The 121,896-nt window shown below is 46.7% G+C and overlaps 4 protein-coding genes across 6 annotated transcripts; 2 read left to right on the top strand and 2 right to left on the bottom strand.

The window, feature by feature from the left end:
- Positions 1 to 705: 705 nt before the first annotated feature.
- dcbld2 (discoidin, CUB and LCCL domain containing 2) lies at positions 706 to 17,419 on the top strand. Its single transcript, XM_030112352.1, has 15 exons — positions 706 to 1,087; positions 3,230 to 3,454; positions 4,375 to 4,512; positions 8,271 to 8,322; positions 8,400 to 8,472; positions 12,307 to 12,440; positions 12,523 to 12,563; positions 13,169 to 13,384; positions 13,469 to 13,593; positions 14,086 to 14,233; positions 14,323 to 14,460; positions 14,591 to 14,684; positions 14,761 to 14,810; positions 14,889 to 15,023; positions 15,811 to 17,419. Exons 1-15 carry the CDS (start codon positions 994 to 996, stop codon positions 16,191 to 16,193), a joined length of 2,046 nt encoding a protein of 681 aa, XP_029968212.1. The 5' UTR covers positions 706 to 993; the 3' UTR covers positions 16,194 to 17,419.
- Positions 17,420 to 18,599: 1,180 nt separating this feature from the next.
- On the bottom strand, positions 18,600 to 21,777 carry tmem30c (transmembrane protein 30C). Its single transcript, XM_030112019.1, has 7 exons — positions 21,201 to 21,777; positions 20,960 to 21,076; positions 20,685 to 20,792; positions 19,768 to 19,858; positions 19,543 to 19,692; positions 19,249 to 19,461; positions 18,600 to 19,112 (listed from the first exon to the last, which is right to left on the bottom strand). Exons 1-7 carry the CDS (start codon positions 21,396 to 21,398, stop codon positions 18,925 to 18,927), a joined length of 1,065 nt encoding a protein of 354 aa, XP_029967879.1. The 5' UTR covers positions 21,399 to 21,777; the 3' UTR covers positions 18,600 to 18,924.
- Positions 21,778 to 21,872: 95 nt separating this feature from the next.
- Positions 21,873 to 51,831, bottom strand: cmss1 (cms1 ribosomal small subunit homolog). 2 transcript variants are annotated; one of them, XM_030112020.1, is made up of 10 exons: positions 51,715 to 51,831; positions 24,685 to 24,821; positions 24,331 to 24,399; positions 24,093 to 24,234; positions 23,938 to 23,997; positions 23,758 to 23,860; positions 23,603 to 23,663; positions 23,323 to 23,410; positions 23,161 to 23,249; positions 21,873 to 22,162 (listed from the first exon to the last, which is right to left on the bottom strand). In XM_030112020.1, the coding sequence occupies exons 1-10, from the start codon at positions 51,761 to 51,763 to the stop codon at positions 22,079 to 22,081; spliced, it is 882 nt and encodes a 293-aa protein (XP_029967880.1). In that variant the 5' UTR covers positions 51,764 to 51,831; the 3' UTR covers positions 21,873 to 22,078. The 2 variants fall into 2 exon arrangements, with proteins under 2 accessions (XP_029967880.1, XP_029967882.1); XM_030112022.1 differs by having other exon boundaries at positions 21,874 to 22,162; positions 24,093 to 24,231.
- LOC115403188 (filamin A-interacting protein 1-like) lies at positions 43,924 to 48,705 on the top strand. Of its 2 annotated transcripts, none has more exons than XM_030112017.1 (2): positions 43,924 to 44,122; positions 45,382 to 48,705. In XM_030112017.1, exon 2 carries the CDS (start codon positions 45,698 to 45,700, stop codon positions 47,921 to 47,923), a length of 2,226 nt encoding a protein of 741 aa, XP_029967877.1. In that variant the 5' UTR covers positions 43,924 to 44,122; positions 45,382 to 45,697; the 3' UTR covers positions 47,924 to 48,705. The 2 variants fall into 2 exon arrangements, with proteins under 2 accessions (XP_029967877.1, XP_029967878.1); XM_030112018.1 differs by lacking the exon at positions 43,924 to 44,122 and adding an exon at positions 44,202 to 44,333.
- Positions 51,832 to 121,896: the final 70,065 nt, after the last annotated feature.

The raw sequence follows: 121,896 nt of genomic DNA, 5'->3' as shown, positions 1-121,896 counted from the left end.
CATCCTTGATTTGATCTGATTAGATTAGAAAGACCATAATAGGTGAGGAAATCTTTTTTCCAGCCAACAATCTTCACAATGCACATAAGACAACACAAAACATTGTAATACAGTGAAGGAAAGCTACAGAAATCCACAAGTCCAGAGGGTTGATCCTAAAACAGAGACACTGAACCTGGTTTGTAACTGTTGTGTAGAATATACTTTATACTTATGCAACTTTAATATATTTTATTCTTTTAATACATACAGTAGAGATAATGGGCTTTCCAATAAACAATGAATTTTGTTTATCTTATTGCCTTGACCTTAATAAAGCTTTTATTTTAATGCCTTTATTTGCTTTGTTTCACTGTATTTAACTGTAAAGCACTGTGGATTATGTCTGAATGTTGCTACATAAATAAATGTGAATCTTCCCTCCCAAGAATTACAGGAGAAATAATAATGTAGAGAAATAATATGTATACCATAATAACTGAAGATTGTGAAATTATTTCTTAAATATGGAGTAAAGTACTATCAATATTGTGAAGAGTAAATAAAAAACAATGACGTAAACAATGGTAATAGACATATATAATTGCAATGACCTGAACACGTGCGGGTCTGGAGCAGCAGGTGGGAACGGGGCTCAGTCAGACCACTTGGGGGACTCGGGTCTCCGGTCCCAGTCCGGATCAGAAGGAGGAGCCAGGCTGGAGGAAGTGGCTCCGCAGCCTGCTGGATGTGTGTGTGCTCGGAGCGGTTACCTCCTCCATAGCAGCGAGAGTGTCGCAAACCCACCGGGCTGAGTGAAGGGACGCAGCGGAGGACAGAGAGCAACCCGGCCTCCGGAGCTAACCGCTTCCCGGACTGGAGCCCGCCTGCCCCCCCGCCATGGAGGAGTCCGGGTCGGGGCTGTAGCTGCCCAGGTACAGGTCGAAGCGGCGCAGCCGGTCCGGGAGCGAGCAGTATGCACTCAGACTGCAGGCTGCTGCGGGCAGAGCGGTAATGGTGGGCAGGGGAGCGACAGGGGCCGCCGCCGGGCTCCCCGTCCTGTCGGTTCTCCTCATCCTCACCGCGGAGCGCTGCGCGGCGCAGAAAGGTGGGTGACACCCGGGGGGGGGGGGAACCGGGGGGGCACCCGCCTCATAAACAACCACGTACACGCGCACATTCACATGTTCCCAGCTCGTGCTGCTCCTGCTGTTTTTTTTTTCTTTTCCTCCAAACTTACCTTTCTTTTACCGTGCGCGCGCGCGCGCGCGTGTGTACGTGTAGTTTACGCTTCGCTGACGCCGCCGCCCGTCACGGTGAAAACCGGACGGACCGGTTCCTGAAAAACCCAGATTGTGGCGGAACCGCCGCCGCTCGGCCCGGTTCCTCTCAGCAGAATCCGTCTGTCGGTGTAACCGAGCCGGCAGACGCTCCACGTCCGAGCCTCCCGCTCGTCTGCGTCTCTCTGCGACAACTTTAACCTTAAACAGCCGTGTTTTTAAACGGAGTCTGGTGTGTGCGGTCTCCGCGCACGCTCGGGGTCCCGTGGCCTTGCTTCTCGGTGCACGTCGTCCAAACCTAGCCTCGAGTCGAACGCAGCAGATGCGTCGGGGTGAACGTGGTTTGCGTTTCGGGGCTTGTTTTGCTGCTCGGTGGATGTGAATATTGAGCAGTTGGTCAGAGTAAACAGCTGCCCTCTCAGGTGGCCAGGCTGGGGGTGGGGAGGCAGCAGTGGGGGCTGTAAACACGTGGGCAGTCTGTCACAACTTTAAATTCCACATGGATTATTGTCCCACCTTAAACTCTGGGTTTTGAGGGGTTTGAGTGCCTCTCCCGGGCTGCTCTGGGAGGACAATGCGAGCAGCTGCTGTTGTTCAGGCACTTCAGTGAGTCAGGGTGAGGGAAGCTGCTTTGTTTTTGTCTTGTTCATCTGGATAGTGTCCACTGAGAGGCTCTTACATAACCCCAGACCCACAGAACATCCACTTAGCACCATGGAGCGTGACTGCTGAGCGCTATCTCCAGCCATGAGTCCACAACATAAACAGCCAGTGTCTGTGCTTTGTGGCAGCGGAGGTCAGCAGGTACAGAAACATCTCTGAGTCAGGGGATCAAAATGTCTCCACCAGCATGGACCTGGCTCTTCACTTGGCTTCTGTTGATGACTTTATTGTCTAAACTCAACTTGTGTTGAAACAATAGTATCAATTTCATCTTGAGTAGGACTGAAACTATGAGTTTTTCAGTTTTATTCCAAATTATGTTTTTATTCGATACACAAACATTGAAAGACGTCCTTCAAAATCCAACCACATGTTTCCAAATGCATCACATTACATTATGTACGCCTCGTCTTCCCTGCAAGTCTAAAACCAACCACTAAATATCATTTCTGCCTCCAAGCTATTCGTAGATTGAACTTATTTTTGATTGATTGTGCTCACTTGTTTCAGCTGTAGCCCAAAGCAACTCTCCTTTCTCCCCCCAATATGGACTTCAGTGTCAGCCGAACAATTTATGGCTTCATCGCTACTATCACCTGAGCCACAGCTGATCTAGAAATCCTTCAAATGAGACTCTGGCAGATGCAAAAGCGTGAAACACATTCACAGCTTTCCTACCTGTTGTAGCAATGTGGAGAAATAAATGTAAACAGATGTTATGGAAGCAGGAACTCACAGATTTACTAGCATGGAAAATCTGTGCTCAAGTTTGAATAATTTGAATATTAATGGTTTTGGCAGCATGGTCGCGTATTTTACACAGTTGTGGAGTTTGAGCCTTCTGTCTCCCATACTGCCTGAAGAATGGAGGTTTGGGAGAGTGATGGAGCTGAGCAGGAGCGTGGGGAAGCTGCAGGAAGCTCAGACAGGAGTCACGCTTCCCCTGATTCACCGCCATCATCTGCATTCATCACAACCACACAACTACTGCGGGATAAGAGTCGCTGCTCTCTGCTTCTGGAGGAGTCCGAACCTTTGCACATGCCACTGATATAGCGAATTTAAGACCGTGGAGCAGGTTTGGAAAAAAAAGTTGTTTTCAGTGGCGCCGAGCATCGTTGTCATGTAAATAGACAATCTAAACGGAATGAAAGTTTTCAGTTTTCGCAGGAAATGGGGGCTTGGAAATGCTGTGACTTCACTTCACTTGGTGTCTTTCTTCTTCTTCTTCTTCTTGTTTTTCTCTCGTCCGGCGTTCCTCTGGACGTGCTCGCTGACGATTTGCGCTCGTCGGTGTCGCCCTGCAGGTGACGGCTGTGGCCCCACCGTGCTCGGCCCCAGCAGCGGGACGCTGTCCTCCCTGGGCTACCCGAGGACGTACCCCAACACCTCGGTGTGCGAGTGGGAGATCAGCGTGCCCCGCGGCAAGCGGATCCTCTTCCGCTTCGCCACGCTGGACATCGAAGACGGCGACTGCCAGGTCAGCTACCTCCGCCTCTACGACGGCATCGGACCGGGCCGGAGCGAGATCGGTGAGAAACACACACACACACACACACACACACACACACACACACACACACACACAGACCGGTCACTCAGGCAGGATTCCGCCGGGCTCGGGACGAGGCAGCAGGACTCTCCATCAGGTGGAGGTTCGCGGCCGCGAGGCCCCCTCCCCCGCACCTTTCAGACGGTGGATATTGGGTGTCCGGGTGCGCCGATTGTCTGAAACGGACATTTGAACATTCATATCCGCTCGATGTCATCATTGGCGGCTGTCCAGAGGTGAGGAGGAAGCGAGCCAGGGTTTGATCTTCTGTCTCTAGATCTGGTTACTTCCATCACTTTTCATGCTAATAGTTTAGCACCGCTGCAGAAAGACGTTTTCCCAGAGAAGCTGGCTGAAAGCACGCGCCGCTGCCTTCATAAGGTTTTACTCTGCCTGTGCATAAACAGTATTTTAACATATTTACATTAAACCAAACATGCTGCGAGGCTGTTAGAATTAGATGAAGAGATAAAGACACTTTCTAGACCCGGAAAAGCGTCTCTTGGCGTCTCACGGTGTGAAAGCCGGTGTTGAGTTTCACCGTGATGTTTCAGCCAGTGGGAGAGGGGGTCCGCAGCCCTCCTTAGCTCTAAACCGGGGGATAAAGGGCTGACAGCCGAGGTTTCACGCCGGGCTAATGCACACCGTGGTCTCAGGGGGGTCCGAGCCTCCTCCAGCCGGGAGACGACAAAAGGCAGGACACACCCTGGACCAGGTGTGTGACGGTTACACACTTTCCTCTAAACCATCATGGAGCAAACAACAACTGGATTTTATCAGAGGACATCAATATTACTGTAATTACATTCATTAGACACTTCTGAGCTGAGCTTTTAGAGGGGTTTGTGATAGAAGAGTCTAAACTCTTTTCTTTTTCATGTCTTTCCTCGTGTCGAGCAGTGAAACACTGCGGTTTGGGAGTGAACATCAGAGAGCCGGTGGAGTCCGCCGGCAGCCAGGTGACGGTGCAGTTCATGAGTGGGATCCACCACACCGGGCGAGGAGTCTACCTGTCCTACTCCACCACCGAGCACACAGGTAACACGGCTGGGGGTGGAGGTTGCCTCTTGGCATTATCGGGACTGTTTTATTCTCCTTATTTCTGGAGCGTTCTGAGGTGATACCTTGTCCTAGAAAGACTCACACGGAGTGTGAGAGGTGACATGGGAGTTTGTCTGGAAGCTGCCAACTCGTTATTCCCCCCCTTCTCACTTAACAGCTTGGAAACTGAAGTTCACACTGCAGCTTTGCTGCAATAAGCCAGTGTGAAGGAGTCTGCAGTTTCTAGAAGTTATGTATTAGTTTGCATAAATACCCACAGGAGGGAGGAGGAAATGCTTTACCGCAGGGATTTTTCTCAAGCTGAAACATGAAATTGATGATTGATGGATAGATAGTGTCACAGCAGGTACAGAAACTAGAGGAAACACAAATATGTCAGAAGTAAATACGATGTAGGAATGATTTTGTGCATTTTTTGTGGTGTTGGTTATGGAGGACAGAGATTATTGTGGTTCAGTGACCGTAGGTCTGGCAGAGGAAGATGTTTGCTGAATAAGAGTTAGCTTTTCTCTCCTACTTGAGCCATCATGTTTGCCAACATTGCAGCCAGCATCAAACACTTTTTTCTCTGAACGTGCTAAATAATGGGTCAGACGTCCCGGTGGTTTTCAGAGTTCAGAAACTCGCGGGCCGTGTTGTGATGTTTGTTGCTGTGTTGAAAAAGATTCGGGCTCCTGTTTGTTTCATGAAGTGCTCAGAAAGAAGCAGCTCTTCCTTTGTTGTTAAAGCCAACGTTGGTTTTAAAGCCGCTGAGATGGATTCTGATGAAATGGACGATCACAGGCATCAGCGTACGATGGTAGCGTAAAACCCTGGAGGTTTTGAAGAGATTTGACCTTTTGTTGTTCTCCTGTCCAAAGTGAATCCTTCCTCCATAGTGCACCTGTTACTCACGTGGAGCTGGAGCCTGTCTGCTGGCGGGAGGCAGAACGAGTGCAGAGCTCCTCACCTGAACCGGAAACTGACTCTTCCAGTGATTATATGGAATCATCCAGAACAGGACTGAAGCGCTGACTGGTCCGTCTTCGTGCGGGTCCCTCAGCCTATTGCAGCGCAGCGTCTGTTTATCTCCGTCCAGACGGCTTCTTCTGGTTTCCTCTCATTATTATTGGATGAAATCAGATCAGCTTTGACGTCGGCCTGCTTTCTCTTGAATTAGATACCTTTTAAGATGACCTCATGCTGGGTTTTCTCTGGTCTGCGTCTCTATTTATTCTGGATGCTGCTGCGATGTCTTTGAAGCAGTTAGCAAACGGTGTCTGCTGAAACCAGAAGGTTGAAGTTTGAGCTGAGTCCGAGGAGCTGCGCTGATCACTTTGTTAATGCAGTTATTGACTTTAATTTCTCCCTATAAAAAATGACAGAAAGGTTAAAACAAACAAAGCTTTTAATTCTGTATATATCAAAATGCATAACACACAATATCAAGCAAAACTAAAGGTGATCACTCCTTGTTTGGAACCTGGAGCTCTGGTGTTTCCGTCCAGGAGATCAGGAGTAAACAACGAACCAGTTCACGTCATTTTGGATCAATAAAAGCGCTCTGCTGGCCAGTAAACAAAGGAAATGTAAATATCAGTTCTGTAAAATCAGGTCAGGAGGATTAAAGGACAGGAATTCTCTTCTTGCGGCTGAATGTGCTCAAGTTTGTGTTCAGTCAAACAGAGATTTAACAGCCTTCCTTTAACGATGCAAATCCGCCTGTACGCTGTGATTTTGGACAGAATATGAAGATTTTATTATCGGATGCAGCAGAGAGGTGAGGCAGAAATGCTGAAGTGGTAAAAGGAACTGGGAGTCACTGAGAAAATACATTTTATGATTTTATTAAAAGACCTCTCTTTTCTTGAAGCTTCTCTATTTCTGTGTGACGATATGTAGAGTGACAATACATTAAATAAATGATATAAGCAGATATGAACCCAGGCTTTCTGTTTTGGAGCCTAAAAACTTCTTTATTCATTTATTTGGTTATTATGATCAAACTGAAGAACTGTACTGTTGATACAGTGAAGAAGTAGAAGAGAGTCTCTCTTTAGACCGAACGATATCTGGAAAGATAATCAGTCAACTAAATTCATTGATACCTGGAGACTCGGCGACGCCTTATCAGTATCATGAACAAATGTTTTAACATAAATCCGTCATGACATGATGTGAACAACTGGTTTTTACAGTGTAATGAAAGGTGTTGCCTGTAATCTTAATAGCTTTATGAATTCTAGAAATGTCCCACGGCTCTGAATGGCTGATGGCACGTCAGGCTGGTTTTCTGATGGACCACCCTGATGACTCTTCTCTCTCATGCTGTCTTCATTCAGTCGAGATGTTACCAGCTCCTAAAAACAGATTCTGGTGTCTTGGTTTAGCTTCTCCTCTTTGAGGAAGTCGGCGTGTGTTCTGGGGGAAGCGTGCTTCATCACGTCCAGCATCTGCAGGAATTTCAGATAAGAGATAATCCGAGCCACAGCAGGAGGAAGAAGGGAGAGCGCAGCAGAGGAATAAACCAATCAGTGGAGGTGGACGACTGCGGTTTGTTGCTCCTGTGGAGCTGATGCTCCCGGTGAGACTGGATGAGCGTGGGTGGCAGAGTTTACTCAGATAAGTGAATCAGTAACCATGGTGACCTTGGTGGCTGGAGCTGTTCCTGTTTGACGGCTTGTTTTTCCACACTGGACTCTTTTTTCTTTTTTTTTTTGATGTTGTTGAAGACTCAGAAACTCACGCCAAAAGTGCTCAGATCTCTGATTTTAGCTTCTTGAATATGACTACACGATGGATTTATTTGACTTTCCTTAAATATCCCATCATTTCACAGATCACGAGCCAGTAAAATACTCATCCTGATCCTCCTGAAAGTTTTTATCTGCAGCAGGCAATCTGTTGATTGACTGGAAAAAAAAAGCTCAATAAATAATAAATGCTTTGTCATAAAAGTCGTTTGGCCTTCAGGATGTGTCCTAAAAGCTTGTAAAACAGGCCATCTGGGCATCACACAGCCTGGGGTGACGTTTCACCGTCCCTCAGCCCCGAAAGAGGCCCTTCAGAAATATTCAATGAAATGAAATCACTGCTTCTACTTTGCTTCTATTTTAATGACAATTGGTTTATTTTTCTTGTTATTCTGAGTTTACCCATTTCCCATTTCTTATCTATTGGCCAGCTCAAAGAATTTTTTTAACGCAGTATTTAGAATTATTTAATGTCTAAAGACTTCTAAAGTTGGCCATCGTGTTGAGATTAGATTACTACAGTAATCAGACAAAACACCCGAGAGTCCAGAGTGGGACTGATTTTAATGCCGTCCTCGTGGGAGAATTAAGTAAAGTAAACCATCATGTATCAGGGATTCAAAATCTACTAGAAACCACAGAAACTGAGCTCTGTGTCCATGTTTTAGCCTCTTAAAATAAAAATAAATCCAGATGTCTGAGCATAATTTAAGTCAGAAGAAGCTCTCAGCACAATGAAATGTGAAGATTCTCAGTAGAAGCTTTTAACTATTTGTAATCAAAGAAATAATCTTGAATCATTTAACAGTGAACAATGTGTATTGACACTTTATAATCAGTTCTGAGGATTACTTTTCACCAACAGGAGGAATCTTCCACATGTGCTTCTTTAGAGCTTCATGATACCGTATAATTAAACCGGTCGAAGCGTTTCTTTTCTTCCTCCAGTGGCTGAGAGTTCTGCAGGGGCATGTTGTGACTCGGCCTGTTTGCCTTTTGCAGATCTCATCACATGTCTGGACAAAGGCTCTGATTTCCCCGAGGCAGAGTTCAGGTAAATAAAAGTTGGCCTTGTGTCAATATCCCTGCAGTTGTCACGCAGTCAGATACTAATTGTGTTTGTCTCTGTAGTAAATACTGCCCGGCGGGCTGCTTGACGTCCCCAGAGGAGATTTCTGGAACCGTACCAAACGGATACCGAGAGGTGAGTCCGCTGCAGGTGTTTGTCTGTCCGTCCTCTCCACCGCCCTGAGTCACTCTGCTCCGATGCCGTCCGGTCACGGTAACCAACTCGTCACCGCTGTTGGCTTACTCATGTTTTCATGGCTTCGCTCCATCACGTTTCAATTTTATTTATGTGGCGCCAACTACAACACTTCGAAAACCCAACGATCCCTCACGTCCCGGCTTGGACGGAGGACAGGAAAAACTCAATTTTGACAGGAAGAAACCTTCAATAGATTCAGACTCGGAGGTGGAGGCTTTTCTGCTCCACTGAAAACAAGCTGACATCAGGCGAGATGCTCAGATCGTTAACCTTCAAGTCCACTGCAGGAAAGGAAAGAAAGGAGAGCGAGGGAGAAAGAATGAGAGCAGATGTCGTTTAAGTGATGACTGTTTTCACGGGAATAGCAGAAATGTTCAAGACGATGTAGTTTTCATGTTGGGCCACTAGTTAGCGCTGTCAATTGTTTTTGTAATGAAGCCATGCCATGTGCTCAGAAAACAATAAACTGTAAACAGCGATGGAGAACACAGACATTCGTATGGACAGAGCATCAAGTCGGATTGTTATTACGGTGACTGTCAACTCTAAAACTACCAAGACCAGGAGGATGTGGACTGGGAGTCATGGAGGCCACCATTGTTTTTATCTACTTGCATGTGAACTGGTTACTATAGCCATGAGATGCATTTGCAGTAGTGACGTTTCAAAAAAATTGTTTCCCCCATTTCCCTGAGCTGGAGTGTTTTTGAGAAGTTCACTCCTGGACGCCCTTTTCAACAACTTGTTTTCAGCGGCTCTGAGCATGGACACCCAAAACACTAAAGTGTCACGGTTTCACTGGTTTTCATTGTATGACGCAGCCGTCGACAGATTCCCGGTTCCCCACAGTGGAACAGTATCTGACATCTGAGACACACTTCCTCTTCCTGTTTCTCTTAAGGGTTTGTTATGTTATTGTGTAAATGGAGCATGCTGGTATGCACGTCCTGGACTGATGACATCACGGCACCTCACAGTGTGTGATGTCATTGTGGCACAGTATCTCTGGCTGATGATGTCATGGCACCCCTTGGTGTGTGATGTCATGGTGCAGTGTCTCTGACTGATGACCTCACAGCACCTCAGTGTGTGATGTCATGACACGGCGTCTCTGGGTGATGACCTCACAGCACCTCAGTGTGTGATGTCATGACACAGCGTCTCTGGGTGATGACCTCACAGCACCTCAGTGTGTGATGTCATGACACAGCGTCTCTGGGTGATGACCTCACATCACCTGTGTGTGATGTCATGACATGGCGTCTCTGGGTGATGACCTCACAGCACCTCAGTGTGTGATGTCATGACACAGCGTCTCTGGGTGATGACCTCACAGAACCCCGTGGTGTGAGATGTCATGGCGCAGCGTCTCTGGCTGATGACATCATGCTCTGAAAAGAAAGAAAAAAAAATCTGGACTGAAGGAGGAGTGGTCCTGGCTGATGGAGGACAGGGAGGAGCGTCGGGGGCGTTCTTCAGGGAGCGACTCGCCCCACAGGAACAGGGGAGGGGCAGGGTCAGCGGGTGAAAGGGAGGTGAGATAATAGTTTGGCTGAAAAGAATAAGCCTGTAATCCAGTCCAGCTGCAGCAGGGAGCAGAACAGCGAGCGTCGCCGCGATGGCTCGGTGTGTTTGTGTGATTCATTCATGTTTGTGTGTGTTTGTGTGAAATGAGGATAATGGAGAGCGTGCAGCCGTACTTCACTCTGTATCAAACAGGGATCAGCTGCCACACCCAGATCACAATCCTGCTGCTCCCTTTATCTTTCCAAACCCTGCCTCGGGATCTCCCAGTGAAATCCCGGCCATGGGCCTTTGTGTGTTTTCTCGTGCCACTTATCACAGATGTGTGTGTGATTTTCGGAGTGGTTTCCTCCGTTGGAGCCGGGGTGCTGTGGTTTGGAGCCCAACCTTGTATTTGTGTAAGTGGTCTGGTACCCTGCTCTTTAGGATGTGGTGTGTGTTTTTGGGGAAGTTTAACAGTCGCAGGGTGAGTGTTGAGCGGCTGCGGCGACCTTGGACCGCTCTAATTGCGAGCGTGCACGGATACGTGTGATCGTCAACCGGTTTCCCCACAATCAGCTCGTCAGCTTTGAATTCCTGCCTGCGTCTTTTCCGGTAATGAAATCCCACCTCGCTCCGCCAGCTGTCGGTCGGGAGGATCTGGCAGCAGAGTGGAATGAGGGTTTTTTTTTTTTTTTTTTTTTTTTTTTTAAGCGATGTGGCAGCAGGTCTGGAGAGGAATGCAGTGACTCATTACCTTCAGTGCCACTCAGGATCCTCGGTGCAGGAGTGACGACACCCTGACTCATCGGCCTTTATCTGCCTGGGTCTGAAGGTTAACCGCTTGTTCCCACTCACTCGCTCCAGTGCACAAGTTCAGCATGAAAATCATCACATTTGTCTTTTAGTTACCAGATATGACACAATCAGTCAATTTCAGATTGAAAACAGTCTCATTTTGAATCCTCAGTGGAGGAAAACAATCTCGTCAGTCTTTATTCGATATTTGCTTTGCACATGCTGATATTTCAATGCATCGTGCTGCACCTATTTTTAGGCAATCATTTAGCTAAAATGTCAAATTTCCTCACACTGTTTTTGAATAAACAAAAATCTGCAGTTTTGAGTCGTGGTGGCATTTCTCACATTTAATCTCGTCAGCTGGATTCTGCGTTGGAACTCCACAACGCGTCCTTTCTCCTGCGTGTTTTCATGTCCTCTCACTGCGTGTTTTGGACGGCCTGTCCTCCAGATACACGCTCCGAAGGTTGATTAGCTGGACGTGAGCGTGAGTGAATACGTCTCATTGTGTCAGCTCAGTGTTGGACTGTTGATCTGCTCAGCTCAAATTGTCCGTCGCCCTTCTGACCCCAGCCGGGATAAAGAGGGTGCAAAAAGACGGATGAAGTCATTTACTTCTCATCATTTGATAAGCTTCTGCCAACATCCCCGGTCAACAAAAACAACCCGTTGCATATTTTTGCACGAATGCAGCTTCTCAAAATGTCATATCTCCCAACTATTTTAACCTTAAAAGTCCTCATTTCTGAGGTTATACAGCTGATTTTTTGGAAAATCGCTTGTAAAATTAGATTAAAAAACAAACCAGAGGGGAAAAATGATCCAAATCCTGACGACGGAATTTATTTATTACCTTTATTTAAATGAGTTTTGTACACATTATTACAGACATGGTTTATATGGTGTTTTTAAAACATGAGTCTTTGCTCTTGAATAGGAGGTTAAAAACTTTTGAAAGAAGGAGGTACGTTTTTGACAAATCATTAAAAACCCTCCAGTTTAATGTGTCACATTTCCTGCAGTGTGTATGCAATTTAACAAGATATTAAATACAAGTGGAAACTGAAAAAGCTCAGCACCACCTCCTGATAGGCCAGCGTGGGCCGGAGCGCTCGCCTTCCTGAACCAACACCCAGACGTCTGGACGGGACGTTTTGGAGGATCTGCCATCTTTTCATGACCTTCTGCTGATCCTTGGTGTCCTTTCCCCCCCTCGGTTCTTGTTTTCTGTCCTCTTTTTGTTTTGGATTTTTTTTGCCGGGGGAATCACAAAGACCTCTATAGTCTGTGACTCGTCTCATGTGGAAAATGTGTTTTCAGACAAACCCTCGCCATTTATTCTGCTATCAGTCCAGTTTGTCTCCTCTTCACACTGAATCAGATGTGGTTTCTAGGAATGGGAAAACAAAAGTGCACAACGAGACACAGTGTTGATCTTTCTGTGTGTGTGTGCGTGCGTGCGTGCAGTCCTCCCCTCTGTGTGTGGCAGCTGTCCATGCGGGTGTGGTGTCCAACGCGGTGGGAGGGAGGATCAGTGTGGTCAGCAGTAAAGGCATCCCTCACTACGAGGGCACGCTGGCCAACAACGTCACGTCCACTGGGTGAGAAACGCCGAGAGCCGCCGCGATCGGCAACAAAATAAAAAGACCAAACAAGCTCATGTGTGTCCGCTTCTTCCCACAGAGGAACTCTGTCCAACAGCCTCTTCACCTTCAGGACCAACGGTGAGCGTTTTAGTACCTGCTGCGCTCAGTGCGTCATCACGACGGAGCATGTGCAGAACGACCAGAATGAAGGAGAACAAACCCGCCGGTCTGTTCGGATTCAAAGTTAATTCTGAATGAAGCTTTCAGGCGTTTACATGGTGATTTTAGAGCAGATTTAGGCTTTATTAGGATTTATAGAGGAATAAAAAGTCCCATGTAAACACACGGAGTGTGACTCAACTTCACACTTTGCTCCTGCAGGACTTCTGAGCTGATGTGACTTTATAAGTATGGCATCTTCTAAACGCGCTCACATCGCACGTGGCTCCAGAGGAGTGTGTGTGTGTGTGTGTGTGTCCTAATGGCTTTAATAAGTGTAATAATTTTCCCCCGGGATGTCCTGCGGTGTAATTGTTCCCGTGCGCACTTAAACTTTTCCTTGAGTAGAAAACTTGCCCCGTCTGTTTTTTCTTTTTTCTTTTTTTAATAAGTCTGGAGGATATTAGCTGCATCTTTGTGTGCACGAGCTCAAGTGTTAACTGTGGCACCCCCGATTTTCTAATGGAAGGGGGGAAGAAATAAAGCCTAGCACATGTGAGGATGATTGTGATTGGTGTTTCCAGGCTGCTACGGCACGCTGGGCCTGGAGTCCGGCGGCGTGGCGGACACTCAGCTCAACGCCTCGTCGGCGTGGGACTGGAGCGCCGTCCCCGGTCAGCACAGCGTCTGGTCGCCGGCGGGGGCGCGGCTCAAGAAGGCGGGGCTCCCCTGGGCGCCCTCCCAGAGTGACCAGCAGCAGTGGCTGCAGGTCGACCTGAAGCGGGGGAAACGCATCACAGGTGCCGCGAGCGACGGACGCGCTCCCAGCATGCTTCAGGAAGTGGTCTCACCCCCCCCCCGCTCTCCTCTCTGCGTCCCTGAAGGCATCATCACCACGGGCTCCACGCTGAGGGAGTACCAGTACTACGCCTCCCAGTACCGCGTGCTGTACAGCAACAACGGCAAGCAGTGGTCCAGCTACCGGGAGCCCAACGCCACGCACGACAAGGTAGCGCACGCCGCAGGTCGATAGTCCGACGCCCGCTCTGCACTGACGTCATCCGCTTTCATGGATGTTTTTTCTCCCTCCTATTAAATTAGTGCAGATGGACAAAACGCTGCCTGGTTGCGGCGCTGTCACTCAGAGAAGGTTTTCATAGCGACTGGTATTGACTGAGAGATGTTTATGGCAGGAAATGGGAGCAGTCAGTGGTCTGAGTTAAGTGCTGCGGTGGACGAGTCGGGACGCTCGGGCATTAATAATGAATGGATATGGATTTAGTGGCTGGGACTGCTGTCTGCTGGGATTCTCACACACTCCCATTGTCAACAGGAAAGCAGTTATTAGTTGGCCAAGTTGGAGAATAATCAGCTTAAAGCTTACAGTGCATTTGTTCCAGTCAGCTTTTTTCCCAGTTTTTTTTTTTTTTTTTTGCAGCTGCTGTTCTGATTTCGCCACGGTTGGTGTTTAAACGAACAGTTTGGTCTCATTTTACGGCAGATTTTCCAAGGCAACATAAACTACCTTCACGAGGTGAGGAACAACTTCATCCCTCCGATCGAGGCGCGCTTCCTGAGGATCAGTCCCACCGCCTGGCACCAGAGGATCGCGCTCAAGCTGGAGCTGCTCGGCTGTCCGATTCCCGTCGGTGAGTCCAGTCTGCTCACGGGCGGCCAAACAGAGTGAGCAAGGGCCAGACTCATGGACTGAAGTTTGCGTTTTCCTCGTTTGCTCCAGTGAGGACCGAGTCGAGGATCTTCACCCCGTCTCGTCAGGTTCCACCTTCTGCCGGCACCAAGCGGCCGCCTCGCCTGGGCCAGACCACACACACCCCGGACATCCGAAACACCACCATGCCCCCGCACACCGGCAAAGGTACCGCGTGTCCGGGACCGCCCAGCTCTGCAGAATAAGAAACACAGTATTTTATGAGAAATTTCAGTGTAATTCGTCTCTATTTGAGACATCCAGAGTGACTCTCTTGTGGTGTCTCTGCTCGGGACAGACGTGGTTCTGGCGGCGGTCCTGGTTCCGGTGCTGGTCATGGTCCTGACCGCCCTCATCCTGACCGCGGTGTGTGCCTGGCACTGGAGGAGCAGGTGAGGCTTCCCGTCCTCGTGCCGAACGCAGAGCTCCGTTTTCTCCTCCATCACCTCGTTTCTCTTCCTTCCCAAGGAAGAAGAGCTCGGAGGGAACGTACGACCTTCCTCACTGGGACCGAACAGGTACGTCTGGGACCAGGCGCGTCAGGTTTCGGTGTTATTTTCCGGTTTTGCGGCCGTAACTCCGCTCCCCTGCCGCAGACTGGTGGAAAAGCATGAAGCAGCTGCTGCCGTCCAAGATGGTGGAGACGGAGGACTCGGTGCGGTACACCAGCAGCGAGGTTGGCCGGCTGTCCGGGAGGGGGGCGGTGCCTCGCCTCCACGCCGAGCCTGCAGGTAAAACATCCTCTATTTCACATTTCTTCCAAAACATCAGAATCCGAGAATTCAGAGGAAAGCTCCAGATTTCTTGACTCCTCGCTGATTGGCCCGACCAGCCTGCTCTCAGCCTGTCCTCATCCTGGGAGTCGGACTCGGCGCCGTGCGAGCCGTCCATCCTGGATAACTTAGAGAAGCAGCTGTTTCTGGGAAGTAAACTGTGTATTTGTCCCGGACTGTTTGCAGCTGTCTGCTGATGCACACCAGTCCTCTGAGGTCCAGCAGTGAGCTCCTCAACAAAAACTACACTTCCAGTGTTTATCCTGAAGTTCGCAGTAATGAGATTACAGCGCAGCATCGGGATTAGCCAACATCGCATTGATTAATCACCGCGTCTCAGGCTTCCACGCAGATCTGAGGCGCGATCGTTCATCCCGAGCCGCGGCTCTGGCAGATCCAGTATTTACTCTCCTGCTGCTCGGTTGTTGTTGCTGTTGGGGTTTTTTTTTTAAGCTCTTCCCGGTCCTGGGGGAAAAGAGCCGTCTCTAAATGCTTCATGATGTTCATCAGCAGTAACCGGGCGCGATGCTGAGCAGGTAACGTGCTGCGGTCGGGGTTTAATGCTCGGTGAATGAAAACAGCTGCGGGCTGACGTAGAGCCGTGGAGCCAGAACGGTGGGACGGGCGGCCAAACGGCGAGCCGCAGAGGGAGTAACCACGACCGTCCAGCAGCGTTTCACCGTTCGGCGGAGTGACTAGTTGAACGTCATCGGCCTCATCCCGGCGTTTTCCTCTCTGGTTTCAGAATACGCGCAGCCGCTGGTGAGCGGCGTGACCACGCTGGGCGCCCGCTCCACCTTCAAGCCCGACGAGGGCCCCGCCCCCGGCTACTCGGATTCAGACCTGTACGACGCCCCCATCTCCCCCGACATCTACCACGCCTACGCCGAGCCGCTGCCGGCGTCGGGGGCGGAGTACGCCACGCCCATCGTGGTGGACATGGGCTGCCACCTGAACCAGCCCCCCGCCGTCTGCGGCTTCAAGGGGGCGGGGCCCGCCGCCGGCCGCCAGGCGGGACGCTCGGCGTACGACACGCCGAAAAACGCCAGCGGACAGGCCACGCCCACCGCGGACCTGACCTATCAGGTGCCTCAGAGCTGCGCTCAGAAACCCGCCGGACAGGGCTGAGGAGGACGACCACGGCTCGGCCCCGCCCTCGGAGATGGAGGGGGCGGGGCTTAGTTCCTTGAGACTCTGCTGCCCGGACGCCGGTGCGCCGCCGCAGGCTGCTGGTGTGGCGCCGTTACAGTCCAATCACTGAAACCACAGAGATGAATGTGTTCTGCCCCCCCGGGGAGCCGAGCAGCGGCAGGAGGGGCGGGAACCGCAGCGCTGACTACTGTTGATACAGACTCTGTCCCTGTTCTGTGATTTATGTTCTAGTTGTTTTAAGTAGGTCTTGCATCCTGTGAAACTGTGATTTCCATTCTGTCGTTATTCTGTTACAACCTTCTAATTTACATCCACGGACTCTGAGGGTCCTCTTACTGAACCAACGCCCATCATCTGAAATCAAGCAGTTGCTCCTCTGCTGGAGAAACTCACACGTTCCACGGTACTTCTATTTTTTTTTTTTATAGTCTTTTGAAGCATGACTTGAAATGGTGTGTACAGTTCCAGTAATTCCATTACTGCAATCCTGTTGGGACTCAAAATGATTTACTGATATTTATTTTAATGTTTCACATCCTGCTGATAAGGAGATACTTATTGAAAACCATCCCGCCACTACGCTCTAATAATTAGGTTACACTGTTGTGGACTTGTTGTCTCGCCGAATCTGGTCAATCTCCACTTTAACTCCCCGACTGAAGACCAAATGTGACGTTTTTGCGCTCGTTCACGACGGAGCACGCTCTCGCCAACGGGCTCGGCCAAATTAAAGCAGTCTTAAAATGTGTCTTCACGAAGAGAAAGGTACAAGAAGAAGAGGTAGTAAATATGTTACAGCTGTGATTCTTCCATAGTGTGTGTGTGTGTGTTTTTTTGAACTGGGTGTCTGTTCTGTGCCTCCTCTGTGTCGGTGTGTGTACGTATGTGCGGTAAGCTGTTGTGCGGAGGTGGTAGTTGTTGTTTTTTTAGCTGTTGTGGACTGCATTCCTCTCCCGTCCACCTGCGGTACTGATGTGTCCAAACGGCTGGGAGAGAACGAGCTGCTTCACATCTCCGGCGGCAGGGGGGGGGGGGGGGAGCGGCGGCTGTTCCAACAACTCCGCCGCCGCGGAGCCCCCCCCCCCCCTCCGCTCAGTAACCAAAGTGAACTTTATCCAGAGGTTTGGTGCTCGCTGGTCCCAGAGGGCTCGAGCCCACGTGGCTCTCACTGATTGTACAAAGAGAAATAAAGAGTTTTTAAGATAAAATCTTCGAGCGTCATTAAGATACATAAACAGGATCGAAGCGTTCTGATTGGACGGGAGGCGGACATGACGCGATTACGTCTACAAGAAGTAAACAAAACATGCTGGCGGCAATTTTTCTTTTTTGATCAACTTTTATGCTACAGCTTTGAAAATGTCCACATCGGTATGCGCCGGTCCATCTGCTCCTTTCATTATATCCATCTCTTCTCTAGTCTCCGTAAAATAAATCGTCTCCGTATGAGTCGAAGCGTGGGGCCGCCATCTTGGAATAATGCATCATCGCCACAGCGGAGCATGCACAGAAAGAAGCACCTAACTTACCTATAATTCTGCTCCCAAAGGAGACGAAACCAGCCATTCTATTCAGAATTAACCTAAATTTAAAATTTCATTTTAAAGCTTAACCTTTATCCGGATTTAAATAGGAATAAAAAGTCCAATATGAACACACTGATTGATGGGCTGCCTCTGCTCGTATTCGACTTGACCTGTAAAAAGCATGAGAAAAATTTAGAATAAAAAGATTAATTTCTGTTCATGCTCAATTATATCACTTTGTCAATGTTTAAAAAAATAGAACTTCTCATTAGCATTGTGACTTTCTTGTAATACCACTTCGATCCACAAGGTGGTGCACTGAGTCCCCAGATGATTGGATTAAACTACACTTGTCTGTTCTAAGCAAGGAAACCAGGAACTGTCAGACCGTAAGTGACGGCGATCAAAGGAAGATTTCCAAATATAAATTCCCCAATAAAAACAAGGAAAACAAACTACAAATATGTGATTTTTAGCCCTAAAAGTAGTTAATTGTTGCTTTTCTTCCATTTCTGTTTGGAATTATAAACTAGAGGTGATTTAAACAACACACAAAGGTAAACCTACGTTCAGCTCTGCCCTCTACAGTGAGGCTGAGGTACTGACACGCCCCAGTTTTTCTCCATTTTATTATAACTCAGATCAACACACATGAAACTCTCTCTACGGGAAGTGATGACTGACTCCTCCCATTCACATCAGCTTTTAGCTCAGCTCCAAGGGTTTTAAACTTATAGAACAGCATCAACTCAAGAATCTGTCAGGCCAAAATGGTTTGGCAAAAAATAAATCTTTATTGAGATTTATCAGGAGTTACACAGTTCAGTACCAATCAAAGTGCTCAATGTTTTTTTACATTTACAGTCATAAACAGCCTCAATCATTGTAAACAGTACCTGACCAATCACTAATAAATATTAACAGTGCATCAACAAAGTGGTGTGTATTCACAACACGGAGAATTTCATCAAGTAAAATCAACATTTAAAAAAAAAGTCTCGGGTGATCTGTCAAACGGAAAGTGGTTCTCCAGATGTCGGCTAGTTGCCGCCGTGGTTTTTTTCCGGCACGTGCTGCTGTGAAATTGCACCAAATTAACGTTCCTGCTCCCGCCATTTAGGATTTGTTGTCTGTTTAAAACAGCTCCCGGAGCAATTACCACTTTTTCCAGCTCTTGGCCTTCATTCCTCCATGTTCTTGCCGTTCTTCCCGAACTTGAGCCAGACCACGGTGAGGCCGACGGCGATCAGCAGCGTCAGGCTGCTGGTCACCAGGTAGGCGATGGGCAGGAAGTGGTTCTGCCCCCCGAACCAGGTCAGGGTGGTCAGAACCACTTCCTTTCTGCCCCGGAAGTACTGCACAGGGAAGTCTGAGAGGGGGGGGGGGGGTCAAGGCCAAAACACAGAGAGGCGTTTCGGTGTGACAAAATAACTCCGACCCGAGTGCTGCTCGCGGAGGAAAGAGAAGACGAAGGGACGCTTCAGTTCCCACAGGTGAAAGGATACTGTAGTCGATGTCGACGGTGTAATTCCCGGCGGGGAGCCCCGCGCTGAACGGCTGGCCGGCCCGGTTCAGAACCCCGTACAGCTTCTTGAAGTTGGGGAAGGCGGCCTCCCTCATCCAGATGATCAGGTCGTCGTTGACGAAGCCGTTGTTGGTCTCGTCGAAGGGGTCCAGCTCGAACACGGGCTTGTGCCAGTACGGAGGCGGCACTGTGCCTGGAGGGGGGGCAGGGTCAAAGAAAGAATCTGAGGAAAACTGAAATCGGGTTTCTAGATAAGGATGACTTCCTGCCTTACCTTCAAATGTCTGCGCCAGGGTCCGGTTCTCATCCCTGGAGTTGCGGAACTTGATGTTTTTGTCGGTGTACCAGGAGATGCCTTTCCGCAGCAGAGGGACTCGGGCGGAGGAATAGCCGCCGGAGCCGTGATAGTTCAGGGTGAAGGAGTCTGGGAGGAAAACGCGCAGGTTTAGAGCGGGGTGGGGGGAAGATTCGGCGGCCCACGGCGTGTTTCCAGGGTTACCGTTGAACATGCTGTTGGCCACGGCGCCGCAGGGGGCGATGGGAAGTCCGTTCTGGTCTCTGCTGAACGGATCGCAGTAGGAGCTGGGGTTCTGACGGGGGGTGAAGAAACGACAGAGGATTCTGAGGAACAGTCAGGTGGATTTTCTGCTTCCCTTCACTAAACATCTCAAAAATCAACATCTGCTAAAGTTCCTCCAGCTCTTTTTCAAGCCCAGGAAGTAAAACGCGGTGGAGCAGGTGGGAGCGTTCGGATCTTTCCAGCCCACAGAACGGCAGAACTTTGGTTTTTCTTCACTGACTCTGCAGCGTTTTTTGGAAAGACACTTGAACAGCTGTCCTCACTCACTGAATCAGTCCTCCCTTTCCACATCGCGTCTCTCAGAGCTGTCAGAGAGAAATATTCTGAGATCATGACGGCGTGGAAGCGAAATAACAGGCACCACCCAGTCAGATCTCCACACAGGCATGTGAGAGTCGCCCCGTCGCTCCGGGCCAAGAACTCAGCACAGCTCTTTCCGTCTGCTGGATCGACCCTCTCCAGGACAAACACACAGCTTTAAATGTGCCGACTGATTTTGTCCACATCAATTTGTCTCAATGAAGGAGCACCTTTGACTTTCCATTTGTCCATTATATTCTAATAAATTAAATATTTTGAGCCGAGGTTATTGAAGCGATCATTTCTGTTCAGAGGTTCGCTGCAGTGTTTTACTGCATGTTGGGGAAATGTACTTTATATTACTGACTACAGCAAAAAGACTGACAAATTAGCATCATGATAAATGAGTCTACATTTGGTCCAATAAGGACGGCTGTGGCTTCATTAGCTGTCTCTCAACCAGAAGGCTGCGGGTTCAATTCCCCCTCCCCCCATGACGTTGGCCTGACCACATGTGACAGTAGTTGGACAGAAACCTGGAGGTTGTTGGTCCTCCCGACCATCTGGGCGTCGTCTCTGGAGTCCATGTATCTCCTCAGGTTCTGGTGGAAGTTTCTGAGGCCGTAGTAGAAAAAGACGTCGCCCTGCGAGCGAAAACACATCGACGGGTTAGAGATTGAAAACAAGATGAATAAAACCTGCAGAGTGGAAGTCCAGACGGGTCCAGCTCCCAGCTGCCACTGCTCTCCTCACTTCCGTCTTCAGAAGAGCCGAGCGGCCTCCTTGTTTACGTGTTCGGTCACAGACGTACCTCCAGCGGCTTCTCGACGGAGAAGGCCACCGTGCACCGGCAGGCGGCGGCGGCATTGCTCATGTTTTTTCTGGTCTCAAAGCAGACGTCGCAGGTCCCGGCCTCGGTGTAGTCCAGCTGAGAAGACGAGAGCCAGAGAGAGCGAGGAGCCTCACTTCAGGGTTACAAAGGCAACCTGTCGCCCCCCCGCTTTATGGCTTTGACGGTTCGGCTGTGAGCGGCAGCGTGGCTCTTCACTCACCTTCAGCTCCTGCGTGCTCTGCACGGTGAGCAGCAGCCACACGCCCAGCAGCAGGCACAGCAGTGCCGTCAGGTAGAAGAACGGCAGCACCGTGTTAGCCGTTAGCATGGGGGACCAGGCCGGCAGCCGCTGCTGCTTGAAGGCCGAGTTGTCGGGCCGGCGGGCCAGCGGGCCGGACTTCCCCTTGGCGCCGGTCATGCCGGAGCCGGCCGGAGCCTCACACGGAGCCGACGAGAAGCCGCTGCTCGGCCTGCTTTTTCCTCTTCTGTTTCTTTTCTTTTTTTTGTTTTGTTTCAGCCGATCTGCTCGGACACCCACGCTCTCACCGCTCCGCCTGCCAGAGGATTTTCCCAGCAGGCTTTGCAGGGTGGGGGGAGACCGCTGCGGCCTGTTACTTATTAACCACAAACCTTTACTCAACTACCTCTTCCTGCCTCTGCCCTTCTTCCTCTTCTCCTTTCTGTTTTTTCACCGGGTTCGAGGCGGCTTCACGCCTGGTTCCGGTTTGTTGTGGAAGATAACATGTTGGTTCTGGGCCCCTGCTGCTGCTTTAAAATGCTTTATCAGAAGGATGCTGTGACAAATGGCACTTCCTAGCGGGCAAATAACCGGCTGACCTCGCGCTCTCGGTGGGAGGGGCTTCCCAAGGTCACAGTAAACAAACACACGGATGTGCTTTTCTCTCCGAGTCCGTTTATTCAACCCGTCACGCGCCGACGTTGAGTCGAGCTACAAGAGCGAACAAACAGCAGCGGCATGCGTTTCACTTCATACAGGCTCGGAAAATGTTTTTAAAAAAAAGCAGAGTAGAGAATTCACACACGAGGAAAAGAAAGAGGACGAGGCGCGGCGGGGAACGTTTCCATCAGCTGCAGGTTTTAAAAGAGTCCGACTTTGATTCTGTTTTCTCTGCACGCGGCCAGGACGCCGCTCTCCAGCAGCTTCAGGAGGTCCAGCTTGATCTGAAACGAGCAGGCAGAACGTGAGCGCCGTCAGCTCACCGGCGCTAAAACCAGACGTCTGCTCCGTTTACTGCCGGGGAGCGCACATGAAGAGCAGCAGCCAGCCAAGGCTAACGGAGAAAACAATTCCTGAGCACAGCCACAACTCAGAAAACCACAAAAGTTTCATTCAGATAAAGAAAATTCAAGAATCCTTCAAGGTCTGAAGGAGGATTTCTTTCATATTAAACGATTCATTCAGTGTCGATGAACCAGACTCGGCGTAAACTGGAGAACTGTCACTTTGTAACACGTCAGTTTTATAATATGTTCTATCAGTTAATTTTTTTTATAAACTCATCAACTCTGAGCACAGTTAATCACATCATTTATGAACTGGTAATCAAATGTAAAAACGTGTGTAAACACACAAAATCACCAATTTAATGTACAAAAATGTCTTTGTGTGAATCTTTTATCTCTCCCATTTCTTTTCACTGCTAACCCTCACTGGGATTATTCTCAATTTAAAAAAATTATCACTGACAGTCCTCCATTAAATAATCAAGATTATAAAGCTGCACAGTAGCGAAACTGGGCTGTTCCACCTTTCTGTGCGGAGTTTGCATGTTCTCATCTGTGAACGGGAGTGTGTGTGTTTCCTGTGGTGGACGGTGAAGCTTCCGGGGGTGGAGCCTGATCTCGCTCACAGCTGGAATGAGCGCCAGCTCTCTACTCGTCTTAAAGAGGATTTCATTTTTATTGTGAATGTGTAAACGTAGCCACTGGGAGTTGGATAAAGAGGGTTAGAACTTAAAAAAAACTAAACTCAACTCAAAGTCTTAAAGTAATAAAATGAAATCAGATGTTTTATAACTTTGTTCAAACAGACGCCACAATTATCAAGACTGGAATCCTAATAATGCTTGAAACCCTTTAGTAAATAAGCACAGAGATCCAAACACATCTGTGTGTTGAAGCGAGGCGTCCGCTGAGCCCAGCAGGGGGCAGTGCCTCACCTCGGGAATGTCCGCCATCCTCCTGAGCTTCACGTCCCTCCAGTTCCAGTCCAGAACCAGGAACCTCAAGGCCTGCAGGCTCAAACCCTCTGAGGAGGGAGAAGAGCACCGTGAGGACGCCGACACACACACACAGACACACACACACACTGACACACACACCTTTCTCTATGAGCGCGCTGATCCGGCCCGGCGTTCCCACTCCCACATGAGTGACTCCTCTCTGCAGCAGCTTCACCTGCTCCTCGATCTGTGCAGAGCACACACACACACACACACACACACACACACACACACACACACACACACACACACACACACACACACACACACACACACACACACACACACACACACACACACACACACACACACACACACACACTCAGGCGCTGTGACCCAACATGGCCGCCGCGCCGAGGCCGGCCGCCGCCCTCTTTACCTTGATGTGCTTGGCAAACAGCTTGATGACTCTGGCTTCCCCCTTGAAGGTGGTCAGCTGCCTGCAGACAGAGCAGACAGACAGTCCGGCCTGAGAGCTGGAACCCGGGGGGGGGGGGGGGGGGGGGTCCAGAACGACCCGGGCGTGAAGCTCACTTGATGAGGTCGATGGCTCGGAGTGCGGAGCTGCAGACCACCAGCAGGACCACCGAGCTCTTCTCGCCGTGCTGCTTCTGGATCTTGGCCCACTTGGGACAGACTGGGGGGGGGACGGAGAGGGACGAGGCTGAGGCGGGATGAGGGGAGCGTTGAGGCGTGAGGCTGGACGGGACTCACCCTGCTTCAGGTAGGAGGACAGGGTGTGTGACAGGTCGTTGCTGGACAGGAAGCAGGAGTCTGCAGGGCGACACACACACACACACACACACACACACACACACGTCAGAGAAGAGGCGCCGGACGGGAGCCGGTGGGACGCCGCCTCCGCTCACCCTGCAGCTTCAGCTCCTCCTGCTCGATGACCGAGCGCTTGTCTGAGAAATACTGCGCCAGCAGGTCCTGCAGGTCGGCCGGACGGCCCGGCTTCGGCTCGGACGCCGCCAACACATCTGTGATCGTTTTCTTCTTCTTCTTCTGTTGAAAAAAAAAACAAAAAGTCATCCTCCAGCTCAGGCCCGGTGTGCAGGAGCTGCAGTTCCCGCTCTGACCAGCAGAGGTCGACACGCTCACCTTCCTCTTCTTCTGGGGCTGAGAGGACTTGTTCTCCGTCTCGTTCTCTGGAGGACCTGCAGCCTCCTCCTGAGAAGAGAAACACACTCATTCGTCTGAAAATCCATCATCTCCAAACGCCACAGACTTTCTGAGAGGAAACCCTGGATCCAGATGATTCAGGAAGTTCATGTGAAAGAGTTCATTAACCGAGACGGATTTCAGACGGCCGAGAGCATGAAGCACGCGAGGAACATCAGCAGAACACAGTCTGAACGTCTAAATTAGAAAAGAGGATGTAGATGATCCCTTTGCTGAAATAATTCCTATATCTATGGTTGTTTTAGTTCGCTTTTCTTTTTTTTTGTTGACAACCTGCACGTGAGTTTTCTTCTTTTTCTTGGCCTTGTTGGTTTTCTCTGCTACATTCCTCTTCCTCTTCTCTGGCTGCGTCTTTATTTCCTCGCGGGGCCGTTTCTCTCGTTTTGTCTCCTCCTCCGACTCAGATGCATCTAAAAAGAGAAGAAAAGAAAAAGAAAGGAGTGAGAAAAATGTTCTCATTAAAATGAGGAAATATGACCGAGTGTGTGCGCGACCGGCCCGTACTCTATATTTATTCCAGGTGATGGACGGGCGAGCGGACCTGAACACAACCGGCTCCACGGAGCAACCGGAGCAGCGTTCCAGCGGGGGTCAGACCAGACCGCTTGGCAGCTGCCCACTACGCCTCCAACTGTTTGTGTAACTCATCAGGTGTGAGTGTTCTCCCGAGCGCGCTCCAGCCGGCGATACACAAACGTTACCTGAGGTATCAACAATGCGGCGGATCTCAGGCCCGGCATCTGGTTATATTTAGCTTCCCTGTTGCTACCACTTCTCGCAGCATTCCTCCGCTCTCGTGCTATGAGGTCATGCTCAGACCCTTCGGCGGATCGGGATTCTTGGTCTCTAACTTTTCTTTTTTTTTTTGTGTGTGTGTGTGTGTGTGTGTTGAGAACACCAGGGCGAGAGCGGCGATAAATCTATAGGTTTTACTGCACTCGTTCTGGACGAGAAGTTCTAAAATAGTTCAGAGATCTGCTTCATGTGCCAAACATGGCGACGGTTGCTGAACCTTTATGATTTCAGGGAAGTCTGCTTCACGCTTGGCTGCCTCTGTTGCCATTTGGAGGTTTTTCCTCCTTTTGCCAAATTCCAATCAGTGGCACGAAAACAGGCGATCTATCAATAAGTCCTGACAGAGAACAGCCACTCACATTACGCCACTGATGAGGGTTTTTTCCCCAACTTTTAACCAGTTTAGTCATCATATCTCTTTAATTCAGTGTATGAGCGCTAAGTAATGTGTACATTGGTGTTTTATTGTTGGCCACGGCACTAGTCACAAATTGGTTTTACATGCATGAATGAGTCAAGGGGAATTATGCAGCGCGGAGTCCAGCTTTATGAGGTTTATACGGCGGCCTTGCTGTTTACTGTTCGCTTCTCTCCACCGCTGCTGCGAGGCGTTCGTTATTAAACCTCGACACAAAACGCAATCTATTAGCTGCCAAGGTCCGCGCTCTTAAGGACGACGGCTTCAAACGACTGAACTCCACGGCTCTGTTAGGTCTGAAGCGGCGTGTAGCCGCCGCCGCCTGCGATCCGCCACACGGGCTCGCCGCTCCAGGCCGTGAAAAGCCCCGCCGCCACACGCCGACATGCGAGGCAGATTTCATGCCTTGTCCTCTAATTTCCACGTCTCACAATCAATTTATTCAGCGGTTATTATCACAACCTCTCGCCTTTCTTTTTGATTCTTCTCTAGAACCGGAGGCGGGGTGGGGGGGTGGGGGGACAGAAAACATGAATGAGACTGTTGATCTGCTCCTTCTCTGCATCCGTCTTTAGCCACACCCCCTTTAACAGTCGATTCCACCTCGGGACATGCAGAGAAATACACACCGTCTGTGGTAAGGCCATCCCCGCTATTGATGAGCCAAGTCAGCCATTCCTGACCCCCCCCCCGTCCCACCCCCCTCTCATCCTGGGTGGAGGAGAGGACGACGACTCCACGCCATCCAGACGGACATAACCGGACCTTAAGGCAGGGCGCTGCACCTCCCAGACCCCAGGTGAGTGTTTCTACTCCTGATTTTTATTGAATTAAAGTTGCACTGGGAGCAGCTCTGAGCAGGAGACGGTAAAAGACGGGAGCTTATTAGTGGAGGTTTCACGCTAAGTGTCTTATTTTCACAGGATGACCTGATTTAGCTCTAATCAGCCGGGTAATTCTTTTAGCTCGAGAAAACAAGTCTGGAAAATGAGTTCATCTTCATAATGCGATCCGCGCTGCTCTGATAACAGAATAAAACCATCTGATATTGTTGTACTTAATTCACTGAGCGGTGAGGTTTTTTTCCACAACCAGTAAATTCAAACTACCGAGGTGCTGACAGTGGGGGGGGGGGGGGTTCGGCTCAGCTGGAAGAGTGGATGGTCCGGACACAGTATTGACGGTTTGCTCCCCGTCCACGTGTCCTTGAGATTTGAACCTGCGACGCATACCTTGGATTTCACGCTCATGAATATTCAGATATGTTTGGCCTTTTAAGAAATTCCCCTGCGGTTGGCTGAGGGTCTGTTCTGTTGGCTGCTGAGCAGTTCTGGACGGTGCAGGCCGTGCTCTGAGGGAAACGAATCAGGAGGTCATTCCTGCATAAATCCAGAACACTGGATAACGGAAAACCTGGAGGACGAAGAAACGCTCAGATCCAAGACAGCAGTTTGACGAGTCTTCATTTCTGCTGCCAGATTTGGATGGAGGGGTCAAAAACAAAAAGAGAGAGCCGATCCTGATGTGGAGCAGCGACGCGGGCTGCTGCTGGTGTGATGGTGAGGTCCAACAGTTACATCAAGCAGAGTAACACACCATTAACACAAAGACTACAGCATCTCATTGAGGCTTCGTGACCATGACTGTACTTCAGCGACCTCCGCCGTGACCACAACTCCATCCAACAGAGCCCCTCTGGGACACGCTGGAGCAGGAGGTCTGAATTATTGATGCTTGGCTAAACAATCTGCAGCGACTGTGTGATTCCATCACGTCAATATGGGCTCAAGTCTTTGCAGAATGTTTCCAGAACCTTCGTGAATGGAGACGATGAAGAATAAAGGCGGCTCTGGAAGGGGAAGTGGGTCTGAGCAGCAATGGGAGGATATTCAGTCTCATTTGTATATTTCACACTGTAAATAAGCCAAGTGTTATTTATATTTACTATATTAATGGTAGGAGCAGGAAGAACTTGGATTTTCTTGTGGATGAATAAAGTATACATTGGTAGATACAGCCTTCTAGATTATTCTCAGAAACCTTCAATCTGTTTCAAATCAAGTATTTACTTGGCGGTTGTGATAAGTTGAGGAGTTCAATGTATGGAAGATAAATAAGAAACAGTGTGGCCACGTGTGAACAGTGACAAGAGCAGTAATCGGAGTTTAAATCTCTGTCTGCAGAGAAGAGACAGAGCCATTAGGTGGTCGGTGTCTTCCGTCCCCCGTAAACCTTAATGTCCCCGTCCCCAGGGCCCCGCCTGCTCCTGGAGCCCGGGGGAGGAAGAGCATGCTCTCAAACTCATCCAGGGCGCAGAGGTCACAGCTCAGATAGACACAGATCAATGAAAGCCAATGGCTGTGGAGAGGACTCATGCAGGGAAGTGGAGCCAGCCGGGGATCTTCAGCGGGGATCGATGGAGCCGACTGGTTTTAACGGGCGGCCAATTGTGTGGACTGGGTGTAATGAGGATAAACGGACTGGTTCCTGGAAGCAGCTGTTTGTTTCAGCTGCTCACAAATGGCACCCAGATTTGTTCATTAGTGTTTAAGTGTGATTTGCTCACTTAAGTAAAAATGGCTGCGTGCCGCCGCAGAAGCATCGTCATGGCGACCCGAGGACAGCGCCGCTAGCTTTCCGTCAGTCTGAGGGGAGACAGCGCTGCACTCGAGAGGCGTACGAGCACAACCAGAGCTTCATGTTGCTGTGACGTTTCTGTAATAACAAAATGACACCTTCCCTGAAATCGATCCGGCGCATGTTTTAACAATCAATAACTCATCTGGAGACAGATGCCACGGCTTCACGTCCAGACTCGTGGGGGTGGCAGAGTGGATCAAGCCGTTATTGGTTTTGGAGGCTCGCAGCTTCCTCTCCAAAAGCCACAATTCCAGCATGTTATTGTTAAATCAATAGAGACTTAAGGCTGCATGCTCGAAATTAACAGAGGGGCTGCGCTGGAGTGAGTAAAGCACACAGCGCCGGGCTCTGGTCAGTGGTTACCGTCAACACTTCCCTCCGTACAGCAGTCCTCCACGAGGGTCTTCATGCACCTCTGCTGCCCCGTTGGCGATTGTGAAATACTTCTTATGACCATAAATGGAGCGTTGAGGCAGAGCGGAGCCTGGCAGCAGTCGTCAGGTGCTGCTTGCTGTTGGAAAGGAGACATATGCTCTACGAGGGGCTCTGTGGTCTACCTGCAACCTGAAGAACAGCGCCGAGCGCAGTGTAGGCGGATCTGTTTGTTTCAGGCCAACGCCGCCTTCTCGTCCAGCATCCCCACGGCCGACGTAGCGTCAGATTATCTGCTTCCCTCCCCATGCCAGCGAACATGTTAGTGTGAGAATAACACAGCAACATGCTCAGGTGATAAAAACTGTTTCAATCTCCTTTATTATCTCACTATAATTCAAATATTGATCGGTAACTTTCCCTCAGTATCATGTTTTGTATGACTCAACTGAACCAACTGACTTGAAATAAAGAAATGCTTTAACTTGTGGCCACTGGGTAGCACCGTGGTTCTTCTCCCACAACCGCTTCTTCCTGACAAAACAGCCACAGAAAATAAATCCAATTAGCACTCCCAGAATAACTAGACCTGGTGGCAACTGCAAGCTGAATCCAGAGACGTTCACTAGACATGAGTCCAACTCATCAAATGGAAATTAATTAGGAATAGATTCACATCGGGCAAATGTAATGTGATATTTAACTGTAATGATTTCCTCCTTACAAAAACAAAACAAAAAAGTGAAAACAGTTGTGTATGTTCAAAACACAATCACTACATTTTTGTCCAATTGTAAAAATAAAAGCCTCGAGTCGAGGATGAGCATCCAGCCGCAGTATCACTGCAGACACTTTCTCATATTAGCAAAGTGCAAAGAAGCCAAACGGCCACGGTGTGTGAATGAGAACACGACATGTTTTCCCTCTGGTGGGATGATTTGTTGGTAAAATGGTAAAAGTGCACTTGGCAACGCCCTGAAACACTCGGCTCGGTGCTCTGTAGTTAAAATGGATCCCCGTCTCTTTACGAGGCCCCCAGCCTTGACTTATTAAAAAGACAAAGCAACGATAAAGCATCAGCAGAAGAAGAGGTCCTGAATACACACTGAGAGACTGGCATTGTGTAACACACACACAAACTAAGACTTCCTCACCATTTAAGATTTGGGTTTGAACAACAAGGGTTTGGAAGTTGTTTTCAGAGTTATTCATTTTATCACAGCCGACAACAGCGAGAGCCAGAATCTGGTGTTTCTTCCTGTCGGAGAGAGCAGGTGCTCAGAATGCCGCTCTGGTTGACCTTTAAGTGAGAGTAGTGCAGTGAGTGAGAATTAGTCTCATTCGATTCTTCTCAATTAATACCGGATTGTTTATCTGTTCACTGTGACGTGACCTTCGCGTCTCGCAACACTGGTCAATCATAATTTAAAAAAAACATGAGATTCCCTTGTTTCAGTAACAGCTTTGAGTTTCTACACTGTGCTGATTGGAAAGTACAACATTTAAAAGATATGTTGGGAAGGCAGGCCAGTGTGAGTGTGTTTGTGGAGCCAGTCCTGATTGGGGCTCCCGAGGATTTACGCAGGAAGTGTTAATCAGAGATAAAAGCTCCTGCAATTAACCCGAAGCAATTAAGCTTTCACAAGAACTAGACGAGTCAAGACCTCTTTCAAAATGACAGCAACAGAAGTGAAGAGAGCGCTGTGGATGGTCAAAACTAACGGGCTACCAAATAATCCATTCATATGAAACTAAATCCTCCATCACGTCCATCATATTTGAACGAAAGTAGAAGCAAGTAGAAATTCAAACCAGAAAGTCATCAAGAACGTGTGAACAACTGGCAAAAAAACACACCGAAGGCTAACTGGGGGTTTGCAAGTACAACAACCAGAGCTGAAGGAACAAGTTCCCAGGTGGAGCTGCTGGATGGTGCCGTTATTTCTCCACACACATATTGTTACCAAGGAAATTAAAACACCCAACTTTGCTCCGTTCAGCACAAGCGCCTGTCAGCAAAAGCGCCATGTGTCAGAAACGCCAGACGTCCGTCCACGGTCAGCATATTGCCATTAAGAGGGAGGTCACAGCGCACGGTGTGTGAGCAGACCATACAATCAACACGGACTGGGTCTCTGCTGACATTTCCAATCACCCATGGGAACAAATGTCAAAAAAGGGCAAAAAAAAAAAAAGTGTGAGCAGTGAAAACTGGTCACAAGAAGCTGAGCCTCAGTGGAGACGACTCCACGTCGCCTGATCTTCAAAAGGAAGGCATTACCAAAACATGAAATAACCACCACCCAAAGGAGAAAGGCCGCACGTGGACATTTTATTCCAAAAGTGCGGCTTGGTGCCGTGATGGCTTCCTCAAAACCTGCAAAGGCCATGGTGAGAAGGACAGCATGGACGGCAGATGACACTCCGAGACATCAAGGAGAATAATGAAAGCCTGAAACTCCATTCCTGCCGTCATCCCCAGAGGCTGAGCTGAAATCCTCCAGCGACTCCAAGCAGCAGTGAACCGCGGTTTCAAAGCCGTCTTCAGAGCCGCGGGTGGTGAACGGAGAGCCAAGAGGACGCAACGTGAAACTTCCCAGGAGGCTTTGTGTCACGGATCAAGGACGACCGGACTTCAGTGACGACCACAGCCATCCTGCCAGGGCTCCCAAACGAGGTGTGCTAGAAAATCCAATAAATGTAAAAAAAAATGTATCGAGGAAAACAGTTAAACTTTCAAGAATAAGTAGTTTATCTTGAAGCGCTGTTGTTCATATCTTCACCAAAGCTGTATTCACATTAATTCAACTACAGCTTCTTACTTTTTAATCTTTGAATCCAATCCTCCCATGCTTCTACGCCTCCCCAGAGCCAGGAGGACAATATATGGAACATATCTTTCTTTCTCTATCCATCATCAGTACAAGACTCTGATGCAATACTTGAGGAATCTAACATCTGATATCGGACGGAGAGCAGGGAGCAGACATTTTCTGTTCAAAACATGCACATGTGTTCAAACCGCACAAACCCCTCCAACAGTAAACAACAGAATTCCACATGATGATTACTCAGGGAGCAGTCCCGATGGAACAGAATACCTCCAGGAGGACACGGCGTACATCACCCCAAAACAATGTCCACCATACTCAATGAAAGCGCTGACCGCCAAATAGTTGAACGGTTCGCTCAGTTTCCACAATTACCGTCACGTTTGAGTTAAAGACCTTTTACTACGTCTGTGGGACGGACCACCTACGAGAATTAACGTGAGCAAAACAAGCAACTCCACAGCATGATGTGGAAAGAGGACCGAAACAAATGCCGCAATTCAAGACGCTAACTTTAAAAGGTAAACATTACCTCATGACCCAGCTCTCATTGTTTCCTTCTAGTTAAACACAAATCACCATCATTCTGCCCCTTTGAAGACTAGTAGTTAATCCCTGTAAATACCCAGCAAATCGAGTTACCGTTTTAAATTCCCTGCACAACACAATGAAATAGATCCCTTCATAGAACAACTCAATGATGCATCTCAGGATTTAGCCTATCCAAACATTATACTGCAATATCAATTTATATTAGCTTCAAACTCTTCTGGCAGTCCGACACTTCAAAACCAAACAGGGACATTCATCAGGAGGAGTAATTATAAGACTTAAAGGTGGTTTTCATCGAATGCTCTCTGCCTTTATGCTAAACTCATCAATGCTTGAGGCATTTACCAATGAGAGCAGTGGAGCTGCACTCGTAATTATAAAGCACAACAGAGGAACTGCTGGTGACGAAGTGAATTTATAGCCGGTCTGACGTCTTCCGAGCTGGCTGGCTGGCTTGCAGACTGTATAATTTCTCTGTTACACCTCTCTTACTGTCCATGCCTGCAGCGCTGCGCCAGAGCCAAAACATACATCAGCCATACAGAATGTGAATTAAAGAGCGCTGAGCCGACCTGACCCTGGGAGCCGGAGGCCACAGAAGGCTCTGGGGCACACACTCTCCAGCCTCCAATGACAGCTGGATATAAAGTGGATATGAGCTGCCTGTTGGAAATGAATAGCTAAAGCAGAGGTCTCAAAATTTAATTACCTGGAGGCCATGGGCCTGGTCGGACTGCGACAATGCGCTGCCCGGGAGCCACGCAGACGACCATTATACAAGCAAGCCCATAAGAACCTGTTGATAAGATTAGAGCTTATCCAGACAAAGAGAGCAGGATAAACACGCAGCCTATCCCAGAGTCTTCGGATTCAATTCTTCCTCAAGTTGACAACGTCGTTTTTATAATCTGGAAGAGGAAGCTTGCTAAAAATAACCACTAACACCTTACATGACTGTTAACATGGGTTTTTTTTTTCCTGTGCTGTTCAAAAACGTCCAGTTCGACATGATATTCGAATGAGTTCATGAAAGCAGTTTTGCACATTAACCACCTGAAGCATGACTCTTAACCCTCATGCTCTCACACTCACTACCAAAGCTTCCAGGCATGAGGGCAACTCTCACATTATTCCTTTAATGCCAGATTACGCCCAATGGTTTGATTCCCCCCCAAGCACGGTAAGACGTGGACTGATTGTATGCAAAACAGAAAACCTATTATCTTTCTAAATTCAATGCAGTGACCAGACAGAGGATCAATTTCTCAATGTGTGGCTGTTGACACTGGAGAGGCGCCGTCGCTTTGGAACAGTCTCCTGGATTTCTGCTCCAACTCTGCATTTACTCATTTGTCTGATGCTCTTGGAGGCTTTATAACTTGTTCTTGTGTCTGGCCTGGCTTCCGAACAAGAGTTACATTTAAAAAAATCAATTCAAAAATTGTAAAACAAAAAAAAATCCCAAAGCTTATGCGACTCCATTTTTTTCCCCACCCCAAGTGGAAAGTAGGATTATTTATAGAAAATGTTAATGATTCATTCTGAGGGCAGCCGGTGCCCTTTTTGAGTGGCAAGGGACAATCGGGAGCGACGCAGGCACGCCGCCCTCGGTGGCGTTCTGATAAATAAACAGCGGTGGCCAGCCATATGCCGGGCTGCCAGCACGCCTGCCAGTGGACGCTCCTCTGCGGGGATGCCCTGGCAGCCGTTACTCAGGCCGGCTCTGGCTCTGGCTCCCAGCCAGAGCTGAAGTTCTGAGGTATTCTCACATGCCTGGCATTGTGTGGGAGTGCATCAGTGAGCATGTGCTCGTCTAGACGCTGCGTGCGCACCGGAGAAATCACACGGTCTGACTCACGCCGTGCGGGGGGAGGGGGAGATTTGTGAGGCGCTCAGACCCCATCGCCGTTCGTCAATTGAGGACCAAGCGCAAAGGAAACGGAGGCGCATGTCACGGCTCGACTGCACACATTCACAGCATCGGATGGGCAGAGCAAAGAAATATATTACCACTGTCCAAGAAAAATAGACCCGGGGCCACCGCAGAAAGTATGTGCCAAAGCTCGACAGCCCACATAAGCCCTTCTCCAGGATTTCCTCAATACTGACCCCAGGCGAAGACGAGCCGAGCTGACCGATGAAATTTCACTTGAGTTCACACACTCAGCTGTGCTCTTCAGATACGTGCCGACGGACACACACCATCCAATCGATGGCAGACCTGACCATCTTCTGCTCTGTGCATTGTGAATATGAAAACCTCGGCAAGCCTTTACCTAAAGAAAACTCTTTAGCCGCTCAGAGTTTCCATCATCCCTTCCTGTTGCTGGAAACAAGTGAAGTAAAGCAGTGCGGGGACAGCCGAGACAGCTTCATTTGTCTTCCTGATTGATACAGAGAGGGTATCAAGAGGAAGGGAGGGAGTTTGAGAGAGCCACTCTGTTTCTTTCCACACTCAGGCAAAAGGAAATAATACCTATATGTAAGGATGTTTTCGGCTCCAGCCTGAGCCGGTTACCAGGCGTAGTTTGGACGTGGCTTCTAACTCGAGAACAAGGTTCGTCCATTATGTGCCGGTTCTCACCGTTTAGACTCAAGGTTGATCTCAGGCCTTGATGGGAGCTAGTGAATGCTGCTTGGCTGTGTGTGTGTGTGTGTGTGTGTGTGTGTGTGTGTGGAAGAGGAAGAGCTGGTAAGAAAAGAAAAAAAGAAGGAAGGGAGCCTCACTGCTTTTATGTTTAGTAGACGGTTTACAACGAGTATAAATAAAATGCCTGAGGAGGTCTCACTTACCTCTGGACACTAAAATCACTCATTTGCTTTTCTGCTGTAAAAAACAAAAAAAAAACAAAGGCATTTATCTGGAGGAGCGGTCTGGGGAATAAGAGGTGGTCCTGGTCGCTGTGAAAGCTGGGAACAGAACAGCACCGCACTGACATCATCTTCTACTAATATAAACCTGCTTGAAATCTGTCTCCGCGATGAGAACACCATTACACACAGAGTTGGCCGGCAAACCATGTTTAGCTGATGTGATTTGCTACAGCAACACACACACACACACACATCTAACACACACACATGCTATACAGAGCCCAGGTGATCAGCAATCTGTGTCCCACTTCCTCAAAACTTTTAGTCTGCCAACAAAAGGCAATAGCTGTACATGTGCTCAGGGTGAGACTGTGAGATGACTTAAGTCTCTCACAAAGTGATGCCAGGCCCGGACCTATCCATTTCAGTAACACTAACTGTTATGACATGAGGCCTTCTGGCTTTGAATTATCCCGTGAAGCCATGGAGGCTTATATAATCCAAAGCACTTATGAAAGTCACACAATAACCACTTGTACTGTATAGACGCGGTAGATGACCCTGTGTAACCTCTCTGATCAGAAGCACACGTCCCTCCGTGTCCTTTAGTGTTTCGCTGCCGCCTCTAATCACTTCTTGTTCTCTGCTACTTCCTAGGTGGATTCCGTCGCCTTATTGGTCGATGCAGCCAAACAGTTTCAAGAATTCAAGAATAAAAAAAAAACCCCAGCAGGTTAGTATGCAGGGCAATAGGAAAAAGCGTGACAGTAAAAGCACAAGAGGAGATCTGTCCACGGATGACTTGCTGTTTCTGCTCAGTATTCTGGAGGGTGAACTACAGGTAGGAAGATGTGCTTACTTCTGCGGAGCGGGTTTTGTAACGCTCAACCCGCAATGCCATTGTTTTTACTGTAACTCCAGCCGTTGTGAGATAATGGCACGCATGGCCACCGTTCTGCTGCAATCTGTCTCCCAACAGGCCAGAGATGAAGTCATTGCTGTTTTGAAATCAGAGAAGACAGATTCCCATCTACTGGAGGCCCACTACGGTTCCAGTGGACGGGAACTCGTCCTCCGTGCTCTGCAGAGAGACTCTCTCCGGGCCCAGCAGGACCAATTGGAGGATGTATGCGACATACCGATTGCTGAGGTAGTGGCAGCCAATACTGGGATCAAGGATACCATATGGAGAGCGTAATCAAAACTAATGAGATGAATGCATTACTGTCTGACAACAGGGTATCTATTACTTCTGCATCATTACCCCTGTTTGTTATTTTACACTACAGGTGTTGTTACATGCGGTTGATCCATCAACAGTGATTATAAATGTGCGAACTGAAGCATGACCTTTTCCCTCTGGGCAGCTCTGCAACAGATGAATGTCCACCGAAGGGGCATCCTCCTCAAAACCCCCCTGCTTTGTTTTCCCCTCACATCTCAGTCCAGTCCCTTGCTGAAGGCCCAGAAGCGTTCCTCCATATGGATGATGAAGCAACTCCAGGAGAAGACCCGGTCTCACAGGGAGGCCCTGCTCAGGCTGGAGGAGCAGGAGAGGAGCCACGGAGCTTTGATCCGCCAGAGCAACTGCCTGACCACTCTACTGGAGCAGGACAGAGAGAGGTTTGTGCAACAAAACCCCAGAGGTTCAAATGAATGCCTAAGCAAAAACAACATGGATATTTTATAGCTCCCACAAAATTGGTAGGCTGTATTGAAGCTTGGGTTATAGAAATAGCCATCCATGCCTTTCCGAATTCCTCCTGATGTAAAAGAGATGAGGATTTACAGCCAGTGTAGGAGAGGCTAAGGGGTTTAAGTATTTCAGCACACTGGAACAAGCCAGACCTGAGCTCTGTGATGCACACTTGTGCTGGCTTAGACTTTTTTTAGTCTATGTCGGTCTGTAAAGCTCTTTACGGCTGAGTGAGCCAGCAAAGGAACCGTTGGCTGCTCCATCTCTACTAGACAGTGTGTGTGACCTCAGGATGACACTTATGAGTTACTCCACTCAGACACAGTCCATTACATCCTGGACTGGGCTAGACTCTGCGGCCTGCGCCGTCCTGTTCGCTCTCCCTTGTAAACATGCACTCACATGCGATTATACGTAGGGTCTAAATTGGCACTCTCTCGCCCAATTCATCAGTGCCACACAGGAGACGACACAGCGTTCTTTTAGCCTAAGTGAATTGGCTGAGGGTTTGCTGGTGGGTGCAGAGATTCCCTCCTCAAATAGACGGCGCATTTCAGTGCAGCCTGAGGGCACGGCTTCGTCCAACATGAAGGATGTCACTGCTCCTCCCATGCAATTTAAGGCCCGCAACTGGGCCGCTCCGTCGAAGTTCCTGGTTGTTTCAGCTCATGTACCGCGGGGAGTCCAGTCTGTAATCTAGCCGAGCGGGGAACGGACCCGCGCTGGCCGTGCAGCCTTGGAAGGAGACGAGCTGTCTGCATCCGTGTGCCAAAGTGAAAAAGCTTTACTGATCCGCCACAGGCACACATGCAATTAAAGACCAAAAATAGTCAAGGCAGTAGAGTGATTAAGATTACTAGAATTCTGTCTATTCAAAAACAATGTGGAAACCCTAAACTTGTACACATAAAGGCTTTGTGGTCCATCTTGGCCTAATGATGATTAATACATGAGTAGACAGCGAGTCTGTGCTGCGGCGCGAACCCTGTGTGTCTCACGCATTCCTGACTTCTCTCGAACTCCTCGCCTGCCAACTGTTATATGTTCTCTTTAAAAACACGATCTGGAACATCACATCTTCATTCTTTACACGGCCAGAAGCCTTAGCCAACCAGTCAGCTTGTGTTTTCACGTACCAACAGGTGGATGTTGTGTCTTGATGGCCTTAAATTATTACTGGATTTATTGCTCAGTTGATGATCAAAATGTTTCAAATAACTTTCAACCAAGTGACCCGATGAAACTTTGGACGACTAAAAGACTTTACAACCTTATAAACTGCATGACCCTCAAGGAAAAATGAACCTATATGACAATACTCCCTTGCTTTATTCCATCTCTGCTCAATAACACACAAGAGTTCATTTTCCCTTCCTTTGCATTGCCGACTGCGCTACAGGTTTGTCGTACAGCTTGGCTGAATCGGGCTTCAGCTGAGTCAATGTCTGCATTTATCCACCGGGTAAACAACGCGAGGCACATGGCGATACGCCCGTCCCTTTCATCTCCCTCGCCATCCTGTATTCCCCGCTTTGCAGTTGCCTAAATATTTAACTGGAAGAATTTCCACTCCTACTCCAAATCCTCTTCAACTATCTTTCAATCTCCCTCTCTGTTTCTTCTCAAAGCAGATGCTCCGAGCCAGAGGAGCCACTCGGCCTGGCCTCAGATCAGCGCCCCGCTCTTTTCTTTTTTTTCCATCTGGCTGAAAAAGTAGCTGCACCAGGTGCCATGTGCGGCCCAGATGACCTGCTTTAGCTGCGAACTATACAGAAAATTCCAGTCTCGCTATATAATGACTTTATGTTACCGTATGATCCCTGTTGCGTGTCGCCAGATGATTACATCTTCACATCACAACGCCAATGCAGCGATCTGCGTGTTCCAACCTCAGCTATCAGGACACGCGTGTGTGTGTGTGTGTGTGTGTGTGTGTTTCCTATGGGGTGACACTGGGATGACAGCATCTCAGCAGTAACTGCACACACATGTTGAACACACAAAAAAACACTGATGCTTTAATCTGTCCAGTCCAGTTCCGGATCACAGACTCTTCAGAGACTTTACCCAACAACCACAAAGCAATTCTAAATCCATCATGTTTTCACTTCCCCACTGATGTGGCCTTCTCATCAATACACGCCACACATGGCAGGTGGGATGTACATAATCTAGAAAACATTATTCAAGGAAAAACTCAGCGGGCGGGCAGTGCGCCGCAACGCTTCGGATTTGAATTCTAAAGTCACAGAACATAAATACAATTTAACTGGCACTGCAGACAACCACTGATCCCAAGTAAATAAAATGTTTATGTTCCATTTTTTGCTAGTCTTTAGTGCTAATTCACACGCATTTGCATTCCCGCACACTGAAGTTCATGTACGCCAAACGGAATTACCCCTCACGCAGGGAGAGCATTATTCCACTCAGCAGTACGAACCGAAGCATGTGACTGGGTTTATGACTCGATGTGTTCGAAACGGCACGTGTACGGCCACTTTACACTTCCCCAGCACCGAGTTCTCACCATGAGGGAGCGCTTGTCCACTAACCTGGTTCACACAGGCGTTTTATTTGGACCAGTGCTATAAAACAAACAGATACTAGACAGCTGCATATTCCATGACATAACCTCCACAACAATGCCGAGTCCTGGCCTGAGCGCAGCACAATGCCCGGGTAAATTAATGTGGCGGTATCGTTGACAGCCAAGAAATAACCGACAGATCATAAAACGTATCGAGGCGCCAAAAAAGCGGCAAAATGAGGTCAATGTTGACATCATTAGAAATGTGCTGTGAGGATTTGGCACTTCTGAAGCCTTTTTACTGCCTTCTGCTTTGTGCAACATGCACACTTATGTCAGTGCTCATGTAAACCAGACCAGAGTTTGCTTCAGCGTGCTGCAGGATCGATGGAACAGGATTTTTACCTGCACAAAAAAAAAAAAAAAAAAAAAAAAAATCATGGTTAATCTATACTATTACTGCCACTCATGCACTTTTTTTTTTTTAAATCACAAGAAACACATCATTTTCTGTTCCTGCAATAAGGTGTGGAGCCCTAAATCACCCACCACGCTGCCTCATGTGCAGCTCCATGTCGCAATATAACAACTCAATATTTTCTTCATTGTTATATAATGAGGAAATCTGTAACTTTCCACTGTAAGTTCCACTGCAGAGCAACTGCGTCACCAGCCCAGAAAGCCATAATGCTACCTCCTGGAGTGGAAAAACGTAATAAAAGCACAGGATTAGTTAAAAATGAAAGGAAAAAAAAAAAAACAACCTCCATGCAGGTATAACTAGAGGCTTTGCCTGAGGGGCGTCCAGGTTCACTAAGCTCCCGGCTCGGTGGGGTCGAGGCCAAACGTGATGCCCTAACAGCCATTATGTGTGTGTAAGGTATAATACATGTTTGCAGAGCAGCACTGATGTGGTCCCAGGCACTAGCATGGCCAGTAGTGACCCAGTAACACAGGACCTGATCACACAACAACTGTTTCTGCATCCTCCAGAGAGGAGGATCCAGAATCTCGTCAGCGTTACTGTGTTCTGGATAATAATGATGTAGAGAATAATAACGGCAGCAGATTGAAGCCAACAGATGAGTATAACCAGCATTCCTCTTAGCTTATCATCCAAAACCGGCGGAGAAAGACGTCAGCGAGCTGGAGACACGAGTGCACCAAACAAGTGTTGACACATTACGAGATCAAGCTGGTCGACCAACCGGAAGACACTCCAATACTCTCGCCCTCAGAGACACAATGTGTTGCTAACAGGCAGTCAATTAAAATACACCCCTCTTGGTTGGTTAAACATGGCGGAGGAAACATTCTCAAGACTCTGCTCAACAAAAAAGATCACAGTCAACCTGGCTGCTCCCTTATGGAAACACACAGCTGTTCTGTTCATCCCTCACACTCAAATGCATCCGCCATCTGCCTGCTCAGCCAATAATGTGTCAGAAAAAGATGTCCATAAATTACCATAGGAGTCTGGCAGGGTATCAATGGAGAGCAGAGCCACTGCTCTGATCGCAAGCTGTTGTGCCCATTTATTAGCTATACTGAACGTATGAGGTCGGTTTAGTCATACCTTTAATTTCATTAAACATGCCGATGGATGTGGAGCGGCGTGCCAAGACGATCTGCCCAGCTGCTTTTCCTCTGGCATCTTCCACGTGCCATCTTTATGTCCCTGAGCAGTGGGCTCAAAACGACTGAGGGATTTGTTCAAGGCAGCATCCAAAAGGACACTCAGAACTGATATATCGTTGCATATCGGGAACGTCTGAAAGGTATTTGGTGAAAAAATTGTGAATGATCACATTACGCTTGCGAGTTGAATGTTTCAGCCTCTCCCATAAAAAAACAGGACCTTATGAACCCCGGCTTGGGAGTTGGTCAGCGGGAAGGGATTGCCAGAAATGAGGAGGATTTCTCCCTCACATTCCACAACGAGAGAAATAATGTAAGACGCCTCCACCTCACCGAGGCCTTCACCTGCAGAACACAATATTATTCAGCAACCAGCACCGTCCTCTGATCTGTGAGAAAAGACGCCGGGCAGAAGCACGACATTCTGAACACCGTTTAAACACAGTGTCTTCGTCTCCGCCCTCAAGAAAAACAGCCCCATAAAGCTAAAGAGTAGTTTAAAACAAGCAACCACATTTTAGAAATGTGGTTCACGCATAAAATACTGGAGGGGCAAAAAAACAAAAAAAAAAAAAACAAAACACAACCAATGCAACTCTGCCTGGCTTCTTTTCATTTCAACATCTTCTTTAGGTACACAAGGTGTGGTTTACGTTCCCTCCACACAGCCGAGTGCGCCGGGACATTTAGACAAATGACATACAGCGAGTAGCCAAATTGGTTTTCATGCAGCTGATGATAATTCATCAGAAAATGCCTGAACTTGCTCAAACCAAATCCCGTAAGTCAGCTTGAGATATCCCCCGAGTGTTGAGCAAGAGTTGCGTTACACTAATGGGCTGGGAGTGAGGTGCTTGAACTCTTTAAAGCTGCGATGGAGCTTTAAACGTCTGCATTTTTATCTTTAATTTCACACCAGAAGAGAAAAGCTGGGGAAGTGAAATAAAGCAAACAGGGTTCCAAAAAAAAAAAAAAAAAAAAAGGAGGCAATAAACAACAACTCTGGCAAAGTCTAATTTCCTTACGCTGGTGTTGAAGTATTCTTCAAATGGCTCGGCTGTTCAGTTTCTAATAACCGCTGCTGACTAATGAGTCACCAAATAAAAAGTATTTTTTTTCCAGAGATGATTGTATGGAGAGTACGATTAGCAAAGAAAACACAGAGAGGGATTTCACTGAAGAGAGATGCTTAAAATGAACATGCAGTCTGATAATTCAAGTGAAATGCGTTCAAAAGAAATCACGATTATACAACAAGCTACGACCCGAGAGCGCAAATAGAACATGTATGACGATGGCAAGTCTACACATGAGGATTTATAAAAAAGGGATTGTTGAAGTTCAAAGTAAAACTCACAGTCAGAGGCAGATTTCATCCCTCCCTGCAATAAAAATACTTCAGCTAAAGGGGGGGAACAAACTGCTCCCTGGGTATTCTCTGCAGAGAACAGAATGAGTTGACTAAAACAACAGGCCTGTATTGATGGTGCACTTATAAATTCTACAATCATACATTAAAGTGAGGGGGAAACGAAAACGAACTCATTAATATGAATAATCGGCGCCTTGCTAAGACAGCTCCAGAAAGAGATTATAATGGTTCCCAACAACAAGTTTAGCTACGCTGGATAATCAACTCTAAGTGCCAGGAACATTCTGAAATGTTATCGGTGTTTTAAGCGAGCAGCCAGGTCTGTCCTGAGCAAACCGGGCGATTAAAGCGGATGCCAACCAGGCAGAGCGCTGCTCTAACTTATGCAACCGCCATGGTTAGTAGCTTTAATTGAAGGCAGCAGTGTCTGTAATGGAAGGAATTCACATGTTAGACGAAAACCTAAGAGGTTAGTAATGCAAACTGCCGCTGCCGTCAGGGAGTCGTGCTGAAACAACGCTGAGAGGAACCCTCAGTCCTCCGCTGGCACCGCGTTCGGACTTCCTCCGGCTCCTGATCGGCGAGATTCCCCGTCACCGTCTCTGTCATGCCCCGGCCCAGCGGCCTTTCGGCGTGAAGATTTTCTGCCTCGTGTTTGGCACCCCTGCTCACGCGCACACTGCAAATCGTCAATCGGAGTGGATATGCATGTCTGGCGTTAAAAGCATGGGAACATGAACGCCTGAAAAGGGAACTTTCAGTGCACTTTTCTGGCTGTTGTGTGAATTCTTCTGTGATGGCAACATGTCACACAGGGAATACTTCTCTTTTGTTTGGGGCCTGCTCGGGTTTGCTTGACAGAAAAGAAATACCACCAGAGGTTTATTTCCCAGTGAAAGCAGCAACGAGGAGCCACAGTGCAAATAAGTGATCGGGGGGGGGGGGGGGGCAGACCTATATTTTTGTTTTTCTCCAGGAGAACTTTTACGACTATCACCTAACGACCGAAAACACGGTGACTGATTCTCTTTTTCCATTCACCATTTTCGCCGCTCTTGTTGTGTGGGTTAAGACGGCCTGCGAGAGCAGCATAACCCGTCATTTCAGAACGACCTGGGCAAACAACAAACAGATCGAGAAGAGGAGAGTGTGGTTAAAAACTGCAGTCACAACCGGAGAGAGGGAGATGAGGAAGAGTATGACAGACAAAGAGTTTTGGGAAGGAAAGAGTTGGAGGGGGCAGAGAGAGAGAGAGAGAGAAACAGAGAGAGAGAAAGAGTTTGAGAGACAGAGAGAGGGTGAGAGAGAGAGAGAGAGAGCATGAGAGCGAGATAGAGAGAGAGCGAGAGAGACAGAGAGACATATGGATGTAATTGAGGGCCGATGAACTGATGTCGTCATCTCCCAGTCAGGTTATCAGGCCTCAGGCGAAGCAGCTACAACTCACAAAACATGTCTCCCTTCTTAAAACAGACACACACACACACACACACACACACACACACACACACACACACACACACACACACACACAAGTTTGTTAAAAGTAATTATGCAAACTGCTATCTTTTTTTTTATTTAAGTTTGAAATCTGATTGGAGCTCCGGTTTTTTTTTTGTTTTTTTTTACAAGTGCGTTTGCACACACAAACTCTCTCACACACTCACACACTCTGTCCTTCCCATTAGCCTCTTTGGCATGGCTACACAATGACCTCATCTGCAATGGGCTGAACTCCAGAACAAACACACACTCTCTCTCTCTCTCTCTCTTTCTCTCTCTCTCTCTCTCTCTCACACACATACACACACACACACACACTCAGAGCAGTAGAGGCTGTACAGTCCCATATAAGGACTTGTTGATGATGTAATGGGCGCCACTGACTGTGAGTGAGACTCCGTGTGCAGAGCACTTCTCATAATGTTTGGTTTTCCGGATGGAATGTCCACATCACTGGGATCTCCGGGAAAAGGAGAGGTGAACGACAAGAAACCCTTTTTCCCTCTGAGGATTCTTTAAAAAAAGGACGCGGGCCAGCTGAGGAGAGCAGGTAGGGGCGAAAAACTGTTCGACACCAGAAAAGATGCAAGACGCGTTGAGAAACCTTGGAAAGTTTAAAATCTGATTCATAAGAAGTGCTTGGGAGCAAAGGAGGAGTCGAGCAACTCCGCAAAAAACAGAGATGGCTTTGCAAAGCTCCATGGACACCAAACAACAGGAATACAACACTTGATTGACTCTCTTCATGGACAGAGATCACGGTATTCAAGTTTTAGTCACTGCTTTGCCGTTCTTGACTATTTGTGATTCTCACATTCGAGAGTGTTAACTTCAAGTCAAGTTCTTCTCTTGCAAAGAATTTAGCACTGCCTTGCCAGACATTCAGTGGCGTATCTGAAGAGTAAGTGAGAAACACTCCGAGTATTTGGCTTTCTGTGTCCAAAAAAAAAAGAAAGAAAGAAGTACATGTTTCACAAAACATGTATTTTACATTGAACACCTAATATATTCGGCTGACATATTGATAGCAACTATTTATCAGGAAAAAAAAGACCTCACATGACGCTGTCAGAGAAATATGCCTCTAAAACTGAGAAGTCTGAAGTGATATATTAGCGAAACTAGATTTCAAAACTCTGTAAAACCCCTCTAGGCAGCCTTTGAAGAAAACAGTGAAAATGCTTGAGAGCGAGTCTTAATTCAGTGAGACACGGCACAGAATTTACAGTGTGTGAAATGCTTTTTTTTTTTTTTTTTTTTCTTAATGCCTCTGCGATGCGTAGAGGGGAAACGTGTGGAGCGACTGCACTTGTCGAAAGCAGCCAGTCTGTAATTACTTAAAGAGCAGGGGGGAATTCCTGCCTCTCCTAGCTGGAAATGGGGTGACATTTGAGGTGCACAGAAGGAGGGTGATTGGGTGCAGTGTTGAGGGCACTCAAGGGTAGAGGAACTTCTTAATTAACAAACACTCCCTGCCAAGGAACCATCTGCCATGCTAGTCAAAACATTGCACTGGATGTAGGCTGCCGAGAGAGACGCGGCGTCGGTACAGAGATACAGACACGGATCTGCATGCATTACGGCTGACGGGCACGCAAAGAACGATGTTCAAGAAATAAAGAAAGCATTTGCTGCTACAGCAGAAATCTCAGTTGGATTTTATAGGTTCTCGTGTTTAAAGTTAAGAAAATATGTACTGTAACATGAAAACACGAGAAAAAAATCCTTCGAGACAAGGACACAGTTCCATCATGGAACGTAGCCATTTTTTTCTGTTTGACATGTTTTTTTTTTTTTCTTCTTTTACAGACTGAAGCTTCTGCTTTCGAAGGAGAAAGAATACCAGGAAATAAAAGAGCAGAAAAATGAAAGAGAACTATCAGTTCTAAAACAGGAGCTGAGTCAGCTGAAGGCTTTCGCACTGCTGGTTATAAAAGAGCAACGGCGTCTGGGGCAACGGCTGGAGCAACACCGGCGTCGAGTTAGAGAACTGACTGCCATCACCGACCATATCAAAGAGGAGGTCAGCGCTGCTCGGTCCACAGTGGAAGAGGAGTTCAGATCCCCACATCTCGGGCCGCAGGGCAGCAATCAAGCTTCCGTCCTCCAGCAGGGCTGGAGCAGCATGACGGCCCCGGGCCTGCTGTCCGAGGTGGAGGTTCTGAGGAGGAGGGTGGTGGAGATGGAAGGGAAGGACGAGGAGCTCATACGCATGGCCGACCAGTGTCAGGAGCTGGACCGCAGGCTGGCCAACGAGGCCAGCCACTGCCGCAGCCTGAAGGTGGAGGTGGATGAGCTCAGCCGCAGAATCAGCGAGTTGGACAGGATCGAAGAGGCTTTAGGCAAAAGCAAACAGGACTGCAGTATTCTAAAGAGCAGCCTGGAGAGAGAGAGAGAGGCGAGCAAGGCGCTGTCTGATGAGCTTGATACTCTTAAACTCAGGGTGAGAGAGCTGGAGGCAGTCGAGGGCCAACTGGAGAAGAGTGAAATGGTGATTCGACAGGACCTGAGCAAGCTGAGATCGCTGACTGTGGCTCTGGTGGAGGAGAGAAAGAGCATGGCTGAGAGGCTTCGACAAGCCGAGGAGAAGCTCCACAGGAAGGAGGGCAAAAGAAGCGAACAAAGTAACTTGGCAACAATGACAGAGAGGCTGAGAGAGGAGAAGCAGCAAGCAGTAAAGAGCAAGACAGATTTAGAAGAAAAGATTAAGGGGATAGTTAAGGAAAGACGCGCGCTGCAAGACAGACTTGAAATAGAAGAGGAGAGAAACAGAGAGCTGCAGAGCAAAATAACCGTCATGAAGAAAAGGCTACAGGTCTTAGAGAACTGGAAAGAAAAGGAAGAGAAGTACAGCTCTATTGCAAACAGCACTGCCCATCACTGCCAGTCCGAGGACAACAAAGTTAAGGAACTGACCCAGGAGCTGGACAAACTCCGAAAGAAGCTCCAGGACAAGGAGGACCTGGAGGGTGAACTGCTGAAAGTGGAGGAAGGCTTTGAGACCCTGGAAAGACGGCTCAAGGAGGAGCAGCGGCGGTCTCGGGCTCTGACCGACGAGCTGGAGGTGGCAAAGAGAGAGCTCTCCCGGTACGAGCAGGCAGAGAAGCAGGAGGTCAACCAGGAGCACGTCCTCCTCTGCCGCCTTCAGAAGGAGCAAGTCAAGTCCAGGCTTTTAACCAGAGAGGTGGACGCCCTGAAAGAGAAACTCCAGAAACTGATGGGAACGGAGGAATCCATCTGCAGGGTGCAGATGGATCAGTCCACGCTGCAGAGAAGGCTGTCCCAGCAAGAAGCAAAGAACAAAGAGCTGGCCACAGAGATGGAGGAACTGCTGGGCGAGTTGGACCGGTACCGACGAATCAAGAACGTGACGCCCGTCGCCAACAGAGAGTTCTCAAACCCTCATCAGACCACCAAAGAGGTCCAGACCGAACCCGCTGAGAGCATTCTTCCAACCTACCGGGGCGACAGTGACAGACTGGATGAGGAACAAGGTGACGAAGACCCCAATCACAACTCCGAGGGCCTGAACAGGAGGCGCTCGCTCGTCAACAACTTCAACAGTCTGAACAGCGCAAACAACAACCTGAGCCAGTACAGCGGCCACGCGGGAATCGACATGCACCAGACGGCTAACGGAGACGTGATGACGCTAACGCACACGCCGGGGCAGCCCTTACACATCAAGGTGACGCCGCACCACATCCTCAACACGGCCACACTGGAGATCAGCAGCCCCACGGGAGACGCAGCCACATCCTACACCAGCACGGCGCTCATCCCCACCACCGGAGCCTCGCCCAAGCAGAGAATCACCATCATCCAGAACTCCGGGCCACCTGCAGGTAATCCCAAGAGCCCGTCTTCAAGCCCCGACTGCACCGGCTCCCCATCGGCCACCTCTCGGGTCCTGAGTCCAGATTCGTCGCGCTCCGTCACGCCCGACCACTGCAACTCACCCATCCAGATAGTGGCAGTGCGGACCTGCTCTCCAGAGCCCGCCGAAGTCGCAAATCAGGCCGTCTTCTGCAAGACCCCGGAGCGCCAAAACAGCTGGCAGCATCAGAAATCCAGCAGCACTGACGGCAGCCCGGGTATCATCACCACGGAGGATAATAAGATCCACATTCACCTGGGGAGCCCCTACATCCAGTCCCTGAACGGCGTGACCCACGGCGTCACGCAGCCCGTCGGGCCGTACTACGTGCGACACGAGCAAAGGACTCAAGTGCTGGCCAACGGCTGCCACGTAAAAGGCGTCGGAAAGATCACGAGTAGCATCACCATCTCCCCCGCGAGCTCGCCGGCATCACACTCCTCAAACATCACAGTCAGCGGCCTTTGCGATTAGCTGGAAACGTTTCCAGAAGTGACGCGCATCCTGCCATTAATGACCATCCAAAGCCAGATGTATTATGTAACAATGACCAAAAAAAAAAAAAAAGCTTTTCTTTCTTTTTTTTCTTGCCAGTATTCGTATATCACATGACTTCCTGACTTTAACTGTCTGTATGACCTGTGTGCCTCCGGATATGTGAGACATCATTTCCATCATGCTCTGTTCCATTATTCTTTTTTTTTTTTAATCTGTTCATTAAATACATTTTTGTTGTCAGTTATTCTCTTCCTTTCAGTTGAAGCACAAGCAAACTGGAACCAGCAGAGTCGGAGCAACTAAAAAAGCTGAACACAGTTCAGTTTTAAAAGGGAAAAAAGATGAATTGCTTTTCCTCGACATGGTTTTCTGACACAATGAAACTCTCAACGCTCGCTGTGTCTGTTCAGGCTTTACTACCTCTTCTATGATGAGGGAAAAATAAGCCTTAAATGTAATTATCAAAGCCTAACCCTGCACAGTATAACCTAATAGAAGCGGAAAACTTGTAAACATTTAAACACTTTTCTAAACAGCTTCCTACATCTATTAAACCACTTCCTTCATTTCTACTCAGCCGCTGTGAAGATATAAAAGCATTCCGCACATGTCATGTCCAGCCAGCCACCCGTCCCCGCTCACATGGGAAGGACACTTTATTTGGGTGACTTCTGACAGCTGCAGTGAGCCTCCTGCTTATATACTTGCACCGATCTCGAGTCTTTCTCCCGTTAATAAATGTATGTTTGACAAATGTACTTGAGTCAAGTTGTCTGAGTGTCACATAAATATCATTAAGCACACAGTAACGATGCTGATGTCAAGTCGGGCTGTTTAACTTTTGACCAGCCAAACTGCAATACAGAAAGTGTGTAGAAGACAGACCAATGACAATTACTGCAATTAAAAATATCCGTTTAAAGTCTGATATTTTCTGGAGGGTAAGTATGAGAAAAATATAGCAGGAATTTGGAGACAAAACTGACTTTTTTTAATTGAATATAAATACTCTTTTAATATATAGCACATTTTTACTGGTTCAGCAGTCTCAAAACACTTACACCATATCACTTGCCATACAGATACACAATTGCACACGCGCACACGACAAAGGCTCCCATAAAACATCCTCGACCTCCACTGGAATTAATCCAGTGTTCAGACTTTTACCCAGGGACCATTTCAGACGTGGTCAGAGTGAGCTGGGGAATCGAACCATGACCCTTGGGATTGGAAGCGGACCCACCACCCCATCCTGAGGTGAAGGTATAACTTCTGCAGGAACTAAACAGCACTCAGCAAGCATCAAGTCATGATCTGTGTTTCGCCATTTTCGACTCGACATTCAGCACTACCGTCATTAGACAAACATTATTTTAAGACGTAAGGCTATTTGTCATGAGTTGGTTCTGGGTACCAGACTTTTGATAGGCTGATTCATCTCGATACAGACAGGCTGACAGTAGTGTGTGTGTGTGTGTGTGTATTTGGGGGGGTTGCTTCTCATCTCCTGCAGCTGGCTGGAAGCCACCTCACTGGGTGTACGATGGTATTAACTATGATATCACCAACTGACGAGGTGAGACGAGGCGTCTTGCAGCTGTTCGGGGCAGGACGCAGCTTGATAGAACTCACGAGTGTGTTTGTCATCATTGGGAGCGTTTAGCCACCAGACACATCCGCACAGAAGTCATACAGACTCTTGTAAATCGCTGCTTCTTTCTTAAGACTTCAAAGTCGATCCCATGGTCTATCTGAGAGACGTCAGCTCTCCTTTTCTGCCTTGTCGATTTCCCGCAAGTCTTACACCGTCTCCGTCAAGCGCTGGTGTGATTTAAATACGCATAAGGATGGGATGCCAGTCCGTTTAAAGGGCCAATCTACAGAAAGACGGCGTACAAATCTCTCAGAATAAGCAGGTTTACAAAAAAATAAAATAACGCATCGAACCTGCAAAAATCTCAACACTTTTCCTCTTTCTAATCTGCATGACTGTATGAGCAGTGAAAATGAGCCACATGATCCCTGTTCACGATGCTATAACGCGACAAAAGCAAGCTCCATCAGGCTTTGGGGAAAAGTTACCATGTTTTACAGGAACAACAAATCTGAAGGAGTGAAAATGACGGTGTGAGACATCATTTGTTTCTGTCTCATTGGAATCCTCTCAGGTCACATCGGAGCCACAGGGAATCCCACAACAAAAAGATCGAGCGCTCACCGAGAAAACAGCCGTGAACAGAGGACAGAGGAATGGAAAACTGCTGATAACGCAGGTCAATGTTTCCACATACAGATTTTAATTAAGGAAATTCCCAAAACACATTCATGCACAAGCTCTAATCCTCTGAATGATTCAATGTACAGTTTAGGGGTGTAAAACATGTATTCCAGCCCACCAGAGGCTCCAATCAATCCCACAGAATTACCACATCGGCAAAGTTTAAATAAGAAACGACTACTCCCAATGTGACCACGGTGAAATTCAGGTTGTTCAAAATATCTTTAATAAAATGATTCAGTAATTGTTTAAAGGGCCAGACCAGCTGAGACTATATGCTGCACAATATATTACAGATTTCTCATCTTAATTCATTCAATCTTTACATTAGTCTAGTTTATTCTATCAAGTCACATTTTTCTGTTGTTTTATTGATTTGATTTTATTGACCAGGGAAACAGTTTGTTCTCATCACATCTCGTGGTTTGAATGACAGTAAAAGGAGTCTAGATCTGAGATAAAAGTGTCACACTGTCTGCCAAATGAAATTTACATCAAACATTTTACGAAGAAATTCAGATATGTTACAAAAAAATATCTATAGAAACTGTAAATACTTCCAACTGGTAGTTTTCTGCAACATTTAGATACACAAAGGACGGCCTCCAAAACACAGTGGTTCATTTCTATGAACACACATCGTCACGATAAAGCATGATTCAAACTGAAACGACTGAGTGAGCTGTTGCTGCAGGTAAATAATGTGCAGTCTGACCTGAAATGTCATATTTTTCCTCCGGGGATTATAAACAATCAGAGCCAATGCAAAGTAATGCACTAATCACACTCCTTACTCCCATACAATTACACACAAAGACATTTGGTGTGTGTGTGTGTGTGTGTGTGTGTGTGTGTGTGTGTGTGTGTGTGTGTGTGTGTGTAATCAGGAGAGCATTGACTATAATAAACATAAACACACCACAATGCACTGCAACACAGCCAGGCTAATCACCTTAAACAACATGACTGCCCTCTATTGGCATGCAGACTGCATCAAGTTTAGCATCAAGCAGCCGCAGGGAGACTCTCCTCTGCAGGGAGAGGAGCATATGAACAGATTAATGCCAGCAGGAGCTTCTGAGTGAGTGACAGCTCCCCGGAGAGTTCAGGTAGACGTCCAGAGCCCCAAAGACGAGGCCAGACCAACTTTAGCAGGGACATTTTCACTTCTGTGACACACGTGTTTACATACATTCAGCTAACAACAACTCGTGCTTCCCCTAGCAAAACAAACCGACCCATTCCGACGTACAACAAGGGCCAGGTAAAGCAAGAAGCACCTCTGCTTTGTGCTTCATACCTGTCGTCACGTGTTTCCAGACTGTAGCTTTAAGCAGACAACAACTTTCTAATGCTACTAGCTAGCTAGCTATCGTTAGCTTCCATCAGCTGTTGCAAACCCGACACGTTCTGTCGACGAAACAGGTCCGCACCAAACCTCTCGGACACTCCATGGAATCAGACACACGGGAGCCAAGATAAATACCTGAATTCCCCCCTTGTGTCCACCAGTCGTCGCCCAGATCGTCTCCCATCTTCCCTGATTTGGAAACCGAACGAATCCAAATATACCGCTAAGACAGCGTGGTGGGGTTGCGTTCACGAACAACACGTTTCAAACTCAGAGCAAAGGTTTAGAAACGTCAATATTTACATCGTGTGAGCTAAACTAATGATATTATTGATGATTTGTGGTACTTTAAACATGCTGTAAACATTTTGATAGAAATGTGACACATAATTTTCTAAAACTCCTCAGTTAATTTTATGAAAGGTGTTTTTACGACACCTATATTCAGACATTGAACGTATCAGTGAGGATGCTCGTCTTATAATGAAGTTTATTGAATTAAAACTGCAGGGAAGAGGATTAGGGAGAAAAAGATTAACATTTCTGACTTGTTTCTCAGAATTCTGATCTTTTAACTTTTGCTCATATTGTAATTAATCTTTTGCTGTCACTTGTTTGTTTTTCTTAATTGTGTGTGAAATATGCTTTTTGCACTATAACCTCCCTATTAGATTGGTAATAATAAACTCTGAAACTGAAAGGGCAGGCGAAAGTTAATGTCTCAATTCATAAGCATGAGAGGTTAACTGTCTTGTTCCATATATTTTTGATTTATGTTCAAATTGTTCATATTGCTTGTCACACACAATTTCTGACAGTAAAGGTATCTGAAAATAGTGACTAATCTCCCTTCAATTTCTAATTTTGCAACATGTATTTGGAACTACATTGGTGCCACCAAAAAGAAAACAGATGCTTCAAAAATCGTGATAATTGTTGAATAATTTAATCGTAGCTCCCTGAATTGTAATGGAATGGTGAGGTGCCTTAGTTGGCACACCCCTACTGTTCACTGCTTGACACAGGTCCAGGTAACTGGACCTTTCAAGAATTGTTGTGGTCCTCCATATACAGAAATATGAACTCGCAAAACTGCATGCAAATGTAATTAAAAATGACTGAAAAGGAGTAATGTGATTCTGGCTACCATAGGGACGTTTTGGCTTCAGAACAAACCCGAATTCTGATAATTTAGTAGCTCCATTTTTTTCTTTCTGGATACTGAGTTTATTTTTTGCGTGTTGACCGGGGCAGGCTGTCCATCGGGAGGTTTCCTGAACGGCCAGTGTGTTCTGGGCTGGTGGATGGGCCACAACTTTTTTTTTCTGACAATAAACATGACAGTAGCAAACACAACCGTAACTGACATTTTCTGTGGCGTTGCTGCGATCATGAACGCTTCAGATATTCATTCATTCAGTTGAATTCTGTTCATCCAGCAACAGGAATAAAGACCATACACAACACATGTCGCTTTCAGGCAGGTTGACAAATCACAACGCATGTAGCTTCTGTGAATAGCCATGAATTTTTGACCAATCAGAGTATTTGTTTATATATTGCCAGAGTCAAAACTAACCAGACTAGCACAACATGTATTAAAAGAAAGGGTTGAATCCAACACACACGCCTTGGAAATAAATATATTTCCATTTTACTCACATAGAAATACACATAGAACACATATTTTTCTCAACATGCAGTTATATTTGGTTCTTTTTTTCAGTTCTTTGTTGTCCTCCACCCTCCATTTTGTTCGATCCTCCATCAACTTGTCGAACTCCACGATGTTTCATTTCACTTTGTGCTTGTGGCCACTCTACATGGAGGGGGCAAGTGGCATCAAGGTGGTTTTTAGCTGGATCCTCGTTTTTTTCTCTTCGTGCTCCTCTTCCATGGTTTCCATGTCTTTCTCTGGCCCCCGAAGTGACGGACTCGTTGCTCCTCATTTGTTTCTTTTCCCGCTCTGGTCCAGGGTTTCCGTGTCTTTCTCTGGCCGCTGAAGGGACGGCCTCTTTTCTGCGGCCGTTGTATCTTCCCACCCTCTGGAGGAGTTTTCACACAGACTTCACAGGTGTCACAGCTGCACGAGTAAAGCCTTTCAGGACTTGGGAGGTGAACTGAGATGACGTCCTGCTCCTCTTGTTCGTCACGCTGGACGGCGAAGAGCGACTCCAGCTTCTTCTCTTGCTGGGGTTGGATGAAGTTTAGGAGGAGCTCCTCCTGCTCGTTTGACTCGTCCCGTTTGGCCTTTTTTCCGGGTGGAAGGCTGCAGTCCTCTCTGCCCGGGCTCACGGGCCGGCGCTTCCTGCGCCCAGCTGCTTCCGGAGAGCCCTGTTTTCCTCAGTCAGCTGCTGAACCTCGGCAGTCAGGGTCTCCAGCTGGACCAGGCCAGGCACTTGACTCTTTATCAACAGCCTTCTCTGGGACCTCTGTCTTTGCATCTCAGCCGTCATTTCTGCCAGTTTATCAGAAAGAACCCGCCTTTCTTGCATGTTCCGTCGTTTCTCAGCGTCCAACAGTGACTCTAGTCTGTTGATTTCTGCGATCAGCCTGCCGGTCTTTCTCTCTCTCATCTCCCTGGACTTCTCCATGGTATAGGGTGAAAATCGACCCATTTTGGATGGAGGGCGTTCTCTCGAAGTGGACATGGTTGAACTCGCTGTTGAAGCTCTTCCAGCCGCTGTACCTCGACACGCTCTCGCACGTCGAATGATACCAGCCCAGCAGGCTCACAGCAGGGCCGCCTCTGGGCCTGATGATGTCACAGCACTGTCATGACGTCACACTCGGTGTCTTCCAAATCGGAATCTGTGGACAGAGTCAAGTGTTGCCACTGCAACAAGTGGTCTTGTCAGGATACTAAAATTTTAACTCAGTTTGGATTCTAGGTAAAAATCTGAATACTAAATGCTGATTTTGATACTTTGGTGGGAAAAAAAATCGACCTTTTTAACATTGTTGAGGTCGGACCTCACACATGTATTTTGTTTGCCACTGCAATTCTTCAAGAAGATAAAAATCAGTTTTTCTTTGAGAATATGACCAAAAAGTCAGAAATTTGTATTTTCCAAGCCACAGGGGTTTAATTATTGCACTCTTAACAAGTTCCCACATATTTTATAATTTTACACATTTTAGATTCGTTTTTTATTGTTCCTTATGTAAATGTTATCCCCAGTTTGCCTCAAATTGACTTGTTTAACTGTTACATTGTGATTTTAACAGGACACTGTCTGTTTAAATGCTTTATTCCAGTCACTTTTTCTTGTTGTCTGTGGCTGATTTGAAATAAATTCACTCTGAGCCTGAGCTGTATCAAAGCTGCTTTGTGTACAATAAATTCTAAATAGGAAGTTGATTTAATTCGTTGGTGCTTCCAAATGTTTCAAATGTTTGCTTCGTTTCAAGCAGAATCTCCACCGATTCATTAATTATTAGATGTATTAAGCGCAATTTTATTGACTTGTGGACGTCCCATGGTTGTTTTCATGATTCACGCAAACGGACTGCAGAGATATATGTTGTTATTGGTTTATTGTTTTTTTCCTGATTTGCTGTCCTATTTTGAAAAAATAAATCAAAACTCACTGCGACTGTGTGTGGAAATTAAACCTGTCGTCTGCATAAATCCCTTCCCCATGGAGCATCAAACCCACTTTTGATTTTACGATTTGAGTTTGATTTAAGTTTGTCAAAGGACAAGGAGGCACCACCGTGAATTTAATGGAGTCTGCCACACATGATCAGATTACCGAATGCAGGATGATTTAAAATCAGAAGGTAACTCACAGCAGAAGACAGTCTGCAGATCCCTCAAAACATTAACACTCCTCAAAGCAGCAGCAGGGATCCAGGCAATGGTGAAAGCGAGCAAATCTTTTTCAATAGAAGTTTAATTTAAATACAAGCAGAGGACTGTGACTCATGTACTACCCACGCTGCAAGGTTGTTGTTTTTTTTTGTGGGGAAAGCAGACAAAACGGACACTAATTGGTCTGGCAATCTCAAGCAGGTACATCGTTATTTAAAGAGAAAAACAGATGGAGTGAATATTTGCTGAGAGAACTGCTCATGTTTCAGACACTTTAGATGCTTATATGACCCCACAACACACACACACACACACACACACACACACACACACACACACCACAATGCCAAAAGCAGGACGAGCACACACCTGATTTCACACACACAGGCAGCTCTTGTACACACGAATCTAAAGAGATATCCAGCAGTGTGCAGATGTGTGAAACGAGCTTTTCTCCAGCAGCCATTTAAAATGGTTCAACGTTTTATTCTGAAACATCTACTGGAGACAAACCCACACACTAGCTGCTCATTCATAGGAGTTAAACGCTGGCAGGAGGTCAGTCTTTTCTTCATGGGCTGAGAACGTTCAGCGGAATACTTTCACTGACTTAATGTATGTGCATCAGCTTTCTTGGCATGAAAGGAACCTTCATTTAGTTGATGTTCTATCCTGAAGGTCGTTTTCAAACAGCTCTGCTTCTTCAGAGACCGTATTTGATGTTGAAAGCAATTAGGAACTGTGCCATCAACTTGGACAGATACCATGTTTTACTGTCTCCAACGTCTGCGCCTGTAATTTATTCAGTTCTCTTCAATATTGTCATCTCAGATTCGGTTGATTTGATCTAATTAGATTGGCTCTATTTATGTGAGTTTTGCATGCACAGTTACAGTCCTTTCTCACTTGGTGGCAGACTGTATGCCTTCCATACTGCTTCATGTCCAGCTGACCGTTCATCCCGGGTTACTCTGGGTGTTTGGTGGCTGAGACCAGTGCTTCAGGCCCTAACCCTAACCATAATCCTATGCTGTATAGTGCTGTATAGTGAGTTATCAAGCATTGTGATCATGTATGAGTGTTTATAACTACTTATAATGTGTTATACCGGGTGCTTAAAGTAAAGCGTTACCGAACTTTTATTACTCTAAAACTATAAATTCCCGCTGGACTCCAGGAAAATGTCCAACACACTGCTCCACCATGCTGCCCTGCATCAATATTAATAATCATGGAGAACAAAAGAACATCACTTTGCTTTAGTTTAGTTTTGTTCTCCCTGACATTTAATTATATGGTAAAAAAAAAAAAAAAAAAGCTACTCCAGTATAAGTTATATTTGAGTTTCAAAATGATATGTTGACCTTTTCACAGTCAATTACAGTAGAACTTTCTTATTGCTCATAAGCTGATGTGTCCAGGATTTTCTGTACGCGGTTCCAACACTGTGTAGATTACAAAACCCATCTTTACATCCTCTGTCATTACTGTCCAGGCTGGGAGGGAGAGAGAGGAGGAGGAGGAGGAGGAGGAGGAGGAGGAGGAGGAGGTGTTTGGAGCTGGGCCGTCTTTCCTGCAGCTGTAGCAGAGAGGAGGGACGGGTCCTCCGGGAGTAATTGTATGCCTTTTTGTTTTTCTGTCGGAACAACACATTTGTGGCCAGTCGAGGCTGCGAGATGTTTGATTAAAGCTTTGCCGCAGCAAAAGGACAAACTGATTACCGTGGAAATTATAAAGAGTTCACAGTCGGTTCTGCCTCGTAACCCACAAAAACGGAGGAAGAAAAACAAATAAAGAAGGAGAAAGGAAGGATGCAGTCAACACATTCTGCTAAGGTCTGCCAGCTTTCAGGAAGGACAATGGGCTCTAAATGGCAGCTTTGTATGTAATTAAGAACGGTGCCTGTAAAACACTGCTCTTTTCCTCATTTGTCATTCTCTCTGTTCATTGTTTGGTTGCATTTTCTCCAGGAACAATGTGCTGGAAAAAGCACAATCCTGTTTTTTCTTTTCTTCGTTTTTTCATAGACCTCTGGGAAATTTGTCCAAGTCTAAGATGTGTTTCCTTCATGTTAATTAGCTAACCTGTGAAAAGGCACTCCGCCTCTTGAAATCCACTCAGAATTAAAACGTCTTGCTAATATTTTCAGCAAAACAATTCAAAGAAAGAATCATAAACAACAACAAAAAAAAAACAACAACAAAAATGAAATGCCTAGAAAATTGATGCAGTGATGCAGTGAGGATTAAAAATACAGAAAAACTACAAATACGTTAAAATACAATAACATGAAAGCACAAACACGTCGCAATAAAAACAATATAAACCTGAATGTCGTCAGCATAACAACCGAATGGAGAAACTGTCCTCAGACATAAGCGATCCAAGGGCAGCGTGGGAAAATAAAGAGGAGGTCATAATCATTACAGAAGATGATCACTGGATATTTCAATCAATCCAAACGACCTCTCAGGAGTGAATGTGTTTTGTTAAAGCAGCCGTGGCTCAGCTGGTGGATTTGGTAGGCTGGTGGTTAAATCTCCGTTTCGCCCTCTCGATGCTGTTGAGCTTTGAGTTGCTCCCGCTGGTCGAGCCCCTGGCATGACGACCATGGAAACTGGTTTGTGTGAACAGGTGAACGTGACTCAAGTGTGAAGAGGTGAAGATGTGATTTGTCAGTGGAATCAACATTTCTGAATCAGTTTCGGTGTCGTAGCTCTGCACTGAGGAATCCGGCTGAACAACGCTGAAACACAAAACGTAGCATTTTCTGTACATGTGCAATATCAGGCTGTGCATGAGACGCACGCCGAGGCAAGACTCTGACAGCATCAGGAAGATTTTAATATCCTCAAGATGAGAGGGGGAAGCAAAGCCACAGAAAAGTCTTATTCCTGACATTAAACCAGCATCACAGACCAATAAAAACAGTGATTAAATGTTTACATGAATGTACATTCATATATATAAAAACATATTTTCAAATAAAAACGTCAGGTTTATTTCTGCTTCACTCGTTAAATGGGAGCTCCGGGACTTAATAAGAAAGCGATTTGACCTGAATCTCACTTCTCGCATCCATTAGTGCTTCTGGAACAATAAAGAAGAAGCATTTCAACGGAGTCGAGGCAGAAATGAGGGGCAGCTACAGAACTGCCGTCTTATTATGATCAATATGAGACGCAGTGAGTGAGCCTCCTCTGAGCAGGCGTCATGGCCCGCTTCTCTGCTACTGCATCAAACACGCTCGGTGAAATGATTGTTTCTATAAACGGTGACCGGCCTGATGGCTGCTCGGACGGCGGATATTAGAGTCTGCATTCATCAGTCACACCTCCCACCTGCTTTCCCTGAGGTACACCAGCAGCCACGGAGGAAGTTCATCCTGGATGTTTGTCCACAGTCGGCTGTCTCGTCTGAATCACCACTCTCTCAGCTGAAAATGAATTCAGAGAATTGTCCTCCGCCTGACGGTCCTCGCCCATCCACCTGGTCTGGAGCGACCCAGTTCCTCAGAGTCAGGATCCGGTTTGGCACCGTCTCGCTTCCCCTCCCTGTCTTTGAGGTGTCCCTCTGTGCTGATTGCAGTCTTCGGCGACACGTTTCCACCTGAGTTTAATTTCACTCTCTCCTTGAATATATAAGTGGCATCTTAGAAATAGGTTTAAGTGGGTATTTATCATGATTATCATTGTTTCAAGAAACAACGGCACAATGTTTAACAGCTCCCAGCTGGCTGCGGCGAGCAAACAGAATATGAACACAATATGATGCATTTCACGTAGAAGATAAATAAATACAAGAAACCAAAACCTCAACTCGGAGATTAAGGCGACTGCACGCCAAGACGGCCGCCTTGATGGACACAAGACTGACTTTTTCCAAAGAAATGAGCCGACCTTTGTGCCTCAGCTGTGTAGAATAGGAGTCCATAGCCTGTCTGACCTCAAGGTCGACAGAAAAAACTCAAACCCCCAACACTTTAGCTCTACACACACAGAGAAGAGATGAATATGCAAACAGATCCCAAAAAGAAAGGAGTTGTGAAAGTTGTCAGAATACCAGAAGAAGACGAGCATTACTGTAATTAAAAGCGGGCAGCTGTCTCTCCGCTCTGCGGTGATTACACGCTGCGGAGCGCCGCTCTTAATGTGTTTATTTTGTTGTAAGCAGCTGTTCCTCCACTTCCTTGTTTTAAGGATCACAATATGTGTTATTTTTGGTTGCCATCTCCTCTGTTACGTTGCTTTTTTCTCCTGCGGAACACGGAGGAAGTGAGGAAGGACACAGACTAATTGTGCCTTTGAAAAGTTGTGTGCTGATTAGAAAACATCCACAGAGGCCCGGGCTTCCTACCTGCTCTCACTCTAATATGTTTCCACAGATAAAAATGGATCCTCTCTTTATTAGAAATGCTCCCAGACTCTCTTTACTTTTCCTCCTCTTCTTTTGTCTCATACAAAGCAGTCACTTCAGTTTTTGGTGGCATTTGTGTTGCTTCAATGCTTCTTGGTGATAAATCTTTGGAAAACTTGATTATTTATCCTTTTAGATGGTAAACATTTGTGGGATTAGCGGAAGAGTCGTTCTGAGCTTCCAGGGCTCCAGCTGCTGACAGATGTGTGTTTGGTTTTCACTCTTCGGTGCAGAGATTTCAAGAGAAGGTTCTGTAAGCAGGGTCAATCCCATTTCTCCCCCGGCCGGGATCAGACCCTGACCCGTGGAGCCACAGCGGGGTTTATCGGAGAATGCCTCCTGTATCCGGTGGAGGAGAGCGAGCATCCTGACCTGAGCCCCACTGAACCCCTGAGGATCGGACGAGAGAGCCGGTGTCCCTGCGCCGGACGAAGCTTTAGAGAAGATCCATACATAGATGAGTTGTGCAATAACTTTGTAAAGAATATGTATAGAAGAAAAGCTTTTCCCTATTAAAAAAAAAATAAACTTATGAGTCAAATGAATGTGAATTAAAACACAATAACTGTCAAGTCGGTATGCCGCAGGTAGAGCGGGGGGGTCGGCGAGGCGGGCAGTGGCTTGACAGCAAGTTTGCCACAAGTACAAACAGGCAGCGACCTTGAGCCGTGGAGAAGCTGGCCACCGACGAGCCGAGCGGCGCTTCAGGTCGTATTCATGAGCATCTGGCCGAGCCTGACCTGCACGGACATGCGCCGCGGCCCGGGCTCCTCACGCTCATTAACCTGTTTATTCCTCTGTTCTCTTTCTGCTTTTCAAGTCGTTTTATGTGTCTGAGTGTTATAAAATAAGAAAGACGCATCTGCAAGATACTGTCTGATTCAAAACAGTGAAAGACACACATTCAATGAAATGCAAAAACAATCAAAAGCTTCCTTTTTTACCTCAAAACGAAACCTCTCCAGGTGCCAGGAGTGGCCACAGATGGGATCAACAAGTGAACGCCGTGCTGTGGACGGGGAGTGTGTCAGGGCAGCCTCGTCATGATGAAGGTCTCAGTTACTGTCACCCCGGCCAACTGGCCGGCCGCTCGGCTCCGGACGCATCTGCTGCGAGTTCTGAGGCCACGCACTCCGTCACGCGGTCCGCCACACGAACCGACGGAGACGGCGACATCCTGGAGGTCGCCGAGTGCCGCGCTGTCCGATCGATGTTCAGAGTCCGCCCTGGCATCTCGCCAGACCTCAGGATCAGGGTTACTGTCTTTGAGTGAGACCTTTACAGTCCCAGACATGTGGAGCCGCCTCCGGGTGAAATTTATGGAATTTATATCCGTCCTCTCCACAGGCCTCGCAAAGGACAACCTTTTTTTTTTTTTTTCAGATTTTGTTTGAAATTTAAAAGTAAATCAAAAACAAACGTTTCTTTGTTGATTTAAAGTAGTTACAATAATGATGGTAATAAAAGTTCTACTGTCCGGACAGAGAGGTGTGTAAACTCTGAAAAAGCTTTTCAAGCCGTGTGACTTGAAGCAGGCGTTGGTTGAAGCTGCAAACTGTTTGAAAATTAATAATAAATAAATAAAATTTAAAAAAAACCCCGTGGGTGTGGATTTTGAAAGAATTGAGATTAGAGCCTGTCAGGACTGCTCAGCCCCCCTCTGTCTTCGCTGGAGGCAACATTAGCCCCTAATCGTAACACGCCGAGCTGCTGGAGCATCTGTGGGGCTTATCCTTCAGAATTATGGTTTAAACGGTTGTTCAAAACCTTCTCTGGTCCAACAGAAGCCATTTTGGTCTATAAAGGCTTGTTTTTAATCCATACACGTGTTTGTTCTTGTATTTTGAGCTCTGGTTGCTGATAGCTCTCCATTGTGTTTGGACTTCTCAGCATCTCATCATATTCTCTTGAGATCTCGAAGTCTTCGTCCTGAGCCCTCCTCCCAGCGTACCTCAACTATAAATATCACTTCCTGCTGTATTAGTAACTGTTGCAAATATTTAAGTGAAAAAAAACTTTTTTAAAACACTTTTTCTTCTCTCAGTTCTTGTTGATAGAAGATTTTTGTGCAGTTTGGAAAATGCAAGGAGCATATCTGCAGTGCAAACACACGTTGTTTACCCACATTGTGGAGTAATGCACTGGCCTGACAACATTTATGTGCTTTTAATGAGTTCATTTGAGGCTGAACCTGTTTCACGGAGCAGTGCGGTGCAGTGGCGTGCGCCGCGTGCAGATTGAGGCTCACAGAGCTCGAGCCGTGATAAGTTAGAGGGGTGAAAAGGTCACCTTTCATATCCTGCAGAGCCCAACGTGGCTGAGAGTCGACATCCGACCGACCAGCGCTCAGAGCGGAGACTCCTGAGACGGGTGGAGTTTGCATGTTATCACTCCTCCTGCTTTGGTTTTCTCAATTTGACTGTCTGAATGTGTGTGTCGGGTTTTCACTGTTCTAAATCTGTTTATACGGTCACACCACCAGACGTGGTTCTTTGTTTCTTGTGGAGACAGAAACCCCCAAGAGGAATTTCAGCCGCTTAATACCCATCGTCGCAAATTTGTCATCACTTCTGGCCTTAATGCAGTGGCGGTGGTGTTTGTATACATAATGCCTAATTATGCACACTTGAGCGGTTGCTAATTTGCATCTCATCTAAATTTATATACACCTATTGTTTGCGCTGTATCTTATATTCAAATGTAGAGTCGTTGCTTAATTTAGCAACTGCTCGGAAGGAAAAACACATTTTATTTCCTTTTTACAGGATTGTGAACAAATTCAGTTTGGTTTTATTTGAGATTAGATTATGTTTGGGTCTAATTTAAAGTGTGCCGTGTCTTTCTGGGGAAATTGTTGGAGCAGAGTCCAGTGTGTGATGGACATGGTTCCAACATAAACACTCAACAGAGCATCAAATCGAAGAAAAGTATTGAACTGAAAACCTACTAAGACGTCAGGCATTTGATAAAGTTGATGTTTTAAGACAAAAACACGAAGTTACAATGTCTCGTCCTGTCACGCCGCTCCACTCAGGACGGACGGACGGTGTTCATATGACACATTTCATGGTTAATACACACAATGTGAGGAAGAATTTCTAAATGAGCAGGACAGTCGTCATCAAAATTAGCATTTGCTCACTTAAAGCCGTACCTTTGCTGCTGTCCCGTTCTTTCCATTTCATATTCTTCTTTTTTTTTTTTTTTTTTTTTTATCCCCAGCAGATGGAGGAAAACATGTGCGCCCTGGAGAGGATGGACACAGCTTGTGGACGCTGCAGACATCAGTGTGAGGAGACTGACAGGACACGTTGTTCCCTCCCTAATTATGGTAAGTGATGAGAACGAGTTGTGTTAGCTGCGGAGGGCCGGGGGCCAGCGATGCAGCTGGGAGATTAGTGACACCTACATATTTTTGCCTCAAACACGTACATCAGCGAAGGGACACCGAGCGGCGCAGCAAGGTGAGAGGGGACTTGTGGGTAATGCGGCTGTCAGACAGGACCTTGCCTCCCGTGCGGAGCGCTGTGACCCAGCGCCGGAAGGCCGAGACAGTTGGAAAATGAACAAACACCTGTGTTCTTAACTAAATGAGACTGGGCGTCTCAGATGCAGACTGCTAATGAATCGGCTGCCACTTGTGTAATTGCAAAAACAAAGGTTGATCCAATGTTAATTTAAGGCTTGATTTTTTTTCATATTTTTTAATTAATTTATTTTTTTTACCCCCAACACATATTGTTATTCTCAAGTTTAAAAAACATGCAGAGCGTTACCCTTTCGTTCTCACACCAAACTTTGTGCTCCTCTGGCACGCTGAGCTCTCCAAACAAAGCACTCAACAGCTGAGTAATCTGCACCATTAATGAATTATCGGGAGAAATCACTGGAGCATCCCCGCTCAAACAAGTTCACATACCGGGTTTAGCTGTGTTATGCTGATTTTGTGAGTGTTTGCTCACCATAATCTCAGTTAAGCTGCAAATTAATTGGGTTTTGATCACAATTCAGGATTACCTTTGAGACGTAGATGTTTTTTTTTTTTTCTTTCGTATGAAGATTGTGTTGAAGTGGGAGATGATTTCGCTATACTTGAACAAACAATCCGTTCTGCTCCACATTCAGCTCCAGTCCAGAAGCAACAAATCTCCATCAGAAGACAGTTTGAGGCTCATTGTCGGACTCTCAGCAGTCATCAGCAGTACTCACTGCAAATGTTATTGGATTACATTTTGGGCATGAAAAGACCAAATCCTTCAAATGGCTGCCTATTGATTGTTAGTCAACAATGAGGAGTTGACATTTGCACAAATCGGAGAGTCTCCATTGTTACGGACAGCCGAATCGATGCTCTCCTTTGTGAAAACAATTCACCCGTAAAGCGTAAGAAAAATGAGACGCGCTGTATTGGCAGAACAGAAATGAATAAAATGAGAAGAGGAGGGTCAGATATGTTATTGTTTCCTCTGCTGCTGCTGGACGTTCAGCCGAGGTTTTCTGCTTGGCGATGCAGCGAAGCTTCAGGTGTTTCCAAACTGAACTGCAGAATAAACTGAGAAGGCAGAACACCCATTGAGTATTTGACGTGAAAATGTCCAAATTTGACTTGAATCTCAACACAAAGCCGATGCAGTGAAATGTCAAAAGCAAACTTCTCCAGCTGTTGCATTGTGCATGCTTTAGGAGGTCACTGCAGTGGCTCATCTGCCTGCATCTCCCGCCGTCCATGCTGCATATATACATATATATATATACCGTCTCCCCGGCAGCCTGATCCGTCCCTTATGCAGACACGCTGCAGCTCGGGAGCATTCCCAACACGCTTTACATAATCTGTTACACACCAAACGGATCGGTTCTCATGTGAGCTGCTGCACACGGCTGGACACGAAGCGTCTCTCCGGATTTACTGCCTCTGGGAAAGACACACAGACGAGCGGGGACGGGGGATCGAACGGCCAGCTCCGGGACCGCAGGACGACCCGCTATACCTCCAAAACCGGTCCTCAGCGGCGACCTGCGGCATCAGAAATACTAACGGTGAAGATATGGAATGAAGTCCATCGCACGGCAAACGGCTCACGCGAAGCTGCAGATTTATTTTCCAGCCCTCCTTCACTTCCTGACTCACATTTGTCTTTGCAGTTTCACAGAGAAAAAAAGATTATTGTGCACCTTCGCCGGAGACAGAGAGAAATGTGGAGCTTAGTTTTTATTGGAGAACTTTGATTTAGTTGACTAATTGCTTTTGCTCAACTTGACAGTATATTGATCATTTTTAATTAAAAAAAATGTCAGAGAAAAAAAAAAAAATCCATGAATGAAGTAGTTCATAACTTTCACATTGCTGTCAGTTGTCGTAAAAAAATAATGAAATAAGAAACAGAGAAACTGACAGTTTTCACACAACGTCTCGCAGCCTTGAGATGCGTGTCCCATGAGATAATGGTGAAGAGATGATTTACGTCCCTGGACAAACTCTGAACCTGATTTCAACCCTCAGTCTGAAACAACAGGATCACTGCGGTCGAAAAACCAACAAACTATCCCAACTTCTAGAGAAACTTAAGTTAAAGTTATTTAATTATCACGGGAGCAAGAAGAAAAATGAGAGCAGAAACAGGCTCATAATTCTTCAGACAGAAGCTAAAGTTCGGTTTTCTCCTTCTTTAAAGAAGCTGCTCGAACCTCTGAAACTCATAAACAACCATAAACTAAAGAAAACGGCGTTTTTTTGCCACAGAAACCTCCAATTATTATTCTTTAGTTGGGCGTGTTGTTTTCTCAGAGTGGACTTTATCCGCTCCATACAAAACGGCCGTTCATCACCGCGGAGCGAGGAGCCGTGCATGCTAATCCGGCCTCCAGCGCCGCTTTACCGCCCGTCCAGCTTCACGCTGCACCTCATGCAAATCAGCACCGGCTGCTGAATGCACAAGCTCACAGCCAGGCGTGGCGTGTGGGGGGGACGGTGGGCCCGCGGAGGACAGGATGCACGGAGCATACAGGAGGGAGAGGAGGCCACGGCGGAACGTTTCTCGGCCTGGGCATCACAGAGATTGGCGACCCTGATTCACGTCTCTCTCCTTCTCTTTAATTTTTCTCTCGATTCACTTCAGGGAGTTTGCACGGTGCGAACGAGGTTGGATGTGGTTCCTCCAGAAGCTGTTTGCCCCTCGCTGTAAACGTGTGATGTGTGTGATACTGTGAAGGAAATCCCGGCTCCACCGGCACGCCGTGTTCTGCCCGCCAGAAACAGCCTGGAACTAACTTCCTCTACAAAAACAAAAACAAGGGAGAGAGGAAAAAAAGAGAGAGAGAGAAGGCATCAGAAAAGACTGTGGGAGCCTGCTGTGCTCATGCTCTGCGCTCATGTCGGATGAAGGAGAAAAGCCTGATGCTTTACACTTTGTTCAATAATGCAGCGTGAAGGACTGTAAGTAGAAAAGAGGGAGTCCTTTATAGATACAGCAGCAATTCATTTTCTGATCTGAGCTCAGATAGCGGCTGTGAGGGACCTCGTCCTGCCTTCTGAAAAGCCGTTTCCGGGAGGAAAATTTGTCTTGTCATGGCTCCACGCAGGTCTTTGTGGCTTGTTGCTGTTCTGCAATCAGGTCCTGAGCAGCTGTTTCCATTGATAACAAATTGATGCATTTGTGTGTAATTGTAAGCAGATAAATTCTGACGCATATCTGCTATATGCTGATTTAGAGGGGGAGTTATCCCCCCCCCCCCCCCCTTTCACCTGCTGTGTAAATATTCCCTGAATGTTATCTGAAGCCCCTTCATTGAAATGTGGAGTGTCACATTTTTCAACATCAACTGAAAACTTAATCTCCGGAAATGTCCCACCAGCTCTGGCTGTTGGGAGGAGACTTTTACAAGTAGCGACACAAAAGATTTTATTATTCTGCTGTTCTGCTGTCGGCGCCGATAAGAATATGAAAAGCACACTGCCAGCACAATCTGGCCAGAAATAGTCGAACATCTACATAGTTTAGTCAGAAATAACGGCGGCTCTGAGTGGCTGTGGAACGCCGTCTGCTCTCTGGTGTGTTTACAGCGTTCATCTTCCTCTTTATGTGACCTAAGATGCCATTTGAAGATCTGCAGTGACGACGGGTCCTCAAAGACTGGAGCACCGTTAACGGCTAATTAATCAGGCTGACGATTCATTATTGTCACGTTTGGCAAGCCTTTGGAAATTGATAGCAGATGGAATAAATGAGCATTGGAATGTTGATTTCTTGATTGATTGATTGAGTCGCTGGGTGCTTCGGGCGGCGTTTCGACGGCTCGGCCAGCCAGAGCGGCGCTGTCGGTCTGCTCGCCGCTCTCAGGACGGACTTCCAAAGCCTGACGGCTGAGATTGTGGCGCGATCGCTTATCTGTGTTTGGGCTTAAGGATTACAAAGAATCTGATCAGAAATCCAGAGTTACAAATTGAACTGTAGAGCCGAGAAGAACACACTGCAGCTTCCTGTTCCTGTCTGGCTCTGCACTGAAGGAAAAACCTGCGTGTCAAGACAGATAGATAGATAGATAGATGGATAGATCTTCTATTTGAATAAGCTACAAGATAAAGGGATTAAATGTGAAGATTTCTCTTGCATCGGTCTGATTTCTCATAATCAGATGGTTACCATTCTCTGATCAAAGATCTGAATACCTCTGTGAATACTCACATTAAACTCCAGAAATAAGATATCGATCAGACTTTGCGTGCATGCAAACAGCCTCACTGCATCAGATTTCTTTATTGCTGCCTCTCTGGTCCCTGTACTCAAGATGCACCATGAAATAATCATCATCCTTTCACATTCAGCTCCAGAAGTTAGAATATCATTCAAAAGTTTGACGTTTTGTCAGTTGTTTCTACACTCACTTTAAAATAGTTTTTTTTATGACTTCATGCTCAAATGATAAAGATTAAAATAAAAAATGCACTGTGTTCATACAACATGATACATCTGCACATGTTTTTGCATTTCCATGGAAATTATTCGTCCGTCCTGCTGATCGACTGTGTCTAATTCTCATCATGACTGTAGTTTCTAGCAGATCCATCAAGCTGGATTATATGTTTTTCATCCTGGCTGCATGTGCAGGTTTCTCAAAATCTTTCTTCAGATATATGTTTATGTGTGCAGAACCTAATCAGGATAATCCATAAATCCCACCACTTGTCTCGCCTCTTGATGTGAGCTGAGATGTCGAAGCAGGTCTGTTTTATTACGTCTGTTAATGTAATGATAATGGATTTAAAGATATGATCTACTTAAACGGTTGTTAATAATCAGACTGTCACCGTGGCTTTTTAGGCATCACTTGTGAGAAATAAGGAACATTTGGCGGATGTTTCCCGGCTGGTTCTCCGCTCGCCGTGCAGACTGTGTTTACCGTGCAGACAGGCTCTAATGAAAGCAGCTAAACAGCTGCATTACAGGAAATTGGGTCTCCAGTGATTTCAGGGCTCGACCTACATTCGCTGCTAAAAATTGAGATGTGACAAACTTTGCTGCGTTAATGTCTTAACATTTTTTTTAATCATCTTTCTTTTAAAGAATGTGTGGCTTGGAAGTCACTGAATGTTATCAAAATGCAAACATGAAGCGTGCAGAAAGTATTGATCGTCTCTTAAACAAACGAATATCTCACACAAGAAATAATGAAATAAAGCATGAATGGACTTTTTTTTTTTAACAACAATCAGTGATCCCAAGCTGTTTTTCTTTTTTTTCTTCAATGTTTTTGTTTTGAAACTCTCCACAGTGATCAGGGTTGGATGCTGCTGCCCGGCAGAGCGGAGGGTCTTGGTGGATGATAAAAGATACTGCTGCACTGGCAAACTGTAACTAATCAACTCAGATTAGTTTCTTGGCTTGAAGGAGGCGCAAATAGAAAGAGGGGAGCCTTGGCAAAGGCGATGGGGAAAATGATTGTGAGGAACTGATTTGTTTATTTCCCCTCAGCCATCGGAGGGCCGCTCGTTCGCGGCTCCGCCAGCAGATGGCGCTGAGACCCTCCCCATGCTCAGGGGGGAGCTCTGCAGGATTGCACCTTCTGCTGGGTGGGGGGAGATTTTGGGTTTGAGATCAGTGAGTTTGTCTGTTTTCACAGAATCCGGGATTTGTGTCAAAAACTTTCGTTCTTTGAGGTGAAGGGTCAGAAACGCCTGGGATGCTGAGTTTCCCTCTTCCCTCTCGCCCCCCCCCTCGTGCCCCTCTTAGCTTTGCCGATCAACCCTCTGGCCCTGAGGAGCATCTGCGCCCCTGCTCATCCCCCATATGCCCTGTGCCTTTAAGCCAGGCCCCCGACGCTGCAGGTGATCACTTATTCATCAGCGACATGAATTAACTATCGTCTATTTTCCATCACACCAACAAGCCTAATGGCTGCGTTTCACCGCTGACCCGCTTCTGGTCTCCGTCTCCCGAACGTCACGCCAAACGCTCAGACGGCGCACGGCGGGATCGGCGGGCCGTGCACGCTGTTGCACTGCTTCTGAGGCTCAACAAGGCGGAACGGTGAGAGATGTAAACGCACTTCCTCACAGCGGGCTTTTAAATGTTGTGCTGGGCGCTCAGTGGAAGTGACGCGAGGACACGGCGGAGGTTTTCGAAGCCGCTCTGAGGCTCTGACAGTCGCCGCTAATCGAATCAAATGTGCTTCTTCCAAAATAGCCGGCTTTATAGTTTTACAATCCCTTTGTTTCTGCAGTGTTTCTGCTGAATGGTGTTGAAGTAACACTCCAAACGCAGAGAACACTGCCTCCACTTCATTCGCGGAAGTTAAACTGTTGAGATTTTAGACCACATTTTCACCTGGGAGAATGGATCTCTTCACTCATTACTTCCTCTGAAAGGGCTTTGGGATTGGATATTTTAATGGCTGCCATGAAGAGCCAGAATAATTACAGTGGGGAAGGCCTGCTCTGGCCCCGGTTTGGGCACCTGTCTGTTGTTTTAGAAATGAAAAACCGTGAACCCATCCTTTTAATCTTTTTTCCATTAGTCTCTCCAGATTGCAATATATCCAGCAGAAGTTATGTGATTGTTTTTGTCCGTAGCTTCACAGAGAACCCGTGTTTGACTGATTGGCCAAATGGTCGGACATTAACTGTAACCAAGGAGACAGCAAATTGCAATGACAGGGTGAAACACTGAAAATAACTGGATTGAGAAATACATACCAGGAGAGGAGGACAATATATCGACTGGATAAAAGCTATGGGCAAATTACAGGGTTTCTTATCTGCGCTGGGAAAGGTAGTTGAACTTTAGACGAATAATTTTGAGCGGTTTGAAAAGTTCACGCCAGCAATCTGTGAAGGATGTGTGCTGCCTGCGGAGTGCGAGAAAGGAGCTCACGTTTACTGGAAGCAAACGAAGCATATTTAGCTCAGATTAGTGTAAATGTTAAGATGGAGAATATAGCTGATGTACAGCTTTGTTCCATGGCAACAAATCACATAATTCCACTGAACATATTAAATAAGAGAGGAGATTATTTACTAGACGTTTCTTTTATTGTTGTTGGGTGAATGGTTTGTCTTTGAGTTCTTTATTCAGACTATCTGTCTGCAATCAGGCTTAATTTAAAGATGAATGATTAATGTCTTGCATCTGGATGGAAGGAATTTTGAGTCTCTTCAAGTCTTCTGTTGATATTAGATCCAACCAACAGGGACTCCAATGACTTATTAAATTAAAACCTACATATAAAACATGACTGCTGCATGTCTGCCCTCTCATGAGTCGATTAGCTGGTTATTGTTTTATCTAAACAGCACTGTGGGAAATGAAGCGCTGTCTTCTTTAATCAGGATGGTTTGTCAGAATATTCATATGTAGACTGTGTGAGAAGAAAAACCACATCTAGTCTATCAACCTGCAGATGAAGTTTCCAAGCATCAGACAATAATAATAATGTAAAGCAGTCGGTGTGTGTTCCTCCTCATGCCAAAATGCTAATTTTAACATGTTTTATCCAACATTGCCCCATAATATATTTGCACAAAATGTCCAAGCCTTGCTTCACAAACCAAACTGAACTTTTTGCATGACAAACAAGTCAGCAGCTGGGATCCATTCCGTGTTATGAAACCTGCAACATGCAGCCGGCCAGCGCGGCGGGGATCGATTTACTGCTCCCCGCATGCACCTTGAAACAAATGGGAACCTTTAACCTGGAAAACGGCGGTGATGGTAATTGGTTCATTGCTATCTCAAGGATTCTGCAGACAGCAGCAACATGTTGCCGGTGGGAAGAAATTCGCCCATTTGGAGGATTTTAGGAGGCAGAGGAGCGGGAGACGGTGTTGACATGTTGGTACTATCTGAGTCTGTCTTTCTCCATACAAGCTGTTTGTAAGTGTATGATTAAAGGGAGTGTCTGTCTTTCCACATGACAGTCCAAGGACATAGTTCAAAGCGTTACCAGGTGTCAATCGAGCCCTTTGAAGCCTCGTCTCTCGCCGCTCTCACAGGCGAGATTGGGGGGGGGGGGGGGGGGCATGGCGCTCGCTGGAGTGTCTTCACATTTTACCGTGCATCAAGCAGTGTTTACCAAGCGGGGAATTAAACCGCTCTCGGTTAGCAGAGGAAAAGCTCCCTTGATGTGAATTATCTTTATAGCCTCTCCCCACCTCGCTCGCCGTGCAGTCTCTCCATTTTGGCCCCGCAAGTCCTGCATTGTGCTTTTCAGCCTCCTCAAGGAGCCCCCCCCCCCCCCCCCCAAGAAACACACCACACACCTCCATCTCAGTTCTTTTTAAGGGCAGGCTAGCGTTGCCTTCAGCCACATTAGCATGGCAAACTCGGTGTGACAGCAGTTTTGCTACAGTGCCGTTATGATGGAGTGAGTCTGCTCACGGTTCGGGCTGCTCTGGGGGAAAGCGGCTCCCTCCAAAGTGTGTTATCATGTAGCCCCGAGTGGAGCTGGAGGGAAGGGGGGGCGCGGCGGTGGGGGGGGGGAGTTGGGGTACGAGATTGGCAAGAGAGAGCGAGCCGGGATGGGGGTTAGAGACTGGAGGTGAGCTAAATTCAGAAGTTCAAAGCGGCGTAACGTGAGCGTGAGATGAGAGCCGCGGCGCAGACGGAGCGCCGGGACTCGGGCTGTGCTGCTGGAGCAAATGGGCCTTGGCGGCTTGACAGTCACTCCACACATGTGTTTGACTCAAAGAGGAGGCGACAGAGCCGGGCTGATTGAAAAAGACAGGAGAACACTGCAATCAGCTCTTCCCCTCCTGCGAGGAGGGAGCGCAGAATCACATGGAGTGAATGGAGAGTCTGCAGAGGTTTGCATCCGCAGCGCGCCGCCCGCATGAAACACATAATGCCTCTTGTAAGAACCATTAAGATTTCCCCGGCTTTAATCACCGCCTGCCACCGATCTTATCCACTGAATCCATTCACCTTTATTAATCTCTGAGCTCCACCATCAGGGCGGCTGTATAAAATATGAAGAATTAAGAATAAAAAGGTCTTGTGCTACATGCATAATTGAAATTCTTTAGTATAACTGGCTTCAATGAGTCTACTGTCTGGAAATTTCAACGCTTCCCGAGAAGGTAACTAATGGGATTGAGAGAGGAGCTACTAAACCTGCAAATATCCATTATTTTTAAAAAGAAAATTACTGCGGGGCTTCCAGAGACAGGTAAGACGTCTTCCTGTAGGATTCCCGGAGCAAACATTGTGCGGCGGATAATGCTGTGCAAATACGCCAGAAAAAAAGAGCCGTCACACTTTGTGCTGACTTGAATTTTTAGATTCGGTTTCCCTCTGAAGAGGAGCCGCTTTAGAGGTGAAATTCTGAGTCTGTGATCAGTTGATGCCACTAAAAACCCAGCGCTTTACCGTGGATTCCTCTCCTCCTGTGGGCACGGACGCGTTCGCAATATAAAACACAAATGAAGTTTACCAGGAGTGCCACCGAGGTGGCGTCATGTTCCTTAGGGTTTTCCGTTTGGATTAGTGGTGAGAATGTCCCTGGTTTGTGTACAAGGTGAACTGGAATCTCCAAGCTCCGGTAAGCCAGGTATCGAGCTGTGAACCCTCTTCACCATGTCTTCAAAGCTTCCTAAAATATGGCACTGCCGTTCAACCCATGCCTAAAATAGCCGCTGCTTCCTCCTTGATTAAACCGTAGCTCCCCGGCCGCCCCTTCAGGAGATTTGCATGAGACCATAAAGAGTCCAGGGGTGAGTTATAATGAAGAATAAGTGCTAACCTGGCTGCAGCGTGCTCGCATCGCCGCCTTCTTATCGCCGCCGTCACTGCAGCGCGCCGCGCCTCACTGACACCACGTGGTCTCCCGGTCCCAGAATAAAGACGTCCCTCCCCGGTTTACAGATAGCGTTCGTTTAGTTTCCCCGTCACCCTGTTGTGTAATTATTTTCTCAATGGAGAGACGCGGGAAAAGAAAATTACATCTTTTCACAGATGGGAGAAAAGGAAGGAGACACATCCGATAAACTGTCTAATCAATTCTAGCATAGCCTGTAGAAGATATTTATTAATTTGGGTGCTAAATACAACTATAGAACAGCTGCAGTCTCTCTCTCTCTTTTTTTTAATTATTTATTTTTTCTTCTTCTTGATGATTACAGCGCTGAGCCAGGAGCCAGGTGTTCGTTTTGGCAGGGAACAGAAGAACAAGTCTTCAACGCAATAAAGAACAATTACTAGCAGCTCCACTTAACTTCTAACTCGTATCGGAGTCGTGAGGAGCTTGTCGGACCGCCCGGATCTCACACCGTCAGAGACCTGGAGGTTTAATCAGGACTGAGAACAGGTGAGCGGAGACCATGCAGGTGTTTTCTGGACTGGTAATGTCCTGTGAAAAGCTTCTTCTGGCAGATTAATGTTGGGTGAATGAATGTGGATCAAGATGACTAATAAACTCCAGTTTCTTTACACGACGCTCCTCCCAAAGCGTTACTGTGGCTGGTGGACAACAGTAACACAGGTTTCCTTTATATGTAACCAAACTGCAGGAATTATAGACATGAAAACCAGATTCAGTGGTGGATCCGACAGACCTGACCTGCTGGGAACCGACATGAAGCTGGAGAAAAAATGGAGAGAAGAATGTCAAAAACGATCAAATGTGTGGCAGAAAAAAACAAAAAGTGTCAGAGAAACTTGATAAAATGGAGAGAAACTGTGACGACGGAAACAAGGAAAGTTCATCGCGGGGCTAAAAGCTGAGAAAGTCACAGGTGACTTCTGGAAAGACAGAAAATACAGAAAAATAAATGTGTCTTAATCACCAGGGTGATTCAGCGGTTTTTTTTTTTTTCTCTCTTCATGACACATTTCATGATCGATGTGACTCACAGTCGACCAGATATCCTGTCAGTGTTTTTCTACTGTTTATACAAATTTCCTTCTAATTCAAACCTTCCCACTGAATCCCTCTGTGGCTTTAAGAAGAAAATGGAATTTACTTATAGAGCACTTTCCCTCTGATTCAGTTCCCATCCACTGGGAGCAATTCATATGGGGAATCGAACCTGCAGCCTTCCGGTAGACGACGCGCTCTACTTTAGATTTTACTAATAGAAATAAAAGTATCTGCTGAGCAGCAGTAGAATGCGTCTCCTTTGTGGTGCGACGGGATATTATTAGATGACAACGCGGCGTTTTTGATGAAGATCAATGGTGTGTGCGCGTAGCGTTTTCGCTCCTCGCCACCTGCCCGCTCGCCTCCCGCTCAGATAGCTGGCTGTCACTCCGCCGGGTTTATGACGGAGCCCTGAGGGCCTCACGTCAGCCGCCCTTCAAAACGGCCTGTTTGTTTACCGCGTCCGGTTGATGTAAAAATAAAGATAAAGCCATAAAACGGGAGACAGACAGATGGACGGCGAAATTTAAAGTTGGGATCGGCCTCAAATCTGGGACTTCAAAGTCCTTTTTCTGTCACCGGCTTTAATGAAGTCTTCTCAGAAGGGAGCGAGCGCCGAGACCGGCTTTATTAAAGCGCCGCCACTAAGGGCCCCCTATGGACCCACATAACAAAGTGTGTCATTAAAAATTAACTCTGGGTGGAAGAGACTTAGTCACAGAGGAGGGGAAGCGGCGCCGGATCGGCCGGGCCTGAAGCTCCGGGTGACCGGAGCCCCGGCTTCAGCCCGACGGGCCGCCGGAGGCGGAAAGTCGTCTCGCGGGACTGTAGAGACGGCGGGTCGATGAGCGGCGGCGCCGCAGCCTGGAAGGACCGAACGCTGCTTTTCCTTCACCGGGACTCGGAGGGAGGCGGACGTGTCCTGCTGAAGTGCCCTTGAGCAGCGCCTGGTTCGTGATGCAGTCTTTGATGAGGGTTAGAAACAGTCCTTCCAGACCACACAGAAGCTACCAGCTGTTGTTCCCTCTGAGGTCCGCGCTTCACGACGAGCAGCTTCTCGAATCAGAAACGACGCTTTTATTTCAGCGTCAAGAGGGAAAATAAATCTAAACTCGCGGGGTGAGTTATCTGAGCGACGCGGAGACGTGAGACGTGACGAGGGGAGGAAACTTGCGTGTAAAACATGAAGCTAATTTATGGCTGACCAGAATTTTACAACTTAGAGATGGATAATTTATGCTTGATGTGCCGACTCATGGCTCGCAGAGCATTATCTGGACGGCTGCACGTGCCTGAGAGCAGCAGCATGTCTTCAGTTTTTAATATTGTTAATATTTCAATCATCTTCAGGATTTTGGCGAACAGCGTAGCCCAGCTGCCAGCAGCCGCTCCTCCTCCCGGTCTTCCCCCTCTGACGCCGCTCGTTCTCACAGAAGCTCAGACCTTTCAGATCCATCACTTTAAGACCGTCCTTTCAACTACAGGTGTCCAGCCCGAGGCAGAAACATGGCCTCCTGTGGCTCCTCCACTGCAGGCACAAGGTTACCCACAGCCACATCCCTGGGATCAGTGCTGATCCCGCTGCAGGATTACCACTGTAAAGAAGAAAGGAGATCAGATATGCAAGTTTAATTTTTCCTGCCCTGACCTTGAATCTGGGATCAGAGACGCTGAAGGATGCTGCTGTGTGGAGTGTGTTCCTCCTGAACCACCAAAGAGGTGGAACGAATGGAAAACAAGAGCGATACGTGTTGTTAAAGGGAATTTCCCAACAACTTCAGGCCATTTTTACCACTTAGCGCAGAATAAACATGCTGTTGTTGCAGCTTTCTCTCTGTTACAAGTGGAACTTAAATTAACGAGCGAGGACAAGATCGGAGATTGAGGCGCCACTGAAACACGACCCATAGCTGCGTCTGAACCTGCTTCTCTGTTCATCCACACGTCCTCTTGTTTATGTAATTTGACCTTATTGAAATGTTTTAAAAATCATTTACATCCGTGCAGCTTTTCCAGGAGCGCCGGGCGGACAGCGTGCCGGCGCTCACGTCTCCTCCGACATGTCAGAGTCAGCCACGGCCCGGCCTGCTGTCATTCCAGACGGACCGCGGCTGTCTGCGGAGGACGGCAGGAGAGCTGCTGGGCCGGATCGAGGCCACGCCGAGGTAAAGGATGATTACATTCTGCTCGGTCTCTCCGCTGTCATCTTCAAACATTTCTCTTCCACACAATGACCATGAGGAGAATGGGTTAGAACACCCGTCACCCTAATGTCTTCCTGCCATATCATGAGGCGCTCAAGAAGATTCCCTCCCTCCTCTTCAAGCGAGCCGGGCTTTATGTCAGCCAGGAGAGGGAGGAGCCGGCGCCGCACGGCGCGCCAGACCTGCCGGTGGAATGCCAGAACCAAATGTCAGCCAGTCGTGTCTTTTATTCCCCCCAAAACTTTTATTGTGCCGAGCGAGAGCCGCTCTGCCAAGGGCCATTTCTCACCGTGGACTCCATCCATTTTCATTAAAGTTACATTACACTGGACTTGGATTCTCTTCTTCCACTTTCTTTGAACGTCTTAGTGGAGCGATTGAGAGGGAAATGTGACAGTCATTTGAGTTTGGAATATAAATGATCATCTGGCTTTGCGGCCGTCCCTGATGAGAGGGGTTGAGGTCGTCTGGTAGTGTGTGGAGCCACGGCGGACTGGGTTAAGAGCCTTTCACCAGAAGCATCTAAGCCGCCTCTGTTTTTTGAGTTAAGCACGATGAATTCAAGCTAAAAGGATTTTCTGTCACCAAAGCGAAGCTGGGATCTCCGTGGAACTGGAACGTCTATCAGTCCATCTTCTGTCCTGCTTCAATCAACGGAGGGTCGCAGAGGCCTGGAGCCAATCTCAGCTCACTGTGGGCGAGGGCAGAGGACAGCCAGCACAGGTCCCCGACAGGGCACACACACACACACACACACACACACACACACACACACACACACACACACACACACACACACAGGTTTACATGAGAAATATACATTTAATCTCCTTCATTTAATTCCTCTTCAGATCTGGGGGTTGTGAAGGGTTCCGACTGGACAGAGGGTGGAAGTGAAGAATTTACTTCTTCTGGACGGAAACAAACTCCAGTTCCTGAGTCTTTTCTTTCCTGATTAACTTTGATGCTACAGTTTTTAAAAAAGGCTGAATTTTTATGCTTCTGTCTGTCTGCTCTTTTCTAGTCATATCTATTGTTTTATGAAGTTCCTGTTACTTCCGGCTGCCATCTTTGAATATGTTCATCATTGTGACAGGAAAAGAGAAGGAGCAGAATGACTGGAAATAATCTGAAGTGAAATGTAAGTTTACACAATGGAGGAAATATTTAATTGACATTTAAAATCAGAACAAAAGAACCACTTACTTCAGAATGAAGTCGTTTTTATTCAGAATTAGGTGTTTACAAGGTCATTTTTTTAATTTTATAAAGAGGACTGAAGTTTTATTCTCATTCAAAGGGGGAATTAAAGCCTGGATGTAACCACAGGTGGATGGTGGATCAGCGGAGTGAGACGGAGGCAGGTCATCCACTGTCGGCTCGCCTGAAGGAATCGGTCAACGGATGGAGGGGAAACCTTCTTTTCCACGTGCTGCATAGAAGCAGTCAGCACAACTTAGCTCAGTAATTATTGAGATAAATTTTAATCGGATTAATCTCTCAGAGACAGAAGCGGTGACTTGACCTGGAAACACCATCAACAAACAAGCTAACCGACCGAGGCAGCAGCGGACGACGAACTCCTGCATCCTGTCAGGTAACATCACCGCTCCATGGCTGCTGTCTGGCCTCTCTGATTAGAAATGAGTCTGAGTACTTCCTGTTGAGCAGGCTGTCTGACGGCAGGCGACGCGTTAAAACTACGAATCAGAACTGATTTCATAAACCCTTTAAATCCACACTGATCTCATCAGGCCACATCAGAGCTGTTATCCACGGTTGTCCAGTTTAGAGGAGGTTAAGTAGTGAATTGTATGTGTGAATGTGTGTGTGTGCGTGTGTGTGTGTGTGTGTGTGTGTTTGCCCTGTGACGTACAGTCGGCGTGTTGGGGCGTAACCCGGCTTCGCCAGCTGGGATCGGCTCCTATGGATGGCAATTTGTTTAGGAAAAAAAAAAAAAATCAATAAATTGTAATTAATGGTGTTGCTGCTCGTGGGGTAATTGAAAAAATAGCAGCTTTACTGATATTTTTGTAAATCCTGCCAACATGAGCCACCTGGGCCGCCGTGCCTCTGCTTTATGGCTCTTTGGTCTCTAACTGACAGCGACGGCGACGGCTTGTCACAAATACGTGATATGGTCGGGAGAGAAAGAGCCAATTTGGATCCTCATTAAATTTTCAAAAGTCCTGATGGTCCTCTGAAAATTGAACCAACTGTTCCAACGCAGCCCTAATTTTATGCTACAGTAAGTGCAAATTAGTTTCACAAAAAATATTTTTAATCACACCCGGCCGAGTTAATTTGCTGTGTGGTAATTCTCCGCGCTCCCCTCAGCGCGGCACTCCGTCACGAGCCGCGATGCCTGGTCTGATCGGAGCTGAACACCGACACGCCCGGCGGGCCGCACGCCGCCTCTCCGGCCCGCCGGCCGGAGCCCCGCTTCCTGAACGCCGCCGCGCCGCGCGATGTTCACCGCGCATTCCGGTCACGTAGTTCAGCTTCTACTCACTTCCTCTCAGTGCTTCTTTCTTTTCTCTTTATTCTAAATGACTTTACAAGCAGCTCCTCAATGCTTGACAGATTTACTGTGTAAATATCATCAAGTTCAAATATAGACTCGCACTGCTGGCATTCGAATGACCTTAAACGCTGAAATTTAGCTGAAATAAGGTCAGTTGATGAAAAACGTTAATTCAACGTCACACTGAATGGTTGAAGTTGTGTCGTTTACTCACTGTGGATTCAGCATTGAAATATCAACATTCTTTAGATGTATATCGAATCATCAGCATTTTTACAATCATGACTTTTAAACATTTTGCTGAAATAAATCAGCTGAAAAACAACGTTGCTCAATTTACCACTGAAAGAAGTGTTTATGTGAACGGTAACCCCCGCCTTGTGTTTCTTTTTCCCTCAGTCTCTTCTCATTGTCTAGTAAAGGCAGAATTTTAATGAAACAGCCACGCAAACGGTTACATTTAGCAGATATCCTGATCAAATTGTGAACATGGGTGAAACACAAAACAAACATTTTAAAAGTCTCCACTTTGTTTCGGGTGTGTTGCACCGTATTTGCCTGCAGGCTCGTGGTCTTCCTTCCATTTGATTTTCTTGTTTTCAGTAGTAGCTCAGCAGGCAGGGCTGCTGCTGCAGCGTACAGCAGCTGCTGGGAATCTACATTACTGCTAATTGTGACTTTGAATCTCCTGCTCTTTTCTTTCCAGCACTGATTCATGGTTGAAAACATGAGGCTGAAATGGCGTTGTGATTTCAACAGATTTGCAAAATCAAAACAAAATCGAACAACTTTGATACCTGACGTTGACGCAACGCTAAAATCTGTATTATCGACAGGTATAAAATGCTCTGCGAAATGATTTTACTCTTCAAAGATGTGTAGATTCCATTTTCTATTTGGCCCCAAATTTATTCTGCAGCGTCACAAACTTAAAAATCAATTTGGAAAATAAATGGTAATAAAAAGAGTGTTGTGGAGACTGAAAGCAGGAGAGCAGTGTGACAGATGGTATGGCCCCCACAGAGTCCTGATCTCAACATCAATGAGTTCTTGAGAGATTACGTGAAGAGGCGGCGTCACTGAGGCAGCTCAGACCCGCAGAGGGATGCAGGCGAGTTTTCCAAAACACTCGAAGCAAACGACCCTCTTGAAGGCTCCTACTCCAGGAGGCCTCCGAGAATTTCCTTCTTCAAGTGAAAGTTAATTGATAGATAAAAGCCGCTTCTCTCTTTTCCAGTGCCTAAATGTGTGCTAAAAAGCTCACAGTGGGTTTTAATATCTGATAGATTTTGTTTAAATATACATAAAGCTACAACTAAGAGGCTCTTTTAGAGAAGCTTGTAGCGGAGTAATGACAAGCGTCCTGGAAACGCAGCGGAGCTGAAAGCACAACGGAAAGTAGAGATTCTCAAAATACTGTTAATATTTCAAAGTGGGCAGGCCATCAGTGTGAAATTAGTTAAATCCTGATACAAAAGCAGCATTTTGTGGTTTAGTAAAGCTGTTGAGAATTCTCTACCTGTTACGTTCAGTCAGACGACACCGTTTCACAGCTGTACCGAAATGATAAAAGTCGCTGGAAAAAGACACGAGCGCACATTACGTTCAAGAAAATGATTCCGTTTCAAAAGGAGTTTTTAATCACAGTAAGAATTCCACAGCGAGCGTTTCTTCAGCTGCGTTCTGAGGTAAAAACCTACGTTTGCAGAGCCGGACTCAGATAATTGTAGCTTCTAGCATGCAGTGCTGTACACTCAGTCGACAATCAGGCGGTTAAAGCGTATTGTAGCGGCCTGAAAGTAAAGTTCAGCTGCATTTGTTCTGAGTTTGTCTCAAGCGGTGTTAGTTCCCATGGTTAATTCTTACACAGAGCGTCTTGCAGGCTCTCTGCACAGCCTCCAGCGGCTAATGAATCACAGCGTCTTTTTCATACCTTCACTTAAAGCGCGGCGAATTTGCAGGTTGTCATGAACTTCGGGCCGAGCCGCTGGAGGAACCTGTGCAGGAAGAATATTCTACAGCGCCTGAGAAAGACGCAAACGTCTTCTATACGCTTTCTGGAGTTTTCAGGATACAAGCAAAAGAATTCGATTTGACAGCAGCAAACAAACAAAAGCCCTTGTTTACACGTCTGCCTCAAGTATTAACCTTTTAAGCAGAAATCAAAACAGTAATCACCTTTAATCTGGATAAACGGCAGTGAAACGAGAGGTCCGACTCGCTCCTTTCACCTGATTAGCCGGTTTTATCGCAATCACCGGCTACTGAATCACTTCATCAGCGCTCTGCCAATATGTTTAACTGAATGCAATGATTGTTATTGAAGTAGCAACACAATCAACATTTGCTTTATTGATGTGGATTGTAATAATCGGACGCATTATTTTAGCTGCTCGACAGAAGAAATTTCTTTTAGGAAACACAAAACAAAGCTGGAGAAGACGACATTGTAATCACTCCCTGGTTAACTTCATTATTTCCTTTGCGAGTGCCTGACAGTAATTTCGCACTTTTAGGTCTTTTCAGTTCTTTTTTAGAACGTTCAAATGAGGAGCTGATTGTGGAGTGGCAGAGGTGGGGTCTTTTAATAGCTCGCTACCTGGATGAAAATTACATTTAATTATCTTCCGCTGTTGTAAAAGTGAAAGGAATATTGGAGGAGGTAATTGGCTTTCAGCAGCAATCTGAAAGGGCCACCAACCCGCGCCATGTTCACCAGGGCTGAAAAACGCTGCTTTATCTGCTGACAGACAGGATCCGGACCGGTAATAGCCTTCTCGCTGCCGGCTTCTTCAGTTTGCAGCTCCTAAACCGACGCTACATGCAGACCTGAGCAAGGCAGCAGGGGGACGAGGAGGAAAGTGTCACTTCAGTGTCGAGTTCCTGTTAAAACAAAAACAACAGGAGTATGCATGGAGAAAACATGCAGAACTCCACTGATACCTACAATTTCCTGCATAAGGCGACTGGTAAAAGCCAAGGCGGCAGCAGGAAGGGTCTAACAATCGTTCCCCTTCTTATATTGTTTGTGAGAAAAATAAAAGCTGCTCTTGATTGTTTTTAGTCTGTCTTCAACAACGGGATAGATTTTCTTCCTTTGCCCAAGTATGCTTGAAATTGAAGGCTGCGTTCCCAGAAAGGCCCGCAGTGTGTCCGCTGTTCCATGGCCAATGAATCCGAGAGCGTCCGTCAAGACAGAAGGTCCGACAGAATAATAAAATGCCTCTTGGGAAAGGCGCCAAACTCTCCGAGTTGGCCCCTCGTACGAGATTCCGCACTTCCTCCTTGAAGCAGCACATATGTTCCCCGGGGCAGGATGAACGGCTCCGCCCGGGAGAATAGAGAGGGAGGAAGAGTGTCTCCATCTGTCTGCGGATCTGGGGGGCTCACAGACCGTTACGTCTCCCCCCGGAGGAGGAGGAGGAGGAGGAGGAGGAGGAGGAGGGAGTCTCGGGTAGATCTCATCAAACGCGGGCTCGCCGTGCGCGCCGCGGCGGCCGTGTCACGGCCGGCGCTCGCCAACGACGGGATGGACAACAAAACCGCATATGGCGTCAGAAAACACATATGGCCCGGACGTCTCCGCGCCTTTTATTGGTGTGGAGCCTTCATTACATCTGACTTTCACTCAGCTGAGCCTGAAACTCAGATTAGCAGACATCTGAACTTATTTTTAAGCAAATTCTGCAGCAGAAGATAGTCGATGCGGTAGAATTTTCCTGCTTTTTCTCTTTCCATTGTGCGTTGATGCGTGTGTGGATTTGCACGTGTGAACCTGGGGGACCGGCCATCTCCCCGGCAGACAGCGGCCATCTGGCTCAGGGGTTTGGAGACGGGCTCTGTCTGTTGATCACCATAACCCTTATCTCCGTGCCATGTCTCAGATGCCCCTGCCACTCTCCCGGGTCTCCCTTCACACCGGAACAGACACTCCGAGATGGATGGGAGCCGACAGACGGGACGTCTGGCATGGATGGGCCGGAGAGAGAGAGAGAGAGAGAGAGAGAGGCGGGGGGGTTTAAAGAAATCACTGCTGTCAGCTGGCCAAACCAAGCAGACACATATCATCGTTTTATTGGGCGAGGGTCCAAATCGATATCTTGTTACAGTCGGAGCTCGCAGGCTTGATGTATCCTGTTGTTGTGTCCTCAGGTTGATCACACGGCTCCGGTCCTGATGTGTGAGCAACACATTAGCCGGAATGGTGTGAAACCGTCACTCTTGGTTAGGATTCTGTGGCGGTGTGCCGTTACTGACCGCCGCTTTGTTCTGGGGCGTGTTCGCCAGTGCGTCACGACTCGAGCTCGAAACACAGCGAACACCAGCGGCCCCGCTGAACAGCGAACCGGACAGAGGAACAGCGAAGCCTCAAACATCGAAGCAGCGTCAGCAGCATTCAGGAAGGCTTCCAGCCCGGCGCTCTGAGTCACGTCTCCAGCATTATCTGGCTGCAGCCGTCGGTCAGATCGATACTAGTTGAGGACGTCATTTGCTGTTTATCAAAGCAGGAGTGACCGAAGGCTTCAAACCCTCAGGTTTTCAGATTCGACTTTCTTAAATGTGTATTTATGATGGTTTTGGGGTAAATCATGTAGGTGTTTTCCTCCTTTGATGGTATTTCATTTTCCCTGCGGTTTTCGTGGGTTTGTTGATAAGAGGCCAAACTGCAGTTCAGGCTCAAGCTAAACTTCCTCCTTCAGTAAAATCTGCTTCAGTTTAGATGCTTGAACAGTTTTTCTCACTTTATTTTACCTTCAACATTTCTATGTGACGTTTGATTTATATCTACATAAACTACATATTATAAGAATAAATAAAACACTTGTGCTTTTAGAGTTAGCTTTTTCCAACAGGCTACAACTTCAGAATGATTTCGTAGTCCTTTATAAAGGCACAGATATCCACAGGTCACAGGGGCAATGATGCACATAAATAAATCATAAATCCCGCATGCAGTGTTACTAATAAGAATCTGCATGTAAATAGATAAATCTCTGTTCTGCAGCCACGTGGCAGTGATGTTTTTACGGCTTTTGGATCCACAGCATGTCCGTTCTTCACAGTTTATTTCTATTTGGGAGGATTTTTTAACGATACAGGCATTTCTACCTCTGCTTTTCAGCTTATTGTTCCGTTATTGTTTGAACAAGCCTCATTCATCCGTCTCCATCATTGCTCACATTTCAGAAACTTCCTGCTTGGTTCAGTGACTCTCTCCTGTAGGCATAACTGTAAGTCTGCCTCATAACGGAGCCAAAGGTCACGTTAGCTGCCAACGACTGACATTTTATCTCATTTCTTCCCCGTCTTTCTCCTCCCTTTCAGCTTCACCTTTCCTCCCGTCTCTCACGGCGCCGGGGATCAGGAGGGCCCACCTGCACACGATCCCCCGGCGTGGCGGAGCAGGGGAATCTCGCTGTTTGTGCATAAACGCGGCTGTGCTTCAGCGTAAGCCCGCTCGTGTGACGGGATGGAAATGCGGCCGCGCTCCCAGCAGATAAGCTCCGTCTGCTCCGCTCCCAGACTTCCTTTATGCCGGAGAGTTAATAAAATGGCAGTTGAGTCGGGCTTACATTTTTAACCAGGGTGAAAGGAGCGACGGGATGAAAGACAGATGGGAGGTGTTCGAGCGGAAGCTTGATGACTCAGGAAGTAGCGGCGACGTCGCCTCCTTCCTCTGGAATCACGCCGCTCGTCGTCCGCCGTGATCCCCCGGCCCCGACTGCGACACAACTCATAAACCTCAGGCTTCGCCGCGCTTTCAATTTGGAGTGCGACGCGGCGCGGTGGCGAGCGCGAGCGTCCGCGGCCCACTGTTATTAATAACCGGCGTGCACGAGCGCCGCGTTATTGAGCTGCGCCGCTCCCAAACAGTGAATGCCACCGGCTTTAAACAGACGAGAGGAGCGAGGCGATGATTGTAGCCCATTATGCCGAACCTCACCTCTCCGAACAGCTGCGAGCGCCGCCGCACGCCGTCTCCGGTTAGCTCGCTCAGCAAGGCCTTGCTCTGCGTAATGAGAGCTGGTGCCGGTAAATGGTGGAGGTTTACGTCTAATGATTACATCTGCATTGTTGATGTGGGGCAGCGGTTCAGGTAGTAACACACACACACACACACACACACACACACTTGAAGTGAGTGTTCTCCTCCACGATGCTTTCCAGTATAGATAACCTATCGCTCTGCGTGGGAGAGGAGCAGCACTGGAACATCTGCAACAGTGGAGAAACTGAACCCTGATTTACGGAACACGTTCATCTGCAGGATTCTAAACGGAACATTTCCGTTATTTTTGGGTCACATGTTTGTCTCACAGTTTTGCATTCTGCACGGCGTTTGGAATGACCGGCTCCTGATTGTATCGCCTTCTCTTTTCCCGCCCTCTCTGTCGTCGATCTGATGTGATTCTGCGCAGTGAGAACAGGCGGCCGCTGGACTCACCTTTGACCCCGGCCTGGACGAGCCTTTCCGGAAGCATTTTTTCCTATTAAATGTGTGATATCTGAGATAAAAATCACATTTCATACGACATGCACATAACTCAAACCTGCAGTGAAGCAGATAAGAGGGTTTTTCCTCCTGCACATGTGGCTTTATGTTCTGATATCTTTTAGCAAAAGGAGAGTATTCAAAACCCAGTTTTTTTTTTAACACTAAAGCTGTTTGTAATTACAAATTTAAAAAAAATGTGGCTGAACCAGTTCGGCTTTTCCCTCCAAACAGGGTCGCTGGGAGAATTCAGCAGTTCATGGGAGACGAGCTTTAACTTCTGTGTCTCTCATGAACTGTGCAGAGCTGCAATGCAGTGCAGACGCCCTGCCTCCGTTTTCTATTGCAATTAATTATTAGTGGGCCTGGGTCCTTTGGGCAAACAACACTATCAATACTGCATCTACTTGCTGCGATCAATGAACAAGTTATTTAGGGAATCGGCCACCTCCTCCTCTCGCGCTCACTCCTTGCTGCTCACGCAGAAAAAGGTGGAGGTTTTCCTTCATAACGGTCGTCTCACAGCGTGTTCAGAAGCACATTTGCTGCCACTCAACTTTTTTTTTTTTTCCAACTCTTCAAGGCCTGTGGTCTCCCAGTGTGTACAGATGCCCCCCCCCCCTGCCCCTCCCCCTCCCGTCTCTCTTGCAATGAGCAGTCCATTAGCAAATGCCAATAAGCCCTCTGTAGCGTGACAGCATGTTCTCAAACAAATTAGAGCCCTAAAGACAACGGGAATATTATTATTTTCAATCCTCCATCATGTGTTCATTAATCTTCATTTGGACTTGATGAGTGTGGCAATCAAATGAAATTATATCCCTGTTTTAGCCTCTCGTGGATACCCCTCACACACACACACACACACACACACACACACACACACTCTCCTATCTGGCGCATTCCCGCCAGCGACTGGAATGCAACAAAATTTCCAAATGACTTTAGATTAATTTTGTCTGATTAGCGGCTAAATATATCACCCTGCTCCTTCAAAGTCATTAACGGCGACAAGAGCGGCGGCGGCGGCGGCGGAAACAAACACACGACGGTGCGGCTCCACAATCCAGACCCTTAAATATTGAAGGATAAACATCACACAGCAGCTTTTGTTTGATTATGCAAACATGCCAGATCTGCGGCGCTGGCTGCCAGAGTTTGCCGGGTAATTAGAAGGTGTGTGTTCGGGCCCTTAAATCACTGTAATTGGCCCCGATCTCCCCTTAAAACATCACTATTCATCCCCCCGTAATTACCGGCACATCTGTGGGCGCGCACGTGGCTCCGTCCTCTCCGACACGCCGCGCCGGCCGCCGAAGCTGGAGAGACATCTCACTGTGACATTATAACTTCACTCTTTCAAAGGAAAAAAAAAAGAAACAGTCTTAAATTCCACTTCCTCCTCGCCACCCCATTACTGATCAGCAGTGGTTTTTACCTTTTTGAGGAATCCAACCAGGCGCCCTGCTGCGTGCTGTCTGCAGGCAAATTTCAAAGCACTATGTTAATATATAAATGTGACAAAACACGCAGAGAGGGTAATGGCAGAAAGCCGGCGCTTCACTGTTGTCTTTGATGAGACTTAGCAATATGTTATTTTTCTAACATTTTAGGAGCATTTTCTGGCAACTTTGAAAAAGAAAATTGTCAGCCACAGGAGCAAAGAGGCTGTACGGCTTTGAAATTGCCAGCTTGAAGGTAATGTTCAAAGTGTTCTATAACACCCATGGATATCCACGTTATAGGATAAAATATCAAATAATGTATGCAGATGCTTTTTATCCCCGGCATCCAGAACTTCTTCGGTTTAATCTGCAGCTCTCACTGTCACTTCAATGCACCATTTAAAAAAAGATCCCATAATAATCAACCACCATGTGAATTTAAAGCTTCCAGATCCACCCTAATAATTCTAGTCTTTTTGATTGAATCTAAAATAACCAAACACTTCATCCTTTGAATTATTAAGACTGTTTATAAGAACATTTAAGGGGTCGTGGACACAACATATTTCAAAATGTTTTACCAGATACCAGCAGTTATATCTGATTGTACTTGCTGTTTTTCATACTGTGTGTAAAATATCGTAGAAAACTGAAGGTAAACATGAAGTTCAGCCGCAAAAAGTCAGACAGTCTCAGTCCAGGAGGTGAAAGGAGACAAAGCTCATGTGGAATAGATAAAGTCATTCTCATGAAACAAGCAAAGAAATGCTACAAATTCATCAAAACATCTTATATGTTCCATATTTACTCACAATATTTCCAATCATTTGGCCCAGGCCTCAGAAAAGCTGTCACCAGGTTGATCAATGAGGAAGTTGTTTATGTTGCCAAGATACACTGAAGTTATTGTTCTTTCAGGCATGTTGTCAGTATGCGATTGGACAGAATTAAAAACCGGATAATCCTGCAACACTGAAAATTAAAATAAAGAAGAATGGCATTTGCTGGACTTTGAAGTCGATGCAGATCTGTTGGATGTGCGGTTCGACCAGATCCCAGAGGTGCTGCGTGGTTCTGACGTCCAGTGACCCGGCGTCAGTTCTGCTCAAGAAGCCGGTGAGAGACGATCCGGCGTTCGTCCCGCAGGAGGGTGGAGAGCTGCTCCTTCCACCCCGTCACGTCCGGCGCACATTCGAGTCCGTTCTGCAGAGTCACTGCTGACGGACTGGAGGCCGGTTCAGGGAAGTGAGACAATCATGAGGAAACTTTGAGGTATTGCCCATGCGGGCCCGGGGCGGCAGGAAACACGTGCGACCCAATTCTCAGCTGTCCTAGATATAAACACTTCCCTTCCAGTAGATTACTGTCCTCAGCTCGCCATCAAAGACGGGCAGAAACAAACGTCGCCAGCAAGAGCGACGGAGAGACGGCGAGGGAGAGGAGGAAGCTCTAAGAAGAAGGGATTCAGGAAGGAAAAGCAGGAAGACTCAGACAAACATGAACAGAGGAGGTAATCTGACAACCTTCACACGGCAACACCTGCTGAATGAGCGCTCAGCTCCACTTCCTGCTCTTCTGGTCTCTAATGAAACGCTGCTAACATTAACAGCTCAGAATACTGTCCGGGACAATACAGAAATCAATATTTTTATAATAACAATGCCTCAAAAGACAATAAAAGAAAACGATCCTCAGCCGAGCTGGTATCTCCTGGCGATCTGTCTGAACCGTAACCGGATTGCTCCAGTTCGTTCCCATCGCTCTCATCGCAGCGGAGGAGCGTTTAAGATTCGAAAAGCCAGATATGTCACTGATATTAAACTCAATTCAGCTTTATTTATATCGCTGCTGCTGCAACACAGTCTTTTCTCGGCACTTTTACAGTCAAAAACCCAACAATTAAATGCTTGTAGACACAAATTATACATAGATGGTGTTTTTAAATTAAATAATGGAGACCCCCCCCCCCCCCCCCACACACACACACACACACACACAGGAACATTTTCAAACACATGGCTTCACATCTTGTTTTAAAAAATGGGGAAAAAAAGAAACCAAACTTTGTCATTACTGCTTATCTCACCAGTTCTTGAAAATAGAGTGTTTTTTCTGTTCTTATGTGGTTGTAATGCTTATAAAATCCATTTTCTGTGCACTGGCTGCATTTGTAGTCCGTCACTTAGCGGAGAGACGGACAGTTATGCACAGTACATTTATATCACCAAGCAATTTCAAGTAACCAATTAGCCTTTATGGGCCGTGGGAGGAAATGCGGGAGAAGGACGTACATCTCCACAAAGGAAAGCTTTAACCGGGGGACGTCTGACTGCGAGGTAAGAGTACGAACCGCGGCCGCACTGTGCAGCCCGGCGCCTGACCAGCTCACTTTCCTTTTCAATACTTCTCAAAAGGTTCCAGTTATTACTTCTGCGTTTAGTTATTGCGGGCTGAGGTGTGAAAGGAAGATTTCTCAGTGGTGTTACCAAGAAAGTTTCACTGCAGCTAAACGGTGCGTCTTTAATGAGCCCCGTCACGTGACAGCGTTTTCCAGTGAAAACAGACACGCAACTTTTTGAAAACGACTCCCAAAGCAGAACTTTTCAAAGATGCTCCGATTCCGTTTCCATGGAAACAGAGGAAAACTACTGTATATTGAAAAGTTGCTATTGCTCATGGGCCCCACGGCTGGAGGAAGTCCTTCTTCTGCTCATGCTCAGTGGATGAGGGTAAAAACCGTCTTCCTCCAGAGCATCATGAATTCCAGTCCACATTCTCTGGTTCCAGGCCCGGTTCTCCTGGATTTGGTAGTTTTAGAGGTGACAGTCACCGTAACACCGGTCCACTCGCCGGTCTGTCCAGATGAATGTCCATGTTGCTTCATTACAAAAACAAAAAACAGCGCCGACTCCTGGCCTGGCATGTGAACTACATCCTCTTCAGCATTTCTGTTGTTTCCAATTAAACATCGTTCTGAAAACATTGCTAATGTGGAAATGTAAAAACGGTGCGTTTTCACTTGAAATGCTGTCGTTGAAAACGGGGTCTGGAGAGGTTGCATTACAATGAGGCAGCGTTCGAGAAGCAGCCACATGTTAATAATCACGTATGAAGCCGGACAGTCACTGTTTGCTCAGCCAACCAGTCCCACACACACACACACACACACACACACACACACACACACACACACACACACACGCGCGCTCACATCCCCGTTTATCTGGGTGGACTCGCAGTCGCAGCTCGGCCAAAAATAACCTGTGGATGAGACGTGAAGTGGCAGAGCAGGACAGGAGCGCGCACGGCCTCATGGGAAACCGACTGAACTGAACAGATGAACTGACAAAGACGAAGGGCAAAGCACCGAGGACCAGGGGCACGGAGGAGGAAGCACAGGTGGAGCGTTAGGGCGGCGGCCAGAGCCTCTGACGGCATGTACAGGCGACACGACAGCACAACAAGAGGCATGAAGACAGACGCAGAACGACGAGTCTTGACCTAAAACAAAGCTCTATACTGGAGCTTCTGAGATCTGCTGGAAGTCGTCCTCAGCAGTGATCATATTAGCATATAGCAGACTGTGTAGTCCGTTTCCCAGCGCCAGCAGCAGTCACAATTAATAATTAATTGCATTTAATTAGTTTTGTAATTCAGTTAAATGAAAAAGATTAAGCATCATATTTCTTGGTGACTTGTGCCACGGGAGTGATTTAAGCTCAGAGAAAAGTCTGCAGAGCAAACAGAGAGGGAGAGAAGGGTGAAAACGATGGCTTTAATGCTGAGAGGTCGTTTAGAAAGTTATAAAATAGGCAGAGAGGTTTTAACTGAGGGGTTGAGTTGTGGCTGCTGGAGACGCTTCACATAAAGCAGAAAGTCACTCTCACATTCACCTACAGTCACTGACTGAACAGAAAAACAGGTTTTTAGAACCGATGAACGGAGCAAGTTTTCCTCATTGATGTTTACTTCATCATAAACCAGCTTTCAAAACATGTTCTACCAATCATAGGAGACTAAATATTTACAGGGTGAGGAACTGGAACATAGAAATACAAAACAGCTCATGCAAACCAGTTTCTGTGTTTCAGCTGAAGAAACATTAATATTCTTCAGGAATATTGTCACGGCCTCGTCAGTGTTATAAGCTGTTGATGTGTTGGGAAGTTCACCTCAGCAGAACCTCTCCCAGTCCCGCACCAGCGTGTAACAACACATTATACCTCTTCTTAATAATTAAGAAGCTCGTCTCACATGAAAATCCTCGACTCTCATGTTTGAAAATGCAGATCTTACGGTCAGAAGGAGACAAGTTTGTACCGTTCAGTAACAATCAGTGCCTCAGTGGCGGCTCTGTCTGTGCCGGTGGAAACTAAACAAATGATTAAAGAAATAAATCCCAGTTTTATTTTTATTGCCTTTGACCAGTAAATGGTGTTTATGTAAGTGTTTATAGAAACGAGGCACACCTGAGGTCGAGTTGCTTTATGTGGCTGATACTGAAGAAGGCCTGGATATACATTCAGATCCAAGTTACAGTTACTGTTTATTTACCAGATAATGAACTGATAAATCACACCCAGAGGGCCCACAGGGTTTAATAAAAATGTGTATTTGCTTTTCTAAAAGAAACTAGAGAAATGTATGTATTAGACGTTTAACCGCTTAAAAGTTAAAAGCAAAAACTAACTGTGCCCTTGCGGTAACAAAACAGTTTGTTTAACTGTGAGTGTTTAAAACTTTTCAGAGAAAAAAAATAAGTAGAAACATCATCAGATGCATCTTCTGGTTTCAAGTTAATCTTTGTGAAATAGCCACACTAGTAGGGTTTTCTATTGTTATTCGAATTTTCCGCAAAGCGAAAAAAAAAATGAATTGAAACGCAATAAATTCAAAAAAATCTTTGATAATTCGGTAAAATATTTTAGACTTGAAGAGGGTGGATTTGTCTGCATAGCGATAAAAAGAAAGTTTGACTTTCTGCCATGGAAACAGGTTTTGCAGTGACGAGATCTCGTCACGTACGCGTTGCGGCGGCGGGGAAAGAGGCGGTGCTCGGACGCCTCGTCCTGCATTCAGCCCGGGGCGGATTAGTTCACAGTGACGTCTGTGGATATCAGTGCAGATGTGAGCTTCATCAGCATCGTTAGTAGAGCGATGGATCTGAAGAGGAGCTCCATCTATCACCGTTTGTCTTCTCGTCGATACAGCCCTTCTCCTGGCTCCGGTTTCCTGTGTGGTTGAGTCACGGCTGGAGTCGGTCTCGGTGCGGATCAGGTGGGGCCATTAGCGCCTGGAACCCACCGGAGGTCGCGACCTGTGTGCCTCCTGGGGTCGGCAGGGCTGACCTGCGGAGCGGCGTTCGTTCACGCCCCGTCCTCGTCTTTCTGCCTCCCGGACGCCGTCGCTCGAGCTGGCGCAGGGGCCGTATTAATCACCATCATCAGCCTGCATGCGCAAACGGCGGTAATGAAAATAAAATGCTTATTCACCGGGAAGAAAGAGCTCCATCAATACCTGTTGTTCATTTATTTAACTGATGATCAGTGGGGCATTCTTGAGGGCTTTTCATTAAAAAGGGAATATTCTCATTTTTCTTATTGATTGTTATGAAAGACATGAATATTTTAAAATCAGAACTCATTTCAGACCACAGAAAAGCTGGGAAACGTGTTCTCATTTTTCATGATTATATCGTTTTGCTGGTCACGTTAGTCTGTTGTCATGTATGAGCTTGATGCTGCTATGAAACAAGGAATTGTCTTGTTTTTTCGTTCAGTTTTAAGCATGTGGCATTTTTCTATGTCAAAAATAGGCTCCAACAATTTACTGCAATAAGAAGTAAATGAGACCGAAATGAAGCACAAACGAATGCTTCATCATGCAGTTGGATGGAGACACTGCAGGCGGCATGAATTCCCAAAATCAAAGGTTTTCACAGCTACGATGTTCTGTGTCTGAAGTTCAGGCTCGTCTTATATCCATTTCTTTTACATCTGTGCCAATATTTCTATTTAATGAAGCAAATACAAAGGTTTAGACTCCAGGTTCACCTCTCAGGTGACATTTAGCATCTCTTCAGTCATATTTTATGTGCAGGCTTTACGCCGTGCAAACACACCTCCAGGAGGAAAAACAGTTCATTACTGAGGAATTAGTGAATAAAATGTCATCGAGCCAATACTTCCTGTCACCCGTGGAACTAGAGGAAGCTTTAGGTCAAGCATGGCTTCAAGATGGTCCAGTAATTACATTTGAACCAAAAATCAATTGGAACTATGCGTAAAATTGATTTTCGGAGGGAAAAAAAGATCAAATGTATGGTTTTTGATTCAGTCAGTGCTTTTTAAGCTGACATCGTATAGGGAATAACACTGTCAGTAAAGTGTGCTCTGATCAGGATGTGTCCAAAAAGAAGGCCCTGAAGTTTCCCTTCCTTGCTTTAGATCATCTTCCTTTACAGAAATTCTCAGGTCAGTGGTCAGGCTCGGCTGCAGCACAGCATCGTTGTTCCTGGGAGTCTTTTCAGTCGCCACAAAGGCTGTTTTATCTGTCAGAATGGGGGAAAAAAAGAGAGAAAATCCTCAGGAGTAAACACCTGAAAATTGCAGCATGACAGAGAGAGGACACAGGGTTTATATGTTTTCCTTCCCCTGCTCAGATGCTGATGTTCCCCGTATCAAGCAGGTTTTTCCCACAGGTGATTTCCCCGTCCTCCAGAACAAAGGACGATCCTATAGCGAGCCTGTAACAGAAGAACGGAATAAATCTGATTGTGTGCGTCCCTGATGAAAGGGAGGAGTATTTCTGCTGGGTGTCATCATACTCATTATAAGACGCCCATTTATAGATCTGAGAAGGTGCTCTCACATCCTGAGAATAGCCATGAGGTCAGAATGAGAATAGCTGTGCTTTAACGTGGCGTTGAGACGTCTCCGTCTCCTCTGTGACGTCCGCGGCGTGGCGAGTCGCTCTAACGGCACCTGAAACACGCTTTGTGTTGTTATTCCGTCACTTGAGTAAAAACGGGCTGAAACGTGGAGAAACTGGAGACTCTGGGAGTTTATCTCCGCCATGCTGCCGCCGTATGGTCTGCTCCTCCACCCTGCTCGGCTTTCTGTCGTCGTTGTGACAGTTCTGTATTAAAAACTGCCAATCGACGCGCTGAGGGAGAAGAAAGAAATCAAGAAAGAAGGGGGAAAAGCGTCCAAATTGAAAGTATTTGAAATCGATTCAACAAGACACGTGATAATTTGGCTTTAATTTCATCTTTTTTCTCTGCGCTTTCTGCTTTCATTTCTGTTGAATTGTGTAATTTACGTGACTTTGTAGCGGCGTTTTGTAACTGTTGGCCAGGTCTCCTCTGAAAAAGTGTTTTTTTAATCTCAGAGGGGTTAAATGAAGGTTGTAATAATAGGAAAAAATTGTAACCAGAGGGGCAGAATTTCAGCAGACAACTGTGATTTAATGTGCCGTTCCATTCATTATTGGACCAGAGTTGGCCGCATTAAGAAAAACAACTCCTGGCTCAAGTCTCTTTCCAGCGCAGCCAAACGTAAAAACCTGTTCCCATATTTATTGTTGTTGCTGTCAATGTTTCCAGTCAAATTTAAATTGGACTTTGAAAGCAGAGCAGAGCAGACACACAGCGGAGAGAAAACACAAATGTGCTCGGAGTATAAAGCAACTCGTTCTTTAAAGATAAAAGTCCTTGTTTTTGTTCCTGCTGCAGTGCGTTTTATCTCCTGATCGTATGCTCACATGAAATAAAAACTGGTGAAACAAGCAGGAGGACTATGAAGAAGCTGTAATTTTAAGAATTGACTTGCCACTGGTTTTCAGCATGAAAGATTGAGGATGTGATTGAATAAGGCGGCGGGGGAATTATCCCCCTTTGATCCGGAGATCAGTGTTGATTCACCAACACACTGGACAAAGCACAATAAATGTATTTCAAGAAATGAAGGGAAGCAGGGCAGCCAGCTGTTTTGCATTTTGAGAGAAAGTCATGCAATCAGCTCACATTTTCACGCACACGAAGAACTGATTGCAGGCTGAATGCCGGGGTTCCTCAAGTATTTCATATTAGAAGATATTGCTGTGAATCGCAGTTTTTCATTTATGGTCAACAGAATGTTTGCTGGAGTTTGTTAGTCAAAGGCGCAGAGAGGTGTTACGAACAGTCACATTTATGAAGAAGAAGAAGAAGAAATTCTGTCCAACTGTCCAGCGCCTCAGGAGGGGAAATCAGGTCTCCACCAACACTGTTTACAGTGGAGGAGGGGAGCTGCTGACCTCAACTGGAGATGTTTTTGGATGGTGGAATTAACACTTTGAAGATCTCCTCAATCCCGTCGCCACATCTTCCGTGGAGGAAGCAGAGACTGAGGTCTCAGAGGTGGACTCATCCAACACTCAAGCTGAGGTCACCCAGGTGGTCGGTAAGCTCCTCGGTGGCAAGGCACCGGGGGTGGACAAGATTTTCCCTGAGTACCTGAAGTCTCTGGATGTGCAGGGACTGTCTTGGTTGACATGTCTCTGCAACATCGCGTGGCGGTCGGGGACGGTGCCTCTGGATTGGCAGACTGGGGTGGTCTTACCTCTTTTTTCAAATGGGGACCGGATGATGTGCTCCAACTACAGGTTGATTACACTCCTCGGTCTCCATGGGACAGTCTATTCCAGGGTCCTGGAGAGGAGGACTGAATCGATAGACTATCGACTGATAGTCGAACCTCGGATCCAGGAGGAACAATGTGGTTTTCATCCCGGTCCTGGAACACTGGACCAGCTCTAGACCCTCCATAGGATGCTTGGGGGCATTTGGTCCTTGTTCAGGGCCGTCTGGTCCCTGGAGTAGGAGTCTGGTCCGCATTGCTGGCAGTAAATTGGACCTGTTCCTGCTGCATGTCGGACTCCAGCAGGGCTGCCCTTTGTCACCGGTTCTGTTCGTAATTTTTATGGACAGAATTTCTAGGTGCAGCCAGGGGCCGGAGGGGGTCCGGTTTGGTAGCCACAGGATTTCATCGCTGTTTTTTGCTAGGAGCGTAACAGTACACAGAAGCCACGGTACGGTACATACTTTGGTGTCAGGGTCACGGTTCGGTATGTTTTTCGGTACAGCGCAGAAAAAGAAACAAAAGCTCACAAATGTACCAGAACATCTTTCCCAAGCTTTGCCACGCGACAGATTTACACGAGCCTGGCGGGTCTTCCAACTCCACACGCTGCGTCTCTCATTCCGCTTGTACTTTCTTCTTCGTTCGTTCATGTTTGGATCTGTTTGTTCTTCTTCTTCTGTGGTAATGGTGGTCGCTGGCAGCTTTTAGGCTCATTACCGCCACCTAAGGTTGGAATCAGGACTCTCTTTTTTTTTCTTTTTTTTTTTTAGTTACTCACTCGTGTATTCGTCGTGTGATTGTGTGTACCGACCCGTGACCCCCGTACCGTGACGGTACGGGACGAATACAGACACCGTTACAGTCCTATTTTTTGCAGATGATGTTGTCCTGTTGGCTTCATCGAACCTGGAACTGCAGCACGCAGTGGGGCGGTTTCCAGCCGAGTGTGAAACAACGGGGGTGAGGATCAGCACCTCCAAATCCAAGGCCATGGTCCTCAACCGGAAGAAGGCAGTCTGTCCTCTCCAGGTCGGCGGAGAGACTCTGGCCCAAATGGAAGAGTTCAAGTGTCTTGGGGTGTTGTCCACGAGTGAGGGACGGATGGAGGTGAGAATGACAGGCGGATCGGTGCAGCGGCTGCAGTGATGCGGTCATTGTATCTGTCCGTTGTGGTGAAGAAGGACCTGAGCTAACTAACCAGCTAACCACCCTCACCTATGGGCCTGAGCTTTGGGTCATGACCGAAAGGACAAGATCCCGGATACAAGCGGCTGAACTGAGCTTCCTCCGTAGGGTGGCTGGGCTCCCTTAGAGATAGGGGGAGGAGCCTGGACGCCTCCCTGGGGAGGAGTTCTGGGCATGTCCCACCGGGAGGAGACCCCGGGGAAGACCCAGGGCACGCTGGAGAGACATTGTCTCTTGGCTAACCTGGGAACGCCTTGGGATCCTCCAGGAGGAGCTGGAGGAAGAGTCTGGGGACAGGAAGTCTGAACATCCCTTCCTACCCCCGCGACACGGTCCTGGATAAGCTTTTAAAAATGGATGGATGGATGGACATTTGTTTGAGCTCCTTCATGCTGAGTAAACTTTTAGTGCTCGTATAACTTAACTAGCTGCTACACTGTGTCACGCAGATTTCTGACCTTCAGCAACATCATAAGTTTGACTGCACAGTTCTGCTTTCCACTGAGTCAGAGGAACCGACGAGCTCCATTCATGCTGTTGCACACAAGTGTCGTTGTGTGAACAGATACTCAAAATGCAGCAGGTTTTCCCAAGATGAACTTCATAGTGCAAGAATAGCGAGGCTATCTTTCATATCTACTTTTTTCCACTATTGCATTCGGAAAAGAAATACCAAGCTGCTCTGTTGGCCTTAATGTGGAGGAAAACTCGACATGAGCAAACACATAAAAAGTGAATGAGGTCAAACTATCATTTTCGTTCAGTTTATATTGGTTTTTATTAGCTGTAGCTTGGATCAACAGTCACATTTTTAAGATATAAGAAACCAAATTTCTGCCGCCATCAGCGGTATCATAACAATTCAGTTTGTTTGAGACAAGCGGAGTCGGCGTTTAGCTGCGAGTGGAGACCTTTAGTTACGGATTAATAATTGATAAAAGGACAGCGACACGGTGCAGAGACGACACAACAGGAAAACAGGGGAGAGGAAGAACAAGTAGTGCCACAAGTATTAGAGGAAGCTGCTGTAATCATGATTTGTATCCTGAAAAGGGAGCGTGCTGGAATAATGTCCACATATGTCAGTCTGCGAAGCCTGAGCGATCGGTATTCCACCATGTGGAAACGAGGCGCTGCAGCTCTCTGCAGCTGCTCCGCTCTCCAGACGCCCGGCACATTCTCATGCTTGACTTTAATTCAGATGAGTGATAAAATATTGATTGCTGCTGAGTGAGACGTATAAAACAACAGCTTTGTTGAAACCACACACACACACACACACACACACACACACACACACACACACACACACACAAAACCAGTTAAAGTTAAAGCAGAGCATGAGAACGATTGCCTGAAACAGTTTCTGCATAAAGAATTCCCTCTCTCTCGCTTTCTCTCTCTCTCTTGGAGAGTCTGGATATTTGCCATGAGAATAATAAGACCCGGCTTTCAAACAGCGCCGAGCACAGGTGAAACAATAGCCGTTTGAAATAAATATCAGAAGGAGCCTTGGTTAATCACCTGGCGCCCATTGTCCATTCTCTGAATCCTTCCCTCTCTCACCTCACACTTAATACACCTCCACATAGCGCAGGAATCTCATTCATCAGTGCCAGAGCAGGGTGGAGATCACTAACCCTGCAACAGCCGGCAGGAGTGTGTTATCTGCCGGCCGAGTTTCACATGTAACGGCGTAATTTACAGCCACGCTGATCACACTGGAAGTTGTCGTGACTCTTTGTTTGGGGCCGTTGTGTTGATTCATGGAGACCTTTTAGCTGTTCAGCAGCCTGCTGTGTGTGAGAATTGTTTTTGATTAGAATTTTGATGTAGTGCATTTCCTCTTTTGTACCACTTTAAGCCCAATTTTATACCTTGTACTTTCTCCAGGAAAATTAAAATAAAAAAAAAATAAAAAAACATTTTCCTCTCTTTAGCTGATTGCTTTACAGGTAAAAAAAAAACAAAAAAACAAATGCAATACTTTGATTAAGATTGAACCGGGTTCCAGATTTTTTGACTTGTAATTTGTAGTCGATATGGGAACAAATCTGATACCCTCCCTCGGTCGGACTGAATTTATGTGTTAAACCTGCCGTTTTAGAAGGAAAGAGAGCATACTTTCTTGATTCTCTTGTGGAAATGACTTCCCTGTGTTTAACTATTCATGTTTAACCTTGAGGATACTGGCAGCAGCGTGCCGCCTCGGTCCGGCCCGGGGAGGTTAATGGGGTCAGGGGTCACGCCCGGGGACCCACAGTGGTCACATGTCATGTTAAGATCCCCGGTCTGCTTTTCTACTAACCTCACGGATGAATACACCTGAGAGGAAATCGCTACTCCAACAATCTCATTTAGGCTTCTCCAGCAGTTTAATGTCTCTCCTGTTTTCTAACAAGAAAAAAGCTCATAAAAACGAGCCGGTAAAGCCCGGGTGTCCCTGCAGCCTCGAGCCATCGCCTGGTCAACCGAGAATTAAAGTCCCTCCTCGGATTCCTGCCTGTACCTCAAGGTCTCGTCCCAGGTGGCGCCGCCCGCTACATCTCCAATGGGAGGCGACCATGCAGCATACTAATCAGCAGGCTGAACCACCTCAGCTCGCCGCTCAGGAAGAGGCTGCTTGAGTTAGAGTTCGTCACAGTCGTCTGAACTCCTTACCTTGTCACCGTCCAGTGGAAAAAAAAAAAAAAGAGGTTTAGATTCATATATATTTGCTTTTTTAGCTTCACTTCACCCCCATGCAGTGTCTGTGGCTACATGGACCTAAAGTAATCCAATTAAATTTAAACCCTATAAATTTGTACCATATAAACACTTTAATTGGGTTAGATTTGCACCATTTGCTTGAAATTAGGATGGGATGGTGGGGGGTGGAGCGGTCCACTTCGTAAACGAAACATCTGGTTATGTCCTGCAGTCGTAGCTTTACATGAACGTCAGTCCACCGGATGTCATGATGTGACCACACACAAGTGTCTCATCCAGGGAGGTCATTCTCCAGATAAAGCTGAATGTGTGGTTCATGTCACCGACCACAAGCGTCACAGTGCAAAGCATGATGGGATTGAACCACTGAAATGAATGAATATGAACATTCCGATCACGTTATTCGGTGTTCATGTAAACGGGACGATCTGGAATCAGAGCAATTAATCAGGTTTTGTTGATGCTTTTACTTACAGGAGCATAAAAGTATTTTGACTCTTGAACTCTGTCATCGGTTTATTAACAAGTACAAGCAAGTTCATTGCTCATGAAAAAAAAAAAAGAACAGCTTTGAAACGCTTGAGAATAAACTCCACTGTACATGTCTTTGAGGAGCGAGGCCTCCTCTGAGCGTCGTCTCGGCGAAGGGCTTACTGAGCGTACGGCAACTCTCAGAAGACTTTCCTTGAAATCCCTCCCCTCCGCTCTCTCTGCAGCCCACCAAAGTCTGGCCTAGTTTGTATTCTCCAGGCGGAGGCGTGCGTGTCTCCCGGTGCCCTCGGTCTAAGGGTGGCATTATGGACTCAGCAGGGTGATCGGTGGGGGTCAGAGCGAGCTTTTAACCCTCTGTAGCCCCGCCGGCCCCTCTCGCTCCTGGACTCCTGTTCTTTTCTCACATGAGCCGCTCGCTGTTGACTCGGGGGGGGGAGATATAACATACATTACATAAGTAGAGACGGACTGTTTCTGAGAGAGAGAGGAAGGAAGCCAGTGTGTTGACTGGCAGGAGGAGGAGCGTCCAGGTAGGGATCCTCTTCAGCTCATCATATCAATCTTGAATACGCGGCTCGGCAGCAACAGAGATCTCTACTTGGAGAAATGTGGCACTTGTGTCTCTGTTCATGTAAAATTGAAAGTGATTGGGGGGGAAAAAAAAAAGAAAGAGAAAAGTAAGCGTATGTATGAGGTCCCAGTCCCCTGCCAGAAAGACAGACTGAGAGAAAAGAGAAGTGGAGGAGCCAAGAGGGAGGGTTCATAGAGGATTTGGGTCATAGATTGCCAAGAGGGATCCTATTGTGTGTATCGAGTGTGTGTGTGTGTGTGTGGGGCTGAGTCTTTCGATGTGTGTCTTCACGCTGGATGTGTGTGTGTGTTATCACGTGTGCTCGAACCAGTTACACAACAGATTTCCTGATTAAAACAAATTATGTTTTTAATATTGTCTTTACTGCGGAGAGGCGCTCTCTCCGCTGGGAATTGGAATCATTTCCTCGGGGCAGTGAGGCTACTTAGAGGCAATTTCACATGCCTTTAAACATATACGGATGTATATTGATTCTGAGCCGCGCTTTGCAGCGCGGCACTGTTTGTCTGCCTGATTAGATGACGACTCTGGTTCCTTTCTAAATGTCTCAAGTACGGCGAGAGACCACCGGGAAAATGGACGTACACGATCGTATTACCCACATAATGAATTGTAACGCCTCCCCAGACTGTCAGCAGCGCACGGCACGTCTCATTCCTGACAAACGACAGCTTTTGGTGGACGGCTAATGATATACCCGGTGTTTTAAATTCCTTTTTCATTTCTTATGAAATATGGATTCACTGTTCTAGTTCACTGGATTTGTCCAACAATAGTAGCTTTACCTTTATGTACTCAATACCATTTATTGATGATTGAAAAAATAGTGAGAAAATCTGATTAGATTTTTATTTTTAATACTGAATTAACAACTCTACATCAGTTATTGAGAACAATATGCTTCATTTTTGTGATAAACACAGTAAATAAATGATATGAGAAAAAAAAAAACCCTCTCTAGTTTATCTCTAACGGCTACAGAGTGAGAAGGAACATCTGGGTTACCCACGAAACGACCAGAGAGCCCTTTATCTATTTTTCAGAAAACTGATGTGCCTTCTTGCTGTGACAAATTTCTTTTCCCACTCACACACTCACACACACCCAGCATCGTACACGGCAGGGTCATGGTGCGCTGGCTCGGCCGGACGCCGGGGTTTCTGAGGCGCTGATCGGTGGCTGTTCAGGGCCCGGCACAGAGGCCTGCTCCTGGCTGGGATGCTGGGCGCCACGGGTGAGATGTCGCGCTGTGTCTGAAGCGCTGGCCTGCATCCAGCCACAACCTGCGGCTCGGGGTGATCAGACCGCCGGCCTGCGGACTGACGGTCGCCCTCGGTAAGCGTGAGGCGGGGGGAGAGAGGTGTGGTCTGCGTACACCTCCCAGGATGTTGGAAAACTGAGGAGAAGCTCTGTAGCTTTTTGGCTAGATTCATGAGTTTGATGGAGCGTTAAATGCTCGGTAACGGTGGCGTGCACAGTCGGTGTCGCGGCGCTCGGCCATTCGCGGAGCTCCAGCGTCCGTCTGTCTCTCACAAGTCGCTGTGTTTCATTGCGGATGTGCTCTGTTTATTCAGCGGAGGGCTGGAGGTTGAGGACCCCACTTCTCCAGACTGTCATCCCACGGCCCCGCCGTGCCTCTGCTCAGGGAGGCGTCCTGTGGACTCAGCACATCTGCACTTATGTCCCGTCAATCACGTCGGCTAAAGGGGGAACCCGCGGTCAGAGGTGACGCTTCAATGTTTACTCTCTGCCTCGCTCCGTCAGCAAAGTCTCCGAATGGTCGTAAATATCGCTTCGGCATAATAACATCCTCATGGTTTGGTGGCCCAGTTGAATCAAGGACTCCGCATTCGCTCATAATTCTGCTGGGGAAGACAGATTCACCTCTGATTATAGGCTGTGAAAGGCACTGCAGCACTCCTGCTCCAGTATTCATGAGTAAACAGACATTTTAGAGACGTGATGCAAGAAAAAAAAAAAAGAAGGAAAGAAAGCTAAATATACATCTGTGGGTACATTATAGGATTATTATCAGCTTCATTACGGCAGCATATCTCATCATCCAGCGAAGTGTCGGAATAATCTGAGTCTGAAATTCGTTTAATTGCTGAATTGAGTTTGAGATTGAAGGGAAGATGGAGGGGAGGTCTCCACGTGGCGTGGCTTTATCCGACGATTTCATAGAGCGAGATTCGGTTATGGGCAGGGAGCACTTCATTTGCACAGAATGAAGCTGTTGAGAGTTCCTCGGATGGCCTGGAAGCCCAGTTTAATGGACCGGAATCGAATCGCAGGGCAGAAAATGGAGTGAGGGAGCGGCGGGAGGGAGCAGGCAGGGGAGCAACTTTCAGAGGGCCGCCCAAAGTTTATTCACCGGATTCCATTTGTTATCCGGCCCGGAAAGGAAGCGCACACTCACACTCAGAGTTCTGAACCTGGGTAAAAAGATCTGCTGCATATATGGGCAGAAAATGAATGCAGAAACTCAGAAACGCAGAATTATCACATTTAATGGTGATGGGGGGGCCGAGGCTTCTCTGAGTGACGATGAGTGACGGCAGGATTCACAGCGGAATCCATCACTGAGAGTAAACAGAGACACACATTCAGCCTGATGAGGATTTTTAAACACACACACCCTCACACACACTAAGAAGACCATGGAGTTGGGATTTTCCTGCGCTCACTGCAGCTACACTTAAATCACTAACAGACTCTTGCTCGTCTTTTCTTCTTCTTCTGTCTCCATGCGGCTGTTTCAGTGTGTTTTCCTCCGTCTCTTCCCGTTCCCGCCGCCGCCGCCGCCGCCGCCGCCGCAGCGTCGGCTTTCCGGCGCTGCACCAGAGCTGTCACGGCTGCATCAACATCTGCGAGCGCCGCGATAGTTTAGGCTAATGTTTTAATTGGTTCCTAAGAACAGAGGGCAAGCCAAATTGCTTTAGTGTCCCCAAGGCTTTCTCTCTTAATGAGATATTCTCCCCTCTCAGGATCAGAGGGTCCTGACCCGCGTGTCGTCACCCAGATATTATTGTAGCACGTTCCCCTCTCTCTGATAGAGCGCACCGAGAGGTTAATGAAATCACAAGTCAAGGAGATGTCTGTGCATGCGGAGGGAAGTGCTACTTCAGGACACAAACTGTGCCGATGGAGCGTGAGCGAGGAGGAGGAGGAGGAGGAGGAGGAGGAGGAGGAAGAGGAGGAGGGCAGGAGCTTGTTTGTCTTCTGTTTCTCATCAGCGCCGATCCGTCCGGCTCACCTTCACGCTCTCGGCTCCACACTGTCCACACAACGCGTCCTTGTATCACCAGAAATATAACTACCTTGGATCCCCTTAAAAGTGGGAAAAACAAAATTAGATTTTAAATTAGATTTTCCCAGGCCGTGATGTGGTTTCCTTTTGTGGCCAAAATCGCCGCAAAGTCAGTGCTCACCTTTCGTCGGCCCGGTGAAAGAGAAGAAGAGAAAGAACAAGGCGAGATAGAGAGGAGAGGCTGATGCCCTTCACCTGTGGTCACCCACGACAAAGGCTCTTTAAACAGGGCCAGACAAATGAGAAAAGATTAGGATCTGTGCGGGCCGTCAGTGTCGAGTGGGCACATTTCCTTTCTGGTCTTTTCACTCTGACAACTGAGGGGAAATAAAGGAAACGAGAACGAGGACAAGACGACAGCTACATGGACATACTTGGGCCCGGGGCGTTTTTTATTGTTCAAAGAGCCTTTTGTTTATCCCAATGATAAAACAAAGAGATATCGGAGATATGAGCGGCAGTCCTGCACTGCTGATAACGGCATATATGACACCTCGCTCCTTCCCGCCAGCGAGGCGGAGATACGGCAGATTCCTAACGCTGAGATCTCACTCCGTCTGCCTCGGGCCCCGCGGCGCTGCCTCCCTCCCGCTAAATCCTTTTCTATAAGCAGCTAAATCGATCTGATACACCTTGTTTAACCCCCTGAAGGATCTGTTAGATTAAGAAACAGCTGATGAAATTACCCCCAACAAACCATTCAAAGGGAAAAGCCTGATGATAACCTCATGTCGGCAGAGAAAAGAAAGACATGCTGAGGCTATTAAAAGGAACGATCAGGTCAGAGACGTGTCGGCCTACTATTTTTGGGCGGTAAAAGTAATGAGGAAAAGGATTGCCTGCTGAAATATGAGATTCTCTGGGTTGGAATTTGATTGTTTTAGTCTCAGTGTTGAGCCTAACAGCAGGCAGGTGAAAACAGAAACGTTTCATTGTGTTTCGAGAGTCCATTTACAAAACACCAGTCCAGATTCTCTTGGACTCTGTAGTTTAGAGTCAACAGAATAACAATCCAGCTCCGTTCTCCGTCCATATTTTCCAGTGTTTCTAGCAGACTGTTCTCTGCATACACGTGTTTGTGGTTTCATTACAAAATCGACCAACAGTGCCAACTTGTGGCCTGAAATGCAAACTTTATCAATTTCAGTATTTCTGTTGTTGCTGTGTAAACGGACATTGTTTTAAAAATGTTCAATCATTAAACTTTTCTGAAATGAAAAAGAAAAACGATGCATTTTCACTTGAAAATTAATTTAGGGTCCTCCTGATGCCTTCTCCCAGTGAGGCCTTATCCTTTCAGTTTTTGCAAAGAAATCACAATAAAAAACTAAGAAAATTAAGAGAAAACTATTAAATACAAGTTTTTAGAACTTGATATATTGTTAGTTTAATGCATATGAATTAAAATGGCAGCAAGAAATATACTGTTTGTGGACAGCTGCAGACTTTAGACAAAGACTTCTTCAAAAGCATCAAACTACCACCTCAAGAGTTTTACTTTTTTATGAATCCCAGCAGCTGTCAACCGTTATATTCTATAGCCAGCGAGTCTGGCATTAGATCAAAAGTTACTTCTTGATTTGAGACAAAGCGTTTGTGGTGTGAGAGCTCGGGGATCGAACATGGTTTCAGGTCTGTGCTGTGGAGGTGGCTCAAACTCCCACGCTTCAGAAACTTCACCTCAGACAAGCGGCACAATGAAACAACGGACAGTGAACTGAATGGACTGAACTGTGGGCTTCAGACGCAACACGTTGCTCCTCACTCAGGAATGAAGAATCAAAAATGAAAATATTGTTCAAAAATCTCTCTCTCTCTGAATTTGGCATAATGAACTACAAAGCAAGTCCTACAGAAATGTGTGAAGAGTTGGTCTGAGCTCTGCTCACTGTCTGATGTCGATGTATGGGCTGCAGCTTTGCTTCTTCACGTGCTTTCGTTGCTTCAGCTTCTTTGAACCCGACCATCTTTTCTCTGTTCGCTCGAGCTCACAGCTTAACCTTGACCTACAGGCACTGATTTTCATTCATCTATTGATTTGTGGCCAATGATTGTCAGAGATGTTAAACTGTATGTTTGAATTGGAATATTCGTATTTTTTTTCTTCTTATATAATCCTCTAGTTGATGTTTCTTACAGTCAAGGGTTATTAAAACTCCATTGATGGAAATGCACGTGCAGCTTTGAATGTGTCTCCTCTTTAGCTTCTTAAACTTATGCTGCATGCAGGAAACATGCATTATTGTTAGGAAGAAATGTCCATCAGATCTGAAACTTGGACCATGGAAAGAGATTTTTCTCAACTACAAATGCTCAAATATATAGAAGTAAGTTTGTCAGACATTCTTTCATGTGGTGTTTGAAGTATTCCAATGCACCAATTTCACAAAGACTTCTTTTAATTGTTAAATTATTCATCTTCAGAATCGTATTCAGGCGAGCGCTCCAACCGCAATGACAACATTTTGGGCATAACTTAATAATAATTCAATATGTGTTCTTGTTTGTTTCCATTCTCTGAACATTGTCCTCCCTCCTCCAGATTACTGACTCAGTTAAAACATGAGCCATGACGACTTGTGGATGGGTCTTCTCTGTACTGTACCTGTCGTGCCGCCGGTTCTCTGCCGCCGAAACGCCTCGGCGCCGGAGCCGGAGCCGGAGCCGGAGCAGGTAGCCACTTTGACTGACAGCCCGATTTGCCGCGTTCTCCACTGCTGTTCCTCTCCACCAAACCGAGAAAATTAAATCTACAGTCGCGGTGCTAATGTCAATCAAACAGCTCTGCTGCTCCCATTATGCCGCCGCGGCTGTTTTTGTGTGTGTGTGTGTGTGTGTGTGCCGCCGAGTGTTTTCACGTGTTCACGCGCCGGCACGCGTTGCTGAATTAGCCGTGTGTTTTGTTGCGGTGGTGCGCCGGCAGAACGAGCGCAGTGACCTGCGGCAGGCGGAGAGCCGTGAAGACATGCGTCCCGGCGCTGCGGTGGGGGACGGGGGACGGGGGACGGGCTCGCTCGCCACGCTGCCAAGCTAATAGAGCTCGTCCAGGCCGGAGCCAGGAGGCTCTGGATGGGAGGGGAAGGAGCAGTCAGCCTGAGCTGGCCTGCTCACCGTCTCAAGCCGAGCCGAACCGAGCCGGGCCGGGCCGGGCCGGGCCGAGAAGACGGAGCTCCGTCGGCGCTGCGGCGCTGAGCTCTGACCCAGATCCCAGACGAAGAAGCCGTTTCATCTCCTCTCTCTCTCTCCCTCTCTTCAGAACAAAGGCTGCTCTCGCCCTCAGATATGTGCCTCCATTCCACTCATTTGTGCATTTCCAACATTTTCTACTATTTCTGTGTTTTGGATTTTTATTTTTTTATTTCAGATAAAATCCCCGTGGTGGCTGTGGATGCTCTCTGGAGTCTAATTGATAAAAGGGGTTACATCCAGTTTTATTATGCGCTCCAATTAGAGGGAAAAGTAGCAGAAAATCCAGAAGAATGTTGCGCACATGACTGAGTCTTGCTCGACATGAACTTCCTCTTTAATCAAACTGCGCCATACAACCTTTCGTTTTTAGATCACAGTGTTTTTAATGGAGCCAGATCGTATCGACCTTGTCCAAGGGCCCTTCCTCCACCCTGCGTCACTCTCTTAAGAATTTTCTAATTTCATGGAAAATTAAATTAACATAAAATCAATTAACACATTAATTAGTCATCTTTAATTACTGTAACCGGAGTATAGTTTTTACTTTCAATTATTTATTCCATAATTAATAGCGTGTAATTAGCCCCGCTGATATCGACATTAAACAGGGAGATAATCCCGCTAAGTGAAGTGGACATCTGAGACTCATGAACAAGTTGTCTGGACCGGCCGCAGCGCCGGCGACGCCCGGGCATTCTCTGGTAGTGCGCATGGCGTGAACCCTGCCGTGAGCGGATGCTCGGCGGGTTGATGGCGTGACGTTGTGCCCTCTGGCAGAAGGACGAGCTCTGTCAATTCTTTTTCGAGATCCGGGCTAATTGTCACATAAATAACTGCATATATCAGTACGATTACAGCGGCCGTGACACCTGACAGGTATTGAGTACGGCAATAAATCTATTGGACGAATTAAAATGTTACTCTGCGTTTTTGAAAGCGACTCAGCATCCGCTTTTCCCAGCGATTAGATTGATTCATTAGATTCTCCAGAAATATTTAAAAAGGAAACGCGGCTCGCATTTGCTCTTTACAGACATAATTAACTTTCTGCAAAGCTTATAATCATCACAAAGATTTAACACGGCGTCGATGTTATCATTAATCTTTTTTAGTAGCCTTTCAAAGTTCCTGCTCCTGTTGTGGGCTTGTGGGGGATGCAGCCGGAGTGGCGAGCGTCGCTTTGGGAATCGGAGGGGATCGTCTCTCTCCGATCTCCTTCCCTCGCCTCGCTCTGCTCCTCTATCTGGCTGCCGGGACGCAGCTGAAGGTGATACGGCGGCTAATTAGCAGAATTATCAGTGACCCCGTTAACGAGCCCGTCATTTAAACCTGCACCTATCCTGGGAGCGTCCGCCGCCGCCGCCAGCGCCACGAGTGGGAGTGTGGAAGCGAACAAATGAGAGAGGGCTCCACAGACAGGCCTCTGACAGAGATGTGAATCCGGAAAAACCTGATTGAAGGGAAGGTTTGAGAGGAACGCGGCGCCGCTGTGAACTGCCGCTGGAGGGTCGAGCGCAGAAGACGGAGAGGTGGCCTGAAACCCGCTGACGGCTCAATCCGGGGGAGCGTTTCCCCGGGAAAAGAGCAGAGGAGTAATGAATAAAGGCGACGAGCAGGCCGCAGTAATGATTTGAGTGTAAATGAGGATGGACAGCCGCGCTCCTCCTGCGCCGGCCTCACCTCTGAGAGCCTGACAGCCCACAGCATACAGATGGCACTGCTAATTACACACTGCACCGGCGGCGGGCCGCGCCTGCCTCCCCGCGCCGCACAATCAAAATCCAGATGATGCGATTGTGGCCACGAGTGTCTGAGTGTGCAGTTTCCGCCGCTGTCTTGCTGACATGTGTCTTTTTCTGCTGCTAAGATTGTAGCCGTCACATCTCCTCCACGGAGCAGGCGCCCTTTAAGATGGCAGCTGCGGTTGGACATCTCATTAGTGTCCAGACAGACTGAGGGACAAACGCACACACACACACACACACACACTTGCACGTGCGTGTGTGTGTGTGAGACAGGAAAGGTGGGATGAGAAGTTTTCTGACAGAAAGACTCAAAAAGTTTCCTCAGGGTGGTGATCTTTAGGATCTCAGACATATCGGTGGTGACGCTCCGGACACAAGCGAGTCGTTTTAATAAAGCAGTCAGTAGATTTAAAATGCAGAGACGGCCTGGAGCTGAAGGAGGCGTCTGACCTGCAGCTCTGGATTCAACGGGAGGACGTCGAGGAGGTGGAAGAGGAGTGAAAATTCTTGAATTAAAATTCTTTCGTCCTCCTGAAATGTGTAAATACTCATGCAACTAATATCAATATATTGTAGACTACTGAAGAAATTTGAATAAATAAACAAAATCACAAAACCAAATCTTTGCTACGGGAAATGACTGCAGTCTTAACACAGAGCAAATTTAAAGATACTTTCTGGTGAAAATACAGTGAAAAGTGTGTATAGCTGCTTCATTCTGCATGTTTTTACAAACAGGGCTTTGAGGCTAATGCTAGTTAGCTAGCGGCCATGGCAGTGTAGCCGATAGCTCAGGTCTCAGGTTGTTTTGTTCACTTCTTCAAAGAAATGTTCTTAAAAATGGATGTTTTCGTGTCAGTGGTTTTTAGAATTTGCTTGGTGGACCTGATCGGAGCCTTTTGTGGGCCGGTTTTGGCCCATAGGCCTTATGTTTGACACAAGAGGTTTAAAGTTTGTGTTTGGTAATGACGCCATGCTCAAGTTACATCACGTTTTGTATCAAAAAGAGCTTGAAATCCTCAATAAGATGCATTTTGACATAAACTCTAAGGGACGCTGGAATTGTGTCGCCCCTTAGAGAAGAGGTCCTCGGTTCGATTCCAGATGAACAGTAAGCTCAGAACAGACGTTCGTCCTGTTGCACATTGTTGGAGAAATTATCGCAGTACTGCTGAATTACACACACACACACACACACACACACACACACACACACACACACACACACACACACACGCCTCATCAAAGCACTCCAGTATACCGCCTGTTTACACTTTTTCATCTGATGTTCTCAACAATGGCGGCCTGAGCTCGGAGCGATCTCTAATCTCCTCGTCTTTTCAGCTCCTCCAGTGTGAACGCAGGCTAAGAATGAGCAGTAATCGCTCAGACGACACCCAAAGAACTGCTTTTTCATGTAAACATGTCGCGGGAAGAGTTGAATCCAGTGATGGGACACACGTCTCTTTACAGAGACCAGATAGTTTCAGTAAGCTGAATACAGAATGTGAATAAAGAGAGTTGAACTATCACCGAGCTTTATATTGAAGGTTTGTTATCCACTCTTTGTTTTGAATGTGTGGTTTGTTTTCAAATGTTAAGAAGCCAATACGAAGGCCAAGTATTGACAGAAACTTATGAAATGGGACTGAAACAGTGTAACCCCCCCCCCCCCCCGGAAACTCAGAGGGTGATGGCTGAGTACCAAACACAAATTATTCATGTACCAGTAACCTATTTAGTTGCATAACAGCAGTGATTATACATGCATAATTGCGCTTGTCAGTGCTGAGAGGAGTCGGGAATATTTACTGTGAGAGGACTGGTGCTGGATGAAAGGATCTCTCTGCTTTATCCCCAGTCTCCTCCTGACTGCTGCTAATTCCCACATATGCTGCCACATTTACACTGTGCTCTTGGAAAAATATGACTCAGAATATCTGTGTGCTTCAGATATCATCACAGCGAATCGTGTTTCCATGTAATGAATTTTAAAAGAACAAAACGTGTGTACTGTTGACAATTATAAGATGTACATAAGAAAACATGATAACCAAAATAACAGTAATAATATTAATAGTGTTATCATGATGAAGAATGAGCTATTCTTACTCTTTTTAGATTTTCTTTAACAAATAGAATTCTTCTCTACACTTTTCTTGTTTAGAAACTTTTATATCCGTCATGCAACAAAGTCCAGGTTTTTTTTTCCAATCACCATCAAAATTTCAATTTCGCCTGGTGTTTGTCTTCTCTTGTATTTTTGGTTTCTGGAGCACAGGGAGAGGACACTCTGCCTCTCTTCAGGTCGGCGCGACTGCGTCTATCTGCTCGGACAAATTGAGTGTGAAGCTGGTACTTCAGCCCCTCATCTTTACACACACGCACACACACACACACACACACACACACACACACACACACACACACACACACACACACACACACAAAGTGAGTGTGTATGAAAGAGGGTAGTGACCACCAGTAGTGTTGTTGTGGTCAGCGCTGAGGAATCAGACATTGTCAGCGTGTTCCACTGAGCCGGAAAAGAAGCATCACAGTGACGTCTTTGTTGTTGCGGTTGTTCGTTGATCAGACGCTGTTGTTTCAAACAGACTCTAAACTCTTTATGCTGAGTCGGACTCACCGTTCTGACTGGAACCCGGCGACTGACGCTCTGTTTACGCCACGGATGAAAATGGAAAAACCTTCTTCGCCCTCTGGATGTACGACACTCAGAGCCTGAAAACACAGCTTTAAAGATTAGCTGAATTTAATTTGAGTTCATTGGTAACATTAAAAATATACCCTGTGCCATTTATTCATAAATGACACTGATGAAGAGCAGACGAGCTTTCTGGGTCGAAGGGTGCTGCTTTAATCCCAGCGGTCGTTCCTTTTTTAAAAATAGATTCTCATCAGTAAATAGTATCTTACACTGAAGTGTACGTTCTTCATAAGTGCAGGATAAACCTGGTATTGTTTGCCCCACAGGTCATTTCAGAGCAGTGGAATCTGGGTGAGTTCAGCTGACAGTGCCTACAGGAACCGCCGTGATCATCAGACGTGTGAGGGTGTGTGTGAATCAGACAGGAAGTGACGGGAAAGGAAAACAGAACAATAAGAAAGAGAAAAGACAAGAAACAGCATAAAAAAGAAACATGGAGTGGAAAAAAACTGAAATATTGGAAGGGAAATGTAAACTAACTGTAAGGGAAGGAATAATTCAGGATAATCATTTTCAATGCAAAGTTGCAGTCGCTTCCTTTTCTTCTCTTCTTTCTGCTTTGGCAGCAGATACAGTCGGAGTGTGTGTCTCACATGCAGTATTCATATCAACTCTTTCATCATCAGTCAAAAGAGAGAGGAAAAAGCTCTCTACACTAAAGATGTATATAATTGTTCTCACCTATTTTTAGCCGAGTCTTCCTTTAATATCATGAACTCGTTCAGCGGCTTGTTACTTCACCACCCTCTCCTGCCAGCGCTCGCCATTTCATCCTCGTCCCAAACTCAATGAGAGTTCACATGATGTCGGCCGTAATTACCGGCACGCCGCGGCTGGATTGAACAGATGTCCTGACTGAGCCGGTGTCGCCGCCGCTCAGACCACACACGCCCGCAGAGCCACGTCCTGATCCGGCCCGGATCAACCCGCCCTGGATAACCCAAACCACCCACAGCCCAGGAAAAACTCCGGAGAAAAGGCTGATTTTACTCACTCAGATAGATCTACTGGGGGGTGGAGCAGCCATTGATGGAATTTTTTTAAAGTAATAATTAGTGCTGTCAATCAATTAAATTTTTTTACTAATTAATTGCAACTCTGACCACAATTAATCGCATCACTTGTGAACTTCAAATCCACACACAAAATCACCAACTTAATGCACAAAAATGTCTTTGTCTGAATCTTATTTAAAGGAGAACTATGCAACTTTTGCTCTCGCGCTCCCCCTACTGCCCCCGGGGGGAGTGGAGGGACAGGCGAATCACCGTGACAAGTCTTTGTTTACCCCCACAGGGATTCTGAGAAACATTTATTGAGGTAAAAAAGTTGCATAGCTCTGCATTAGGTGGAGCAGTTTGTCATCAGAAAACACTCATTAATGTTGGATTTGAACCATCCAACATTTTAAAGTTGAGCTGCTCATGGGAAGGCCAGTCCCAGGTTCTCTCTCAGTGTTGAACAATCCAGAACATCCACGCCACAGGAGGATGTTTGGAACATATTCAAGCTTAAAGGTGCATTAAGGAGTTTGCACGTTTCATGCAAAACAACGGCCCCTGCAGGCCTTGGGCGTAACTGCAGCCTAGTGAAACGCTCATGCCTGTGGCTTGTGTCCATGTGCATGCTCGGAAGAAGGGAACTCCTTCCTTGCTCTTTTTGTACCGCTTGAATAACCTTTAAGTTTCTTCTGCCTGGTGGGTCTGTGCTGGAGCTGTGGCAGTGCTAGAAGCCGGTCTGTTATTACTTTCTGGAAGATCCACCCTCAATATTGTTCAGTTGTTGCTCGCAAAGCATCTGGCGGAGTAATGGTGGACAAAACAAAAGCTGAGCGAGTCAGGCCAGCAGGAGCGCAGAAATACAAGTTGCCGGACCGGCATTGCAACTTTCAAGTGACAATTTAGTGCGGTTAGCGGTACTTACAATGAATATGTCAGGGCACATTCCACACATCATTGAATATTTGTAATATATTTATGGTGGAAAATAAGTATTTTTTAAGTTGAAAAACTCCTTAATGCACCTTTAAATGAGGAATCTAATCCTCATAATTCAGCTGACCTGAACAGGGAGGAAAAACATTGAAGTCTCAACACCAGTAAAATCAGTTTTCTCTCCTATTTCTCTTCCTGGAGCCAATTTCTAACCCAACTCTAATTCTGCGATTAATCACAATTAAAAAAAAAAAAAAGATTTACAGCCCTCCAATTATTAATCGCAATTAATACAATCAAACTGACAGCACTAGGAATAATGCATAATGTAATATAAATCATCAATTTGATCCATTATCATAATATTTGCAAATAATGTCATAAGTCATTACATGATTTTTGTAAGGATTAAAAAAATGCTTACAAAATGCATTAAGTGCAGCCAGTAATACATACACAGGGCTGCATTTTCTCAGAATTAAAATATTTTTTGCAGGTTTTGTGTCTTTGATTATTAAAAATAGGCCTAATTGGAACAGTAATTATCTCCATTCATTGAGGATACATAAATGCAACTCTCTCTGTTGGTTGTCAAAAATGTTTTACAGGTTTTCTACCTTAAGGTAAGTTCAGATATTATTGCCTTTGATACAGTATATTCAGAATAACCAAAGCTATGATATTTTAAGTTACATAAACATTATAAGACAGTTTGCTTTGCATGCTGCAGAACAGGTTCGGAGAATTTTCATCAATGCAAGTGAGGAAATGAATTTAAGATGAAGCTATTTATTTGATATTATTCTGAACAGCTTCAGGGTCACTATGATTTCTGACGTGACAGCAGAACCTCAGGAAACCCTTCCTTCAGGCACTTTTCTCACATTTCTGGAGAATCTTTAACGTGGGAAATGGAGTAATGGAGGATGAATCCACCCTCAGTTGAACTCCACAGGTTTGAATTCAGTCAATGACAGCGAGATGAGATAAAGAATAAAATAAGATGTTACACGATGTGCTGCGACGCTTTAAAACACACGACGCAAATCGACTGTCATGGTATTAACGTTCAGAACATAAAGATCACAGAAGATTGACTGAACCTCGGTTAATTATGTTTCCGCGCTCTGAGCTTTCATGTCAACACAATTAACCGATCGGATGACGCCGTTCTGCCCTGCATCCCGCTGACTCCCACACATTTCACTTTATTGGTCCAACATCACTTTATGCTGGAATTCGATAGGTCACATGATGCACACAAATCAGGAACAGTAGTAGAAGGAAATTGAAGCAGACAAATGTAAACATAAAATTCATGCAGTTACTTCTTGCTAACATTAAGTCCAGGAAAATACAGTTTATTAGGAACAATGAAAACTTCAGTTTTCATTTATTATATTTTGAGCAAGACTAAAATAATAAAATACAGTCAATCCTGTCATGCTTATGCTTATAAAACTCAAATGAAGTGGGAGCTTTTTCAAAAACTTCCAGCTGAAGATATGTACTTAAAAAATTGCATTTTCAGTGTTTCTGAGCACTGTTGACACTCAAAGTGCATCAAAAGTTTCCTGTTTCCTCTTGACAGAGTGAGACGCTCAGCTAGCTTAGCGTGCCTCACGCTGTGCTGTCAGAAACACAAACTATTTAAAATGGAGAGTTCCACACTTCCATTCGCCGCTTTCCAATTCTTCCGAATGCAAACCAGAGAGATTTAAAGTAACAGATCTGCAGATTGTTAAAACTGTTCCGCTTGCAACTTTGGAGCAGTTGGATGATCTTCGCGTTCATGTTCTTGCATACGTTTATCGGCGGGCTAATCACTGGAGACGCGGAGGAATGCTGACAGCACAGAAGCGGGAGAGGACAATATTGGGGAGGAGGTGACAAATTGCCCGAGTTAACGTGGGAGTTGGTGCTCGAGAGACTGAGAGGAGAAGACGAGCTCGTAGAAATAATGGGACCAGCGAGTGGGGAATGGGGATGCATTCTTCTGTAGGAAGAAGAAGAAGGAGTTGTGGGCCTGAGGAGTGTGATGTGCATTAGTTATAACGAGGGCTGGAGTGTGTGCAGTGTGTGTGTGTGTAGGCTGTCAGCGGCGCTGACGGCGTTAGCGTTGCTGAGAAGGCGTCACAGGTAAGTCACAGTCAGAGGAATCCTCCGGCAGGAGAAGCTGTGCTCAGCCTGGGCCGCGGTTCTTCTGATGCCTTGCTCAACACTGTTTAACTTCTTCCACACATTTCCTTTCCTCTCTTGTTCAAACAGAGACGTTTGGCCCGTGGATGCAGCCGTTTTGACGCTCCCACATGAAACATGCTAAAGTCTGAGTTGCATCAGAATTCCGTCTCTTTGTTCTTTATTCATGCAACACAAACGAGGAACGCGCCTCGTGGAGTGACCTTCATTATACGCATGATTCCCATCGACGGGCCGGCAGAGAAACTCAGCACACATTCATTACTTACAAAACACGGCAGCGAATTAGCATCTTATTAGCATCTTTTAAGATGCAAATAATTTTAATTGTTCTGCTGGTTTCGAAGCAAACATAACCGCAAACTTTATTATTCCTACAAACGATGTTATTGTCAGTCTGTGTCGCATCTTAAAACTGTGCTCAAGTTCACAAAACACTAAATAAGTCTGTTTTTTTTATTCTAGCCTATCGTTTCAAAATGATTGCATTGTTGAGGGTTGATGGTCGTGTTTAATCACACCCTATTTAGATGCATGGATTCATTTTAAAGCATAATTACAACAATGATTTTCATCTTATTTCTAACAAAAGCAGCACCAACAATCACAAAAATTAAACCATCAATCAGAGCCACCGGGATGCAATTCAACGTCATTTCCAAAAGGTGATAGAATAATGAGCAGATAATCACCTCAAGAAAACTCAGTGTGAGGGTAAAGGGTGTTTTATTTCCTTCCTGAACTTTGTACCTGCAGAAACCTTTGTCCAGATTGATGGATCTCCTGCATTTTCTTTGCTTGATAATGTGAGATATTAACTCAGTGTGAAAGCTGGCTTTTGTGTGGAGGTGAAAAGGAACCGGGATTTTTCAATTCCACCTTTTAAAGTTTTCTGATGAAAAAATCTCTCTCAACAGGCCCGACAGGAAACCAGCACATCAGCATAAAAAGAGAAGGAAAAGTACAGTAATTAATAAGAATTACACACAGCGAAACTGAATTCTCAAAAATCCACAAGTACAATCAATGAAAATGAATTTGCAGAAATTGCAGGCGAGAATGATTTCATATCATAGGAAAAGGTTTCATTAGAAAATAACCATAAATAAGTCGCAAAACTTCACTGCAACTGCTTTGGACGCGTGACAGTGTTTCAAAACTAATGTAAAAGCTCAACAACACAGAGATATGCTCATCATGGATCATACTGTTATCTCAAACCTCAATATCCTCACAATGTCATCAAACATGCTGGCAGCAAATGCAGCGATAAAACAGTCAGTCCTGTCTTTTCAAAATGCAGTTTGCCCCCCGTCCCTTTGGTGGAACCCACATTGAGTGCACCGTCAGTATTTCCCTCCCCACCGCCCCTGGTTGTTTGATCCAGTCTGAATGGGGTTTTGAGGCGTGTTTAGTTTGTGAAGCCACAGTGACTGTACCAGTCGTCTGCATGTCGCCGTGTGGGCTGCCTGCGATGAAATGCTGCGTTGAAACATGTCACAGTGTTTTCTACGATGTACACAGGACAAGGGAAAAAAAAAAAACTAAAAGAAAAGAAAAGCGTGTGAGAGCAAAGGCTCGTCATCAGCTCACATCATCCGTCTGTGCTGCTCCTGTTAAAAAAATCAAACAGCAAAACAAACAAGCTTTGACGGAGTCTTTAATGCATCGGAGCTCTCAAGAGAGCGCACACCCGCCATGCACTGAAGAACAGACTTTTTATAACCTTTATTAAATAGCGGTACAATCTGTGCATGATTTTTTTTTTCATGTAGACATTCTCAGAAGTTGGTTTGTTGTGATCTCGCCTGACTCCGTCCAGACAAATGCCAACACTGTCTTCAGAATAGGAATCGGGTCTGTGTGTCAGAGAAAAGGGCATCTACCACGGTCTCATGATGAGTCAAGAGCTCATATCTTTAAGGTAAAATAAAAATCTATTCTTATGAACTGCTGCAGGACTGGACTGAAGGCACGTTCGTTTTATTTTCTATGTGCATGTAGGGTTTTTTTCACTGTAACTGGCATCAAACATCACATTGTGATCTGAAACCCTGATGCCACTCTGGTGAGTGCCAAGCAGTATCAAAGGAGTAATGATGGGGATTTGAACCAAAGGGAACAAAGGAGGAAGTGTTGAATTGGAACAAATCGGACACCGTCCTCCACATCTGAGGGCTGCTGACAGAGATGTGAAGCTTTTCCAACTGACCTCCGGTGTTTTGGATCAAATCCTATGGAAAGTGGAAGTTGCTTATCATCTCTCTATGTGTGACTCCTTCCTCCTTCCCTCTTTCTCCTTCTCTCTGAGTCTTTCCTTCTCTCGCTCTGACCCCCCCCCCACGCCCCACCCCTGTATCTTCTTACTGTACCCTGCATGCATCGATACATTGAGACCCCATGCTGGCTTCTGATGAAACACAGTGAAATGTGTGTTGTCTTCTCTGTGCTGCTGATCTGAAGTGGAGCTGTGAAGTGAATGTGTTTGATCATCACGCGGGAATGTTTTTGGAACTCGCTGAAACGTATACATATTTCAAGAAATTGCTAAGCTCTATTTACACAGCAAATACGAGACCAGGGATTCATCTGTGACGGGTTCCTTTCTCTTGTGCTGTACAGTAGCAGTCTCTCTGAGTGTGAATATGCAGCTGGCCTCGGACTTTTCCTGTTTGGGAACAAAAAGCGTCAATATCTCACGGACTCATTTCATCTCTAACCTTGCCCCTCTCCAGTTAACCTGATGATGATCATCATGTACCTCAGTGAAAATACTAGCTAAAGATATCTATCACTTGCGTTGAGCTTTCTATCATTATAATAAAAATAATAATAACAATACAATGGTTTTATATAGCGTTATATTATAATAGGCATTATAATGTGCCGACCACTGGGAGTATTTTATCTTGAGGTGATGCCATGCATCGGTTTTGCTCACTGCACACAGTGCATGACGGTGTTTAATTTGAAATACCAGAGCCACGGCGGTGCTCTCGTTTTAGCTTGCAGTGAGGAAATAAACAGAAAGGAGAACCTTGGATTGAATTTTTGGTGAACACGTGTTCTATTTCATTTCTACTGACTACCAGAGGGCGGTTCTGAAAGCTCTGAATGTTCTGTTCGCCATGTGCAGTTCGAGGATGCATACCAACAATGCCAGCTGTGATTGGACCAATCACATTTACATCCAGTTTCAAATATTCAACGTAGAGACGTCCTGCTGAACTCGCTGAAGTCTTTAGAACAGCAGTTGGGAACGCTATGGATGACGTCACGAAAGGTCTATGCATTTATTTACAATCTATGGTCTTGACACTGGTCACCTAAGGGAGGAGGGGCTGTCGGACATGCCTTGCATGAACTGCAGCTTCATGCCTCATGCACTGAGGGCTGCGCGGCTGAAGCAGGTGTCTGCAGTTGCAGAGGGTCACCCCTCCTCCCCAAAATGGCTGCCAGCTTTCTAATTTAGATGCTCGAAATGTCGCGGGAGGTCTGCTACTGTTGTTGAGCCCCCCAGGAAGAGGGCAAGAGCCGACCATCTTGCTTCGGAGGATGAGCCCTTGCATCAGGAGTTGGCTGAGATGAAGTCTCTCCTGCATGAATGGCAGCCCGCCACTCTTGCAGATGAGGCAGGGCGATCATCCACCCAGCCCATGTCACTGCTTGTCCCTGAGGAGGACAGGGTTTCTATGGCGGCTTCAGCTTCTCGTTTTAGTGAGGATGAGGGTGACCAGGCCTCCCTGCTGTCAGAGCCAGGGTCCAAATCATCAGCACAAAGCTTTCTGAGCAATGCAGGGGATGATTCAATGCAGACTATCATGCGTGCAGCCTTAGAACATCTGCAGCTGGAGGTACTGCTCCCGACCCGGCCAACTCCCACGAATACTTTTTTCTGACGTGGGCGACTCCCTGCGAGCCAGCTGTTGCAGCACTCATTGTGCCTTCGGAGGAGAATCTTCGGCTGCCTGTGAGGTGCCCTCGACCCCAGTATCAATCACTGATGAACTCCTCACAATAGCCTATAATGCTGGTGCACGAGCGGGGCATATAGGTAACTCCTTGGCTCACCATATTGTTGTGCTGTGGGCTTTTGGAGTGTGGTGGCCTCTTCCGGCCGTGCGTGGGTTGACACAGTGAGCACAACAAGGATCGTCTTTTCCCAACACTTTATCTACTTCGGTAGAAAAACAAGGCAAAAACAGGCTTTTACAGCGGTGTCCGTGGACTGGGTTGGGTTGTGGGCTCTGGCTCAGGCACAGAACGGCAGGTCAGCCCGTCCATGCAGGGAACCGTGAGCACCATACAACAACCAACAACAAAAACTGAACAGTGACGTCACAACACGGATAACATCCACGTGCGCGCTCACGCGACATGCACTAACAGGAACAAAGATAAACAATAATAAAGAATAACACATTCACAAAAACACAGAAGGGCAAACATTAATTATTAATCTGCCTCACACTACCCCCCTCCGGGAGTACTGAGTCCCTTCAGTACAGGTGAATCAAATAAACAGATCTTGCAAAACTGAAAAACTTAGTCGGATCAAATCTTACAATTTTTTGGTTTTCACACAAACAACTAGTTCAAACAGTGATTTTTTTTTTTTTTTTTTTTTTTTTTTTTTTCAGAATTTGCAACTCAGAATCATGACTTCAATCAATTGAAGAACCATTCAGTCTTTAATTCCGGTATCTCTCTGGTTTGTGAACAACTCGTCCACTGAAGGTCTTCACCGTGTTCTCGCGAGTTCTTCTGACCTCTTGGTCCTGGTTCTGCTTCCAGTTCAGAGCTTCATGCCGAGGAATCTCCTCTCGATCACATGACTTCTGAGGTGTCTCATTGCCTCCTGGCTCACCATCGATGTTCTCTTGTAGAGGCAGCTCTGAGAAGGATGAAGCATCCAACCCTGGTGACTGTTTCGCAGGCTCTTCAGATTGCTGCAACACTTGACTCCTCATGCGTTGAACCCAGACAGGTACCATGTCGCTGTCGTATGGTTTAAGTCGATCATGATGCATTATCTTGCTGCGTTTCCTCTCTTGGATCTTGTAGAGCACAGGACTGCAGCATTCAGATATGATGAGGGGGCCTTTCCAAGGTGCTTGAAGCTTAGGACTTTGTCCCTTTGTCTTGGTGTCGTCCTTTACATAGACTAAATCCCCCACACTGTAGGAATGCTCTCGTGCCCGAACATCATACGTCCTCTTCTGGCGCTCCTGTGCTGTGCGAAGATGCTCTCTCGCAGTATTTTGGGCCGCCTTTAGACCTTCTTCCAGGTTGTATAGGAAATCTGCCACCTCCATTCTGTCAGATTTTAACTCTGCCGCACCGGACTGGATATCTTGAGGTTGATGGACTTCTCTTCCGAGCATCAGCCGGTTAGGTGTGAACCCGGTGACTGCATGCTGTGAGCTGCGATAGGCGGAGGTGAGTAGTGGCAGCTGCTCGTCCCAGTTCTTCTGGTTCTGGTCCACGTAGCATCGGATCATTTGCAGCAAGGTTCGGTTGAACCGCTCTACCTGCCCATTGGAGGCAGGGTGATAAGGAGTGGTCCTGGTTTTGGTGATCTGCAAGAGCTTGCATACACTTTGGAACAGACAGCTCTCAAAGTTGCGACCTTGATCAGTGTGCAACTCGAGGGGTGCCCCAAACCGGGAAATGAAGTCGTACACAAGTCTCTTTGCTGTTGTCTCTGCCCCTTGGTCTGGAACTGGGAAGGCTTCAACCCATCTGGTGAACTGATCGATGATGACGAGGATATATTTGTTTCCACAACTCGATATTGGGAATGGGCCAAGGATGTCTAGATGGAGACGGTCCAGAGGTGCTCCAGCTTGGTAACTCTGCAGCTTGGCTCGGTTCACTGGCCCCTTGGACTTGCATGCGTTGCAGTGATGACACCTCTTTATGAACAGTCGAACATCTTCACCCATCCCATACCAGTGGTAGCTCTGGCGCAAACGCTCAAGGGTTTTTGCTTCTCCCAGATGACCAGAATGAGGCGGGTTGTGGCAAGCTCGCAGGAGTTCTTGTTGCATGGATGCCGGGACTAGTAACAGCAGAAGTGGTTGTGGGGCTCCCACTCTCTCCCAGGAATAGTAGAGAACTCCTTGTCGCTGCACAACCTGGGGCCAGCAGAGCCAGAACTTCCTCACGGCAGGGCTCTCCAGTGTCACCTGACCTTTAGTTGGAAGAATCCCCTTTTCTTTCCAAACATGCAGAATGGAGAGGACAGGATCAGCCTTCTGAAGTTCAGCCAGCTCTTGTGGGTGGACAGATTGAAGCCAGTTAACTTCTGGAATCCTTGACACAGGTTGAGGTGACTGGCCTGTTTCTATTGGCTGCACGTTATCGAC

Source organism: Salarias fasciatus, chromosome 16 (assembly GCF_902148845.1).
Source record: "Salarias fasciatus chromosome 16, fSalaFa1.1, whole genome shotgun sequence".
Lineage (NCBI taxonomy): Eukaryota > Metazoa > Chordata > Actinopteri > Blenniiformes > Blenniidae > Salarias > Salarias fasciatus.
Note: the sequence above shows the minus strand (reverse complement) of the source record. Positions and strands in the feature narration are given on the sequence as shown.

Excerpts from the sequence above, each read along its gene's own strand:
- LOC115403188 (XM_030112017.1), top strand. The coding sequence starts at position 45,698 with ATGACGGCCCCGGGCCTGCTGTCCGAGGTGGAGGTTCTGAGGAGGAGG.
- dcbld2 (XM_030112352.1), top strand. The coding sequence starts at position 994 with ATGGTGGGCAGGGGAGCGACAGGGGCCGCCGCCGGGCTCCCCGTCCTG. Across the intron at positions 8,323-8,399 it reads TTCCCCGAGGCAGAGTTCAG|TAAATACTGCCCGGCGGGCT; the intron begins GTAAATAAAAGT and ends TTGTCTCTGTAG. Across the intron at positions 8,473-12,306 it reads TACCAAACGGATACCGAGAG|TCCTCCCCTCTGTGTGTGGC; the intron begins GTGAGTCCGCTG and ends GCGTGCGTGCAG.
- cmss1 (XM_030112020.1), bottom strand. The coding sequence starts at position 51,763 with ATGGGAGACGATCTGGGCGACGACTGGTGGACACAAGGGGGGAATTCA. Across the intron at positions 24,822-51,714 it reads GACACAAGGGGGGAATTCAG|ATGCATCTGAGTCGGAGGAG; the intron begins GTATTTATCTTG and ends TTCTCTTTTTAG. Across the intron at positions 23,411-23,602 it reads TGTTTGCCAAGCACATCAAG|ATCGAGGAGCAGGTGAAGCT; the intron begins GTAAAGAGGGCG and ends TGCTCTGCACAG.
- tmem30c (XM_030112019.1), bottom strand. The coding sequence starts at position 21,398 with ATGACCGGCGCCAAGGGGAAGTCCGGCCCGCTGGCCCGCCGGCCCGAC. Across the intron at positions 19,859-20,684 it reads GGAGGACCAACAACCTCCAG|AACCCCAGCTCCTACTGCGA; the intron begins GTTTCTGTCCAA and ends ACCCCCCGTCAG. Across the intron at positions 19,113-19,248 it reads CACCGTCGACATCGACTACA|ACTTCCCTGTGCAGTACTTC; the intron begins GTATCCTTTCAC and ends CCCCCCTCTCAG.